Source organism: Erpetoichthys calabaricus, chromosome 16 (assembly GCF_900747795.2).
Source record: "Erpetoichthys calabaricus chromosome 16, fErpCal1.3, whole genome shotgun sequence".
Classification (NCBI taxonomy): Eukaryota; Metazoa; Chordata; class Cladistia; order Polypteriformes; family Polypteridae; genus Erpetoichthys; species Erpetoichthys calabaricus.
The window spans coordinates 19,563,286-19,707,464 of NC_041409.2; the positions used below are offsets into that span (position 1 = coordinate 19,563,286).

The 144,179-nt window shown below is 39.4% G+C and overlaps 1 protein-coding gene across 2 annotated transcripts; it reads left to right on the top strand.

Annotated features, from left to right (window-relative positions):
- Positions 1 to 16,370: 16,370 nt before the first annotated feature.
- LOC114667089 (WD repeat-containing protein 47-like) lies at positions 16,371 to 71,540 on the top strand. Of its 2 annotated transcripts, XM_051919797.1 has the most exons (11): positions 16,371 to 16,531; positions 25,613 to 25,696; positions 29,603 to 29,684; positions 31,072 to 31,874; positions 37,574 to 37,715; positions 40,623 to 40,780; positions 49,555 to 49,724; positions 57,261 to 57,431; positions 64,139 to 64,270; positions 64,777 to 64,995; positions 71,267 to 71,540. In XM_051919797.1, exons 1-11 carry the CDS (start codon positions 16,374 to 16,376, stop codon positions 71,419 to 71,421), a joined length of 2,274 nt encoding a protein of 757 aa, XP_051775757.1. In that variant the 5' UTR covers positions 16,371 to 16,373; the 3' UTR covers positions 71,422 to 71,540. The 2 variants fall into 2 exon arrangements, with proteins under 2 accessions (XP_051775757.1, XP_051775758.1); XM_051919798.1 differs by lacking the exons at positions 64,139 to 64,270; positions 64,777 to 64,995.
- The last annotated feature ends 72,639 nt before the right edge of the window (positions 71,541 to 144,179 follow it).

Here is a 144,179-nt window from a genome sequence, read left to right on the forward strand (position 1 = left end):
TAAACAAAACTAACCATTCAAAGAAGATTCTTGAGGGGCAGGGCACTCAGTATAGAGAGAAGAAGAGCAAATGCTAAACTCAGAAAATGGGTTCTTCAGGTAGCAGGCAGCCTGTACTCCCACACTTCCAGTTTCTGCTGCCTCGGTCCAGATACTCTGGGTCACCAGTAGAACTGTGTTAGATGGGAAGGAGCAGTAGCTGACAAAAGAACAGTAAGCTGACACTGTATAGCCTTGCTATAACAGAACTAAGAAAGACACTGAGGTCCTCGAAAAGGAGTCTGTGGCCAGCATACCCAGGTAAGACTGACAGCTACAAGGCACCTTTTGAAAAGCAAATCGCTTTCTCACATGAGTCCTGTACATGAAAAATAACATCACGTGATGGCAAAAGTATTTTGTATTTTGGTTGAACCTGGACTAGCTTATCTGAAGTGTGAATTGTAAAATATTTTGAGCTATTTTGGGAGGCCAGTGCAGTGAGGATCTGTTTCTGATTCCAATTGAAAACTTTGGCTCACAGAAGGAAACAAAATTACTCCTTAGCGTGTCATTCTGTGGCTCCCATTCAACTCTCAACCATGTATTGTGTTTTCAGATGCCTTCACTCTCTGCACACTTTATTGTGTTGTAGATTTAATTTTAAATGGATAAATTTGCCATTTTTGCCTGCTTAATAACCCATAATGACAAAGTGAAAACATTTTGTTCAGAAAGGTCTTCAAATTTATTAAAACTCAAAAACTGGAGTCTCTCATTCACATAATCAAATCCTTAATTCAGTACTTTGTAGAAACCCGTTTGGCACCAATTTCAGCTTCAAGCCTTGGACACTTCAATTTCGGCAGTTTATCTCGTTATTCCTGGCAGATCCTCTGAAGCTCCATTAGATTAGACGGGAAGCATCTGGAAATTGCCATCTTCAGGTCTCTCCACAGATGGGGGTTTTAAGTCTGGGTATTGGCTGGGCCACTCAAGGATACACAGAGTCTTGTCCTAAACCCAATCCAGCATTGCATTGGCTGCATGCTTTGGGACATTGTCATGCTGAAAATTAAACCATCACCCAGTGTGAGGTGACATCTACTCTGGAGGAGGTTTTCTTCAAGGGCCTCTCAGTGTTTGGCTGCATTCATCCTTTTCTCAATTCTGACCAGTCTCCCTGTCCCGTTCTGCTGAGAATTGACCCACACCATGATGCTGCCACGACCCTGCTTCACCGTAGGGATGGTGTTCAACAGACATTAAGCTTAGGGTTCTGTCCAAAGAGTTCTTTTTTTTTCCTCATCAGACCAAGGTCCTTTACATGCCGTTTGGATGACTCCCAAGCATGCTGTCCGATGCATTTTACTCAAGTCTGGCTGCTGTCTAGTCACTCTACCATAAACACCTTATTGATGCGTGTTACTGAGATGGACATCCTTCCGACATGAACTCCCATCTCAGTAGAGGACTTGCAAAATTCTGTTAGAGTGACCATTGGTTTCTTGGTCACCTCCTTGACCAAACCCCTTCTTGCCCAGTTATTGAGCTTTTGGAAGAGTCTTAGTGGTTCCAAATTAATTCCATTTTCAATTATAGAGGCCCCTGTGCTCCTGGGAAGACTCAAAGCTTTAGAGATTATGTGATCCCCTTATCCTGATAAACAGTTAGGTCCATAACTATTTGGACAGAGACAACTTTTTTCTAATTTTGGTTCTGTACATTACCACAATGAATTTTAAATGAAACAACTCAGATGTAGTTGAAGTGCAGACTTCCAGCTTTAATTCAGTGGGGTGAACAGAACGATTGCATAAAAATGTGAGGCAACTAAAGCATTTTTTTAACACAATCCCTTCATTTCAGGGTCTCAAAAGTAATTGGACAAATTAAATAACTGGAAATAAAATGTTCATTTCTAATACTTGGTTGAAAACCCTTTGCTGGCAATGACAGCTTGAAGTCTTGAACTCCTGGACATCACCAGATGTTGGGTTTCCTCCTTTTTAAACCTCTGCCAGGCCTTTACTGCAGTGGCTTTCAGTTTCTGTTTGTTTGTGGGCCTTTCTGTCTGAAGTTTAGTCTTCAACAAGTGAAATGCCTGCTCAGTTGGGTTAAGATCAGGTGATTGACTTGGCCATTCAAGAATTTTCCACTTCTTTGCTTTAATAAACTCCTGGGTTGCTTTGGCTGTATGTTTTGGCTCATTGTCCATCTGTATCATGAAACGCCGCCCAATCAATTTGACTGCATTTAGCTGGATTTGAGCAGACAGTATGTCTCTGAACACCTCAGAATTCATTCAGCTGCTTCTGTCCTGTGTCACATCATCAATAAACACTAGTGTCCCAGTGCCACTGGCAGCCATGCACGCCCAAGCCATCACACTGCCTCCACCGTGTTTTACAGATGATGTGGTATGCTTTGAGTAATGAGCTGTTCCACGCCTCCTCCATACTTTTTTCTTGCCATCATTCTGGTAGAGGTTGATCTTGGTTTCATCTGTCCAAAGAATGTTTTTCCAGAACTGCGCTGGCTTTTTTAGATGTTCTTTAGCAAAGTCCAATCTAGCCTTTCTATTCTTGAGGCTTATGAGTGGCTTGCACCTTGCAGTGCACCCTCTGTATTTACTTTCATGTAGTCTTCTCTTTATGGTAGACTTGGATATCGATATGCCAACCCCCTGGAGAGTGTTGTTCACTTGGTTGGCTGTTGTGAAGGGGTTTCTCTTCACCATGGAAATGATTCTGCGATCATCCACCACTGTTGTCTTCCATGGACATCCAGGTCTTTTTGCATTGCTGAGTTCACCAGTGCTTTCTTTCTTTCTCAGGATGTACCAAACTTTAGATTATGCCACTCGTAATATTGGAGCAATTTCTCAGATGGGTTTTTTCTGTTTTCACAGCTTAAGGATGGCTTCTTTCACCTGCATGAAGAGCTCCTTCGACCGCATGTTGTCTGTTCACAGCAAAATCTTTCACATGCAAGCACCACACCTCAAATCAATTCCAGGCCCTTTATCTGCTTAGTTGATAATGACATAACGACGGACTTGCCCACACCTGCCCATGAAATAGCCTTTGAGTCAATTGTCCAATTACTTTTGAGCCCCTGAAATTAAGGGATTGTGTTAAAAAAATGTTTTAGTTGCCTCACATTTTTATGCAATCATTTTGTTCACCCCACTGAATTAAAGCTGAAAGTCTGCACTTCAACTGCATCTGAGTTGTTTCATTTAAAATTCATTGTGGTAATGTACAGAACCAAAATTAGAAAAAAAGTTGTCTCTGACCAAATATTTATGGACCTAACTGTATGGCTCACTACAATTTAATCATGGGGGTCTACAGAGAGTTCCTTGGACTTTATGGCTGTTTTTTGTCCTGACATAAAGTGTGAATTGGGGGATTCTAAATACACAGGTTTATGTTTTTCTAGACAATGTCCACAGTCAATCCAATTTGCCACAAGTGTTCTACAATCGAGTTCTAGACATACCTCAAGGAGAAGTAAAGCAAACAGGATGCACCTGACCACAAGTTAGAGGGCCAAAAGAAAGGATCTGAATACTTCTATGAAGGAGAGATTTCGGTTTTTGATTATCTTTTTTTGTAAACCTTTCTGAAGACATGTTTTCAGTTTGTCATTATGGGTTATTGAGTGTAAAGTGGCAAATTTATCCATTGAAAATTAATTTAAGAACACAATAAAGTGTCCAGAAAGTGAAGGGGGTTCAGATATCTGATTTTGATGTATTTCAGAATTACCCTTACCTCTGTGCAAATTGTTCTTAAGACAAGTGTCAGCTGAATGTTTACCCATCACAGTAATGTGTTATGATTAGGGCTGAAATTTGGGGTCCTTTTCCTGTTATTGGAGCCATTTTTGTGTACTGTTGTCATTGTCACATCCCACGTTTCTAGGTGTGTGATCTCCAGGGCCGTAACCTTGAATTAATCAGCAGATGGGATAAAAGGTCAGCCTTTTGCACTTGAGCCTTATCCAGTCTGCAGATAAAACCTCTAAGCCTTTTTGAATTCTCGTCATACCTTGTTTTTATTGACTGTGTTTTTTCCCTGTTGCCTGGGTTTATTTTCATTTGCTTTGCACACATCTCTCAGTTTAACTCAAGAACCTAGTTATCTGTTTTCCTGACAAGTTTGGACATAATGTTGCTGGGCTCCATCTCCCAGTGTCCATGTAGGTTTAGATAATACATGAAAAATGTTGTATTAAATTAAACCCAGATTTTCTGCTATCAATATAGAAAGACTGTTGTCTGTTTGGAGTGGTAATCTTCATCTTAACTCCTTACCGATTTACACTCTTAAACAGGATACCGAACATAGATGAGCTGTGGAGACTACCTGAAGTTTACAGTAAAAACCAGCCTAGAATGCTTCATTGAGGGAATGCAGTAGAGAGCTTGGTGCCTATAATCCACCTCCCAGGTGAGTCACAATCAGAATGTAACCAGTAAAGATGTTAGGATGTTAGATGAGTAGTGGGACCCATTGGGCAATGGAAGAGGTGTTGAGCTTTGATCCAACAGCTCCAGTTTAATGGTGCGTTGTCCTTGAAGATTATCAACTGCAAAGTTATGCATGTTTCTTTTCAGAATAATGGTTTCTAAAAAATTCTATACTCACCGCACATTACATTGGTCTTGAATGAAATGTTTTTGGGGCAGCACAGTGGTGCTGCTGCCTCGCAGTTAGGAGGCCTGGGTTCTCCCCGTGTCTGTGTGGGTTTCCTCCAGGTACTCCGGTTTTCTCCCACCGTCCAAAGACATGCAGGTTAGGTGCATTGGCGATCTTAAATTGTCCCTAGTGTGTGTGCCCTGCAGTGGGCTGGCACCCTGCCCGGGATTTGTTCCTGCCTTGCGCCCTTTGCTGGCTAGGATTGGCTCCAGCAGACCCCTGTGACCCTGTAGTTAGGATATAGTGGGTTGGATGGATGGATGGATGAATAATAATTAAATCCTTTAATAATTTTTTGACACTTTTTGGTGAAACAACAGCCATGATTCTAGTAAGATGAATCTTTTATGGTTTTGCCTTTGTGGACAATGCAATTAGACTGTAGAATATTCTTCCATTTTCACATTGACAAGGTCTACCTGGTGTTGCCCAACATCTGGTTGGCAGTGCAACCCACGCTCACCAGTTGGTGAGTCATCAGTAGACGCCCGTGACCCTGAGTTAGGATATAGCAGGTTGGAAAATGACTGACTGACTGAAATGATTTTGTAAATAGTCCAATCATGTGTACCTTTGAATAAAGTTCAAATAAATGTGATACCCCATGATTTAGACTTTTTAAAGGAAAGAACAAAGGAATCGTGAAGTTAACATCTATTTTTCCTAGTGCAGAAAAAGCCCAGTCTGGACTGTACTAGCAGATGAGACAGGCTTTGTATAATTTTTCAAAATAATAAAAATCTGCAAGGTTTATTATGTGTAATGTGTATGTATATCTAATAGTAAAGGGGAGCTTTTTCACTCTCTGCTAAAGGTTATTGTCTACTTAACTGGAAAAGGAAGAGTAGTTTCTTTGAGTCCTCTGCATTCCACGTACCGCTGACAATGTCAGAGATTAGAACTTCACTTTTTCAGAAGATGTCAGGACCGTGCATTAGTCCAATGACTACTGATCTGGTGAGCAAATGTGGTTTCATAGTGGATGGTTTTAAAAGAGCCACTGAAGAAGGCGTTGAATCTTATTGTGGCATCCGACTGCTGACTCTATGATCCTCTCTCCTAAACTAACATCAACAAAGGTATCAAAGTAAAGAGTAATATAAGCATGGGGGAGGGGGGGTGTTAAGGTAAATATTTCTTGCTTGCACAATATCATCATAGCAAAGAAATAAATGTAAATTGGTTCAACATCAAAAGGGAGTGAATCAAAATCCAAAAGACTCGTGAGGAACAGCAAAAACTCAAATTTAATTGGTCAAGTGCCAAATGGGAGTGGGAGAAGAAGACAATCTGTACCAAAATACAGCAGCAAAAGTAGGACCGGTGAGTCGGTGAGCACATTTCTGGCAACAATAGAGAAATGCGGTCACAGAAGGTGAAGCTGCAATTAATAAAATATACATTTTTAAGAAAATGGTACGAAGTAGAGCTGGTGATCTCAGAAGAACCTTAAAATGTTTCTTACAGTAGGTTGACATATTTATTGAAGCTGTTGTGACAATGTATACAAGAGCCATGTTCATGTAGAGTTGTGTACAATCAAATGAGAACGTGGTTGTATTTTGACAGATTAATGAACAAAGCAAAAACCATGTCTAGCAGATTTTCTAGAAAAATGCACCAAAATATCATCCTAAGTGAAGGCTAGCAAGACTGTTCCTTAACAAGTGGTTAACATTGCTGAAACATGAGCTTTCAGGAGAAGGTCTCATCCATTTCAAATTTTAAAAATGCTGAAGGTGGTTTTGGGATCAAAATCAAGAAGAAAAGAAGATTCTCATAGATCATTGGTATTTACAAGCTTGAGGACGACTCTGTGTATGTATTAAGAAACATCAGATATTAAATAGGCTGAAGACAACAAAATAACTGACTTTTTTTATTATGAGCAGAACTTTCTCATATTTATAGCAAACAGTAACTGAGTGATGCTTGACTGACATATTTAAAGAATGTGTAATGAAAGGAGAATCATCAAGATAAGATGACCTGATATTGTCAAATGGACCCAGAAATATTCCACTACAATTTCTGCAATTTTCCCATGGCTGTGTTGATTCTTACAGTACACTAGTACAAAATAAATGCTAAACTACATTTGACTATATGAAATGTGTGTTCATTATTAGTTGTGTGTCTTTAATTGTCCACCACTTATTGTGACTTATTATCTATCCATGTATTGATGACTTCTCAATATTTTTATGAAGTTTAGATTTCCCTTACCTGTTACTTCTATTGCCCTTTTATCTGCCATTGTGTGGATCGTGTATGCCCTTATTTGAATCTTTATGCTGGAGGATGTTTCAAAGTGACAGGTATTGCTGTGCAGATGGATACACGTGATTGGTGACGTTACACAACCTCAGCATTCTGAGCCTGCAAGTCAGCTAAATGATCGGGGTAATACAGTACATGCTTTTCATGATCTAAGACATTGGAGCATCATTGAATCCCACAAACAAGTGTGCTGTAAAGTCGTCCAATATTTGGGTCTGGAGATAATTCTGTTCCAGCAAGATTTGAAGTTAAATCCCAGCAGAGACCCAACAGGCACAAGCTCCTTCAGCCGACCTTCGTCTTGGCTGCCTTAAGGACTTCACAGCCAGACCATCCGAGGTCGGCTCTCCTCCCTTCTTCCTTTGTGCTCTCGTAGTCGCTCCTCAGATCCCTCGGAAGGACACCTGCCATGCTCACCCCACTCACCTGAACATTCAGTGGGGTAGACTAGCCCCTAGAGCGCCACAACAAAATGCTCCTTCGTGGGGCCCCAGCTCATTCTGCTCCTCCTTCCAGGTGTCCAGATCCTCCTTTTAAACTGCCTTTCACTTTGTTTAACCTCTTTTTTCCATTTCGTCTCCTCGATCGATCTATCCCCCCCTTTCCTGGTGCCAACCCGTATATATAAACAACTACCCGCACCTCCGTGGGCGCAGCGCCGTAATCACACGCTGCAGGAAGCCAATGAAGCAATTGAGAACGATCGCACCCACACATGCAGGTGCAACTCGATCCAACTACCTCATTAACTCCCCGCGGTCGTGCAATCGTGCCCATGGAGAATGACATGGCTATACGGAATTAAAACCTGGCCTTTTTTCTTTTTTTTTTTGAAGCCGCGGACCCGCTATACCACAGACGCACTCATGGATTGGTGCAATAGTGGTGGTACTGTAGACCTTGTACCAGGGGGCGGTCATGAATGATTGCGATTAGCTTGTTGTCAAGTATAAATCCAATAAGGAATGAGACACCATTTCACTACAGGGTATGCTTATACACAAGCCTGAATGTTCAATTCAGTACATTCAGTTTATTCTTTTTACAGAGTAGTGTGGGCATAGAGTGATGTGACAAGCTTACAGGTAGCTACAAATGCAGACTTTACCAGTTATCTATATTACTAAACCACAGTTTAATTTATGCACGGATGGCGGACGCACCGCATGCGCACTGTGCCTCAGAGTCAAACCCAGCGGCTTCCCAGAGTCAGTAGGTGGCGCCCAAACAACACAACCTGTGAACTAAACCTGCTCTAATCCACTGTGCCAGCGGTGTGTGTGGCATCTTTGAATCACATAATGGAAAGAGCTCAACGATTTGTAATACAAAACCGAGCCCGTAGTTCTCAGAGTCAGTGCGTGGCGCCCAAACACCACAACCTGTAAACTACACCTGCTCTAATCCACTGTGCCAGCAGTCAGTGTGTGTAAGTTGGAGTATGCTTCCTAACAGTAAACGACTTCTACCTAACGACACAGCCACAGAACAACAAAGACGAGACCGCATGGATAAAAACAATACACGGAGGCTCCTACGACACGCTTCAGACACACCAGAAGCAAAGACGTCACGGCTCCACAATGAAAGAGCTCAACTAAAGAATGAGCTCAATGATTTGTAATACAAAACCGAGCCCATAGTTCCCAGAGTCAGTGCGTGGCGCCCAAACACCACAACCTGTAAACTACACCTGCTCCAATCCACTGTGCCAGTAGTCAGTGTGTATAACTTGGAGTATGAGTCACAGCTCCAAAAAGAAACCGCTTTAGTACAAATATGTTTATTTAATTAAATGAACTTTCCCAGGATGCACCCACCCTCCATGATATTTCATCCCTCCAAGTATCGGAGGGAACAGAAAGTGATTGCCATTCTTGGATTTGCGATTCTTTCAAGAATCGCAGGCTTGCTGGTAAGTACATATAAAGATAGAGTTGTTTAAACAGTAGTTTGAAACTGATCAACATAAATTAAGTCCATTTAGAAGATGAGAAGAAATCCACATAAACATGAAAAAAAAACCAAAAGATATTGTTCTGGCCAACTATGGCTAAGTGCTGTGACGGGGCAGCAGAAGTTCTATATCTTTCTTAGATGTGACAGAAAAACAAGTAAAATGGATTATATTTAACCACTAAGTGCAATCTTTGAGTTCTAGAAACTGGAGGTCCCACCCACTTGCCGGACAGCGCCAGGTCTGTACAAAGCCCCTTTGGGGAGGGGGAGACATATCACATATATGCACAGTTAGCCAGGCAGATGTAGACACGGAAGCAAGCATCTTGAAAGAGTCTGACCCTTGAAGCAGTGACAGAGACACAGAGAGACCTGATAATATTTCAACATCTAAGAACAGCACAGCAACCTGCAGCAGTGCTGTGCCTTCCTCAAATGGCACAGAAAAACAAGTACAATGGATTATATTTAACCACTACCATTTGTAGAATTTCCTGGGGTAGAATGATCATGAAAATGTTAAATTATAAATGTTTAATTCTGTTCCGACTGGACTAATTAATTCATATAACAATATTTGCTGTTTTAATAATTTTAATGATGAATTTTATTTCAAATGATACATTTTCTGAACACACACAAAGCAGATTATTTTTCTAGTAACTCCTCAACTACAAGATGGTTCATCCCACAGAATGTGTTCTGTCTTTAAAGTACTTTTTGAGGTGCTCTTGGTTCAGAACATGACAAAGCTCATTAGTCATCTTTGTTGTGGATCTCATCTCTTGAGTTCAGGTGGACTGTTTGGGTGAGTAACATTTATTTATTACTTAGGATGAAAACAAACTAACACACATTTACAGATAAGAGCTTGTGACAGATTTAGTGTAAATGCAATGTCTCCCTATTGAAAGGCCGTAGACTTCAGCTTTTTAGTGAATTTGTCAAAACGTTGAACTTTTGTACAAGTGAAAGTACTGACCAGAGAAATGACTTGGATAGAGCCAACTAGTCAGTGGCATCTTTGAATTAACTCAGGGTACTTTGGGCCAAATTGGCTGCCAGTTTAAAATTGCTTATTATTAATGCAAAAAATAATTATTTTTTAGCCTATATTTTAAATTGTAGAATTTGGGGAAACTGGTAATCTATTATGTAGCTTGTTGTAAGTTCAAGAATTCAATTCAGTTCAGTTTATTTTGTACGCCGATCTTCAGTGAGTGCAGGCATAGAGTTCTCGGGCAAAATGCAAGTATAAATTTACAGATGACTAAAAACAGAATTAGTACACATAAAGGCACAAATTGGCTAAAAGAAAAAGAATCTTATTAACATGTATGAACCAAATTATAGTGGAAGGTAAAGAAGAATGAAGAGTCAAACAGGCAAATGTAAGCCATGTTTAACTGAATTTATTAAAAAGTGTGTGCCATGGTGGAGTCCGCATAAAAATCCATTTTTTTGCCACTAATAGCACTGCTGCCTTGCAGCTCTAAGAGCCCGACTTTTGTTCCTCTATTTTAGATATGGATGGATGTTGCATTCTGGAGACTAGAAGCAGCTTTCAGAATATATGTTTGTTATTAAGACAACCATGTATCAGTGATCAGCATAAAATAAAAAAAAAAAAGAAATAGGACAAAAGTTGGCACATTCATCAGCATTCATCTAAAATGGAATCAGTTATTTGGAGGTCACTGTCCTGTCTGTATACCTGCATTGTTATCACTCTTTAATTTAATATTTTCTTTATCAGTATGCTGCTGCTGTCTATCTATCTATTAAAAATAAATTTGTTTTCACAGTGTAGCACTATGTTTAATTGGCAGTGTGCCCATAACACTCCTCCCAGGGGGTGCATTTTTGATTGCTTGAATTTAATTTAGGAGGCACATGGCCACCTATTCTCTTAGACTGACTACAAACCCCATCCCAAGTAAAGTCTTTGTACTTTTCTATGCATAAGTAATATTTCATTATTTCTAATTTTGTTTTCACTTCCATGTATCATAAGCATCACACTTACTATTATTCTAATGTATTATTATCAGTAAACTAGACAAAGAGCCCGTTTTGACAACGCAAGATGAAACTGGCACGAGTTTGTGTCAGCAGTGTATATAGTAATAAGTATAAGCACCACAAACCTGATATAAGTGTATTGAATGAATGCGCAATTGAATCAGAATGCATAATTAGGCCTCAAGCTGTAGTTGAAATCGGCTTTCAGGCCTCAAGAGCTTTAATCAAAGTCATCTTTCTCTTTGAATTTTTGCGGCCGTAAATCCGCCGCCTGCCGCAATGTTGGGGTTGGATGTCGGTCTCGTAAGGTTTTTCGGGCAGCTGCACAGAAGGCGACTGCGCATTCGGCTTCGGACGGACGTGAGTGAGTGAGTGAGAAGGTGGCAGGCGAATTATGTATTAAGATATTCAGTTAATTATTTCAATGAGTCACAGTTCGAAAAGTTCACTTCCTGTACTACATTTGGTAGAGGATTTGAGTAATAAAAACTACCTTTGGGTTTGTAAGTTCGGTTTTCAGAGCAGAACTTGACAGGAACTGGGTTTTGTGGTTTTATCTGATTTCCGTATCCTTGTGTTCAGCTCATTACTTACTGTTCAGATGTTTCATTGTAGTAGGCACTTCATGACCTGCCAATTTCAGTCATTTATTATCTGAGTCTCTCTAAGCCATTACTGGCCAATTATGATTCTTAAGGCCGAGCTTTTGCTGGTGGGCCAAGGTGGTCTGTTTTCTTGACCACCACCATGCTTCATTGTAGGGATGATGCCAGGTTTCCTCCAAACGTGACGTCTGGCATTCACAGCAAAGAGTTCAATCTTTGTCTCATCAGACCAGAGAATTTTCTTTCTCATGGTCTGAGAGTCCTTCAGGTGCCTTTTGGCAAACTCCAGGCAGGCTGCCATTTGCCTTTTACTAAGGAGTGGCTTCCATCTGGCCACTCTACCATACAGACCTGATTGGTGGATTGCTGTAGAGATGGTTGTCCTTCTGGAAGGTTCTCCTCTCTCCACAGAGGACCTCTGGAGCTCTGACAGAGTGATCATCGGGTTCTTGGTCACCTCCCTGACTAAGGCCCTTCTCCCCCGATCACTCAGTTTAGATGGCCGGCCAGCTCTAAGAAGAGTGCTGGTGGTTTCGAACTTCTTCCACTTACGGATGATGGAAGCCACTGTGCTCATTGGGACCTTCAAAGCAGCAGAAATTTTTCTGTAACCTTCCCCAGATTTGTGCCTCGAGACAATCCTGTCTCGGAGCTCTACAGACAATTCCTTTGACTTCATGCTTGGTTTGTGCTCTGACATGAACTGTCAACTGTGGGACCTTATATAGACAGGTGTGTGCCTTTCCAAATCATGTCCAATCAACTGAATTTACCACAGGTGGACTCCAGTTAAGCTGCAGAAACATCTCAAGGATGATCAGGGGAAACAGGATGCACCTGAGCTCAATTTTGAGCTTCATGGCAAAGGTTGTGAATACTTATGTACATGTGCTTTCTCAGTTTTTTTATTTTTAATAAATTTGCAAAAACCTCAAACTTTTTTCACGTTGTCATTATGGGGTGTTGTGTGTAGAATTCTGTAACATAACAAAATGTGGAAAAAGTGATGCGCTGTGAATACTTTCTGGATGCACTGTATATACCTCTTCAGTAAAAGACATCCGAGTTCCCCTTGATCAGCAATAGCAATTCCGCTTTCTGGATGGCAGTTAAATCATCCCCAATAGTGACCTCGGACTCAGGGACCACTGTGGCTGTGACCAGGACTTTGTGACGATCATGCCACTCCTTTAAAAGATTAATGTGCAATCTGACGCTTTTCTCACACTGAAATGGCTTTGATACATGTTCCTTCTAACCCACGCACCTCAACACCTCGTGCCTTGATGCCTCCTTACTTACATACTGACCGCATAGCACTCCACTGCTCACAGCCACTGCACCGTCATAGCTGTGAGCCCCACTTCACCGTTTCTTCTCTCTACTGGGGTTCTTGTGGCTTTACCTTCCAACGCTCAAGGTAAGCCTTAAAAACTCAAAAAGAAAATCTATAAATAGTTATGCTCACATTGAACATACAAGTAAACACTGTCACCATAGCTTGATTTACCACAAGAAAAAGCCAACTGAGGATGTGCAATCCATTTGTTTCTCAATCTAAAAACTCTGATGTTCTTATCCTCTTGTGTCCATCTTGGCCTTTCTGCTTCTTTTTCTATCCTGGGTAGATCTAATTCACAGTTCGCTTTCTTCTCTCAAGACAATAGTAGACGCCTTTGTATGAAATCTTCAGTTTCTTGTAAATCTTTCGCAAAGGAACAACCTTCATTCTGCAAGAAAACAATAGACTGACGCATTTTCTTGACAGGGCTTATTTTGGCCACTGTTGAACCCAGAAATGACCCTTAAGAATGCCAGTACCTTGCAACTCTGGAAAAGACATTTTCTTGCTTTACTGAACAGAATAACAAGTTTCAGTGGTGCTAATTCAGTTACAAAGGTTTTGTCTAATAACTAGTTAGGTTGAACACATGACAAATTAAAGATACGCTAAGGGAGTTTACCACTAGGATACTGAAAGAATGGCTGCTGACAATGGGGTTTTACTGTCATCTGTGAAAAAAAAATGAAATAAAAATCCGTTATTTCAACCAGTAATATTAGTAATGTCTTGGCTGTCTTCGTAAATCAGTTTAATGGTATCTTGATAAAAAAGTGTCAATTTCTGAGTGATTACAAACTTTGAAATACTATTAAATGTACACTGCTCAAAAAATTAAGGGAACAGTGAAATCACACATCTCATCTCGATGAATGAAATACTCAAGTGGAAAATCTTTACAGAGTAATACTAAGAAATTCGTTGAGAACAAAAAGGTGTAACAACGGTTAATGGGAACAAAAATCACCAACACACTGAGGGCTGGATTCAACATCACACCAAAAGTCAAAAGTGAAAAACTGAAATCACAGGCTGATCCAACTTGCGTGAATTTCATCACGTCAACTCAGTAGTGCGTATGGCCCCTACCTGTCTGTATGTACTCCCAACTATGTCTGGGCATAGGCCTACTCCTAATGAGACAGTGGATGGTGTCCTGGGTTGAATCACCTCCCAGACCTGGGTCTGGGCGTCAGTGAGCTCCTGGACAGTCTGTGGCAATACTTGGCACCTATACATAATGTTCCAGAGTGTCTGGGGAATGTGCAGGCAAGTCAATGGCATCGGTGCCTTCATCATCCGGGAACTGCCTACACACTCTGGCCACATGAGGCCAGGCATTGTCCTGCACCACGAGGAACCCAGGCCCCACTGCACCAGCATAAGGTTTGATAATGGCTCGGAGCTTTTCACCCCGGTACCTAATATCAGTCGTGATACAGTTGACTAGATAGATAGATAGATAGATAGATAGATAGATAGATAGATAGATAGATAGATAGATAGATAGATAGATAGATAGATAGATAGACTTTATAGATAGACTTTATTAATCCCAAGGGGAAATTCCCATACTCCAGCAGCAGCATATTGATAAAGACAATATTAAATTAAAGAGTGATAACAATGCAGGTATACAGACAGTCAATAACTTTGTATAATGTTAACATTTACCCCCCCCAGGAGGAATTGAAGAGTCGCATAGTGTGGGGGAGGAACGATCTCCTTAGTCTGTCAGTGGAGCAGGACGGTGACAGCAGTCTGTCGCTGAAGCTGCTCCTCTGTCTGGAGATGATACTGTTCAGAGGATGCAGTGGATTCTCCATGATTGACAGGAACCTGCTCAGCGCCCGTCGCTCAGCCACAGATGTCAAACTGTCCAGCTCCGTGCCTACAATAGAGCCTGCCTTCCTCATCAGTTTGTCCAGGCGTGAGGCGTCTCTCTTCTTTATGCTGCCTCCCCAGCACACCACTGCATAGAAGAGGGTGCTCGTCACAACCGTCTGATAGAACATCTACAGCATCTTATTGCAGATGTTGAAGGACGCCAGGCTTCTAAGGAAGTATAGTCGGCTCTGTCCTCTCTTGCACTCTAGCTGCACTCCCAGGTATTTATAGGTCTGCACCCTCTAGCACATGGAGATTTGTTATGCCTCACCAGACCATTAATGACCCACCATAAAACTGGTCATGCTGGATGATGTTGCAGGCTAAATAACGTTCACCACGTCTCCAGACTCTTTCACATGTGCTCAGTGTGAACCTGCCCTCATCTGTGAAGAGAACGGGGTGCCAATGGCAGAGCTGCCAATTGTGGTATTCTGCCACTCGAACTGCACGGTGATAGTCTATAAGCACAGGTCCCACTCCCATGCTCATGGAGTCTGTTTCTGACAGTTTGGTCAGAAACATCCACACCCAGTAGCCAGCTGGAGGTCATTTTGTAGGGCTCTGGCAGTGCTTCTCCTATTCCTCTTTGCACAAAAGAGCAGATATCGGTCCAGCTGCTGGGTTGATGCCCTTCTGCGGCCCTGTTCAGCTCTCCTTGTGTAAAAGCCGATTTCCTGGTATCTCCATCATGTTCTCGACACTGTGCTGGGAGAAACAGCAAAATTTTTTGTGAAGATGTGCCATCCTGGAGAAGCTGGACTACCTGTGCAACCTGAATCGGCTGCAGGTACCGCCTCATGCTACTAGTAATGACAAGGACACTAACAAAATGCAAAACTAGAGAAGAATCAGTCAGGAAAGATAAGAAGAGAGCAATTATCTGCGGCCACCACCTGCAGAACCATTCCCTTTTTTGGGGGGCATCTCCCCAGTGCACTTGTTGTCACTTTCATTTGCACCAAAGCAGGTGAAGTTGAGTCACAATTGCTTGTGCTTCCTAACTAACTGGACAGATTGATATTCCTGAAGCTTCATTGACTTGGTGTTTGACTGTGACAAGTAAGTGTTCCTTTAATTTATATTAATTTCTATATATATAGGGATGATCATGACTATCTAGAATATTCTATTTAATGTGTCACTCAAAAAACTTCATCACCACTGGACTTGTCATTAAGTCTTCAATGTGCATAATATTCTATGCAAAATATAATAAGCTAATTGATTTTCACCTGACAACGGTAGGGTAGAATTAATTTCCAAAAACATGCTGCCTCTGCAAGGCGTGTGCAAGAAGGCATGGGAAGACAGCTGATGTCCAGGTGTGATAGAATGGTGAGCTGAAGGAAACAATGACTTGTAGTCTTGCATGGAGGAGTGGTTGGAACCTCCAAGTCAAGAAAGTGTGTCAGCAAGAATGCCCCCAAAACATGCCATATTGATTCTGTGCTAAAGGCACCAGTATTTTAAGATGAGGGCAGGTATAAGGTATGGCTTTTCTTCACCTCAACTAACTTACAGATCACAAATTCATTCAAAGCAGATGGATGTCACTTGTGCCTTTATGTCTTTTCACAGTTTGCTGACACCATGACAGCAGAAGAAACATTAAACATTAAAGAGGAGGACATTATCAAGCTGATTCTGGACTTTCTCAACTTAAGAAGGCTTCATAACAGTATGCTTGCGCTGGAGAAAGAGACTGGCGTCATCAACGGCTTGTATTCTGAAGACGTACTTTTCTTGAGGTAGGTGATTTATTTTCAGGACTTAGTAGTGTAATTCAGTAGCTCAGTAGTATAGTTTATTTACTACTTCAATTTTGATTTGCATTTTTAAGGAACACTTTGAGATTAGTAGCTGGAAAAAGAAATATTGATGAGCAATCTTATTTGCAAAAAATATGATTTGTATTTTTGTACCTCTTGAACTTATGTTAAAAAATCTGAAGTGTCACATATTTCTAAATTTAAACATGTATTGTGGTTTTCATGATTTGCATGATGTTCCTTTGTCTGGGATAGATAGATAGATAGATAGATAGATAGATAGATAGATAGATAGATAGATAGATAGATAGATAGATAGATAGATAGATAGATAGATAGATAGATAGATAGATAGATAGATAGGTAGATAGATAACATGTTATCCTTGTATTGTTATTTCATTGGCAACTTTGGCTATTAATCAGTACTAATAAATTGGTCTCTGGCAGCATGATGGCTGAATAGTTAGTGTTGGTGCTTCACAGTTTTAATTCTCTGTGTCCCTGCGTCCTTCCCATAACCCAAAAATATGCCAGTATGGACTAGAGTGTGTGTGTGAGTGTGTGAATGTGAACTGACACTCTTCTCAGAGCTGTTCCTTGCCCACCAGCCAATGCTGCTTACATAAACAGACTAGTGGAATAGTGTATGGACGGAGTGTCACTAAATGGAATTTTCTTTAAATTATGTCTCAACCTTTTTGCCTTATAGACATCAGTTTACTGTATGTGGAGAGATGCATTCCTTGCTTATCAAAAGTTATCATGAAAAATATGTTTCCTAACAAAATAAGAAATTTAAAATGTGCACATGTTGTACTGTAGGTGAGGAATTTCATTCCAAACTGTAATATACTGCATTTTATCTTGTTTTTGAATTTGTACCCTAATTTTCTTGATGAAGTCTTGTGATGTGGTGAGGCGTAACGTTTAAAAAAAAAAAAGACAGACTGGCTGATTACCTGACAGTAAAACTGAATAAAAAAGGCAAAGTGGTTTTTTAAACATTTCTGAAACCACAGTATTTGTAGACCTATACAAGAAGTCCATTGAAGGTGAAGGTTAGGTGTAGACACTTTAGTGTGACTGCTCTGTTTATAGCTTGAAACATTTTATACAAGTGCTGTACCTGCAGAATGCTGTTGTATGTAAAGTGCTTTATAAATAAAGTTGACTTGACTTGACCTGGTCAGGACTCTGTCACCTTTTCTCTTCTCTTGGTGTCTCACTACTCCTTGGGATCCTCCATTAACAGCTCAAAACTATTCAATACACACTGCTGCTGGTGGCTCCTTTTTATGCTATGTTTACACCTTTTAACAATTTGGCCATTCCAAAAAAAGGAAACAGGTATACATCTTGCACACCACATACCGTATATACTTGAGTATAAGCCGACCCGAATATAAGGTACCTAATTTTACCTAGAAAAACTGGAAAAACATATTGACTCGAGTATAAGCCTAGGGTGGGAAATGCAGCAGCTACTGGTAAGTTTTAATAATTAAAATAAATACCAATAAAATTACCGTACATTAATTGAGGCATCAGTAGGTTAAATGATTTTGAGTATATATTTCAAAGAAAAACAGTAAACTAGCTCTGTAAGTGGAGAAGAGGGTCAACAAAAACAATATGGTATCTCGCTCGCTCACTCGTGCGTGTGTGTACTGTACACTCCAGCTTTCTGTCGGGTTGGCAGGGGCAGCGGGACTGGACTCGAATATAAGCCGAGGGTGACGTTTTTCAGCACATTTTCGGTGCTGAAAAACTTGGCTTATATTCAAGTATATACGGTACTCAAATCCAACTAAAGGGCCATGTTAATGCCGATTCCTTGGGGCTTGATCATATTCTTTGTGAATCAAAGCCTCCCGGTGGCAGTAAAACTTAAATCTTCTTCAGTGGGTAGCACTTCAGTTGAGTTTTCCATCTATTAACAGTCTATAATAATAACATTCTCAAACTTACTTAATTCAAGTTCATAGTTGTGGGGCCTAGAGATTAATGAACTGAGAGGATCTGTGGGCTAGATAGAAACTAGGGGGCTCCGCCCCCTGCTCGCTTCGCTCGCCAACCCCTGGTGTTGGGAATGACAAAGAGCGCGATGTATGAATGAGATATAGAATAGTGTGACGGTGTAGATGATGCAAATAGAAAGCAAACAATAAAGTGTGTGGCACAGTGTAAAGGTTTATTTGAAAATTTCTTTGTACACGCCGTTTAAGTGTAAAAGGTAATTCCAGCTCAGAACTTGTAAGGTCAATGAAGATGGTTATTGTTGTGATCAGAGTCAAGTTTGTCAGAGCTTAGAAAGAGTTGTGTCTCTCCAGGAAGTAATGGAATGACTTGGGTATTTATGTTTTGCACATTAATATTTTTTGGACCTAATATAGTGCGTTGTGTTAAAAGGGGCATTTGGTCTAATGAGATTGCTGTTCCAAATCTCTCTGTAACTAAGTCGTCGCAGATAAAGGCTTGATGAATTGTAATAATATGTGGCTGAAGTCCATCTGTATTGGTGAGTGTACCATCTGTCAGTTGTAATAAGCAATTGTTATGATCTGGTTCTGGACATCGCATCTTTTTTACTAACTGTATCTTTTGAAAGCAATGCCAATTGTCTGCGTATTTTAAGGTGCACTGAACAATAGCTGAGTGCATGGCATCTGGAAGAATAGCTAAGCACTGTCTAAAATCTCCTCCTCATAAAAGTACCTTTCCTCCAAATCGAATATTATTATTCATAAACGTTTGTAGAAGTTTATGAATGGTGTTGAGTAAGTGACTTCATGCCATTGAACATTCATCAATAATTAACATTTTTTCAAGATGGATGTCACGTGCAGTGCCACCGTTAATGTTCATAGTGGATACCGATTTGTAGGATCTAATGCAGTTGATAAAGATTTCACTTTCAGGTACATCGTTAGTTAGAAGCTTTTGTAGATATTCAGTATATGAATGTAAAGGAGGCAGTCTAATTTGACCCTTTTGACAACAACGTGTAAATGTATTACTTGTATTGCCAGTTGTTTCTTCAGGGAAGTGAACTGAATGACAATGATTGCAAATGACATTCATTAATCCGAATGAATTTTCCTGGTGTATGTTTTCCTTGTGCTGTTTGAGAGGCGCGTTGTTGCATGTGTAGTATTTGGGACGTGTTGTTTTGGAGCTGTAATCGATTTGCCTGTGCTGTGTGAGAAGCCCGTTGTAGCCTTCCTTGCCGTTAACGTATGTCTGAGACGGGAGGTGTTTCGTTTTGAATCCGTGCCTGTTGTGATGCAGCACTTTGATTGATAGCTTGCGTCATGTGGATCTAGGATGTAGATTTGTGCATATTTGCGTTGTTGATTTGTTTCAGGGTGCACTGTTCCAATGCGATGCAGTATTTGTGCACATATGCGAAAGCAGTATGGGCCATTGCCTTTTGGTGGCCTGATATTTACTCCGTTAGATGCAAAAGCAAATGAACTATTGTAGGATCTAATGCAGTTCATAAAGTTTTTACTTTTAGGTACATCGTTAGTTAGAAGCTGTAGTTGAGCTTTGCGTTTTTGGAGTCGAGACATTTTTTCTTTTAGAAATATGGATAAGTAATAAGGAGTATTGCACTCACTGTTAATATGGAGCCTTTTCTGTGGTTGAACGGTTAATAGTGCCTTATTGTAATGAGATCCACCTATGCTGCATAGCCGTCTATTTTGTTGTTTCTTTCGTGTTCGTGTGTTTGTTCCTGTTATCCTTTCCTTTTCGTTTTGTACCCGTGACCGTGTATTCAAGACTTGTTTCTTTCTCAGCATGCGAAATATGGATAAGTAATAAGGAGGATCGCAGTCACTGTTAATATGTTTCCTTTTCTGCAGTTGAACGGTTAATAGTGCTTTATTGTAAGGAGATCCACCAATGCTGACACCTATGCTGTCTAGTGTGAAGGTGTTGACGTTCACTTTAGAATATGTGGCTTTGGGTGTCACTTCTTATGGATGTGTGGGGGGGGGGGTGAGGATTGTTGTTGCGCGAGCGTCTTCTTTCTTTTTGTGTTCCTGTGTCTTGTTGAATCCCCCTCTTTGTGTGTGTCCCGTCCCTTGCTTGTAGGGTCTGTGGGGTGGTTTTGTGTTCTTTTTTGCTGTTGTGCGCGAGCCTCTATTTTTTTTTTTTTTTTTTGGGTCTAGTTTCGTGTGCAATGTGTTTCGTGCTTTGCTTGCGTTTGAATACTTTATGTGCCTTTTCCTTTTTTCGGTGCTCCTTGCGCGTCATTTCTCCTTTTATGTCTTTTTTCGGTGCTCCTTGCGCGTCATTTCTCCTTTTATGTCTTTTTTCTGTGCTCCCTCTTTTTTTCTGTGGTCTTGTCCGTCTGTCGCGGCCCCTCATCCGCCTCTCTCGCCCTCTTTTGTCCCCCTCTCGCGGCTCCTCATCCGCCTCTCGCGGACTCTTTTTGCGCCTGCGCAGTACGTCCTTTTGCGGCTACGGCCCATGGCCGGATGTGCCTGCGTCCATCATCCGGTTTAGCATTCTCGGTTAGTAATATGGATGAGTGGTAACCACAGACTCCCATTTCCTTTATACACATAGCACTGCATTTGTTGGTATCCATTACTGTCCTATAATTGTAAGTAAGTAACTGTAAGGTATTTATGGCATTTCTGTGGGGTCAAGTGATATGAAGACCTCAGTTCAAGTCTCATTCACCTTTTTCCGCAATCAGTGAGAAATATACTGGGAAATAAAATAGAGAAATTGAGTTAGCACTTTTAATTTATCTTTTCACGAGTACAGATTTGAACAGATTAGTTTTCCTACTTGCACCTTGCCAATAATTATGGGCTTATTTTCTTAAGAGGAATTTAAACATTTTTGGTTAATAACTTTGGGTAAGAACAGGACAATTGCTGTTCATAAAACATCATGATTATTTCTTGTGATAGCATTTTTCTGGAATGGCATGTTAATGCCATGAAACTGCTCTCATAATGAAAGCTCAAACATTCTTGTCCTGTAAATGCGTGTATTTCCCCTCCCTACAGCAACAGTTGAATGATCTTTTTGTGTCCAACAGGGGGCGCTTACTACTGGGAATGTGTTGTTTCTAGAATTGATCTCGGGGACCACTGTGGCTGTGACCAGGACTTTGTGACGGTCATGCCTCTCCTTTAAAAGATTAATGTGCAAAATTTGTACAGGTTTCTGCCACCCAGGAATTCTGACTTTATAATTCAGTGGAGACGTATGCTCTTCTATCACTGCGTGCCCTTGCCATTATGTGGATCGGACAGGATCAACACCAGCATATGATCCCCCTTCTTAAACTCAGAGTTTACTCATCTTGTTATAATTACGTTTTTGTGCCTCCTGCTCGTGCTGCTGATGTTCTACCGCAATAGAGGACAATCTGGCAATCTGCTCTTGCAGTACAACAACTCGGTTGACAAACCTCCCCCCAGGGGTTATCTCGCGAGACCCTGTCCATTCTTCCAGAAAAATGTCCAACACCCCATGTGGTCACCGGCCAAATAATAGTTCAAAAGGGCTCATCCCAATGGACACTTGCAGAGCTTCCTGGTCAGCAAACTGGAGGAAAGGTACAACTGTATCCAAGGAAGTTGGATTGTCATGGGCTACCTGCCGAATCATCTAATTTCAGGGTTTTATTAAATCGTTCAGTCAGGCCGATAGGTACAACTGTACCCAAGGAAGTTGGATTGTCATGAGCTACCTGCTGAATCATCTATTTCAGGGTTTTATTAAATCGTTCAGTCAGGCCGATAGGTACAACTGTATCCAAGGAAGTTGGATTGTCATGGGCTACCTGACGAAATATCTGTTTCAGGGTTTTATTAAATAGTTTAGGCCTTCAGGGTTTTATTAAATCGTTCAGTCAGGCCGATAGGTACAACTGTATCCAAGGAAGTTGGATTGTCATGAGCTACCTGACGAAATATCTGTTTCAGGGTTTTATTAAATCGTTTAGTCAGGCCATGATAAACCGTGGAGTGTAACTGCTTAATTCCGAAACTTTCACATAGCTGCTTCATGATGCGAGACGGAAAGGGTGTGCCCTGATCAGTGAGAATCTCACGAGGGATACCAATATGTGTGTACATATCCCAGAGTGCTTTTGCAATAGTTCAGGTGTCCGCCCATCGAAGCACTGCTACTTCTGGGTATCTTGTGGCTTAATCAATTAACATAAGCATATACTGAAAGCCACTTATACTCCTGGGAAGCGGGCCAGCAATATCTAATCCCATCCTCTTAAAGGGTACGTCTAAAATAGGCATCGGTACAAGGGGTGCCCTGGCGAGTGTGTGAGTGGAAACTATTTGACAGTCGGGACAGGCCTTACAAAATTGCTGTACATCCCAGTCCATATTCACCCAATAAAAGCGTTTTGAAATGCGTTCCCTTGTCTTTTCCTCACCGAGGTGACTCCCAAAAATGTGACTGTGAGCAGTTGTTAAAACCTTCTTCTTATGCTCACTTGATACTATCAACTGCTTGATACATCCATCACCCATGCAATCAGAATTCACCCGATACAGAAAACCATCCTTAAACAAAAAATGTGGTTTTTTAAAATTTGGGTCCTCTCTCTCCAGATAGTAAGAGTCATTTGTGACGTGGGCTTGTCTTAATGCAAATTCCTCTTTCCACTATGGGGGTAGGTGCTCTGCAGGTGGCCAAGACCCGTGGGAAGAGGGCATTCCTTTTTACTATTATGAGTGGCTAGGGTGAGGTGTCTGGTATGGTAGTCCGAACCTTAAAGTTCTTCCCTTTAAATTTCAGAGAGAGTAATTTAGTGTCGTATGTTTTAACGTCCCCATGGACGCAAGCAGATGTTTACTTTTTCTGTGGTCTTATAATGGGTCTACCGGAGCAAGTGCCAAGAATTCCCGTCCAGCCAGCATAATAGAGACCCTAAAATTGTCCTCTTTTAACATCTTGGGGGAAACTTGCGAGCTGCATACCTCGACCAGACCGATAGCAATAGTTTGTGCTGGTGGGAGGCAACACTCCTGGGCCAGATGTCCCAGTTGATTACAGCAAAAGCAATTGTGTTTAGTCCACACTATGGTGTTCACACTCTGGCGTCTTTTACCCATGGCGCAGGCGACCCTGAAGGTCTGTGCTGGCTGGATCGAAACTGGGGTCAAGCCTGGGTAACCCTGGACACACTAGGAGCTGTTTTGGAAAAGAGGATGGTAGTAAAATTAGGAGTCATCATGAAAAATCCCCTCCAGGAGGTGCTCATTTGCACCTTTTAGCTGCAGGCTCATTCCACCTCTGTTTGCTAAGAGGCATCTTTGGGGGTTTTTTGTGCCCACTGCTTTCAGGAAATTCAGTGCTTTCTTCATGTGTGTTGATTGATTCATTCATTCATGGAGTGATTGGCTACATTATCTGTGCTGTGAGTCTGTATCCTTGGTTTTATGTTTCTGCTGAATTATGAAACTTGATTATTTAGTGGGTTCTCTGTTCCAGCACTGCAGCATATGTTATCTCAGGAAGGCTACTTGTATCACACCCTCTGGCCCTAACTTTTAAAAAATGAGGATCAATACCCCAGTTCAACAGTCCAGACACAGAACCCAAGATACCCTTACAATATTCTTTGCCTTCATCATTTTAAGCCAATGCTCATCGACCTCCCCAGAGCCTTACCATTGCCTTGATTTAATTCGCTGCATTAACCTCAGTTCCAGAAATGGGCCTTGGTTCGTCAGTTCTTCAAAGTTTGTACAGAAGAATAATGTCCAGCTATAGGCAGTGTACACTGTATTTCCATCTTGCACAGACTTCAAATACTGACATCCTACACACATTTTGGATCCTTTTCTTACTGGAAACTATAAATCTGTATTATTGTTAAGTTTATGAGACTTGCCAGGAATGTTTATTGGGTTCACTTACTCTTGTCCTTGAAGATTAACACATATATATATACACATAACGATTCTATCCAGACAAAGTCTCGAGTGATGCCAATTGCTAGTTACTCTGTAATATTCTGCATAAGATTCATGATATAGGAATTCACTATCGTCATCTCTAACAAACATGCGGGTGTCATTGTGACACACAGAAAAGCACAACTCTTTTGGTTATACAGTATGTTACTTACTAACCAAACTATGTTCTTGCTTGTACCGCAGTTGTTCTATTGTGGAGCGACCTCAATAGGCTTGATAATAATAATCATTATTATTAATTATATTAAATTATTTATTTAAATAGTTAATTATTATTAATAATATTACTACCCTAGGAATAAGAGCAGAATCAAGCTCACACTTGGTACCCATTTAGTATTTCAATCACTCTAGATAAAAGACGAAGTATAAAAAATATAAAAGCAATGTGGCATTTATTAATGTACAACAATAGCAAATAGAAGAAAATCCATCCATCCATTATCCAACCCGGTATATCCCAATTACAGGGTCACGTGGGTCTGCACAGGGCGCAAGGCAGGAGACAAACCCTGGGCAAGGGCGCCAGCCCACCGCAGACAGAAGAAAATATAATAGAAAATAAAATATATAGCAAAGTGTGGATATAAACAGTCCTAGGAAAGTTTATTGAAAATCAGAAATATCAAGGATCAAGTATGTTCTGGTCGGCATTTGGTTTAGCAATGTGCGTTGTTCATAGTTACATTTTTTGACATCCAAATCAGCTGGTCTCATGTTGCCCTTTTCTTCCTCTTCTTTTCTCCACTTTTTCTACTCATCTTCTTTGGTCCATCAGATGAGCCATATTTAAGTTAAAATTGCACTTGTGAGGTTTTTGGACATGTGACATTGCACACATTTGATTGGCCATCCTGTCCTAATGATGAATGTCTCTGATCAAACTGTTTGATCTTTTAAGTACCTCTGCACTCCTTCCTTTTCTAAGCTGTAAACTAATTGGACTACTAGCCCTATGGCCAGGTTCTGTGGAATGTATTTATCTCCTTATTTTTGTCCTGTTCAGTTTAGGCACCAGAATATGTATTTGTGAATTAAGTTTGTCACAACAATTAAGTTTCTAAGGCAAATCTTTCTTATTCCTGCAGACAGCTATTTCTTGATGGCGAATGGGATGAGGTTCTCCGGTTTATCCAGCCCCTGGAGTGTATTGATAAGTTTGACTCAAACCGGTAATGTTCTTTAATTACAAGATTCAAAGCCTTATTTTCTATATGTATTTATATAATACTAGTCATTAAGCCGTTACAATAACAGGCGCTAGAACAGTAGTGCATAAACATTAGTAGGAACAGTCTATATTAAATGGCAAGGGACTTTGACCTCATTCTTTTTGTTGGTCGTAATTTTCTTTCTTTCAGCCTTTCTTTTGTTGATGTTTACTTGCTGAGCTGACCGTTCTTCGTGGGTTGCCAGCGTGTATTGTGTGTCTTTAATTTTCTGTGACAGTAATACTGTCTTGTACGTCCGCTGGCTTGTACGTCCGTAATATACTTTTAATTCTCTCTGGCGGTAATACAGGCGTGCGCGTTGGTAATATGCCTTTAATTTCCTCTGACAGTAATACTGGCTTGTATGTGGCTGTAATATGCGTCACTGTATTGTGTACCTTTAATTTCCTCTCGCAATAATACTGGTTTGTATTTCCGTAAAATGCCTGTAACTTTCTCTGACAGTAATATCGCGCATCGCACCGTGCCCCGCGCATGTGCACTTCACCAGAAGACACACACACACGGACACCTGGACGCACACAGGGATTTTATTAAAGAGGATATAAAATACACTCATTGGCCACTTTTATTAGGTACACCTTGCTATTACCAGGTTGGACCCCCTTTTGCTTTCAGAACTGCCATAATTCTTCATGGCATGGATTCAACAAGGTGCTGGAAACATTCCTCAGGGATTTTGGTCCATACTGACATAACAGCATCCACACACTTGCTGCAGATTTGTCAGCTGTACATCCATGATGCGTATCTCCTGTTCCACCACATCCCAATGGTGCTCTATTGAATTGAGGTCTGGTGACTGTGGAGGCCATTTTAGTACAGTGAACACATTGTCATGTTCAAAAAATCAGTTTGAGATGATTTGAGCTTTGTGACATGGTGCGTTATTCTGCTGGAAATGGGTACACTGCGGTCATAAAGGGATGGACATGATAAGCAACAATACTCAGGTAGGCATTTGGTACTAAGGGGCTCAAAGTGTGCCAAGAAATGTCTACACCATTACATCACCAGCATGAACCCTTGATACAAGGAAGGATGGATCCACGCTTTCATGTTGTTGAAGTCAAATTCTGACCTACCATCCAAAAGTCACAGCAGAAATTGAGTTTCATCTGACTAGGCAACAATTTTCCAATCTTCTGTTGTCCAATTTTGGTGAACCCATGTGAACTGTACCTCAGTTGCCTGTTCTTAGCTGAAAGAAGTGGCACCTGGTGTTGTCTTCTGCTGCTGTATCCCATGTGCTTCAAAGTCAACGTGTTGCACATTCAGAGATGCTCTTCTGTGTACCTTGTAATGAGTGGTTATTTAAGTTACTGCTGCCTTTCTATCAGCTCAAACCAGTCTGGCCATTCTCCTCTGACCTCTGGCATTATCAAGACATTTATCGCCCATACAACTGCCAATCATCCCCTTTTGAATTATTCTCTGTAAACCCTAGACATGGTTGTGTGTGAAAATCCCAGTAGATCAGCAGTTTCTGAAATACTCAACCCCAGCCTGTCTGGCACTAACAACCCTGCCACGTTCAAAGTCTCTAAAATTATCTTTATTCTCCATTCTGATGCTCGGTTTGAACTTCAGCAGGTTGTCCTGATAATGCCTACATGCCTAAATGCATTGAGTTGCTGCCATGTGATTGGCTAATTAAGTATTTGCGTTAACAAGCTATTGAATAGGTGTAACTAATAAAGTGTATAATACATACTGTATATACTATCAGTCAAACATTTTAGAACACCTGTTTTTCCAGTTTTTCATCAGATTTAATCAGTTGAAATGCAATGAATGACCTAAAATGGTAAGCAATAAACTGCCAGTGAGCTAAATTTAAAGTTTAGGTTAGCAAAAACTAAAAAAAAGGAAATATCCGAATATTACCAATGGGCCTTCTTCAGGGAACAACTAATAAGTTACAACCTACAAATGTTCTGCAGCAACTGAAGTAAATTGTGCCAAGCAAGCAGATGCCTCACAGCACAATCGCTTCAAGCACAGCTTAACAGTGGTCGAAAAAAGCAACTCTCAGTTTGGTACTTTGAAGAGGAGACTTTGTGCTGCAGGTTTGACAGGGCGAGTGGCAGTAAGAAAGCCATTCCTTAAAGGACAAAATAGGGCCTTGAAATACCGGCTGTGGACTACTGCAGACTGGACAAAGTCTCCTCATCACAGTACAAACCGAGACTTTGCGGTTGTGCTGTGACCCTCAGAAACTTGTTTTTTGATTGGGGTGTGACTTTGGTTCTGCCAGATCTCTTCCTATCAGAGTTTCTTTCAGTTTCCAATTGCCTTTGGATTGTGTAGGACACCACTGTACTCACTGACATTTCGATCTTTTTTGCAGTTTCTCTAAATGAAAGGCCTACACTTCTAAGGGTAATAATAATGCTCTGTCTCATTTCATTTGTTAATTGCCGTTTTCTTGCCAATATCTTGGAATACTGTCCAAGTAGTAGTCAGAGAGGCTTTATCACAGACGGAGGGTTTTTAAGTAATCAACAGAGGTTGGGACACCTGTGCAAATTGTTTGCTTTCATTTGAAAGGCTTCATTTACTTTATTTGCTACAGAACATCTGTAGGTTTAAACTATAAGTTGTTCCCCGAAGTAGGTCCATTGGTAATATTCTGATATTCCTTTTTTAAGTTTATGCTAACCTATACTTTATATTTAAACCACCATCAAAGTACTGCTGACCTTTTCACCATTTTAGGTCATTCATTGCATTTCAATTGATTAAATTTAAAGAAAAAGTGGAAAAACTGAGGAGTTGTAAAACTTTGACTGGTAGTATACAGGGTATATCTATATATCTATCCATCTATCTATCTATATACAGTGGAACCTCGGTTTGCGAGCATAATTCGTTCCGGAAACGTGCTCGTGGTCCAAAGCACTTGTATATCAAAGTGAATTTCCCCATAAGAAATAATGGAAAATCAGATGATTCGTTCACAACCTAAAACTATTCATATAAAAATGATTAATACAAAATATAATGTAAAAATACATAAAACAAATTAATCTGCACTTTACCTTTGAAAAGAATTATGGCAGTGTGAGTGAGTTTCTAAACTCTTGTGAGATTCCTCCCAACGGGACCGCACACGGAAGAGCGTCCCAAAGCAATCGCAGTCTCCCAGTGCTGTAGCAGTTCACCGTAAAAGTGAATCCGAAAAAAGATCGCGGACATGCTATAAGCACCTGCCGTCGATGGGTGATACAAGGAACAAGGAACATTATAAATGCGCAGGGTACAGTACTACTTGGCCACGACCCTGCCTGACTGTTGTGTCTGTGTATAGGAGAGTGGCAGATCCCGCTACAATAAATAACCACGCTGTTGTTGTTTCAAGCTGAATAAAGCTAATGGTGCAAGACGGGGACTCGCACGTCACACCACATACACACGCACACAGTCACAATGCTGTAGTAAACAGTATACGCTCGTAAGGATGTTGACTATATGAGTGAGGCACGCCGACTCAGACGGAGAATAGGAGACGATTTCCTACAATCCCGCAACAAGAGAGAGAGAGAGAGAGAGAAGAATGATCAGCTCAGTTGTGATTACATGACTCTCAGCAGACAAAGCATATACCTGTACATACTACTCATATTGCAAGATGTCGCTCGTTTATCAAGTCAAAATTTATTAAAAATTTTAGCTCGTCTTGCAAAACACTCATAAACCAAGTTACTTGCAAACCGAGGTTCCTACCAAAGAGTTAATTTGTTTTTCGTTTATGCAGTTCTGTAAAAAATAAATTTTTTCATTGCAACATTAAGTTCCTGAGATCATCATGTGATATATACATAAATGCTGTTTGTTTGATTTTAGGTTCAAATACGTAATCCTGAAACAAAGGTTTCTTGAAGCTCTGTGTGTTAACGTCATATCTGCAGATGATGAACGACAACACGTGAGTGTCTCTTTCAGATCTGTCATGTTTGGAATCCCAAAATTACTGTTGTATTTTTCCTTATTCACAAGGTTTTTTCTCCTTATTTAAGCATACTCTTTTTTCACATCACAAATGTATTGTTTTGTTTGTGTATTACAATTTTTTTTTTTTTAATTTCACATTTTCTTTAACAGCACATTACAGACTTGTGCGTGCATTAGCAGCCCATAAATACTTCTGGGTACTCACCTACAGTTTACTAGCATTGCATGTTAACAGCTACTTTGTGCTAAAATTTGGGAAAATGTATGCATGAAATAAAGTAAACAGTTATTAAACACCTGCTAGGTGACAATAAAAGCTCTCAGATAAATAGGAACAGCTTTTACAGAATAGTCGTTGTGCATTACAACAGAAAAAATATTTTGTGTTTTATTATAACTTAAGTTTTTGAGCAATCAAAACTAAAAAATAAGCATTCAAAAGTGCATTAAACTATCCAACCATTGTGGAATAATAAAGGCAAAAAAGTTTAAAAAAAGTAAATATAAACCTTCACGCATATTAAATCAATAAAATAACATATCTCTCTATTATAATAAAAAGGTCCTGGGACAAGACGAGACTTTTTAGCCTGGGACGAGACGTGACTTTTTCAGAGAGATACTTTCAAATCCTGCAAGACGAGACTTTGTGCCAAGAGATTTGACCACGCCCGGGGCTGGAAATAAAAGACAAAGAGTAGATGACAAAGTAGAATGTCGTAAAGAATTCAAAAACGTTGGTGCAATACACATGCAGAGCAGGTTAGAGATAAAGTCTAAAATTTGAAAGTCTCAAAAAAATGATAGTAAAGATTGCATTAGCGCAAACAAACAGAAATTATCACGAAAAATTTTTACTCGGTGAAATAACGGAACATATCGTTCGGATTTAAACTTTAAGTCGGAGACTTGTAGATCGTCTAATTCGTGTTGCCATCACGGAGAAGTAGTGTTTCTTCCCAATGAAGAGGCGTGTCTTCAAGAATTAAAAGATCTGTTGTTTGGTGAAAGTGAAATCCACACATGCAAACGGCAGAGATGTGAAGTAGCTGGTGCATAGCGCAGGCTTGGGGGTTGGCGAGTGAAGCAAGCAGGGGGCGAAGCCCCCCAGTATACATGAAAATAATAACTTAAATTGAACAAAAACAACAATAAAACATAAATACACTTACCTTTAACCAGATACTGAATCCAAGAATGTACAAATATGTAATGATCTCTATGTCACTATCTTTTGGAGGTAAATGCCCATATGCAGAGGCACAGAGAGTATTTACTTTACATCTTTCATGTTTGGTATTTGTATTTTGAGCCTTCCCCTTATTTTTGTTTTCAAATTAGATTTTTTTTGTTTTTTATAGCTTGAGTATAAAATGCAAGGAGCTGTCAAGTGCCTTCATGCCCTGGAGAAGCACTGCCCTTCTAAAGAGGACTATAGGAGACTCTGCTTGCTACTGACTTTGCCTCATCTGACCAGCCATGCCGAGTACAAGAACTGGAGTCCCAGCACAGCAAGAGTTCTCTGCTTCGAGGAGGCCTATGCTATGGTCTCAAAGTTCATACCAGCTGATGGAAAGCTGAGCAAAGCTGGTTTTAAGGCAAGCAACAACCGTCTGTTCCAGCTAATTATTAAAGGGATGCTTTATGAATGTTGTGTTGAGTTTTGTCAGAGCAAAGCGACAGGAGAAGACATTACAAAATGTGACATATTGATGGATACTGAAATGCTTTGTGGGAATGGCACCGATGATATGGATTTAAGCTTAATGTCCTGGCTGCAGAGCTTGCCAACTGCTGTGTTTTGCTATGCATTTGAGCAAAAGGTGCTTGACATTCACGTGGACAAGCTGGTGAAGCCCACAAAGGCTGCAAATGCAGAACAGTCGTCTTCCTTTGTGAAGAGACATTCTCCCTACCCATCACCACGGTTGAGACGACCCCTGTCTGCTGATGCTTATGTGTCCCGCTCTCTGAATCCTAATCTGGATGGCCTTTCATTTGGGTTATCTCCTCATGACAAAGGCACCATGGACCAACATGGAAAGTTATTTGAAAAGACACAGTCCTTTGCAAACCTAAAGTTCCCTGTATCTCAAAGTCTGACTAGAGGTTTCTTGATGGAGAATATAGACTCTCAGAATGTTGGTGAAGACTCCTTACAGAGGTTTGTGAAAGTATTTTAGAAAGATTTTTTTTATATAATATATATTGGCTGTCATGGATCAGCTGTTCAATGTAAGACCCAAGCTTTATGGTGAAATGGTAATATTTTAGTGGCAAACATACAAGTAGCAGAACATTGAAATGGCTCATAGTGATCATCCCTAGGAGTTGTATGTTACAAATCTGCATGCACAATTACTGCATAAATCCAGAGCTTGTTAGATATGTATTACTTACAAATGTTATTGGAAACATCTAGTTGGCTTGCATATGGATTTTGTGGCCTCAGTTGTTTTGATGGTTAAGAACCTCAATTGCTAGAAAGCCTGCAGAAGCAGATGAGATGTTGATTAAAAATGCTGAAGGTGCTGGTTATTTTTGATAGCGTATTAATGATAGTGATAGTAATGCACCTCTTCAGTGTTTCATGGAAGGTAAGAACAGAACACTTCCATTGGCAGTGAAAGTAAGCATTACTTTAGTTGGATCTCATGAAAGTACTCATTTCACCTTGCAGCAATATTCCCATTTAAGGTCAGTATCTCTCTACTAGAGAGCCTGAAAAATATTTTGCTAGACATTGCTAAATCCATTTAAAAATCATTCTTACTGACCACACCAAACTCTCTTTTTATACCTGGGCCTTCCACAGTTCCAAATGGGTGACTCTGCAACATCCCATGGACGGACTTCTGCTTAATTTGATAGCTTCTTCTAACATTGGTGTTCACCAAACATGTTCTGCTTTTGCTGATGCCAACCAAGCTTCAACCACAGCTGTTTGCAGGCCTCTATAATCTTGAGGTCTGGAACAAGATCTGCTCATACATGTCCCAAGTATTCTCTATAAAAAAACAGGGGAAGCTTGTTAGATCAACAGCTGACCTCAAGCCAAAGAAAGGTGTCCAGTAGATGTTTTTGAGACTTCACTTTTCGGTTAGGCAGAACGTTCACCTGAGAGGGGGGGTCTCTTCTCAGCAGCACCCTCCAGTGGCACCTAAACACTCCCAAAAGGGCTACCCAAAGGAACCACAACTCCCACACATGGCCTATGCGTGTCAAAATGGGAGCTGCACTAGAGACATACTGCCACTTGCAGATCAGAGGAACATATGGCCTCAGGATGACAGTCTTACTCAGTGTTTCCATTATACCTGCCTCTCAAATGGAAAAGGAATCCTGGGATGATCATTCATCTGTGTCTGCCTTCCATGATGGCTTTCCAGCTGAGTAAGGGTGCATCATCTCTGCCAGTTTGGATTCAGTCCATTTATGTCTTTCAGCACAATATACAGTATATATTTTGTAAAACACGATAACAAGAGAGATGTGATGAATATTGTGGTCCCAGCTAAAAATACCTATTTAATAGCCACAAGGCAAAGAAAACAAAATGTCTTTGTATTATTGAGAAGAAACCCAGGTTGTTAGTAGCCTCTTCTAGGCACCGAAGCAACACTTTCCTTTATAAGGGCAGAGTTGCAAGAATTGATATTTGGAATTTAGGGCAGATGTGACATCATTAATCCTCTGAGGCATCTTCCTCCATTCCAAGGATGTAAGTGGCAGGTAAGGTAGACACTGTATATCCCACATTTTAGCTTCACACGATCAGTGAGTTTTTCACAGGCTCTGTGAAGGTATGTAAGTTGGAGATGAAGTGGGATGTGACACAGTGGTTAACTGCCTTCCTCACTTTTAACCAAAAGTAGAGAAGAACACCTTGGAGGAACCCTTCTGTAACTTCTGGGATCCACTGCTATTTAAATTATCATCAAACTGGAAGTCAGCCTTTATTGTAGAACCAGACCTTGACAGAGATGGAGCTTACCTCATCAAGAGCCTTCCACCATTCTTGAAAGAATGGTCATTCCCATTTTCCAACGGGACCTTGTTCCTTTTTTTTTTCTCTTTGGCATATACCAATTAATCAGAACATCCAACATGTATCCCAACACTTGATTAGTGGATTTCTCTTGTTACTATATATATATATATATATATATATATATATATATATATATATATATATATATATATATATATATATATGTATGTATATATGTATATAGTAAGCAAGGAAGTAAACAAAGGAAGAGGTCTGGGGCATGTCCTTTTTACAAAGATATTAGGTCTTTTCAGACAGGAGTCCAAATCATAACTTAAAAATACATGGATGAACCTCTGATCATATAGGCTCCAGGCAGGAAGCAGTGGGTACAGGAGGGTGGACAATGGATGTCAGCTGTGGAAAGGCTGTTAGTCTTCTGTTGTGCAGAGAGAGGAAGAGGGAAGGCATTAGAGCAAAGCACCAACCCCTGGTTTGGCAGGTAACTTCCATCACAAGAGCCCTTAAGCTGCCTCCCAAGCACATGAGCATGATTTTATATATATATATATATATATATATATATATATATACTAGGGGGCTTTTCTCCCTGCTCGCTTCGCTCGCCAACCCCCAGGCCTGCACTACACTCTAACCTCTTTGCAGTCCTGCCACTTGCATATGGGGATACGGATGTACAATTTAAACATTTTTATTTTCATGGGAATTGTTATATCTCTCCATTATATTAAAACATCTTGGGATGAGATTTTTTTCCGGTGACGAGACGTAATCTTTTGAAGAGAGGCAGACACTTTGGAAGAGAGACACTTTAACATTCCGTGAGACAGGCACATTACGTCATACTTACAACCTTTGTAAGCAAGTCCCTTGATAGACATGCAGAATAGGTTATAGATAAGGGAAGTAGGAAAATTCGAAAGTCTCATAAAATTAGTGAAAAGATTACATTAGCACAAACAAATGGAAAATATTACTTGGTGAAATAATAAAGCAAAAACAGATTTGAGGACAAAAGGACAGCTGCTGTACAGGCTTTTGAATGTTCGAAGCGCCGCCCTAAATGCCGATCACGCAGAACAAAAGCAGCAGCGAGCTAGCAGCAGCAAGCCAGTAGCTGATGAAGCAAAGAGGAGGTAAAAAAACCAATTGGTACTTGTTTCCCAATGTATCACCATTTCAGAGGGGTTTCGGAGGTGCTACCGCATCATCTCGATGTGCATTCAACCAAACTTCACAATGGCATGTGGCGCTTGGGGGGTGGATATTGCTATGTGAGCGAAATTCAGATCACATGGCATGGCAGCAGCAGCAAGCTAGCAGCTGATCAAGCAAACAGGAGTTAAAAAATGTATTTATTTCCCATTGTATCACCGTTTTAAGAGGGGTTTCAGAGTAGCAGCCGCGTCTCCTGGAGGTGGGTTCAGCCCCCCTCTTCACAATGGTGCGCAGGTGGCTTGGGGTAGGTAAGAGAAGTGCAGATCACAAGGCAAAACAGCAGCAGCAGCAAGCCCACAGCTGATCGAGCAAAGAGGAGTTACCAAGAAATTTATTTGTATCCCATTATATCACAGTATAAGCGTGGTTTCGGAGGAGCAGACGTGTCTCCTTGGGGATGCGTTCAGCCCCCCTCTTCACAACGGTGCAAAGTGCAGGCAGGGGGGAAAGGGGTTGGCGAGCAAAGCGAGCAGGGGGGCAAAGCCCCCTAGTATGCATAATAGAACTAGCTATTTTACATTACAGTGAGTAATTAACCATATTAAAAAACAGTAAAATGTAATAATTTGTAAGTAAATTATGTTTCATGTTGCGTTAGTTTGTTGAGTAATACGATTTTGTTCTGTTTGGCTTTGAAATTAACACGCAAATACTTTTGAAACTTACACTTTAACTGTAAAGCTTCAATAAAAACAGATTTTTGAATTAAATTTTCATCAATAGCACCTTGAATTTTGATTCTGTGTTTGGACTTACATCATAACAACACAACGTATAACTGCCCGTGATTGAATTGAATGTTATCCGTGAAAGATGTACTACATTACCTTTCTTGGATACATCCTTCTTTCTACAGTAATTCGTGCGGTGGAAGACCGGATGGTGTTAACGGTTATAGATATTCTTCGGGATATTGTCAGTTGATGTTTTCATGTTCCGCACAATCACCACCAACTGTTTCAGGATAGTCTATTGATACGCATTTAACCAATTTGCCGTGTAACCGATTGATATTTTTGGTGTTAATTCATTTGACTTCATCGTTTCTTGGTGCTAGGATTGCCCATGTACTCAATTTTTCTGTTGATAACCCTCTGTAATGAAATTCTTCAAAATGATTTGGACATAATACGTCTTCTTTAATTGGGAACTTAAAGTGAGGAAAACATTAAAATTTATAAGCTGAGAGAGCAGGAACTGTGTCTGACAAAAGCATTCACACAAATGAGGGGTGAGAGTACGGTGTGCGTGGTTGAATATGGTTGAGAGGAGGGTGTGACTTGAAATAATCTCATGGCCAAAGTCTCGCGGGACTTGAAAAAATCTCTTCAAAAAAGTCTCATCTTGTCGCAGGATTTTTTAGTATAAATATATATATATATATATATATATATATATATATATATATATATATATATACTGTGTATATATATATATATATATATATATATATATATATATATATGCACATATATATAAATATATATACTGTATATACACTCACACACATATATATATATATTTATATATATACAGAGAGAGAGAGACAGAGAGAGAGAGAGAGAACAAGGACACATCTTGCTACTGAGCCCCAAACTGCAGGCACAGTAACAGCCAACATGATTCTAAATTTAAATAAATTATATTCAGCCCAAGCAGCCTTCCAATAATTACCTATTTAAAAAGCAGTCACAATACACAATTCAATCAAGTTTATTCCTCCTTCCGTCCATCAAGTTTGTTGCCCACTGCCTCCCAACTGTGACTCCCTGATGCAAGACCTTCTTTTCAAGCCAGACCCAGGAACTCTTCCGGTACCACATCATGTCTTCTTGGAAGCACTTTCAGATGATATGGAAAGTAGGGCGGTCCTCTCCCAACAGCACCCTCCACTGGCATCTAGGGTCCCTAATAAAATGATCTTCTATCCTGGCTGGGATGCCCATCTATTCTCTTGGGCACTTTTATGCAATTAAAATCTGGAGAAAATCTTAGCAGTAGTGCGCTCAAGAGAGGGAGAAGAGACAGCTCTTCATGGGATGCCAGTTCATCCCAGGACACATTCACAATTTATCTAAGGAGGCAAATTTATGTTCACTAAACAACCTGATCTTCTTTAGATGTAGCAGGAAACATAAGTAACCACAGAATACCCCTGTACAGAAGGTTAGTAAGTGCAAACTCCAGTAATAGGTACAGCAGCTGACCACATCGTAATAGATTCTGCCATTAGGAGTAATTTGTTCTGAAGATGCACTCTTAAATGTAAAGGACTACACTAATTTCAATAAACTCAATAGCCTTGGATGACACAGGCACTCTATTTAGGTGGTGCAGCTCTATTGACAAGTATCCAAACTGGCAGAAACAGTGGCATGACAATAAATGCCAGTCTGTCACCTTTTACATTTTTAGTAACAGAACACAAACTGATATAAGAGTAATAACTTTGGATTTTATCTCACTTTTTTAAAAGCTGAGTAAAAGGCCATTGAATCAGTTCACTATTTTTTTTATCTTTTGAATCGTGTGGCATAAGGTATCATTAATTTGTGATATTTATTTTTACGTATATTACAAATGGCATACTGTATATATAAGTATAATTCACTGCCCACTATTCTATCCTGTAGGAACTGCAGTTCTGACCAGCGACTACTACGTACCAACAGTCATGAATCCTTGTGTCTCAGTTCATCTTCTGGCTCAAAGTCATCTAGCATTGGCTCTCCTCCTGGATCAAGCCGAGGACTAAGAAATGCAGGGAACAATCAGGTATCTGCAGTTTCAGAGTTCTGTATACAGGGGTTGTGCCACTCATTACTGCTTCAGGCAAAGGATTCAAGTCAGCTGCATTTCATTTGAAAATTGTAACATTTAACAAAATGAAAATTTCATGCATTAAATCTGATGAAACAAACCCACACTGAATTATAAAGGACCATTTTCACAGCCTAACCTGTGTAACTTTGTAAAATGGGAGCGAGATTCTGCTGAGGGTTCTAGGGTTTAACTCAGCCTCCTGGACCAGTGAAGCAGCAGCGCTAACTGTGGCGTTCAGAAGTTATTTAAATTTGGATGCATAAGATAAGTATAGGAATTAGGCTGACATATTTAAGTAAAGCAGACAGTGTACAGTTTGACCACTTTATGTGTCAGAGTAATTATGAGCAGGTCAAAGAGTTACAATTTTAAATGGTTGTGTTTTTATTGTAGTTATAGGGGTCTCACTATCAACTATAATGACCACATCCTCATCAGGTCTTTCAGGATGTGTAACTCTGTCATGGCATCGATGTCTACAGTGATCATTTATCCTGTTACTACAATTAGTAAACAGAAGCTACGTAAAGTACAATAGAAGAAAAGTTACAGAAAACATCTCCAAATCTCCCAAGACCGACAGAGAGTTTGTAACAGAACTGAGTATTCACATTGGTGCACTAGTATAATTTGTCACAGGTCCCAATATCAACACTAAGAGGGAGTCAATAAACAACATCTTTGCAGAGACGGCCACAAGTGGTTTAGGCTACAGAAAGAAAAGTAGTACACAAAGGTTATTATCTGGAACATGGCAGAAAATCAAATAAAGCAAAAGTCTGAAAGCCAGGTTGTTGAGAACCAAATCACCAAGGGTCGGAAACCAGATACAATTAGCCTGTAAGGACAAAGACAAGAGAGATAAAAAATAGAACCAGTGGGATAAGAGGACTTTTGTCGACGAAATAGCACATGAGCCCGAACTTGCTGCTGAGAAGGACAAAGTTTAACTTTTTTGTTTATAAAATCACTACACAATTTCCTGGTAATGACACCTGGTTTTCTACCCCAATAATGGCAGAATTGGTCACAATCTTACAACATATCATGAGCAGGTGGCACTGTGGGCACACTACATCCATGAAGTACTTAATCGACCAGAACCAGAGGGCCCTGCCAATCCACCACCTGCTGACATCCCCTTAAATTTCAACACTAGTTCCCCAACAAAGCTGGAGTTAGGCATGCTATCAAAGCCTTAAAGTATGGGAAAGCTGTCGGCACTGATATCATAAATTACGAGATGTTAAAGGCTGATCTTAACATTTCAACTAGGGTTCTTGATGTCTGGGACAAGAACATTATCCCTGAGGATTAGACCAATGGATTGATTATGAAGTTTCTCATAAATGGCAAGTATCTCCATGTTTGTTACAACTGGCGAGGCGTCACACTTCTCTCAACACCATCTAAAATCTTTTGTTGAGTTCTCCTGAGCAGAACTGACACAGCTATAAAGACCAGAATGAGACAAGAACAAGCAGGATTTAGAAAAGACTTTTGCTCAAAGGAACATTATTAAGCAGTGTCTTGAATGGAACAGCCCCTTAATCTCATTGACTTCCAGAAAGCATTTGACAGCCTGCATCATAACACTCTATAGAATATCCTAAACTTATATGGTGTTCCTTCAAAACTGATTACCGTAATCTGGATCATGCAAAATACCATAGCGCCTTAGCCACATTCCAGTCTATCTGGAGGTAAAAGTGATACAGAATAAGACCTGACTGCAACACAGCAATGTGAAGTCTGTTAAGCTGCACTGTGCACAATGCTGGAGGGTAACTCATAATGACATAAGATCTCTCATTGTCTTCCAAAATTGATGTCTGAAAAGGATCTTTAGGATATTCTGGCCTGAAAAGATTTCAAATACAAGGAGACAAAACACCCGAGTGTATCAAACATTGGTGTCTGAGACGGTTAGAGAATGTGTTAAAGAACAGACCAAGAGCGTATGCCCAAAGTGTTTCTCTAATAATGTAGAATCAGCCAAATCATTACAGACAGACTTGGGCATATTTATGGCAGATGAAGTTAAATGTTATTAAATATATAGTATTAAATGTAAGAGGTAAAAATGTTATATTTGAATACAACATGAGGTTTGAAACATGATGGACTCCAACTGCAAAGAGGAAACAAGGACAGTCAAAAACAGCATGGTGGTGGACAATAACATCTGGGCAAAAGCAGATGAGGTCCAACATGTGGCCAAAGACTGGATCAGAAGGAAACAAGTTTACTCAGCCTTGTGTCCAAGTTGAGATAAAGAGCACCAGAAATTCTCTGAAAGCCTTCTGGAAAGTCACATAAACTATCCCCTAGAACTCCTTCTAGCAGTCCCAAGTGTCCTTGCATCCCTAAGAACTAATATTTATTTAATGGAACATGCCCCCTCTGTGTTCTTGGCCAGGCTTGTTTTGTGTACCTGAACACAATGCTATGCCATTCCAATGGGTTCAACCTTGTGCTGCCTTAGGGTGTTTAGGAGGAGGTCCAGCTCCTTCAGTCTCTCCTCATAGTTCATACAGTACCTTGCAACCCCAGTAATATTATAATATTATATAATATATATTTTATATATAGTAAAATTACATATGATATGAACATTGACTCTAACTGTTTCATTCCCTGTTGATGTACCTTTCTTACCCTACTAACCCTAGTAACTACTTGCCAGTCTGGAGCCCCCTTACTTTTTATTCTACTAAATTTTAACTGTATATATACATTTGTAATGCATTTTTAAAGAAATCATCATTCTCGAAACTTGTAATTCATCTACCATAACTGAGCAAATTTTGATTGAGAAACTTGCATCTCATTGCCATCTCTTTGAATTTGTTTTCTTAGGGTGAAAAACCAAAGAGTCAGTTTATCACCATAAATGTTCTTGAAGACACTCAAGTTGTTCGAGCTGTTGCCTTTCACCCTAGTGGTACTCTGTATGCTGTTGGGTCCAATTCCAAATCTCTGTGTGTCTGTGCTTATCCTGAAGTTTCAAATCCAAGGTATGGAGCTATTTTCCTTTACATTTTGTATCGGTATTCAGTAATGTTTGAGCAGGAGTCTTACAAGAGTACAAAAAAGGTCAAACTATATTGTTAAGCAACATCCAGGCTACTAACAGTTAAGACATAAAGTATGAGATATAGAACATGTGACAAAGCATGTTAAAGAGGACCTCTGTACTTTACAGATAAGGTTAATGAGTCCTGTCCATTGTTCCAGGAAGAAACTAGAGCTTGGAAGTAAGAAGACATAAATTTGATTGCTGATACCGAATAGAATGTATAGTATAGTGAGGACTGAAGGAAAGATCTGCATTTAGATGAAGAGCAGAATGTTATAGTGTGTTTGTAAAACATTAGAAAATTAGAACAATTTAGATAAGAACAGGCCATTCAGACAAATGTTTTCGCCTAATTTCTTCAAAATAACATCAACATGAGTTTTGAAGGTCCCCAAAGTACTACACTCTACCGGGTTACTTATTCTATTTATCTCTGTTTCAATATTTGTGAAGAAAAACTTTCTAATGCTAGTGTGAAATTTCACCTTAGCTTGTTTCCATCTGTGTCCCCCGCATTCTTGAAAAGCCTATTTTAAAGTAACAGTTAAATCCAGTATACTTATCCCCTTCAAAATTTTAAATAAATCCATTATGTCACCTCTAAATTTTCTTGGGTTAAACTTGGAAGGTCCAGTTCCTTCAGTCTCTCCTCATAGTTCATACAGTACCTCGCAACCCCAGAACCAACCTACTTGTCATTCTTTGGACTTTTTCTAACCTAGCTACTGTGTTTCATTTTGTAATAAGGGGACCAAAACTGTACAGAGTATTCCAGAAATGAGGGCCTCATGAGCTTATGTTGCTTAATCATAACCTTAATTGGCTTGTACTCCTTTTATCATGTATAAAACATGACATAGACAAATATGAAGACTTGGGGCTCCTGAAGGCAAACCCCATATAATATAAACAAAACAAAAAGAAAACATTATGCAGATGCGAGTCTCTGGAGTACACTGTTTCAAAATGGTGGAGCTTCCGGAATTAAGGTCTCCTGGTAGGAAGAGGTAGAGGTGTTAAGGTTGTCAGTCTTTTGGTCTGAAGAGAGAGGAACAGAAAAGGTAACTGTTAACAGTGCCCTCTTTTGTTACGGTAGGCAATTACAATTATCTGAGTCTTTAAGCTGCCCCCATGTGCACGTGTGTGACACATGTTATATACCCTAACATCTTGTTAGCCTTCTTTGTCACTAATGCCCACTATGTTTCCTTCTCATAAAGTTACTTTCAAGTTTTCAAAGCTCCTGTTGTATTCAAATATAACATTTGACTACATTTAATACTATACATCTAATAACATTTAATTTCATCTGCCATACATATGCCCCAGTCTGTCTGTATTGATATGGTATTTAAGGTGGTCAATTGCAAGTTGTGTTTCCCTTTGACTCTCCTCTGAAGAGTGACAGCATGTGATCCTCAAAGCAACTCTCAAAAGATCTGAAAACAAAGATTGTTGAGTCTCCAGGTTTAGGGGAAGGCTACAAAAAGGAATCTCAGAGGTTTAAACTATCAGTTTCAACTGTAAGGAATGGAATCAGGAAATGGAAGGCCACAGACACAGTTACTGTTAAACCCAGCAGGTCTGGCAGAACAAGAAAAATACAGGAGTGACATATGCGCAGGATTGTGAGAATGGTTAGACAACCCACAGATCACCTCCAAAGACCTGCAAGAACATCTTGCTGCTGATGGTGTATCTGTACATCGTTCTACAATTCAGTGCTCAGCGCAATTTGCACAAAGAACATCTTTATGGCAGGGTGATGAGAAAGAAGCCCTTTCTGCACTCACACCACAAACAGAGTCGCTTGTTGTATGCAAATGCTCAGATTCATTTTGGGACAAAGTGCTTTGGACTGATGAGACAAAAATGTAGTTCTTTGGTCATAACAAAAAGCGCTTTGCATGGCGGGAGAAGAACACCGCATTCCAAGAAAAACACCTGCTATCTACTGTCAAATTTGGTGGAGGTTCCATCATGCTGTGGGGCTGTGTGACTAGTTCAGGGACTGGGGCCCTTGTTAAAGTCGAGGGTCAGATGAATTCAACTCAATATCAACAAATTCTTCAGGATAATGTTCAAGTATCAGTCACAAAGTTGAAGTTATGCAGGGGTTGGATATTCCAAGAAGACAATGACCCAAAACACAGCTCGACATCTACAAAGGCATTCATGCAGAGGGAGAAGTACAATGTTCTGGAATGGCCGTCACAGTCCCCTGACTTGAATATCATCGAAAATCTATGGGATGATTTGATTCCATGCTTGGCAGCCATCAAATTGAACTAAACTGGAGAGATTTTGTAAGGAAGAATGGTCAACAATACCTCCTTCCAGAATCCAGACACTCATCAAAGGCTATAGGAGGACAGCGTCTAGAGGCTGTTAGATTTGCAAAAGGAGGCTCAACTAAGTATTGATGTCATATCTCTGTTGGGGTGCCCACATTTATGCACCTGTCTAATTTTGTTATGATGTATATTGCATATTTTCTGTTAATCCAATAAACTTAATGTCACTGCTGAAATACTACTGTGTCCATAAGGCATGTCGAATATTAAAAGGAAGTTGCTACTTTGAAAGCTCAGCCAATGATAAACAAAAATCCAAAGAATTAAGAGGGGTTCCCAAACTTTTTCATATAACTGTATCTAGTGTAAAAGGCGCTATATAGGCACCTGACCCGACACAGACTCACACCGGAGGCATTTATCGTGTGATACGTATTGAATCAATCACCAACACACAGCTCGATGTCACAATCAGGACAGCAGGCTTGTGTTTCTTTGCATCCTTTTATTATATTTTTTTCTGTTAAACCTTTCAACCTTTCAACTGGTCATTAAAGGCCTGGATCTTGGTTTTTATCCAGGACACTCACAAGCCCAGACACTCAGACTCCTCACCCAGTCTCTTGAGAGCCCCAATCAAAGCCTTAATTGACTCCATGAAGATCACATTATCGTCATCAAAGTCAAGGTCAGCGAATCTTTCTTCGGATGCCCTCACTCATATGGGGTCAGTTTAAAGTCACAAATTAACAATAAGCTCTACATTCTTGGAGGGTTATAGACATAACAGAAACTTCAATGAAAACTACACAGAAACTCAAGAAGAGCATTCAAGGTCCATGTAGTCATTTGAAGCTGTGGGGCATGAACAATAAGCAAATGAGCCACTGAAGCTAACAAGATAATAAACTGTTTTCTTTAATGATGAATGTCCATTTTGTCCTTTCGGATTAGATCACTTCTATTCGTATCCTTTCAGAAAATATCTAGATGATAATAGGAAAATGATCCAATATAATGTTTAAGTTTGAAAATGTGGTTCCTTATTTTTTAGGTGCCTCATTGTCTTGTTACCATTTTGAAGTAATTGATTTCATTGGCAGCCATTTTGTGATTAGTCCAGAAATTGCAGCAGAAGCTATTTAAAGTGGTGACATGGCATCCTCATTGCATCCAAGATTTTGGATTCCTGAAAAGATAACTTTCCAGTTTTAGGCGTTAATTTCTTCATGCATTTTAAGGCTCAAGGCTTTCTGCTTATCCTGTTTTGGTGTTGAGGTTGGTTTCTGCTTGTTGTCTTGGTTTGATTTTGACTTGTTACTTCTTTGACCCTTGTTTTGTCTCTTGACTTTGTGATTGGCCTTCCTGTTCTCCTGGTCCTGTTTGAGCATTTCCTTCTGCATTTTTCTAGGTTTAGCGAACAATTTCTAAACTAGATTGAATTCTGAGTCTTTTAGCAAGCCTACTCTAAGTTAATCATAAAGTTTGGATGATTGCTTAATGCAAGCTGCACATTTTATATATCTTACCCACCACAATGTCACATCAAATATCACATTAACCCATTAAGTGAAGAGCAGAGATGGACAATATTACCTAGGTGATAGAACTTGGCTTTAGTTAATGAGTTGAATACAACTTGAGGTGTTCATCTATCCCATGCAAAAAAGAACAAAAATCATTTCAGTGATTTTAGAGCAGGTTTCATCAAAAAGATTTGATCTGACAAAATTCTTGTAGAACAAAAACTCCAGGCAGCCGCCTCACTAGACATCTCCCTCGCACATAAAGCCCCTTACACTTTTACAGGTGCACTCCCTCATTCAACGATGGACACTCTCCTCCAATCCCCTAATCATTCACATAACACACACGTTAGATCAATCCAAATTTATGTCTGTGGGACATGGTTCTATGGGTGTAAGGGATCACCAAGCATATGTTGCACTACATTCATTCTGGTCTTATTATTGTTCAAAACTGGAATGCCTGATCATTTAATTTGCAATTTTTTCTCAGGAAAATCCACACTGGTTGTACCCGATCACGTAACTTTTACTAAGTAACATTCAGAACCCTGAGGGGTAGTGGTGATATTTCACTTGAAACTAAGCTGTAGCAACAACTCAAATGAAACTTTCAGTCCAAACAAACAGTGCTGTAACAACAAACATTAAATATTGATTTCATAAACTTCTGATTCTTTAATTGATATTTCTTTATGCTATTAATAACTCCAGCTCAAAGAAATATGATTGTGACTTTCGTCTTTCCTAACATTTTGATCTACTGGAAAAACAGGTAACAGTTAATGACCCATGGAAGGACCGATTATTAGCTCTTTTCTGATGGGAACCCAGGTTAACTCCTGCTGCCACACAGTGAAGGACTTGATCCTCCTTGGGGACTCACCATCTTTGTGAACTCTCCTAGCTGTGCTGGTCATCTTCTTATTCTTTTCCAGTTCAACCCACTGTGCCTTTTACAGTGCTCCAGCACACATGACTTCACCCCCTGCAGATTCCCACCTGTATGAGTCCTCACAGCTGTTACCTTGTTTAAAAATGTAAATGCAAAATGAACGCACTATACATATATATCCAGAAGTATCATGGCATGAAGTTGCATTCACTGACTAAACAATACAGACTCAAAATGAAAATAAAATCATAAGTAAGCACTAATACAAGACACACTAAGAAATTACCACAAAAGATTCCTCCAAAACCACAAAAGCTGCTGTTTTTATTCCTTCCTGCAGCATTGACATGGAATGTAGTCGGAGTAAACTGCACAACTAAGCAGTTATGCTGCACTGGATTCACACGGCTCAAGTTAAACACATGAAAGGTTCAAAAATCCTTTGACCAGAACTGAGAGGGTGAAACAGTTGAGCTCATCAGTTGAAGCTCCCTTTGACACCCCTGGCTTGAGGTCTGTGAATTGACAATCCCAGTTCTAGTGTACCTCCATTCACATACATTACTGTCATTAATATTATCACTGCCATGATGCCAACCTTGAGGAAAGACTCCTATAACCTATTGGTGCTAAATGTGTAACATCATCTAAACTAATGCATATGAAAAATACTCTGGAGTTGTTGTTTTAGTACCTTGTGCAAGTGCATATACAGTTGTGCTTCACAGTTTGTGAACCCTTTAGAGATTTCTATATTTCTGCATAAAAGTTACCTAAAACATCATCAGATTTTCACTCAAGTCCTAAAAGTAGATAAAGAGAAACCGCTTAAACAAATGAGACAAAAATATTATACTTTGTCATTTATTTATTAAAGAAAATGATTGAATATTACATATTTGTCAGTGACAAAAGTATGTGAACCTTTGCTTTCAGTATCTGGTGTGACCCTCCTTTGCAGCAATAACTGTAACTAAACGTTTCCAGTAACTGTTGATCAGTCCTGCATACCGGCTTGGAAGAATTTTAGCCGATTCCTCTGTACAGAACAGCTTCAGCTCTGGGATGTTGGTGGGTTTCCTCACATTAACTGCTCGTTTCAGGTCCTTCCACAACATTTCGATTGGATTAAGGTCAGGACTTTGACTTGGTCATTCCAAAACATTATCTTTATTCTTCTTTAACCATTCTTTGGTAGAACAACTTGTGTGCTTAGGGTCATTGTCTTGCTGTATGACCCACCTTCTCTTGAGATTCAGTTCATGGACAGATGTCCTGACATTTTCCTTTAGAATTCTCTGATATAATTCAGAAATCATTGTTCCATCAATGAAGGCAAGCCATCCTGGCCCAGATGCAGCAAAACAGGCCCTAACCATGTACTACCACCACCATGTTTCACAGATGGGATAAGGTTCTTATGCTGGAATGCAGTGTTTTCCTTTCTCCAAACATAACGCTTTTCATTTAAGCCAAAAAGTTCTATTTTGGTCTCATCCGTCCACAAAACATTCTTCCAATAGCCTTCTGGTTTGTCCATGTGATCTTTAGTAAACTGCAGACGAGCAGCAATGTTTTTTTTGGAGAGCAGCTTTCTCCATGCAACCCTGCCATGCACACCATTGTTGTTCAGTGTTCTCCTGATGATGGACTCATGAACATGAACATTAGCCAATGTGAGAGAGGCCTTCAGTTTCTTAGAAGTTACCCTGGGGTCCTTTGTGACCTCGCTGACTATTACACTCCTTGCTCTTGGAGTGATCTTTGTTGGTCGACCACTCCTGGGGAGGGTAACAATGGTCTTGACTTTCCTCCATTTGTGCACAATCTGTCTGACTGTGGATTGGTGGAGTCCAAACTCTTTACAGATGGTTTTGTAACCTTTTCCAGCCTGATGAGCATCAACAACTCTTTTTCTGAGGTCCTCACAAATCTCCTTTGTTCATGCCATGATACACTTCCACAAATGTGTGTTGTGAAGAGCAGACTTTGATAGATCCCTGTTCTTTAAATAACACAGGGTTCCCACTCACACCTGATTATCATCCCATTGACTGAAAACACCGGACTCGAATTTCACCTTCAAACTAACTGCTAATCCTAGAGGTTCACATACTTTTGCCACTCACATATATGTAATATTCGATCATTTTCCTCAATAAATAAATGACCAAGTATAATATTTTTGTCTCGTTTGTTTAACTGGTTTCTCTTTATCTACTTTTAGGACTTGAGTGAAAATCTGATGAATTTTTAGGTCATATTTATGTAGAAATACAGAAAATTCTACAGGGTTCACAAACTTTCAAGAACAACTGTATTTTACTGTAGGAAATATTTGATACACATTTGTTTAATATGATCTTCTGCTAAATTAAAAAGAAAAGAAACCTAAAACTGCAAACTTTCTCACAAGTGTTATTTGAGGCTGTGCATTTTTGCATTAAATGTAACCATTATAAAATCACTTATTGTGACTGGTACTTACTGCAGGAAAGGTTTACAAAAACAAGTGATCATGCTGGAATTAGAAATTCAGGTCAATTTATTATTGGGTTGCGCTTTTCACTGAGCGCAGGTGCAGAGTGCAATGACAAGCCTTAGAAATGTCAGAGAATAATGAAATGCATCATAGCTAGTAATTTTATGTTTTGTCCCACACCTGCATGAAAAGCTACCTCCCTTGGTAACATATTTTAAGACTCATTTGAACAACATGTGGTGATTGACCACATGGCATGCTATTTTAGCCTCTACAGCCATTTCTTGGATTGTCATGCATTGAATCTCTCTGAATCTTCTTTGTTGCTCTGAATGAGAGCAGTTAATCAGTGGTAACACGGGGTGTTCAGTGATGGCTGTATTTGCATCTTTTAGATGTTTTACCATCGTGCACGCATGCAGGCATCTCCATATGCACATTGAAGTTGGCACATGAATGACAGCCATGGAAATTTTTTACTTCACAAGAAATGTAATAAAAGATGTTGTTGACAAGTAGAGGACAAGTTGATCGGATAAAACTATGTTTTGGGATAATCATAATGGCAATATGTTTTGGGATAATCATAATGGCAAAATATTTGTTCATCCACTCATAGGCAGACATCAAACAAAGATAAAGAACTGGATGATAATGACTTAAGTTTATTTATTGAGATGCAGTAATCTAGTTAAAGGTTTTTCTCTTTTCACTCAAGATAGACTCAGGTCTGTCGTGACAGAAAGAAGGATATGATAGATATTTATCTACTTATCTATGTTATATAGTGCCTTGCATATCTATCTATCTGTCTACTTATCATATTCCTCTTTTCATATGTATCTAATATATAGTATTTTTTATAGATAGATAGATACTTTATTGTCTTTTACAAAGGAACAACGAAATTGAATTGAATCTACGTATTGTGGCACGCGGCTGGGGGTGGCACCCATCCGGGACACCCAGGAAGACAGGAGGAGGGCTCATGCCTCCTCCAGACCACGAGGGGGCGACTGCCCTGGTTGCTTTGGGGGCCACGGGTACAAAGCTTGGAAGCGCAGCCCTGTAGGGACCCATGGTCGCCACCAGGGGGCGCCCCCATGCCTGAAGCTTCCTGGACCCCAGTACTTCCGCCACACCCGGAAGTGCTGGGGGGAAGATGTGTGAGTGTTTCCAGGGATACAGCCGGCACTTCCGCCACACTGGGGAGTGTCGGTGGGAGACTGCCAGTGTACACCTGGAGCACATCTGGGTGCAGATAAAAGGGGCCGCCTCCCTTCACAGGGAGGCTGGAGTCGGTGGAAGAAGGACGAGGTCAGAGAAGAGAGAGAAGGAGGCGGCAGTGTGGTTTGGCCTGGACTTTGGGGAAGATTGGGGGTTTGTGTGGCACTTAAAGACTTGTAAATATTAGGTGTAAATAAACGTGTGGTGGTGATTACAATATTGCCTGCCTGTCTGTGTCCGGGGCTCGTTCCACAATATTCATTTATTATTGATGTTATTTTCTTGCAGCAAATACAGCTCACCAAAGAAGCCTGTGGTGCGCTTCAAATTAAACAAACATCACAAAGGTTCAATATATTGTGTTGCTTGGAGTCATTGTGGAAAGCTGCTAGCCACAGGTTCAAATGACAAATATGTGAAAGTGTTGCCTTTCAACTCACAACTATGCTGTGCAACAGGTGAGACTACCTCATTTAAAATAGTCTAAAATTTTTAAAACTGCAATAAATTTTGACTGAAAAAAACTCCATGCTACTTTAACATCTAATTTTATTCTTATTTTGATCATATTCTTAATCAATTCAGTTCTGTTTTATATGGCACAGTTGGTTTGCAGGTGAGCTGGTAAAGAAATAGAAGGATGAAAATGTTAAGTTTAATAAAGCTAAATTTTGCATTAAATGTACACAGTATGAGAACAGAGTTTATGTAAGGAGTCTGCCTTGTCCCTTGTTTATGTCGTTAGAAAACAGGATGCCCTTCAAACAAATTGTCTTTGTCACGATTCCTGAAATTGTGGCACACTGTGGATCAGCCATAGTCCATTTATCCTAGGCTGTAAGGTACAGTATCTACACTGCACACTTTGTCATCATTCTGCCTTTTTACATGGTATATTAATGAATGCTTGTTTTATAGAAACAGGGCTACATATGAGTAAATTACAAAAGTGTTTGTAGTCATTTGATAATAATCAAGAAAGTTTCAAATAACATTACATCTTTGAGGATAACAATATGTGTTATTTCCTGTAAGTTTCTAAATTTATATTGAAATCTTTTTTCTATATCACATACTTTTATTTGTATGCATTTATGGATGACACATAGAATTCTTAAAATAAGAATTGTTACGGTTCTGCCTTTGTCCAGAAACGGTTTTATAAGCTTTATGAACTTAGTCTCGGAAAGTCTTTCTCCCGTGGGCCGATCTGGGATTAGGAAAATAGTACTTATTTACAGTTGCGTAGGGTGCAAGAGGAGCTTCCACCTGCAGCTAAAGTCACTTAAGTACACGTGTACTTCGTTGAGCATACCCGTGTCGATCAAACACAGGAAGCTCTGCAGTCTACTTTTGACTTTACGCTGTAGGAAGATAAGTAAATAAATCAAGGTAAATAACTTTCAATCTGGCTTTTATATAAGTAACACATAAATGTTTTTTATATAAAGACCATCACAAAACATAATCACAAACAGAACTTTGCATGATAGCTTGGCAAGCTCTGTAAGCCCTGCTTTTTCTTTGAGGGACACGTGTGAGGAAGACTGATTGGCAGGATGACGCCCGACCTGTTGCTGCATCCAAACGATGCCATCTTTTGCCTTTACGCCTGGTGCAGCTGCGTTGTTCTTATGTGCAGCTGCATTGTTCTTATGTGTGAGTGGACGTTTCTTGCGGGGTGGGCTTCTGTTCTTTCTTTGATATAGAACCCTCATCCTCATCCGAGTTCTTCACCTTTGTTATAGCACATCTTTATTTGAAAACGAGCAGTGTCATGAACATAAACGTGACTGAGAGAATAAAACTGAATTAAATAAAAATGCTAACTTTTACAAGTACCATAAATTTACATCAACTCTTACAGACTCAAATCATATGTAGGTTTTTATTCCATAATAGTAAGAATAAGAGCAGCTCACTACTCAAAATGGAGGCGCCGGGGCTTGAATTGGGAATGTCTTGATTACGAGTCAGCATTTCTTACCGCTGTACCACCCAAGCGGTCATGACAATGTTGTGCCAATGTTGTACCCTAACCTGAGTTCTTTTTCTACAGTTGTGTTTTTCAATAAAAGTGCACTTGTTTAGTTATAATTGTTCTTTTTGTGAAAGTGTTTATTTGATATTTGTACTTCACACATTATACACTTCATGTCTACATTTTGTCAATTATTACTAAAATATGAAAAACATTTCTTTTTTAGTTATGTGTTCAACAATTCCTGCCTTGTATTTCATCCTACAATTTACACAGATTGCGGTAGACATGGAACACACATGAAACGTATGTATTCCAAATAACAATATATTATTTACACTATACAATTCCAAGTACCACACAACCAAATAACAGACTTTAGCTCTGAGAATCTTCTCTGCGACTTGAGGTGCGTCGTTGGGAGGAGGGGATGAGATAGAAGGCTGCTTGTGCTGATCAACACATTTACAAAACAAAAGAAGCCGATGGAAAGGTGCGAAGGAATTTAAGGTGGGCCAGGATTATGAGTTTTTTCGTAGGTTTCAGGGATTCTAGTGTTAATAAGTAAGGATCAGTTTTTGATTGCAAAGAGATTGGATTGACCAAATTTTTCACTCCAGCTATACAAAGAAAACTAGAGGTATGGGAATCTTAATACATAAAACAATCTAATTTGTAGCATCAGACGTCGTATGTGATCCTGAAGGGTGATATGTTATGACGATGAGTGATTTATTCACATGTAAAGTAATTTTGATAAATGTCACTGCAGCTAATGTGGATTATGGAGATTTTATTTAAAATGTATTTGCATCTTTTGCCAATATGAACACTCATAAAAGTATAATGGCTGGAGACTTTAATTGTGTTTTAAATTTAAACACATTGATTATTTTTTGAGACAAACGCATCCTCAGATATCTCTGCAGGAATACCTTGGGATACTCTGAAGGCTTTTTTAAGAGGACAGATTCATATCTTTTCCATAAAAATAAGTTGAAGACCAAGAAGGCATCACAGTTAATCAGCAAAATTACCAGAATAGTTTAAGAATGTGCCAGGTCACAAAATGAGGCACTTTATAGGCAAAGACAGGTTCTCCAATCAGAATTTAACTTCTTAACAACAAAGTAAATGGAACAGCACATCTTTAAATCACGACATCATTACTATGAACACAGAGAGAAGGCTAATAATAATATCTTAGCTCAAAAAATCCACAAGCAGGAAGTTTGCACTACAATAACAGATTGAGATAAAATAATTAAGCATAAAAATATAATGCACACATTTAGAGGGTACTATAAGTCCTTATATTCTACTCAGTTTAAAGAAGACACGACGCAATCTAATGAGTTTTTTGATGTATTACAGATACCACGGCTAGATACTCTTAGTGCAGAGAAATTGGACAAACCTCTGAAACTCTCAGAATTACTGGATGCTGTAAACTCACTTCAAAGTGGGAAAGCAGTGAACCCTGATAGCTACCCAGTGGAATTCTATAAAAAAATGTTCAAATAAGGCAGCTCCACTATTATTACCAACATTTATTGAAACTACAGACAACAAAACTCCAAAATGTTTGCTAAACATTAATTATTGTCTTTCCAAAGGAAAATATGGACTTAATACAATGTGTATCGTACAGACCAGTTTCACTTCTGAAAAGTGATGTTAAGATAATCTGCAGAGTTCTAGCTAAAAGGATTCTGAAAGTACTTCCTCCTGTAATATCACAAGATCAAGCTGGATTTATCAAAGGCAGACACTTAGTTTCTAACCTTCAGCATCTGATTAAAGTAATATACTCACCCATGAAATCTAAGACACCATAGATCTTATTATGTTTGGATACAGAAAAAACATTTGACATGATTGAATGGGACTACCTATTCACTACATTGCACAGATTTGGTTTTGGCCCAAATATATGTACACGGATAAAGCTACTTCATACCAGTCCAGATTCTCTGTCCGTATTAAAACATTATCTTGTGGTACTCAACAAGGATGCCCCCTCTCACCATTGCTTTATGCAACTGCCATTGAGCCATTGGCCTTTTGTTTTTAGAATACATTACAGATAAAGGGGATTATCAGAGAAGGACTTGAACAGATAATATCACTATATGCAGATGATATGGTACTGTATATAAAAGACCCACAAACATCCTTACCAGTAGCCCGTAATGCACTAGTAGAATCAATATCATAATCAATTTGAATAAAAGTTTTCTTTTTCCAGTGAACTCTCCAGCACACAATACTAGACTGGACATCTATCCAATTAATTTATCAGAATAGTTTAATTTTCTAGGGGTAAACATCACAAGTAAACAAAGATCTTTCTCAATAAAATTTTGTTATCAGCATGGAAAAAAACAAACAAGATGTGAACAGATGGTCTACTCTCCATCTTACACTAGCAGGGAAAATCAACACTCTCAAGATGAACATCCTTCCCAAGCTTCATATTTCTATTTCAGAGCATCCCTATATACACAATAAATCATTCTTTAAAAAATTACTCAATTATAACTTTATTTATTTGAAATTCAAGACCATCCATTCATTGAAAAGGCAAGTCAACAAAGACCTAAAGCAGAAGGTGGCATGGCACTACCTAACTTTCAGTTTTATTACTGGGTGGTAAATATACAAGCTATCAAGACCTGGGGCCTCATGTATAAATGGTGCGTATGCACAAAAATGTTGCATAAGCCCGTTTCCATGCTCACATCTCGATGTATGAAACCTAAACTTGGTGTAAAGCCACGCACATTTTCACGTCAGCTAAATGCTTGGCATACGCAAGTTCTCTGCTCGGTTTTGCAAACTGGCGGCACCCAGTGTCAAAGCAGTGCTTTTGTTCCGGTGTGGTTTCCCTTTCTTTTTTAGATCCACATCCCTGACGTGGCTTTATCAAATACACTGAAATTAACCGCATATTGTTTATTAGTTTAAGGCATCTGATTCTAATTAACCTGTAACAAACTATTCCAAATACCATAGCTGCTTTAGCGTTATTTTTCTAAATCAGAGTATTTATCCCACTGTATCTGAGTGTGGAATCACAGCTCTACAGCAGCTGATCGGAAAGAGAATTGTTGATATACAGCATCAAGCACACACTGCCTCAGTCATGCACACAATCTGTTGAACTGCTCTCAAATGGCAAATGCTTCAGAGCCTTTCCTGTACTGACCTTGCGGTTCAGAAACACTTTCATCCCAAGAACTATAAACGCAATTAATCAGTCCATCAAGTGCTTCTTGTAGAACTGTTTGAACTTATTAGTACAATCACCTCACTGTAAACTTGCGATACAGTTATAATATTGCACAACCTCAGCCACTTTATAAAGCGCATATTTACATATGATGACTACATCATTTTTAAGACAAAATGCAGCAAAATATGTTTATTACATTATACAGATAAAATGTTAACATCATTTAAGTAATCTATATTGTTAATAATTAAAAATGTGAGGATACAGTGTCGCAGCTCTAGCGATGATCTTGGTGCCCCGTTTAGAGATTGTTCCTGCCTTGCGCTGTTTGCTTCCTGGGACTGGCGTAACCCTGGATGAATAGATGGATGGAATAATTAAACATGTACTATGAAGATATTTCAATGTTCCTTAAATGTTTTGAAGAATCCGCGTTCTAAGCTTACAGATGGCTTAACATCTATTACAGTGCAGATTGTGAAGCGATTTGTTACTTGGAGAAAGAAAGGAAGGACAGGAATTGGGGGTTAGTACGCTTGAAAGAGACGGTACTGCTGCAATAAATTATTTCATAAAAGGTCGCGCACGGCGCAGCAAGCATCTTGTGGGAGGCAGGAACAATAACTGGATGAAGTTCCAGCTCGTCACTATCACTGTGCCACTGTGTTCCCATGTTTAATAACATGCTTTAACGCCTATCATCATGACAATGATATCAAGTATTCATCTCTGTTTTTTAATTATCCAGAGAGCTGTAATATCACGAATGTAATGGATTCCGTGTCCTGTTAGAGGAAGAGACGCCCCGTTTAAGAAGCACAGAGTGATTCACACACAGAGCACATAGAAGAACACATAACAAAATAAAGCATTTAACATGCTATTTTAGTTACGATGGTATTTGAGAAACTAGTAAATTAAACGATCTAAAGATGAAGTTTATGATGTTCTACGTTAATGACAAAATAAACTACGTGATTAAAGTGGAAATTTCGAGATTAAAGTTGACATTTCGAGCTTGAGCTTTCGAGTTTCTCCGACATTCTATGTCACTCGATCAACTTCCTTTTGTTGTTTATACTACTGTTTAAACCAACAAATAGTATGTTTTTCTTTGCCTCCACTTAGTATTCGCTGAAATTCTTCTATTTTCCTTTCGTGCTTTTGCCATTGCCTTTTCACAGAACGCTGAGTTTAAGGGCTATTTATATTGATTTGCATATTCAAAGAGGCGTAATTCTGGGAGGAGACAGGGTGGGACGGCAGGCGTGTGTACGTGCGTTATTTTTCACGCTGACTGGGATTTATGTAGCAGAAGAACGTGGAAGCTGACGAACGCACAGATTTATGCATCTGGATTTTTTTACGCACGGCGTTATGCATGAAGCCCCTGGACATTTACATAAATTGCTAAATAGATACAAGCCTGGTCTGCAATAGAAATAGATTGTTACTGTACTTCTTTATATGCCCTGACTTTTGCCCCCAGTAAATACAAATTATTGTTAATATACCAATAATACAATTGTCCATCAATCACTCAGAATATGGAACCAATGCAGAAAGCACATTAAGGTAGAGAAGCTTTTACCTGTTGTACCTCTACATGATAATCACCTTTTTCTACCCACTCAAGGCTACATATTATTTAATCTTTGGAAAAAGTCCAGGGTTAAAACACTTAGGGCTTTGTATACAGATAATGTCTTTCCATCTTATGAACAATTACACTTCAAATTTAACTTACCATCAACATAATTTTTCACCTACTTTCAAACCAGAAATTTAGCTAAAACGAACCTGCCCCATTTTCCCCACCCATTTCTATTCCAGAAGAAATATTGATCAGTCTTGAAGACTCAGCATCTCAATAATATACAAAAGCATATTAAAGTCTCTTCCTTTCAAAGATCCTAGGGTATGGTGGGGAAAGGATCTTGCGCTTAATATCTCAGAAAAGGAGTGGAAGGCAGCCACGCATAGAATATATTCCAGCTCCACAAGCGCAAAGCATTCAACCATTCAACTTAAAATCTTTCATTGATCATTTGATTTATCTAATTTAAAATTGTCTACAATGTATCCAGGCCAAGATTCAACCTGTGAACATTGCAATCCAGCTCCATCCTCACTGGACCACATATTTTGGAAGGGCACCAAAACATCATTTTAGACAAGAATCTTTAAATGCCTATCAGACTGCCTTGGTGTCACAATCACTCCTAACACATTAACAGATAACATTAACCCAGATTGGCTTAAAGTGGAGATGGAAAAATTGTTTATAATTGCCGACACCACACTACTAGCACATGGACTCCTCCTGTTTAACTGGAGGAATCCCAGCCCACCTCTTATAAGTCAGTGGATAACTGATGTTCTGTACAATTTGAAATTGGATAAAAATAGAATTCTCGCTTCAAGTATCTGTTCAAAACTTTTAAAAAATATTTTGCAAAATTAATTAAATTTTAAAATAAACATTTATATCAGGGTAAAGGACATTCTCCTGTCTTTGCTGTTTTTAAAGATTTCCCTTGGGTTGGGGTTGAATGCTGGTTTGTCAAGTTCGATTTGATTGTATGTAATGTTATCTTCTTCGTTGTATAAGTCAGACTTCATCATTTGAAAAGTTATTTTCTTCAAATAAAATTAAAACAAAATGTTTGATGTACTTTGCTTAATTCATTAATATCAAGGAAAGCTGGAAAGGAACATGATTACATGGCTAAGCAATAATGCTACACTCATGCTTTTTTTTATCCATTTATTCTTCAGGCCCAAACCTTGAATTCAACATGCACACTGGCACTATTCGGGACCTGGCCTTCATGCAAGGACCAGACAGTGGCAGGTCCATTTTAATAAGTGCTGGTGCAGGAGACTGTAACATCTACACCACAGACTGTCAGAGAGGCAAGGGCCTACATGCCCTCAGTGGACACACAGGTATGTCAATGCTTTGTTTTTTTTTCCTTCAACTTTACTTTTTCTTCTAAATTTTTAGAATTTTAATATATACAATTTGTTATTTTTTACATTTATATAACTGTTTTCTAGGTACTTTAATTGCCACTGATGTGTAACATCCCACCTACATGATGCAACGACAGTCATTCTTGTGCCAGTAGCCTCACCATACATTATGCTATTAGGTGGTGAAGGGGTGAGAGTTAGCCATTTAGAGGCAGGGGATAATTAAGGGATCACAGTGGAAATCTTTATATGACCAAGGATATATGACTACAGAGAGTCAGGATTCATTTGAAATTACAGCGCCAATGTTTATAGCACAGTGTCCCTGTCACTACACTAGAGCATTGGGATCCACACATAGACTGTGGGGTAAGCGCCCCCTGATGACTTTACTATCTTAGAGCAGCAACCCAGGGTTCTCAGGTTTGTTATAAAACTGTCAATTCATGAAATGTTTGTAAATTTTGGGCATAACTGCACATAGGAAATGGTCTGAACTTTACATCAAAATCATGAATGCTACTTTGTGCCCAGATTTCTTGCTTACCAGCAGCATAGGTTGAGGAGTACCAATCAAACGTAAATAGACAGAATGTAAACATTATATAACTATGTACAAGTCCACATCCATCCATCCTAGTTTACTGTAACAATATGACTATAAATATCACCTTTGATAAGGGTCAAAGATCAGCCCAACCCCAGACAGAGACGCAGATTCACAATGTCCGAACAGCACACATGATTTTATTTTGTTTTCTTCTGCACACAACACGGTGCACCAAACAGCCCAAATACTGCTCTGTCCTTTCTTTATTCTCTTCTGCCGCCTCCACTCCTCTCCCACAAGCTCTGTCCTCTGCCTTTCAGCTAATGTTCCCTGAATGGAGTAAGGTGGCCCCTTTTATAATGCATCCGGAAGCACCCCGGGGGTGCCTGGATTCTCTTCCGGCAGCACTTCCTGGTGTCGCGGAAGTGCTGCAGTCCATGGCTCTGGAACCATCCAGGCGCACCCTGGAGATGGCCATGGGCCCCCACAGGGTTGAGTTTCCAAGCACCAAGTCCCTGGTCCTGATGCAATCTAGGGGGGGCAGCCCTCTTGCGTCCTGGGGGAGATATTGCCTCTCTCCTGGTCCTTCCATTCTCCAGGCGTCCCAGTGTGGCAAGGTCCCCAGTCATCTGCAACATAAGCCATTAAGGTCCTACAGAAAGAAGAAACGAGAGACAGAAGTTAACTCTTGAAATCCATCAATGCAAAATTCAGCCACACTGAGAACTACATCACACATTAAATGGTACTCGTAGTGCACTTGTGAGAAATTTAAAACACACCTTTAAATCTAGTGAAACTACAACATTAGTGTAAATGTGACTAAAATGACTCTGTTAAATGGCATTTTAAGCACAAATTTTAAAAACAACATATTAAAATCTACATTAAAATTCATCTACCTGCGTGGCTCCTTATGGAATCTAATTTGGCTGCCCCTCACTCATTGCAGGATGTATTGACATGACAGTCTTGTTAAAGCCAAAAATGTCAAGGCTGTCTTTAGGGCTGGTGCTGTGTTATACTTTTGCTGTATGGCATCGTGTTGAGAAACTATACAATGGCATACCTGTACTCCCATGGTTTGCAACCCTGCCCTGTCGATTGGTGGCAAGGACTTGCAATTTTCCTCTCTGCCAGCACCAGGAAGTTGGACTTTTGGTTGATCTGTTTGATCGTTTGAGTGTCATAACATTCCAGTCTCTTCAGTCTCATTTTCATCTTCCTAGTTTATCCTTTTTCTTTTATTTGCAACTCTGATCAATGTTCAGGGTATGTGGCATCTCTTTACTTTCACATCCACTCTTTCCTTTGTTTTGCTCCTTTTCTTCCTTAAAGAAGCCTGTCTCCACTCTTCATTCTCCACACTGGAACAAAAGCACTGCTTTGATGCTGGGTGCCGCCAGTTTGCAAAACCAAGTGGAGAACTTGCGTATGCCAGGGATTGAGCTAGCATAAAAATGTGCGCGGCTTTACGTCAAGTTTAGTTTTTATACATCGCAATGTGAGCGTGGAAACGGGAGTACGCAATATTTTTGTGTGTACGCACCATTTATACATGAGGCCCCAGATCACTCACTGCACTCTGATGAGAAAATTAATTTTGTTCAATTTACTTGCAAAATGTCACTATATTTATAGCTTTATCAGGAAATATTTGTATTAAGGGGCACAAGTAGACACAGACAGGGTGGAGCCTCAGTTTAACCCTAAGCCTAAACCTAACCCTTGTGTATAGTGTGCTGAGCATTCGGAAAAAATCTAGACAGATGAAAATCAATGCATTCTATCAACAACAACAACATTTATTTATATAGCACATTGTCATACAAATAATGTAGCTCAAAGTGCTTTACATGATGAAGAAAAAACAAAGTAAGAATTAAAATAAGACAACACTAATTAACATAGAATAAGAGTAAGGTCTGATGGCCAGGGAGGACAGAAAAAAAAAAAAAAAACTCCAGATGGCTGGAGAAAAAAAATTAAATCTGCAGGGGTACCAGACCATGAGACCGCCCAGCCCCCTCTGGGCAGAAACTCTCTTTACTCCCCCTATATCGGCATTAGATAGACTGCGTTAGAAAATTGACAAGATAGCTGAAATATTGTCCTATCTTGTACTTATTGACAACAGTATGAATTAAGCACATACATTAAAAACAAATCTAAATAAGGGATGCTTTGTTCTGTCTGCATGTGAGAATGCTCACTTCTGCAGACATACTGTATCTAAGTCATTTGGCACACTTAAAACATTTCTTGTCATTCCAGCATTGCTGCTTGTAGTAATCAGCACACAGTGCGTATCATGAGTAAAGTTTTATGCATACGACGTTCTCACATACACAGGGCTAATTTAGCGGTGTCAGCAACTTGATGTCCTGGACTGTTTCCCACCAAATACTGCCAAGATAAGCCTACTCACTCATATCATTCAAAAACAGCAAATAAATCAACCAGAAATTAAACCTGGCTGTGTTTCAAAATATCTGTAGTAAATACAAATAAAATGATAAGTTATACTTGCCCACACCCCAGAATTGGATTCAACACATTTGTAAATGTATGCATGTAAGATAATTTACACATAGCGTTCTGTTTCTTTTGGATGGGACTCAACACTCTTGATGAATCTCTTTCTACTTGTCCGTAAAAGAGAAAAATCACACATGTTGTAAGGAAACAATACATCTGCAAAAAAAAAAAAAAATCATAATCACATTTGAATGATGTTGAAATTCATCAATTTTTTTGCAAGGCAACAAGCATTAGATTGATGGGGAAAAAAATGGTAAATGTATCCATTTAAAGTTATAAACGTACAACACAATAAAGTGCTGAGAAAGTGAAAAGGATCTGAATTGTATACCAACCCTATATGCCTCATTTATATTATATATTTACTAGACCTGACAGATGATTTCCATTTTTATTTGGCTGGTTTTCCATCTTTTATATTTTCCTTTGATTCAAGGTTTATTTCCTATCCCAAGACATTCAATACTATCACTCTCTTTGGTGAAATAAAATCTCAGTGAATGTTTAGTTTAGTTTACTTTTATTGTCCACTAGTGGAAATTGGCTTTCGTCATGTCAGCAACATAAAAGAGCATGCATAAAAATACAAATTAATGACATACTTTATTTATATACAAAAAAACAAAAAAAACAAAACAACAAAAGTTAACTTATTTTAACAAAATTGAATTTGGTTCTATTTAGATGTTTTATTATCATTAGTATAAAACTACTTCTGCTTCTATTTTTTTTTAAATTTTGCCTACAAGAGCAGACCCCAACTGGGTTATTTTCCTGAGTTTATTTTTATTAGCCACAGACCCTGAAACAGGTGTAGAACAAAGTGGACATTGCCCATTCTGCTAGGCTTTAGTGGCACACCAGGCCTGTTATGAAAGCAGATTTAGCAGACTTCCAGCTGCGCCTTTCCCACTTACATTTCAAACTAAGTGACTGAACTTTGGTAATAAAGGTCTCAATCAGAGTTGAACTTTCCAGAGACTCTGTGAGGACATCTTGAGTTAGAAGGCGTGAAATGGACACGAGAGAACAAAGACCTATAATTCAAGGAACGACAACTGCGATGGACAGAGTAATGCACCTGTGAGAAGACCCTGATTGTGTAACTTGTTGGGACTTTAATCCCATCATGAGAGGTTCCACCTTTCTTCATAAACTAGTTATGCTCATCCCATCTTGAGTATATTCTTTGGACACACTCACTGATCTTTCAAGAGAATTCTAAGGAAACTGTGCTCTCACACTCTCCAAAATGACCATTCTCTGAAACCTGCTCTCTGAAACTAAAGAGCCAATGAGCCGCCCTTTCCCACTCTGTTGGAGGAGCTGAAACTGACAATCTCGCTGAGAATCCAGTCTGCCAAGCTAAAGCTTTGAGCCCAATGTTCTGCAAAGCAGGTATCACTTCCAGAAGGAAACTTCAGCATCTAAGCTCTTGTGCCAGAAAGAGTAATGGTTTTCCTTATGAAGTTAAAGACGATTCAGCAAAGGTCCTAACTGAGGAAAGTAGTGCACACCACAAGCAAAGGATAATGCAACAAAGAGAAATTGTGCACTCCAACCCAAGAAGTATCCTCCACTTGAATCTGGAGCAGCAACAAAGCAACAGCTCAACACAACATCGGACATCATCTATAAAGGCTTGGTATCGTAAAACTATTTATCTGTTACAAGATAATTAAGAATTCTAAATAGCAAGCTAACAGACAACCTCTCTGTTTTATATATTTGTCTGTCTAGCCTGTCTGCATCCTGTTTTATAGGTAAACAAATACAGCATATGTAGTTATCTTATTTCTATAATCGTTGGGTTTATCAATAAATGGTATTATCGGTTGTGTGCTTCAGTTACCTTGATAAAAGTCTAAAGACTGGAGACCTGCTTCATACAACAGAGAAAGGTAAGGTAATTAAAGTAGGAGCTGAAGGCAAGACTGATGACTGACTAACTAAATTTCTCGTCTTTCCCACATTATTACGACTGTCCCTGGGTGGGCAAGATAAAATTAATTTTTCTTTCCTATACAGGCCAGTAATGAAGAAGTCTGTATATTCTAAATATTTTTTATAGTAGTTCTATAGATTGCTAGTTGAAATGTTCATTTTTTCAGCCATCCTAATAAACAGCTGTATTGTTTGCATTTTTGTTTATGTATTGTGTGTCTTCATTAAAATTCAACCTTTTATACAGTAAGCTCCTAACGTTCTCAACATTTTTTCCTGTGAGGACCAAGTGGCTGCACTGGTTCAGGGTTTTGCTTAAAAGTCTTGAGCAGCTCTTTAGTCTTCCTCACAATTAGTTGGGGGGTCTGCTCCTGGAACCACCTCTGCATCCTCTTGGCCTCTTTCTCAAACCGTGCCACATTATTAGAGGTGCTAATGAAAGCCTGTTTCACCCACAAACTTGATGGCTAAACAATTCTTTTCAGATCAAGCTGTATAGACAGAGAAGAGTATAGGGAGAGTAACTGTGGCTTGTGGAGCACCCATCAATGTGTAAAGGACTGTAGAAATTGTTAATCTTAACAAAGTGTTCCCTGTTAAGGAGGAAAGCCATACTCCATAGGGTAAGATGGTCCACCTGGAACTCCAGAAATGTCCTGCAAAGGATATCAGGCTTCATGCAGTTAACAGGATGAAGAAAAGTTAATGAGCAAAAGAGTGGGGTTTCTCAAAATATGAATAACTAGTATGAAGAACAGTCATGACCGCATCCTCCACTGCATATATGCAAAATGTCATTGGATCCAAAGAGGAACCAACCTGTAAAGTAAGGCGAGTAAGAACCACAAACACCTGTCATTTTGCAAAGAGTTTTGTAAGGACCACTGGACGATTTTGGAATTGGCCAAATTTTAGGGAGTGATTGGGATGCTGACACAAGATCCAGAGAGCTTTTCACAGCACTCTTTAATTTAAGGATCCTTCCGCTGATTAGATCACTTCCTGGAGCTTTGTAAGGCTTCACCTTCCTCAGAACCTTTGTCGCCTCCCCTTCAGCGAAAGTAACGTGGCTACTGCTTCATGGGAGTTAAGTCATAATCAGTTGTTGGACTTGGATCATCAGACCAGTAGTAGCATTTATTCGGTTCATTAACAGACTTGGTTTCATCTGGTGTATTTAGCTCTGGTTTCTGCTGATTCTTATTGCTTCCTGTTAAAACAGACAGCCCAAGCCAGGTGTCAGAAATCTTCCAATTGGAAAACAGTCTTGTAGTCATTTTTAGCTGCTGCTATCTGTTTCTTAAGCATTATTTTGAAATTGTGTGCATTTGCTTATCTGTCTCTACTTTATGCTGTTTGTGAATTGTGTATTTATTATGTAGACCAGTTTATCATTTACATAACACTTTAATTGTATATGTCTGTACTGCCAAGTTGCAGCTGAGTAGAGCCCTTTTCCACAAAGCGATTCATTCTCGCTCTTATTGCTGGCATGGTAGGCTCCTGCCCATTGACAACCCAACCTGGAATTTGGTGGTTATGGGAAATGGAGGAAGTCATTTATTTGCATTCTGCTGGTTTTGTATTTGTATGGGACCAACCTATAAATTATACAACAATAAAATCTCAACTTATCTTTTTCCAGGACATATTTTATCTCTCTACTCGTGGGATGGGTGGATGATCGCGTCTGGCTCACAAGACAAGACAGTCCGATTCTGGGATCTGAGAGTGCCAAGCTGTGTCCGAGTGTTAGGGACGGCTTTCAATGGATCAGGTGTTGCTTCAGTCAAAATAAAACGACACATTAGGAAAATGCTTATAATTTAAAAACAGTTCTCGAGCTGGGGTTTATGATGTTCTTAGCCCAGTGCTTTTCAGAAACTCTGACGGCTACAGAACTAAGATGGTTTTCTAATGTATGACAATATTTATATAAGCTTTGTACATTCTCGGTTCAATTAAAAAAATATATAAACCAGTTAGTATACACAACTACTCAAATATATTTACTGTAAATATTTAAAATTGTGTTTATGTTTCACAGGTTGAATGTTTTATTACCTATTGCTACATGTGCTGGTGTTGTCATATCACTTTCTGTATTTCCCAGTATTGATACTGCTCTTGAAAGGATTTATGGTAATTATTTAGCACATCTGACAACTATACTCCTGCAGAAACAGTGGCTATTAGCTTTTTAAAGTCTTTTTTTAAGATGAAATACTTTTGCAGTCAAGTTTTCAAACATGACTTTTGTGTTATTTTTTAAACTTTTTCCAGGCAGTGCAATTGCCGCTGTTGCCGTTGATCCAGCTGGCCTCCTTTTGGCTACTGGTCAGGAAGATAGTAGCTGCATGCTGTATGACATCAGAGGAGGGAGAACGATGCAGACCTTCTGTCCTCATAAGAGTGATGTGCGCTCGGTTCGCTTCTCACCCTGTGCCCATTATTTGTTAACAGGCTCCTATGATACAAATATAATGATCACAGACCTGCAAGGTAAGGCCCTGAATATTCTTTTGAGTGTGTAAAGGAGTGATAGAAACACAGGGTGTGAGAACATGTGGACATGCAGCACATCATTTTTGACAGAACTGTATGCGTTACCAAGCGTCTGTAACAAGAATTGAAAAACTAGGTGGCGGCCATCTGTTATAAGCAGTGACTCACTACGTATGGGTGGCAATTTCATCTTCTTCTGGCTTCCTTTTTTGAAGTCGGTGTCACATTACATGACTTCCTGTCAGAGGGAATGTCAAACTTGATGACTGCAGTTGCTTATCTTGTCATATGAGGATGTTGGATTACATGACTAGAAATAGGGGATGACAAATTAGACAACTCCAGTATAGTTTCCAAAATACTGTGAACTCGCTGCTTTTTCGGATGGCCAAAAATGTGCTGCCTGACTTCTGGTGCCCTATGAATGATTTCCAGCTGCAGTGAGTTCAGCCTCAATCATTGCCTTTTTGCATTTTGTTATGGCACATATAATACAAGACAGCAGATACATGAGTCACTCTTCTGTTTCCGAGGTGCAAAACTTATACACTTCTTATTCTTTGTAGCTGCATTATATGCATTGCACTTAAGGCTAAGTGCTCATTGGTTGTCAGCTGTCACGTGCACACAAACAGAGCTCGCCACTAAGACTATGACAGGTTTGATTCTGTCAGGGTGGGTCTCAGACTGGTTGGTACACCAGACTAAATTACTAACAGTCATGAGAATGTGTTGCAACTACCCCCCAACTCAACAAGATTATGTAAATGACGTCTATAACTGAAAACTTGTGCCCTTATGCCACTTTCTGACACTAGGTACATGGTGGTCATTGTGCTATCCTTTTAGGAGATGACCTCCATTTGCCCACAGAGCTGGGTTTGTGTAAGTGACATTGACTGGTACTCTCCAGGGGCCTCATGTATAAACGGTGCGTACGTAAAAAAATGTTGCGTAAGCCTGTTTCCACTCTCAAATCGCGATGTATAAAACCTAAACTTAGCGTAAAGCCACACACATTTTCACGGCAGCTCCAACCCAGGTGTACGCAAGTTCTCCGCTTGGTTTTGCAAACTGGCGGCACCCAGGATCAAAGCAATGCTACTGTTCCAGTGTGGTTTCCCTTTCTTTTTTAGATCCACATCCTTGACGCGGCTTTACAAATACACTGAAATTAACCGCATATTGTTCATTAGTTTAAGGCATCTAATTGTAATTAACCTGTAACAATATAATGGTCCACAGAATGGTCAAACTATTCCAAATACCATAGCTGCTTTAGCGTTATTACTCTCACTGCACCTTCTTCTTCTACTTTCAGCTGCTCCCGTTAGGGGTTGCCACAGCGGATCATCTTTTTCCATATTACTCTCACTGCACTCTCAATCAGTCCATCAAGTGCTCCTTATAGAATTGTTCGTACTTACAAGTATAATTACCTCACTGTAAACTTGCGATACAGTTATAATATTGCAGAATCTACACCACTTTATAAAGCGCATATTTACATATGATGATGATATCATTTTTAAGATGAAATGCAGCAAAATATGTTTATTACATTATACAGATAAAATGTTAATGTCATTTAAATAATCTATATTGTTAATAATTAAACATGTGAGGACACGGTGTCACAGCGCTACTGAGGAGCTGGTGCCCTGATTGTTCCTGCCTCTCGCTGTATTCTTACTGGGGCTGGCGCGACACTGGAAAGAGAGCTAGATAGAATAATAAAACATGTACTACGGAGAAATTTCAATGTTCCTTAAAAGTTTTGAAGAATCTGCATTCTAAGCTTACAGATGGCTTAACGTCTATTACAGAGCTGAGTGTGTGGCGATTGGTTACTTGGAGAAAGAAATGGAAGGACAGGAATTGGGTCTTAGTACGTTTGAAAGAGACAGTACTGCTACAGTAAAGTATTTCATCGAAGGTCACGCACGGCGCAGCAAGCATCTTGCATGAGGCAGTCTCTGCCAGCTTGTCACTGTCACTGCGCCACTGTGTTCCCATGTTTAACACATGCTTTAACTCCTATCATCATGAAAATGATATCATGTATACATCTCAGTATTTTAATTATTCAGAGAGCTGTAATATCACGAATGTAATGGATTCTGTGTCCTGTTGGAGGAAGAGAAAGCCCGGAAGTACGTAGTGATTCACACACACAGAGCACATAGAAGATCAAATACAAAACAAAGCATTTAACGTGCTACTTTAGTTACGATGGGATTTGAGAAACTAGTAAATTAAACAATTTAAAGATGAAGTTTATGATGTTCTACTTTAATGACAAAATAAACTAGCCTATTTTTTTTTTCTTCCCTCTGTACCCTAATAAGCTTTCATATGACACTCAGACGGTGGGCTACAACTCACCTTTTCACGGCAACTTTGATATCTGACTGCTTCTTTTTAATTTTGGGCACTCTTGTCACTCGATCAACTTCCTTTTGCTGATTATATCACTGTTTAAACCAACAAATAGTATGTTTTTCCTTGCCTCCACTTGGTATTTGCTGAAATTCTTCTTTTTTCCCCCGTGCTTTTGCCATTGTCTTTTCACAGAAGGCTGAGCTTAAGGGCTATTTGTATTGATTTGCATATTCAAAGAGGCGTAATTCTGGGAGGAGTTGGGGAGTGGCAGCAGGCGCATGCACGTGCGTTACTTTTTACGCTGACCGGGATTTATGTAGCGGAAGAACGTGGAAGTTGGCGAGCGCACAGATTTATGCATCTGGATTTTTTTGTGTGTACGAACATCTCCGCTTTTGTCCGTACGCCATGTTATAGTGTGAATTCAGAGGCTGCTAGAATAGGATTTTGTCCCTGTTGTCCCAACTTTGGATTAAGCAAATTTGAAATTGTATGTTCTGTTAATTAAAATTCAAACAAAAGCAGACAGTAGCAGCCGGTCTATTGTCATTGTAAATGTTACAAACCCTATCAACGACTTACTCTAGGAGGACATTGGCAGTGGTTTAGCTTCATGACTGTTGGTCATTCTTTACATTCAGTTGTCCTGATCCCCTTTTTTAGTGTGAATGTGTGGTTTTCTTTTGTCGCCATACAGTTTACTTTCTTTTACTGTTTAATTCAGTAATTCAGCTCCTAACACAGGTGGTGAGATGATTTTCAATAAATTAATTACAATTTACAATATTTGTGTTCAAGTGACCTTTCTGTAAGTTCATGGCATTCCTGATGAACAAATCATGTTCTGAGAAAAAATGATTAATTCAAAAAGGTTGATTTATTGATTTAGGTGCTGCACATCATCAAGAGTTTAATGTCTGCTTTGTCCAGTGATCGGCAAATCAATGTACATTCAGTCAGAGGAGTTTTTACAACTTATTACAAATTGTAGATTTCACATTTTTCACTTCTGTAAAAAGTTAGCACAAGTGAAATGACATTGCCATCCTAGTCTTAAATCAGATAATTTTTCTGCCACTTCTAAATTCTTTCATTGAAAAGAGACCGTTGATAATCAGCACTAAATATTCCAGTAACCTTGTCGATCTCATGAGCAATTCTTTTTGAGAGTTTTAAAAACTTTCAGACCAATGAGGATTTAAGTTTCTTTCCAGTTTATGATATCCTGATGCACCTGTCTGGAGAATTATGGGGAGAATTAGTGGACACTGATCTGACTCCCATCTCACCCAGTACAAAAGGCACCCGTGATGTCCAGTGGAAAACCCAATGGCACATGTATCATCTTTTTATGTCTCCTTTATTTAAGCGTTAGGGTGCCCGCCTCTATTATTCAAAGCTAATATGACTCGGAGTGCCTGGCACAAGCTGAAAACCACACCGGATATCTGTCAATTTCTGCTTGAAAACTACACTAGACCTCTGTCGTTGTTCTTGTAACTAAAGATGGTAATTTGTTCCTGATAATAGCTATTCTTAAACTGTTTAATAGAATTGGAATTTGGTCATGTTTTTATGTACCATAATGTGGTTGGGTGCAGAAATAACAGCTTTTGAAACAGCAAGGAAATTTTAGAGTACCAACCAGGCAATCCTTTTTATTGTTTATGGACAACTGAAAAAAAACAAAAGAAGTGACGCTCTTTGGCATGTGTCCCTTATGCAGGAATTCAGGAAAACAAAGAGTAGCGGGGTTGCCGTCACTGCTAGTGGAGCTTTGTCCAGTAGGTTGCTGTAGCCAGTAATGATGCCTATTCTGGAACACCTGGGGTTTTATGGTGGCTGGACCAGAAGGGTCGAGGTTAAATGCCTTCATCAGATGGCTTCTTGGAATTGTTGGGAAAGAAGGAGATAACATTAGCGGCAGGACCCCCTGTCGTCTTGGCGGGTTACTGCATACCTTGACTGGGCCCTCAAGCAGGTCCTCTGACGTGACAATAAATTACATAATAAACATTTTAAATAATTTACTAGGGGGCTTTGCCTCCCGGCTCGGCTTTGCTCGTCAACCCCCCAGCCTGCGCTACGCGCCAGCCACTTCGCATCTCTGCCACTCATGTATGTGGATTTCACTTTCACCAAACAATAAATCTTTTAATTCTTGCGGATACGCCTCTTCATTGGGAAGAAACACTACTTTTCCCTGATGGCAACACGAATTAGACGATCTACAAGCCTCCGACTTAAAGTTTCAATCCAAACAATGTATTCAATCTCTCTTTGCTGTTCCGTTATTTCACTGAGTAATAATTTCCTTTTGTTTGCGCTAATGCGATCTTTACTATCATTTTTTTGAGACTTTCAAATTTTCCTACTTCCATTATCTCTAACCTGCTCTGCATGTGGTCCGCGCCAACATTTTTTAACCTCTTTACGACATTCTACTTTGTCATCTACTATTTGACTTTTATTTCCGGCCCCAGGCGTGGTTAAATCTCATGGCACAAAGTCTAATCTCGCAGGACTTGAAAGTGTCTCTCTGAAAAAGTCATGTCTCGTCTCAGGATTTTTTTATATAATAGATGTTATTATATAATTAAAATTAATTAAAATTAATTATTCTTGACTTTAAAATGCTGAAATGCTGGAATGTTCATTCTGGATGTAAAATTGTACTGTAAAACAAACCTTATTGGATATACACAAATGAAAAAGAAAACCTGGACAGATTTATGTCCAGTAAAATTATTAAATATATAATTTGAGAAGTTATAACTATACAAGTTAGCTAATAGTGATGCGGCAGTTGGCTTTTTTCTAATCGTACTTGCCTACAATTATGAAAAATGAATCCACACTTGCCCAGCCTGAAATGAAATGAGAACAGTACTGACCTGAACACAACCCAAATCCGATTCGAACCCCCTCTATTAGTAAAGGCACCAAACAACATTTGAACATTAATTCGATTAAAATTCACTAAAATATCTGTGACAATCTAAGTGAGACTAATTTAGCCTAAAATTCCTGTCCTAATGGGTCTGTCTTTACTGCACAGTTCATGAAACAGAAAGCAATGGGAAAAAAGGCTATGGTGCTCCTTTCCATGAGACTTTTTGACTTAAATAAATTAAACAAGACATTATTTAGGCCGTTCTTTCTCTTTCATTTTAGCATTGATGTGGCACATTTCGTTTGTGTTGTGGCAGCTCTCCGTAAAAAAGAAAATTGAATTCACTCTACTAGTAATTCAGTCGATTATGTGTTGATGTTCATGGACTTTATTGGGCGTGCTGGGTTAATTGGAAACACTAAATGGTTCCTGCGCATGTGTGAGTGGGTGCTGTTGGCTCTTGCCTTATGTCTGTGACCAGTTGGATTAGCTTCATTAGCAAATGGATGAAAACTAAACTTGGCTCTCCTCTTATTTACTATTGTTACTGTTCCAACCTTAATTATACTTGCATGTAAGTCAGCTTGATTATTCAGTCCCTCTTCTTGTTTGGTTTGAGCTTCAAACATTGATGACGTTTTTTTGCTTAGCCTGCTTTGCCTGGTTTCTGTTTTGGACTTTCTTGATTGGTTCCAGTTTTGACACAGCAGCATATTGACCTTTTTTGTATGAATATATTTTATGTTCTGTGGCAGTCTGAATGTTGAACCATCCTATGAACAATGCTGTTAGTGGCTTTTGTTACACCTTTCTTATGTCTTGCAATGTCTAGCCCTAATTAAAAAGATAGGCATGTTGTTCACAGAGGAGAAGGTGAAGGCCCAGCACAAGCTGCAGATGTGAAGCATAGCCGACGAGACATCTTCAGGATCAACTCTATGACTCCTCGGTTCTGGAGATGTTTTCTCAGTTGCTTTTTTTCTGTTTCCATAGGGGACCTCACCAAACGACTTCCTATCACACTTGTGGGAGAACACAAGAATAAAGTGATACAATGCAGATGGCACCCTCAGGATCTGTCCTTCTTGTCTTCATCAGCTGACCGGACTGTGATGCTATGGATGCACCGGGCAGGATGTTTTAAATGAATGATTTGTTCTATGTTCTTATCTCATCATATACAGTATCTGTATTACTTTGCTATGCTTAGCCTACCACGACTGTTGGGCTTCCTGTTCATGGGCTTTGTCAGTCAGAAATAAATCAGAAGTGAAATTTAAATGCTATCTGTTATTCTTTTATTGTTTCCCATTATTTTGATTCTGTTTGCACAAACTCCTTCCTGTATTTTATTAAAATCGTTTCAGTCTTGGTTAGGAAAAGGAATCTGGCTCTTTTACTTATGTTGTTGCAAGATGAACGAAAAGACCATAAATAGTATAGAGGAGGTAGAATTTTAAAAAATATTGCAACATGAGAGCACACTACTGCTGTCTCTCCATAATTGGAATAATGTCTAAAAGTCTTAAGATTTATCAAAATTTTACATTTATTTTCATTATAAACTAACAAGAAGGGGATACAAGAAAATGAAAACCCTGTCTGATTTTTCTTTTAGGGCAGAGGTGTCAAATTCAAAGCCTGTAGGCCAGTTAAATGTCTTTAATGCAGCCTGCGTTATCAATATTTGAAACACGTTGCAATGCATACGGCCTGTGGTGATATTAGTTTTCTCAAAGACCACCTTTAGTAGGCCTTTTATATATAGACTAGCTGATTACCCAGTGGCTTCGCTCACTGAGTGCAAGGGAAAAAAATAAAATGTAGTATTTATAAAATAAGTTTGTTAATTGCCAATTTTATTTTTCAACAAATAAAGAGCACTTACAATAACATAGAAATCAATATAAACAACATTATTAACATCTTTATCATATGAGAATATGAAGTTATATATAAGAAGCACATTGCAGATAAATAAAAATCATTAAACAGTAAAATCTTCTATAATACACTACCGTGGCTGTTCGTTTGTTTGTATAGGATTTTAAATCACCTGTAGCTCGCAAACCGTTTCACCTATTGACTTGAAATTTGGTACACATATACTGTGTGACGTCTACTATCCGCTTTCGGGGTGATGATTTTATTACTCTTTTTATCTTTATTTTATTTTATTATAGAATCAACTCCCAGCAGCGCACAGCAGGGTGGCCGTGTGGCAGATGAACATTTAAAGAAAACGTACTATGTAATTGCAACACAAAAACTAACTTAATCAGTTTTAACGTGAAACGATGCCGACGAAAGAGAAGCAGCGGCCGCTAGGGTGGAGTAAAGAAGAGCTGCTCAGGAAGCAACAAGCGCATCAACCGCTGAGCAAACGAATGGTAAACGTACAGAGAAAGAGGATGAATACTATGCTCAAGTCAAGTGTATTCACTGCACGTTATCGTGCAGTGCGCCGTTACTGGTATTTTCATAAAAGAATTTGAATGACATATAAGAAGCGTATAAATTATTAAACAGTAATACATTAACATTTAAGAAGTAAAGATACATTGAGTACTACTGCAGTGCTTTCGGGTAAAGTACATTTTTTGTTTGCCCATTACGTGCATAAATGTATAAATGTTTTGGTGTACAGTGATCCCTCGCTATATCGCGCTTCGCCTTTCGCGGCTTCACTCCATCGCGGATTTTATATGTAAGCATATTTAAATATATATCGGGGATTTTTTGCTGGTTCGCGGATTTCTGCGGACAATGGGTCTTTTAATTTCTGGTACATGCTTCCTCAGTTGGTTTGCCCAGTTGATTTCATACAAAGGACGCTATTGGCAGATGGCTGAGAAGCTACCCAACTTACTTTTCTCTCTCTTGCGCTGACTTTCTCTGATCCTGACGTAGGGGGATTGAGCAGGGGGGCTGTTCGCACACCTAGACGATACGGACGCTTGTCTAAAAATGCTGAAAGATTATCTTCACGTTGCTATCTTTTGTGCAGCTGCTTCCTGAAACGACATGCTGCATGGTGCTTCGCATACTTAAAAGCTCGAAGGGCACGTATTGATTTTTGATTGAAAAACAAACTCTGTCTCTCTCTGTCTCTCTCTCTCTCTCTTTCTCTGCTCCTGACGGAGGGGGTGTGAGCTGCCGCCTTCAACAGCTTTGTGCCGCGGTGCTTCGCATACTTAAAAGCCAAACAGCCCTATTGATTTGTTTGCTTTTCTCTATCTATGTGACATTATCTGCTCCTGACGCGCACTCCTTTGAAGAGGAAGATATGTTTGCATTCTTTTAATTGTGAGACGGAACTGTCATCTCTGTCTTGTCATGGAGCACAGTTTAAACTTTTGAAAAACAGACAAATGTTTGTTTGCAGTGTTTGAATAACGTTCCTGTCTCTCTACAACTTCCTGTGTTTCTGCGCAAATCTGTGACACAAGCATGACAATATAAAAATAACCATATAAACATATGGTTTCTACTTCGCGGATTTTCTTATTTCGCGGGTGACTCTGGAACGCAACCCCCGCGATGGAGGAGGGATTACTGTACCTACCCGAGAACACGCGACATATAACTGACCGTGGGAGAAGCATGGATTTTAAACACGCGTTGAGTTCATCCGCTGGTGTCCTTCGTGGAATAACTGGTAATGTTTGACGAAAATCTCCAGCGAGTAAAACGACAGTACTTCCCATTATTTTGCCAGGATCTCTGAGATCTTGCATTGTTCGGTTCAAGGCTTCATATACTCTTTTTTGTGCCATGGTGCACTCATCCCAAACTATTATCTTTGAATGTTACAAGACTTTTGTATTTCCAGAGCCCTTGCGTATGTTGTAAATTGAATTTTTGTAGTGAGTGAGGTTTAATGGTAACTGCAATGCCGAATGTGCTGTACGGCCTCCATCTAATAATGTAGAAGCGATTCCCCATGACGCTGCAGCCAGAGCTATGTCACCATTCGCTCTCTTGGCAAGAATCAGGTTTATTAAGAATGTTTTTCCTGTTCCTCTGTGGTCATACGTAAGTTCCGTTTCAAACGCGAAAAGAATTTTATATATATAGATTCTGACTATAACTGATATTTACACTTGGCATTCAAATGCCTTGCTAGTGGTTGTTGCATTTCTGCAGGGCACAGCACACCACAGCCACTAACTAACTAGTTTGAGTGCTTATGAAGACACAACAAGAAAAAACATTTATTTCAATAGCACATTTTCATACAAATAATGCAGCTCAAAGTGCTTTACATGATGAAAGAGAAAAAAGGCAAAATAAATAAGAATTAAAATAAGGGAATACTAACATAGAATAAAAGTAATATATAATGATTAGGATTACTTCAAGAAAATAAATAAATGCATATATAAATAAATAAAATACAGAGTGAGGAATAGGAACCAAAAGTTCTTTTCAATCACTGGAGTTGTTTTCCGCCACACAAAAACAATCAAATGTCACGGAGTCTAGTCTGCCAGTCTCAAACAAGGAATGGAGAAAGGAGAACTGTTGTCTTCCTCATTACCTAAAACGAAAAATCCAGAGAAATGCAGATAGGGTATATAAGGAAATAAAAAAAGAATTCTTCTCCTTCTTCTTTCGGCTGCTCCCATTAGGAGTCGCCACAGTGGATCATCTTTCTGTCCTCTGCATCTTGCTCTGTTACACCCATCACCTGCATGTCCTCTCTCACCGCATCCATAAACCTCCTCTTAGGCCTTCCTCTTTTCCTCTTGCCTGGCAGCTCTATCCTTAGCTCCCTTATCCAAATATACCCCTCATCTCTCCTCTACACATGTCCAAACCAACGCAATCTCGCCTCTCTGACTTTATCTCACAACCATCCAACCTGAGCTGACCCTCTAATGTCCTCATTTCAAATCCTGTCCATCCTCATCACACCCAATGCAAATCTTAGCATGTTTAACTCTGCCACCTCTAGCTCTGTCTCCTGTTTTTTGGTCAGTGTTTCTCCTTCAGCCACTTCTTCTTCTTCTTCTTCTTTTGGCTGCTCCTGTTAGGGTTGCCACAGCAGATCATCTTCTTCCATATATTTCTGTCCTCGTCATCTTGTTCTGTTACACCCATCACCTGCATGTCCTCTCTCACCACATCCATAAACCTCCTCTTAGGCCTTCCTCTTTTCCTCCACCCTAGAAGCTCTATCCTTAGCACCCTTCTCCCAATATACCCAGCATCTCTCCTCTGCACATGTCCAAACCAACGCAATCTCGCCTCTCTGACTTTGTCCGCCAACCGTCCAACATGAGCTGACCCTCTGATCATTCAGCCAGATACTGTATGCTCAATCTTCGAAAACCATCCTACTAACCTTGTCTTTGATTTTGCTAAAGTAAACTTTGGATATAAGTATGCTAACTGCAAGCCAGTCACCAATTTTTCTAGCAAGTGGGAGTCCTCAACCTTATCTGCCTTTGTGGTTTATCTTTTAGAATAAATAAATAGGTCTATATCTATCTATCTATCTATCTATCTATCTATCTATCTATCTATCTATCTATCTATCTATCTATCTATCTATCTACAAATATAACAAATAGCAATACATGCTTGAAATCCTAACATTTTTAAAAAAGAATTTATATGCCTTGAACATACAAGTTATCTTTGAGGATCCTTGAGTATTTCTTAGAATTCCCCACAGTTTTGCATAACAAAGTTGGCTACCAGGTGGGAGATGAAGCTCTTTGCTGTTACAATTGTAATTTTGAGGTCCTTTTATTATACCATTTCCTCCAAAATTGCTCCTAAAGCCCCAATATATCTCCTATCACATGGGAGAGCAGGGTTGTCACAATCACCAATGCAAATCTAAAAATGTTTTACTCAAAATCAATTGAAATATTGATAAATACAAAATCAGTTTTTTTTCTGTGCCAAATAATCCAACTTTGGAGAACTCTTTCTCTGAATTTAATCAAAAATTCAAAAATGTCCATTGGTGATTATCAGTGCCAATCTGAGGAATTTTTATTGTTCCATTCTTAATGTTAAGTAGCAATGACTACACTATGAATCGCTGAACGGCCCATAACTTAACTGTGGTCGTTTAATGGGGTTACTTACCAGTAAGATGGTGATGATGATGGAGGTTAAATATGGTGGAATGAGAAAAAAAAGAAATTTTGGTATTGCAGCCAGTATCGTTAAGGTTAAAATGATCCGTGATTAATTTGTATTATTTGGTGCATACATCTGACAGGTAAAACCCAGAAGCAGATGTATGCTCTGCAAGCAGTTACTGTATATGAAGAGCACCACTGCTACTTGGTTCATTAACAGGAAGGCGACATTTTTGTTGGCCATACAAACAATTTGTTTTATTATTTAAAAATAAACAGAAAATGTGTAACCTTAGTAAGGATGTCATCTTAAAAAAATTAGGGAAGTGCAGGTATACATTCTTTCAAAGGAAAGCAGAGGGGGCAGCGTGAATCTGTGGCTGGCATCCGTTCAGAAACAGGTGCATAAATGAATGAATGTGAATGAATTGTGAAATTCCAGTCTTATGTCTCACACTTTAGAGCCAATAATTAGTCACATAATGTTGTTAAATATCTATCTATCTATCTATCTATCTATCTATCTATCTATTGTAATAATTATGAGTCCAAGACATTATAAAGGTTTGGGGCAGCCACCCGTATATTGTTTTTCCCAGCTGCAAAAGGGTTTTTAGGATCACAAATGCGATGTGCATCTCATAGAGTCCAAGACAGAACTGTCTACAGTAGCCCAAGATGGTGGCTTTAAAGGTCTGGAAAGGAAATGATGTTATCAAAATGGCCGGAACCAGAAGTGACGTCAGCAAAGGGGCCGGCTTCGGAAGTGACGTCAGTAAAGGGGCCGGCTTCGGAAGTGACGTCAGCAAAGGGGCCGGCTTCGGAAGTGACGTCAGCAAAGGGGCCGGCTTCGGAAGTGACGTCTTCTGAGGCACCGGAACCTTGCAGGATTTCCCGGGAAAGGTCTGTAGGGAACTGAGAAAGACAGTCAGTACACTCCGCCGCCCCCCCGGTCAGATGTTTTATTACACTTACTCAGACCCTTTAGCTGTCTCCTACTCGCACGTGTGTGACACTATCTATCTATCTATCTATCTATCTATCTATCTATCTATCTATCTATCTATCTATCTATCTATCTATCTATCTATCTATCTATCTATCTATCTATTATATAGTGCCTTTCACATTATCTATCTATCTATCTATCTATCTATCTATCTATCTATCTATCTATCTATCTATCTATCTATCTATCTATCTATCTATCTATCTATCTATCTATCTATCTATGAAATGGACACCCGACCCGACACAGACTTGACACTGAGGCACCTGTAAAACTCAACAAAAGACTTTTATTTCTTTCTTCAGCTGGAGGGCACGTCTTCCCCGTGAACCCTCCAGCCACAACACAGTCCCAAGCACAGTAACACAAACCACAACCCTTCTGTCTTTCACCACCACTCCTCCACAGCTTTGTCCTCCTTCCACCCGACTCTGGGCGCTGAGTGGTGGTCGCTGGCCTTTTTTTATAGCCCAAGAGTTGTTATAGGCTGTAGAGTTGTCCAGGCTGGCTTTGGGATACATGCAGCACCCCTGGCGGCCAACCCAGATCCCCACAGGGCTGTGGAGAACTCCATCTCTCATGGAACCCTGCGGGAAACTGAGGCACCATCGTCAGCCAGGGAGGCTGCCACCAAGAGTACCTGGGGGAGGTACTGAGGACCCCATGGCTGCTCCCCCAGAACATAAATAGAAGGGGCGTTTGGCCGGGACCCAGTCGCCCGCCAGTGGCTGCAGGTTTTCATTCTAACCCTTTTCCTATCAGTGACCAGTTTTCACTGCTAATTAACTTTTTTTCCCTTCAATTTAATGGCCCTGTTTTAAGAATTCAGTCCTCTGAATTGATTCTTTTCTTCATTAAATGGCAGCCAAACAGAAATGAGACATGAAACAAGCCAACAAATCACCAGTGAAATTGGGGCTTCAAACTCCAACCAATTTCACTTAAACCCGTTATTTTAATTCCACGGCTTGTTGATGCTCTCATTCTGCAACAGCAGACATTTCCAAAACTGTTGATTTTTTGTTTTTTATAAGAACATCGTCAAAGTGTTTTGGTGAGTTGAGAGATCAACCTTACCGAGACCATCACCTTTCTTTATTTTCAGATAAAATTGTGGCGGCTTGTTTTGTGTGTCATTATTGTTTGGCTGCTAATTAAGGAAAAAGAAACAACTAAAGGGCCAGAGTCAAGTTAATTAAAAGAAGTAATTAGCAGCAAAAATTAGTCACTAATTAAGAAGATGGTTAGAATGAAAACCTGCTGCCACTGCGGCCCTCCAGGATTGGTGTTCGACACCCCTGTTTTAGAGCGTTTAGTCCAATTGTGTTGGCTATTATTAACAACTGTCTAAACATCCATCCATCCATCCATTATCCAACCCGCTGTATCCTAACTATAGGGTCACGGGGATCTGCTGGAGCCAATCCCAGCCAACACAGGACGCAAGGCAGGAAACAAACTCCGGGCAGGGCGCCAACCCACCGCAGACTGTCTAAACATTGCTGAAGAAGCCCACACTTGATCCTACAGCTCTTTCAAACTATAGGCCTATTTCTAAGCTCCCATTTCTGTCCAAAATTATGGAGAAAGTGGTTTCTTTACAGTTAATTTCATATCTGGAGGATAACAATGTAAATGATGTGTTTCAGTCAGGTTTTAAAAAAACTTCATAGTACTGAATCGGCTCTGCTGAATGTAACAAATGATATTCTATTAACTTTGGACTCGGGCTCTTCTGCAATCTTGGTCTTGCTGGATCTCAGCGCGGCATTTGACACAGTGGACCATGGAGTTCTGTTAAAACGGCTTGAGGATGAAGTGGCCATTCAAGGCTGTGCACTGAAATGGTTTGTGTCCTTCCTGAAAGGCAGATCTGTGTCTGTTGACATAGATGGGAATTTCTCTCAGCCAGCTCCTCTCACACAAGGCGTCCCTCAAGGGTCTATCCTGGCTCCCCTTCTGTTTTCCCTTTATCTGCTCCCCTTGAGGGCCATCTTTTACAAACATGATGTCGCGTATCATTGTTATGCTGATGATACGCAGCTGTACCTCAAAGTTAGTTCTGACATCGCCTCATCTGTAGAAAAGCTGTTGAAATGCTTTGCGGATATTAAATATTGGATGGCACAAAATTTCTTGCAATTAGACGAAAATTAAACAGAAGTCATTATTTTTGGTCCTACCACATCTGCAGTTGAAACCGGCATGCATTTAGGACCTTTGGCAGCAATGATTCATAATGATGTCAGAAACCGAGGTGTCATCTTTGAGTCGTCACTAAGTTTTGAAAAACAAATCCCCATGGTAGTAAAGTCCAGTTTTTACCAACTGAGGCAAAATCCTTTCTATCACAGAAGGACTTGGAAACAGTCATTCATGCCTTGATTACATCTCGACTAGATTATTGTAATTCTTTATATGTGGTTCTGCCAAAATCGCTGCAGCGAGATTTTTGATTGGGTCGAGAAAACGGGATCACATCTCCCCCATTTTAGCCTCTCCGTCTCCTCTGGCTACCGGTGAGGTGTTGTTGCATTGATCTTAAAATCTTGTTGTTTGTTTTTAAAGCCTTGCATGGTCTCGCCCCAAAATATATCTGTGACCTCCTTCACCCCTATGTGGCACCAAGAGCACTGCGGTCATCTGGACGACTGCCCCTTGTAGTGCCAAGATCTCGGCAGAAGTCGAGGGGAGCCCGAGCTTTTTCAGTTGTTGCTCCACGGCTTTGGAATGACTTGACTCTGCACATCAGGTCTTCATCCTCCATCGAGGTTTGTAAAAGTCGGCTTACGACCTTCTTGTTTTCTTCTGTCTTTCACTGTGTATGATGGGACTGTGGTGGATGTTATAATTGGTTGTTTTATTAATCTGCTTTATTAATGCTTTTTTGTACAGCACTTTGGCGTAACCCTCTGTTGTTTTAAATGTGCTTTTATAAATAAATAATCTAAATCTAATCTAATCTAATGTTAATGAAGATATCTGGAACCATTTTTTAAATTTGCTGCCCAAGGTTGCCATCATGTGGCTGAATTGGAAAGTACATGAGGGTCAGTGCTGTCGTAGTGTTCATGTACAGTAAGTGGCTGTTCACCTTTGTTGATGCAGGGATATATTTAAAAACAAGTGCTTTTTTTATTACTTCAGACTCTTTTTATATCAGTTACTTGTATACAGCACAAGTCATTACAAAGAAAATTAATATCATTTTGAAAGTACATTATGTTTTAATTTATATATTTGAAAAGCTGTATAAATGTAATTATTTGACTTATTAATTAATGTTCTCTAACTGTAACAGCTACTGGACACAAATCGCTTCTGCGCCTCATTTATCAGTGTATTCAATAATACAACCACAGTTTATTGAGCACAGATAATAATCTGCTTGCTTGGTTTTCTCAAATCATTTTTTGAAGTTTTTAAAATATAGGAAGTATAATCACATTTGACACAAAAGCTTGCATACAATGTGTGTAATAAGGCATAATCCTGTCAATGGAACTCACCAGCAGTTTCATCACCTGCCTGTGCACTCGATTCAAAATATTTTAAGTGCTCCTGTGAGGATTCATTAAAATGCCTACCGATTCAGTATAATAACCACATTATCAGAAAAGCGTTAATTTTTTGTGCTGTATTACTGATCGGTATAATGATGCATCCACCGCCTTGGCATGCCACATTTGAGGAGTCTCAATGTTGAAAGATATTTCCAGCTTTTCAGCATATTCCATAAATTACTAGCTGGCTGATATGTTCCATAATGTGACATGCAATATTGGTAACAGAATACTGTTAATGCCTTCTACAGATTCAGATTATGTTGTAATTTTACAGACAACCATCTCACCAGATCCGAGCCTTCTTATTCTCAACTTCAAGCCTAATCAAGTGAAACAACACTACCATTAAAACCACCAGAAACTGAGCACAAGTTACACAGAGCTCTCCAAATGCATCTCCACCCTCCTATGTCTTAAGTGCAACCAAAGACTTCATAAGTACTGTAAAGGATGCTGAGGAGTATTTAGATGCACAGATACACAGCAATACATACAAGTGAGAAGTTCATTAGAATATAACAATTAAGATTGAATAATTAAGGACCTCACTGCATTAAGATAATTTCACTATTAGATTTTGAGCCAAGCATTATTAAACTGAAAAAGCCTATTCACAGGTAATCTATATGGCCAAATGTTTGTGGACACCTGACAATCACACCTACTGTACAGTATATGAGTTTCTTCGGCATCCCATGCCAAAGCCATGGGTGTTAATATGGAGGTGGTTCCACTTTGCAGCTATTAAAGAGAAGGCTTTCCAAAAGATTTTGGAGTGTGTCTGTATGAACCCGTGCTCATTCAGCATTTGTGAGTTCAGGTACTGATGTTGAACAACAAAATCTGTCTCACAATCACTGTTCCAATTCTTCCCAAATGGGTTCAGTAGGGTTGAGATTAAGGCTCTGTGCAGGCCACTCAGGTTTCTCCAAGTCTTTATGGACCTGGCTTTGTGCACAGGGGTACAATTATGCTAGAACAGAAAGGGGCCTTCAACAAATGACCGCCTCAAAATTGGAAGTGCACAAATGTCTATGATGTATGTGTGATGCTAAGCGTTGGATGAAGTGGTGTAAAGCATGCCGCCATTGGACTCTGGAACATTGGAAAGGTGGAATGATGAACCACGCTTCACTATCTAGCAGTCTGATGAATGAATTTAGGTTGGTGTGTAGCGGTGCCACATAGGAGGTTTCATTTGTTTATAGGTTATACGGGCTGGAGACGCTGGCACTGACCAGAAAGCAGGAGACACAGCTGGAGGTAGCAGAGTTAAAGATGCTAATATTTGCATTGGGTGTGACGAGGATGGATAGAATTAAAAATGAGGACAGCTCAGGTTGGAAGGTTGGGAGACAAAGTCAGAGAGGCGAGATTGCATTGATTTGGACATGTGCAGAGGAGAGATGCTGGGTATATTGGGAGAAGGATGTTAAGGATAGAGCTGCCAGGCAAGAGGAAAAGAGGAAGGTTTATGGATGTGGTGAGAGAGGACATGCAGGTGATGGGTGTAACAGAACAAGATACATAGGACAGAAAGAAATGGAAAAGGAACATACCCTTTGAATCCGTAACTTGGTGTTTTTTTTTCATCAAAGAAATGGCACTTGGGCTGTACAACATTCATTAAGTTGTGCATTCTTGAGATAGATAGATAGATAGATAGATAGATAGATAGATAGATAGATAGATAGATAGATAGATAGATAGATAGATAGATAGATAGATCTGAAAGGTGCTATTAAATAGATCTGAAATGTACTGTATAATAGCTAGCAAGCTAGCTAGTCAGATAGCTAGATGCAAAAGGCACTATATAGCAGCAAGATAGACAGATATATGTTTATAAAAACATACAGTCGACCCTTGATATACGACCAGCCTGACATGCGAACAACTTACTTTACGACCAAAATTGTTGTTTTGAATTATGACCAACATCTTGTGTTACGACCCGAATGCGGTCACGTGTATCCGCTTGTGCGACTGTAAACAAACAGCCGAGAGCATTTGTAAGCGTCAGTCGGAGCCCAGATACATGTGTTTGTGGACGTAATTTCGGTCAGTGCAGTGATTTATATAATTTATTCGATAATTGCTAAGGAAGGAAGCGAAGGTAACAAAGGTAAAGAAAGCGATCACAATCGAAACGAAGAAGGAAATTGTGTGGAAATATGAGAGTGCCATTCGTGTGACCGATCTCGCTAATATGTACAGCATGTCGAAATCCACCATCTCAACAATTTTACAAAGAAAATATTTGTATAAGGAAACTCCTTCCAAACAATATCCACCTTCCATTTCATTCTCCTCCTCCTTCCTTCCTGCAAGCCAAAGATGTCAACTTAAATGGTGAGTACAGTATGAAATTGTTGTTTCTGGTAGTCTAGGCACTTTTTATAACTTTTTGGTTAGTACATTAGAAAAATTATTGGTGTTTTTGGTAAATTATGCACATTATACAACCCTTTTCTATTAAAAAAAAGTTAAGTAAGTGTTGCTGTGGGAGGTTAGGAACACATTAAGGGCATTTCCATTATTTCTTATGGGAAAAATAGTCTTGACTTACAACCAACTTGAGTTACAACCAGCCCTCGCAAATGAATTGAGTTCGTAAGTCAAGGGTCCACTGTATTTATAAAGAGGGTATTATATAAAAGGATAGACATGAGGTGAAAAAAGACAGACAGACAGATAGATAGATAGATAGATAGATAGATAGATAGATAGATAGATAGATAGATAGATAGATAGATAGATAGATAGATAGATAGATAGATAGATAGATAGATAGATAGATAGATAGATCATTTTTATATAGGCACTGAACAAAAAAGGCAAAACGTCAAAGAGGAGCTACCGAAAAGGCAATTCTAAACGAACAAGCCCTAATACACTATCCAACAATTAGAATCCACAAGACAGAAGCAAAGAAATCCAAGGAGCAGAAGATTCAATAATTTCAAATATGAACTCAACAGAACATTAATGGACCACCAACGGATCCATTCTAAGCCTTTGGAAGATAAAGGCTGAGGATGATCCTACTACTGTAGTGACATCAAGGTGGCCCCGCCTCCTGAGGTTCTACCCACAAAGTACATAAGAGAAACTACATTATATATAGATTTCAGGGGCAGTGTAGAATTAATAAATAATAAATAAAACCTATCAAACATGTAAAATAATGATTCAAAGTTGACAAAAAACACAAAAATACAGAAAATATGCAGTTTAATGGTCCCCAAAAGTTTGGATTTAATGGATAAAAAAAATCCTGCTTCAAACAGAGCACACAAAACGGTTGCGATAACATCCCATCTGTTTTTAGTGATTGTAAAAAATATATTTGGGTAAAACCATCTGCATAAAAAGAAAAGTTAGAGCAAAGACATTCCTTTTAAAGAGGTGAGCATTTTGCTTGCATACTTAGCGCAGCTACACTTCAGTGAGATTATTATGGACCTTTTTGAGTTTGCACATCTTTGTGCACATTTTGTCTTTTTGATTTAACGCATGCTTTGTGCAGAATGCCCGTCAGTAACACGCATGTGCGGCCATCTGCTTGCTTCCTCCTCCAGCACAGTCACCTCATTAACTCCTTGTTGTAAAGGTTGCAGGTGTATTATGTGTGACTGTCATTTTAGCACACCTCTGCTCATGTCCTGTGGTAAGATGTGTCTGATAACAGGTTTACACTACTTGAATGACATAATAATATATTATTTATACTTATACAAGATGTATTAAAATGTTATTATAATTACCTTATTAATATTGGTTTTTAAAACACATTCGATTAAAGTGATTTTTGGCAACAACAGGTACCTCTTTCCCCCAACTGGTCCATTAAATTAAGGGTCTGGCTGTAATATAACAGTCCCAAAGGGAATTTGGTGTTACAGCAGCCACCATACAAAGTTGATGCAGAATACTCTCAAGATAAATCAGTAAGATAAAGAAAATAATTCATGAAATGAACATGTTCATAATATAACTGAAACATATGTAAAAGGGTAATAAAAAAGATTGTATAGCTAAAGGTTATATTGTAACATCAAATGACAGATGGTGCTGAGGACCTCCAGCAGCACTCCCTGGTGCACTCTGCTTCTGTTGACACACAGCTCTGAGTTTACTGTCTTATACAAGTCATGTCAGACACTGATATGTCCTTTTATTAACGTTAACGACATATGTTTTGGGTTATGGCACATCCTTGATCCAACCATGTCATCAGCGAAAATCTTCCCAGGACCCTGGCTCCCACTACCACCCCACCTTAATGCCCTCCTAAATCATAATCTGACAGGCAATCTGTGACTGCCTACTATCTTTAACACTAGAATTACCAGAGCCTACGAAAAAACTCGTAAATCCGTCCCACCTTAAATCGCGTCTTAAATCCGTTTGCACCTCTCCGCCAGAGTCCTTTGTCATCTAAATGTGCTGATAAAGCTACTAGCAGCCAGCTATTCCATCCCCCCACCGACTTAGAATGAACTTCTCTCCTAGCTCAAGCCTTGCCTTGATTTAATTACCTGGGATTGAAGTGGAGTTTTACAGTGGAAATAATTCTAGCGTTATTTGGAATACACGCATTTCATGTGTGTTCCATTTCTATAGTAGGCTGTGCAAACACATTTTTAAAACAGAAACGTTTTTCATATTCTAATAGTAAATGACAAAATGTAGGCATAAACTATATAACGTATGAAGCCTGAAGTCCATATATCAAAGAAACACTTTCACAAAAGGTACAAATAAAAGAACACGTGCGCCTTCATTCAAAAAAAAAAAAAAAAAAGCCACGTTAGCATACCACATTGACTTTCTTACTACAACTGCCGTGGTGGCGTAATGGTATCAGCCCCTGACTGGGAATCAGAGGGTGGCGAGTTCGATTCCGCACGGCTCCACTTCGAGAAATTAACTGCTCTTATTCTTACAATTTTAGAATAACAATATAAATTTGATTTCAGTCTGTAACAGGCGGTGTAACTTATGATACTGGTAAAGGTTAGCTTTTTTTTTTTTTTTTTTTAATTCACTTTTCATTCTCGCAGTCGCATTCAGAATCAATCCATACAACTCCATCTGACACAGCTGGTTTCACATAAATAAAAGTGCACTTTTATTCAAGACTATAACCGAAGAATAAAGAAAGCAAGTTACAGTTGGTGGTTGATACAACAGCTTGCGTGGTGCAATGTTAAGAACTGCTGATTTCCGATCCGTGCTATATAAAATCATCACATTCAAATATTAACAGTTCCCACACACCCAAGGTCCGCCATTCCTACATTTACGACATGTGTACTTGTTGCAGTGTACACACCTCTCTGTGCTATGGTTCCTATTACAGTGAATGAGCACCTGACACTGTACTTTCTTCCCTGGGGGAAGCTGAGGTCTTAGAACGGAAGTTTGTTGACGCTGTATCATCTTTTCTTTTTCCATCGCCTTTTCCTGTAAGAAGCGACGACGAAGTTCCTCTGCAAGGTGAGCCATGAACACTCTTCTTTTCTCAGCGGACCCCGTGCATGCCTTATACAGTACGTGTGCGTTCATCGCTGCTAGGTCAAGGATGTTGTACAACACAGCAACCGGCCACCTGCGTGTTCCTGTTCGCACTGAACAAGCACGCGCCTTCTGGTCCATGATGTCAACACCACGCTGGGGAAAAAAGAAAGACAAATATATGTGACATTTTGAAGAAATCATTTTATCACCAGAATAGCACCAGAATACTTCGTCACACTAATATTTTTTTCATTAGCATACCTTCATGTGGTTGTAGTCTGTGACCGTGTTTGTTTTTTGTTTTTTTTATCTTGCCCAATCTCCACATCATGGTGCATTGTGCTGAGAATGCAGACAGACTTCATCTTTTTGGGCACATACACTGTCAGCATGGCACTGGGAGATCTAAACACCAGCGTGGAGAATTGTTCGTGTACTGAACTGACTTTAGCTGCAGGTGGAAGTTCCCGTCGCACTTTATTCATGGTGCCAAGCAGAGCTGTATTGCGGTGCAGCAGTCTATTAGCCAGCGAAAGTGACGTGAAGAAGTTGTCTGTTGTTACGGTTCTGCCTTTGTCCAGAAATGGCTCCATAAGCTTTATGACCACAGACTCGGAAAGTCTTTCTCCCGTGGGACGACTGGGATCTTTTCCTAAATAAGGAGTGGCATTGCACATGTACTTTGTCTCCAAATCTGCCGCAATCCAAAAAGGCAGAATGAAGGCGCACGTGTTCTTTTATTTGTACCTTTTGTGAAAGTGTTTCTTTGATATATGGACTTCAGGCTTCATACGTTATATAGTTTATGCCTACATTTTGTCATTTACTATTAGAATATGAAAAACGTTTCTGTTTTAAAAATGTGTTTGCACAGCCTACTATAGAAATGGAACACACATGAAATGCGTGTATTCCAAATAACGCTAGAATTATTTCCACTGTAAAACTCCACTTCAATCCCAGGTAATCAAATCAAGGCAAGGCTTGAGCTAGGAGAGAAGTTCATTCTAAGTCGGTGGGGGGATGGAATAGCTGGCTGCTAGTAGCTTTATCAGCACATTTAGATGACAAAGGACTCTGGCGGAGAGGTGCAAATGGATTTAAGACGCGATTTAAGGTGGGACGGATTTACGAGTTTTTTCGTAGGCTCTGGTAATTCTAGTGTTAAGTCAAACTGTGTGAAGCTGCAACTGATTGAGCAGTCACTTACATTGGACGAGCACATGTGTCTAATCCAGTAATAAGTTAAGATGGTTTACAGTGGCAAAATTCATATTTCGTGCTGTATGCAAACTCCTCATGCTGGAGAATGGCAAGGTGTTGCATGTTGGTTGATGTGACAGATAGATAGATAGATATTTTTAACAACACTATGTGATTGATAGACTATAAAGTGTGAGACATAAAAATTAATTCATTCATGCAACTGTTTTTGAATTGACGCCAGCCACAGATTCACATTGCCTCCTCTGCCTTCTTTTGCCCCCTCTGCATCATCATCATCATCTTACTGGTATCCCCATTAAATGACTGCAGTTAAGCTATGGTCCCTTCAGCGATTCATAGTGAAGTTATTGCATAGATGTGAAGGGCTTTATCTTCATTTGTTCCTGGGGAAAACTGGCTTTTTACAAAAGTTCTTTGAATAAATAAATACATAAATAGAGAGATAAATGAATACATATAAACTCACACTATGGCTTGAACAAACACGAGAATGACTAAAATGTAAGAAAATTAAAAGAAAGAAAACTTCTGACTTGGTAGTCCAAGTCCCAGTGAGGCATCGTGCTGTTGGTACAAAGGATCCCCCTTAGTTGTTCTTGACACTAAACTGAGGACTGAAAGAGAGAGCATGTGCAGCATTGTTCATAATGGCATTCAGTTTTGTTTTAATTCTCTCCTTTGCTACTACTTTGTGCCGGGGGATGTCCAGAGCATTTTCTTACCATTTTCTTATTCTGAGGCACTTAATAAATACCAGGCACTGGACTCTGATTCGGTCACTCCAAGACATGTTTTTCTTAATCAATTCCTGTGTAGATTTGGTTTTATGTTTGTGGTTCTTGTTTTGCTGGAAACAAATCTTCTCCCAAGTTGTAGGTTTTTTGCAGACTTCCAATGTCCTCATATTGTGTTGCGGTCATTTTACCATCTACCCTCACAAGCCTTCCATGGCCTGCTGCTGATAAGTATCCCCATATCATGATGCTGCCACCAGCATGCTTCATAGTAGGGATGGTGTTTTGAAAATATGCAGTGTTTGGCTTATGCCAAAGATGGCACCATATCTGGTGGCCAGAAAGTTCAATTTTGGTCTTAGATCCTTCTTCCATGTTTACTTCAGAGTCCTCCATGTGTTTTCGGCTGAGGTACCCTGTACTTTTCTTTAACAGTGGCCTTCTCTTTGCCACTTTCTGATAAAGCTGCAATTGGTGAAACACCCGACCAACAGTTGTTGTCTGCTCAGTCTGTCCAGTCCCATCCACTGTAGCTTGTACCTTCCTCAGAGTTATCACAGCTCTTTTAGTGGCACTCAATTTTTGGTGGAGGACACGCTCTTACAGCTCTGCTATACTGTTTCCATTTCTTAACAACTGATTTAACTGGACACTAAGGAATATTTTCTAGTCTTCATCCCTTGACTTGTGCTTTTGAATCGCCTTTTCATAGTGGTGCTGTGAGTGTTCGTTTGTCTTCATTGTGTAGGTTAGGGCCACCATACTGTCTCACCACAACTTTTTTGTCATTCAGGTGCATTTATAGTACAATCAACTGAAGTCCCTGACAGGTGATTTCCATTAAACTAATTGTGGAACATCTAAAAACAGTTGGCTGCACCAGAAATGATCTGGAGTGCCATATTAAAGAAGACCAGTTATTCTGTGCCATACGTTTGTAATTCATTTACACCACTTTACATACAGTAGATCCAATTATTTTTAATTTGACATTGAAAATTCTTGTTCTGTAAGTCAAAAAAGCCAAACTAAATCCACTTTGAGTCAATGTTATATATCAATAAAATGTGAAAACTTCCGGGGGCGGGGTAATACATGTGGCAAAAAAAAGAGATGGAGCAGGTTCATTTAAAACAGAAACGTCCAGACAGTAAAGCTTTTTATTGTTTTCTTTCCAGCTCTTTTATAAATATGCATCTGTAAACAGATTTAAGTGCCTCCTTTGCATTCTTCCCAAGGGGCTGCAGTTGGAGTTTTAGCAATCAGTTTGCTATGTCAATGGAGTTGTCAGATCCTTCACGAGATAATGGGCCCATGGTTTGTCTTAAATGAACACAGGATATCGTATGACTTGATGACAGGAAAAGAGATGAACTCTATAAACAAACAGCCGCAGCAGCACACAGATTTATATATTTATATATATATATATATATATATATATATATATATATATATACTCTTCCATCTCTCTTTCCTGCAAATCCTATAGGGTGTTAATTTTTCTGTATGTCCCCTTTTTTTACTTACCTTGTTTTTTTGTTTTGCTACACTTCTACATCAAGAAGATCCGCACTTTGAAAAACCTCAAAGAAAATAATCCCACTCATCACGCCTAGACAGCAAGAGAGACTCTCAGGTGTTATATCAAAAGCTAGGTGGTTTATAGAGCATGTGTAAATAACACAGCAAATACTGCTATAAAATATAACTGTTTGAAAGTATTGCAATTTATAACAGAAAACCTTTGTATAATCAGAGATACTTGGACACTTCATTTTTGTTTTATGTAGTACCAACTGCTTTACAAAGAAAGTATCAAGGCTTCAGTTCATTTCCTTACAAAGGTCTTGTCTTTGTACCTGTCAGCTTGAATATGGGCAAGCAGCGTGAGCGTCACGGCTTTGAATGCGTGAAACAGCTTTGACTTGGCCACTTGGCTAAAATCGTCATGTGAGTCGGTGTCAGTTCCCAGATAATACCAAGCTCTGTGGTCAAAAAAGATTCCAGAAAACTACACGGGGAGAGGAATCCTATTGGCTGGATGAGAGGTCACAATCATGGAAGTAAGGGTGCACTGGTTTGGGCACAAGTCTTCAAGACAGCACTCCACTATGAACTCACAGATACACCATAATTGTGTCCCATCACGTAATGTGCTTAACTTTGAGGCTGTCAGGGCAGAGGTAGGAACAGGGTATGGGCCTAAAAGGGTTTCTGTTTCAGGAGAGGTGCTCATGGTGTGGATGGGCAGGGGCTAGGAGGCAGTTTGACCCCTATATTTACCAGCAGAAGGATCCACCATGATAATGGTATTACAGGTAACCAGCCAATAGATAGCATTCTACTCCAGAAATGTATTGAATTTATTAGAAACAATTAGTCCATTGGCACTAAGTTAACAGAAAGGCTGTGGCAAATGAGCAGCAAATTGAGAGTTCCCCCAAAGTGTTAGGAAGCAGTACCAGGCATTGATGGGGAGAAGAAAAGATCAGTGTCAGTGTTATGCATTTGAACATTAGAACAATCTAAACAAGAACAGGCCATTTAGCCCAACAAAGCTCGCCAGTCCTATCCACTTATTTCTTCCAAAAAAACATTAAGTCGAGTTTTGAAAGTCCCCAGCGTCTTACTGTCTACCGCACTACTTGGTCTCTTATTCCAAGTCTCTATTGTTCTTTGTGTAAAGAAAAACTTCCTAATGTTTGTGCGAAATTTACCCTTAACAAGTTTCTGACTGTGTCCCCGTGTTCTTGATGAACTCATTTTAAAATAACAGTCTCAATCCACTAATTTAATTATGTGTGTGTTATTGTTGTTTTTTGTGCTGTATTATTATTTTTCATATTTATCTGGTATTTCCGTTGGCTTTGTCTGTTATTGATTAATTGTGTACTGTTTCTTTAAGTATTGTTCCTTGTTCTTTGTGGGTGGGGCCTCAGGAGGCGGGGCCACCTTGACATCAACAAGCCCTTCCTGACCCCTCCCTCTGGCTTCTTATGTCAGTTGAGAAAACTCAGGAGCCGGAGATCATTTGATGTTCGTGGTGCCCTGTGAGCATTGCTGTTTTTTTTAGATTTTCTGTTTTTTTTTTAATAATCCTGCCTTTTTTCTTGTATTATTCTTCTTATCATAAATAGCAGCTTTTATGCCTGACATAAAATTCATTTTGAATTATTACTTGAGTTTTTCTTTGACATAAGAAATTCAATGATGCACCTTATTTTGCAACCACAGCTTCTCTGAAATTTACTGCTGTTTTCACCACATTTTTGAAGACAGTTGTGTAGTCATTGCTATGATAATCTTTCTAGTGATGCACCCGGAGTGTAGAAAAGGTGACATTGATGTAACCATATACAGTTAGGTCCATAAATATTTGGACAGCGACAACTTTTTTCTAATTTTGGTTCTGTACATTACCACAATGAATTTTAAATGAAACAACTCAGATGCAGTTGATGTGCAGACTTTCAGCTTTAATTCAGTGGGGTGAACAAAACGATTGCATAAAAATGTGAGGCAACTAAAGCATTTTTTGAACAAAATCCCTTCATTTCAGGAGCTCAAAAGTAATTGGACAATTGACTCAAAGGCTATTTCATGGGGAGGTGTGGGCAAGTCCGTCGTTATGTCCTAATCAATTAAGCAAATAAAAGGCCTGGAGTTGATTTGAGGTGTGGTGCTTGCATGTGGAAGATTTTGCTGTGAACAAACAACATGCGGTCAAAGGAGCTCTCCATGCAGGTGAAAGAAGCCATCCTTAAACAGAAAAAACCCATCCGAGAAATTGCTACATGTGACAAAGCGGGTTCAGCTCCATGCTCCCATCAGCTGTTAGGGAGCCCTTGAACCCAATACTGTCGGTAATGTCACCGATGAGCTAGACAGTGAGGCAATAAACAATTGAGCAAAGGGGATGATGTTTAAAGTGCAAAAGTGCTTTTATTAAACAATTCCAAAGTGCACACAAAGTGCTGTGCAGTTCAATATCTTCTTTAAATAAAAAATCCAATAAAACATTTGTGAAAATGTGGAGGTTAAAATCAATAAACAAACTCTTCTAAAACCAACGAGGTAAAATAGTACAGGATGCAAAATGTTAAAATCAAAAAGCCCGGTGTCTTCTGTTTTCATGGCGGCTCCCCTGCTATGCCCATCTGGTCTGCTCTACAGGAGAGTCGCCTACCTGCAGGATCAGCAAACGCATGCGCACACACACACAGACAAATACAACCACAAACTACAGTCAATTTAGCATTATCAAACCACCTAACCTGCATGTCTTTGGGCTGTGGGAGGAAACCAGAGACCCTGAGGTTGTGGGTTCAAATCGTTCTGCTAACACTGTATGATCCTGAGTAAGTCACTTCACCTGCCTGTGCTCCAATTGAAAAAAACAAAAGAAGTGTAACCTTGGTATATGAAATGTTGTACGTTACCTTAGATAAATGTGTCAGTCAAATAATGAATAATAATTATAATAAAACCATGACTTTGGCAACTGGTCCAGAAATTCAATAACATTAATAAGAAAACAACATAGCATTTCAGTAAACCCTGTTCATAATATAACAATAAAACAGCAAACTGACTAAATATTGAATGTAGAAAAGAAAAGTAAAAATTAGTCATCCATAATTCAAACTCAACATAAACATTGCCACAAACCCTAGAAAAATCTATCAATCACAAACATAATTTAAAAACAAAAGCTAGCATATATTGATGTGGGCTCAGGAATAAGAACACCAGGGCCCACGAGGAGGAAGCCTTAGGCCTTTATACAGGTCTTCTTGACTGCTCTGGAAGTAAGTCTTGTCATGGTGGTGAGCTGGGGTGAGGACTTGATTGACAGGGAGGTACCGAGGCCAGAATATACAACAGAGACAGTGAGAGACTTTGGAGAGGAGCAAAGGTTCATGGGTGCATGGGAGTAGATTATTGATAGTTGTTGTGAGATTGAGTCTTAAACATGGCAAAATGTGGGTGAGGCATTCAAAATATAGACATAAATCTGACCTGGAGCTTTACTGGTTAACCCAGAAGAGGCTCATGCAGCACAGTTTATTCATAACTCTGACCAGTAGGCTTTCACACTAGCATGCCCCATAGAATAAACTGGCAAAAGAATTAGAAACGTCCCAAAAGAAGACAAAAGCCCCAAAATGAGGAGGACTACTGCAAACCCTCAGCTTGTGCAGAAAAGGGAAAACAAGAAATCTTTACTAACACAACTAGATAAATACGGCAAAAATGCTTAACAGAGAAAGAAAAGGTAAAAGCATTTGCCTAAATCCTAACACAAAGTCATTGTTCCACTGTTGAGTCTCTCTATCCTGACTGGATATAAAGCTAGAAGGAGGAGCCAGCATCCGTGATGTCAGGGGGAGCCGCCTCCTTGGGCTCCACCCACAAAACACACAGAATGGCTGCACATTTAAGTTAACAGGATACAATTACTACATTGTAGACAAAACTAGAAGAAGTTGCAACTATTAATAATAATTCCAAAATGAAAATAAAGCAACAAAAAAATACAAGCCAAAGAAAAAACTCTGGTAGTATCATAACAAGAATGCCAGCCAACCCACTAGTTTATTTTATGTTTATTCCTTTACTGTTTCATGTTATGCCATAATCATCCTATTCTCAGTTATTCAAAACTATTAATTTTGATAAACAACTTGCTCTAGTTGTGATTGTGCTCTGTTTTTAATTTTTTTTCTTATTATTGGAACAAGTTTCTAAGTAGGAATTTATGGCTCTTATTTATTTCTTGGCTGCTGTTGTTTTTTTTTCTTTAATTTGATTTTGTTTTCATGTACTTAAAAATGATTTGAACCTTCCATTGGTGATTCAGGGGTGCCGTTTTTTGTGGTGTTGTTGCCACCACGTTGTTAAGGGCTTGACCGGAGACACATAACCTGTGACATCAGTCTTGCTCATTATCAGATCGCATGGGAATATGGACAAAGACTATGATAATACAATACATACTTCCAACACAACTCGGAGTCCTGCCACGTGCAAAAGTTCGCTGACGACACTGCTATCGTGGGCTGCATCAGGAGTGGGCAGGAGGAGGAGTATAGGAACTTCATCAAGGACTTTGTTAAATGGTGCAACTCAAACCACCTACACCTGAACACCAGCAAAACCAAGGAGCTGGTGGTGGATTTTAGGAAGCCCAGGCCCCTCCTGGACCCCGTGATCATCAGAGGTGACTGTGTGTAGATGGTGCAGACCTATAAATACCTGGGAGTGTAGCTGGATGATAAATTGGACTGGACTGCCAATACTGATGCTCAGTGCAAGAGAGGACAGAGCCGACTATACTTCCTTAGAAGGCTGGCGTCCTTCAACATCTGCAATAAGATGCTGCAAATGTTCTATCAGACGGTTGTGGCGAGTGCCCTCTTCCACGCCGTGGTGTGCTGGGGGGGCAGCATTAAGAAGAAGGACGCCTCACGCTTGGACAAACTGGTGAGGAAAGCAGGCTCTGTTGTAGGCACGGAGCTGGACAGTTTGACATCCGTGGCAGAGCGACAGGCGCGGAGCAGACTCCTGTCAATCATGGAGAATCCACTGCATCCACTAAACAGGATCATCTCCAGACAGAGGAGCAGCTTCAGCGACAGACTGCTGTCACCGTCCTGCTCCACTGACAGACTGAGGAGATCGTTCCTTCCCCAAACTATGCAACTCTTCAGTTCCACCCGTGGGGGTAAACATTAACATTATATAAAGTTATTGTCTGTTTTTACCTGCATTTTTATTACTCTTTAATTTAATATTGTTTTTATCAGTATGCTGCTGTTGGAGTATGTGAATTTCCCCTTGGGATTAATAAAGTATCTATCTATCTATCTATCTATCTATCTATCTATCTATCTATCTATCTATCTATCTATCTATCTATCTATCTATCTATCTATCTATAATAGCAAGTGTGTTTTGGTTCGGTTTTGGGGGTTTTGGTTTAGTTTCATGGTATAAAGAATTATTGGCTTGAACTTTGATTCTAATTTAGAGTAGTTTTTTTTTTTTGGTTTGCCAAAAGAGCAATTTGACTTGTGTTTCTTCTTCTGGTCCGTATTTAAATTCTTCTGTCCAGCAGAACAGTTTTAGCTTAAACAATAATCGTACTACAGGTCTGTACTTGTGAATGTTCCTAGGGATAGTGCTCATTCATGTAAGAGGACAGTAGTGCTGTATAAAGGTTTTTCCGGTTCTTAGTGTAAAAGTAGCATTAAAAGATTGAAGAGACTTCATAATTTATTACACATACCAGATAACTTAAGAACATATGAGAATCATGTAGATGGACATAAACAGGCCATTCAGTGCTCATCAATTTCTATTCACTTTACTCTTTAAAAATCATCATGTTAAGAAAGATCACTGAAGTAGTACACACTAACATATTCGATATGTCTATGGTTTTCTGAGTGAAATAACGTAGTATTGTAGTGTAGTGTTTGAGTGAAATTGACCTTATCCAGCTTCAATCTGTTTCACCATGTTGTGGTAGTTGAACTCATTTGAATATATCATCTGGTATTCACCTTAAATTCCCTTCATAATTTGAAATGCTTCTGTCATGTCCCCTTTTAATCTCCATTGTCATGGTTCATCAAGGACTCTGTCCTAAGTCACTGTGGCAAAGACACTCCACTATTACAGAGTGGAAAAACATGTCCAGGTTCTAGTTATTACATCCTAATGTCAGGGACAGTTTCTGATAATAGCTGCATGATGCAACTGACCTACAGTATAATGTCTGCTGTCAAGCACGTGAGGAAGTGCCATGGAAAGTATTTCTAGGCAGGTTTTTTGACAATGGAGAACAAATATCAAAAGGTCACAGCATAGCTGGCATCCAACAAGGATTACATCAATAAGGATAACATGCTTTGTCATAGTTGTTGACTCAGGAGGCATTCCAGAAACATGAGGAGATAGTGTTGTGTACAAACATCCATAGTAAAAGCCAACTCTCTCATCCTACGTGGAGAGCTTCCATGCTATTTGTGATCCCGTGGCAATCGTGACTTCCTGTCCAGTGGGTAGTGATGTGTAATATACGTATAGATGAGAAAAGCACAGGAATGAGCAGATCAAGTTCTCTGTGCTTCTAAACTGACCCGACTATACAATAAGATTCAATGATACAATAAGAACATAACATAATAACACTGATGCAGAACACTGGGTTTGTTTCACAAAGACAAAAATGATATTGAAGATTACCATTGAAAAATGAAGGTGCCAAACTTATATATGTTTCATATAGAATGATAAATTCAGTATAATTGTTAGCAATATTGCTAATACAGTACAAGTGACTGCACCTGTTTTAAAGTCTCCTCATATTTCTAATCTCAGGTCACCACACACCTCCCATCTTCATTTTCCATTCCACACTTTTATACTTTTATATTATATTTCTTCTCAAGCCACATCATGCCTGCCTCCATTCCTTCATTCTCACATCACCCGTCTATTTCATGCTTAAACTCATACTCCATTTCAGAAGTAAATACCACAGTTAGTCCATATCTACTTTTGTGGACCTCTCCAGAAAACCCTACTCACCTAAACCTGCCTAAATAGGTTGCCCTTTCCTTCTCTAACTGGGCCACTCAACACCTCTTTTCTTCGTCCCATGCCTCCTTTTAGATCAGAGAGTCTGTTTAAACCAACAAATAGTAAGTTTTTCTTTGCCTCCATTTGGTATTCGCTGAAATTCTCCTCTTTTTCCTCGTACTTTTGCCATTGCCTTTTCACAGAACGCTGGGCTTAAGGGGTATTTATATTGATTTTCATATTCAAAGAGGCGTAATTCTGGGAGGAGTTGGGGCGGGACAGCAAGCGCGTGCACGTGCGTTTATTTCCATGCTGAGCGGGATTTATGTAGCTGAAGAACGCGGAAATTGGCGAACGCACAGATTCCTGCATCTGGATTTTTCTGTGCATAAGCACATTTCGGCTTTTGTGCTTACGTCATGTTATAGTGCGAATTCTATGCACGGCGTTATGCATGAGGCCCCAGGAGAGGGACTACGCCTCCTCCGGACCACGAGAGCGCAGCCGCCCTGGTTGGTATGGGGACCACGGGAACAGAGCATGGAAGCTCAACCCTATAGAGGCCCATGGTCACCGCCAGGGGGCGCCCTGATGCCTGAAGAGCCCTGGCTGTCAGCACTTCCGCCACACCCGGAGGTGCTGGTGGAAGGAATACCAGGGACACCCGTAAGTTCATCGGGAGGCACCTGGAGCACGTGCAGGTGAACATAAAAGGGGCCACCTCCCTCCATTCGATAGCTGGAGTCGGGTGGAAGAGGACAGAGCTCGGAGGAGAGGCGTGGAGGCAGTCAGGAGAAGAGGCATTAGAGAGAGAGGCCTGGACTGAGGGTGATTTGGTGCAGGGGCACTGGGTTGTACGTGCGCACTTTGTAAATACAAATATGAATAAACGTGTGTGTGGTTTTGAACCATCGGTGTCTGCCTGTCTGTGTCCGGGTTGTTTTCCACAGCAAGTTTTATAAATCTGAGCTCAGCAAACCTGCAGTTAAGAGGTACCCAAACAATGTACAGTGGAACCGCAGTTTGAGAGTAACTTGGTTTACGAGTGTTTTGCAAGACAAGCTAAAATTTTTAATAAATTTTGACTTGATAAACAAGCGAGGTCTTGCAGTACGAGTAGTAGTATACGCTTTGTCCGCTGAGTGTCATGTGATCACAACTGAGCTGATGGTTCTTCTTTTTGTCTCGCTGTGGGATTGTGGGTAATCGTCTCCTATTCTCCGTCTGAGTCAGCGTGCCTCACTCATATAGTCAACATCAGTACAAGCGTATAGTGTTTACTACAGCATTGTGACTGTGTGTGTGTGTGTGTGCGCGCGTGCGTGCGTGCGTGCGTCCGTGTGTGTCCTGTGACGTGTGAGTCCCTGTCATGCGCCCCAACACACTAGGCTGAGTCTCAGTACTTTAGCGACACCAGCTTTATTCAGCTTGAAACAGCAACAGTGCGGATATTTATTGTAGCGGGATCTGCCACTCTCCTATACACAGACACAGCAGTCAGGCAGGATCATGGCCAAGTAGTACTGTGCCCTGCGCATTTATAATGTTCCTTGTTCTTTGTATCACCCATCGTTGGCAGGCGCTTATAGCATGTCCGCGATCTTTTCGGACTCGCTTTTATGGCGAACTGCTACGGTGCTGGGAGACTGCGATTGCTTTGGGATGCTCCTTCCGCGTGTCGTCCCGTTGGGTGGAATCCCACAAGAGTTTAGAAACTCACTCACACCAGCCATGATTCTTTTCAAAGGTAAAGTGCAGGTTAATTTGTTTTTATGTATTTTTACTTTATATTTTGTATTAATCATTTTTATATGAATAGTTTTGGGTTGTGGAACGAATCATCTGAGTTTCCATTATTTCTTATGAGGAAATTGACTTTGATATACAAGTGCTTTGGACTGCAAGCACATTTCCGGAACGAATTATGCTCACAAACCGAGGTTCCACTGTATATAATACATGTGGAGAAATAGGGCACTGCAGTCCTGAAGTTAAGGGACAAGCAAAAACTGGGGGGCGGGTATTTAGGAAGAAACCCTGTGGGCGTAGCCCATCTGGGAGGGTGGGGGGATTTCACTGGTATTGGCTACAAACTTTTTAACGAGGTGTCTCCAGATGTGCACTCTCGCCCCGATGATTCTGATTGGCTCCGCGAAACTACTTCCAGAGTGACCTCCTGCTGATTCTGTTAATAAAAACATATATCAAGTTAAAACCAGTGGATGGAAGCTAATGTAAGTCATCATTTCTCCCTCCGTGTTCTTATGTATCTCCTAGGTTGTTCATGCGTTCCTGTTCTAATTTCTGTATATAGACAAATGCAGACAAACTTCTCATTGTTAAAAGGTTAATGCTGTGAATTCTAACTAAGTACATTTGACTCATTCTTTTGTAAAGGAAATCAGTAAAACAATAAGCAAAATTATTGAAAAATACTCCATGATTAATTCCGTTGTTTTTTTTTTTTTTTTCAACAGCCTCCCCTTGGCTTGGATACGGAACATTGACTGGAATGGAACAGAAGAAATGATGCTTTGTTGTGACAAGCTGCCGGCTGACAATTCCAGAGAATCTGACTTCATATTGAAGTTTCAGCGCTCTCGCTTTAAGTCGCTGTATCTGTTGGCACTCCATTAATTCTCCTTTGTGCTCCAGTATTCATGGCATGCAGCAGTCTTGCACTCTCTGAATGCTGGGTTCTGCTTGTGTATGTTCAACCGTAACACCGCTCCACTGGAGACAATGTGGCTTTGCTGGACGTCCAGCTGTTGCTTGTGTTGTTTTTGTAATGCAGGGGCAAATTTAATGGGCTTGTTCTTCCTTTCGATTCCAAAATTAAAAGTTAGTATTGACTTTCATTGAGAACAAATTTAATTATTTGCTTAGGACATGGAAAGTAATGAAAAAAGTGCACAAATAATAATTTAGGGGTGTCAAACTCAGACCTTGGAGGGCCGGAGTAGCTGCAGGTTTTCATTTCTACCACTTTCTTAGTTACTAACCAATGATGGCTGATAATCATACAGACTGCTTGTGCCTTCATTTTAATGGACTTACTTTTTAGGATACATCTCCCTTAGTTGTTTCTTTTTCCTTATCCATTAGCCAAACCAAGTGAACCAACTGATAAGATAACTGGATTCCACACAAGTTCAGTAACAGCATTTGTTTCAATAAAATATATGAAAAGAAAAAAGTTAATGTGTAACAGTATTTGATCTGTTCTGCTACACAGAACCTTTGGAACAAAACGGAGAGCACTGTTGGAAAAGTCTGGCATGGCTAAGCACTTACAAGCCATAAAATTAAATAATAAGTCTCATTACCAGCAAGAAATGGCTTCTAAATAAGACACTGGTCAAAATGAGAATGGAGACCACCCAGGGGACTCAGTTTGTGACCCTTGAGTTAGATGGTCATCTGTTAGCTTACTTTACATTTCACATTTGAAACATTTATAAAAACTGAATTTTAAAGAGAAAAGGTTGAAGGTTGAAAGAATTAATTGGCTACTAATTGGAAAAAGTGGCTCAAATGAAAACTTGCAGCCACTGCAGCCCTCTAGGGTCTTAGTTTGAAACTTATGAATTGATGAATTAGGAACAAAAATGCAAATTATAAAGTTAAAGTAAACTTTATTGTGTGATCTCAAATCTGGGGAGGTCAGACCAAGAATTTACGTCCAGCTGGTTGACCTCATGGAGGTGCAAGACTGTCTAGTTCTATTTTATCATGGAAGGCCTTTGGGATGACCCTATCCTAAATATTTTTTATTTGTTTTGTGGACCCCTACATATGCCCTCAACCTCATCTCTTGTTTTCAACCTGTCTGATGCGGAGTCACAGCCTGCAGCCACAATACACTTTACCAGGAGTGGACTACTGCCCTTCACTTTCCCTATTGGAGGACCTTGTCTTTTATTCTCAAAACCCAAGGTGGTAAGAAAGGGGACAGGTATAAACTTTTATTTAGGTTTAACATTCTTACTATGTCAATAGCAGAAATGTGGCAAAATCACACCATGCAACCCCAATTTTTGACCAGGTCTCAAAGATGACTCTGGCTGCTGCACTTAGTGCATGGCCAGGGCTGGATTAAGATGAAATTGGGCCTGATGCTGCAGCACAAAAAAGCCCTATTTTTTCTCGCCATTAAATATCCATCGATTTTTACTGTACAACTAACTTTCAAGGTGAAAAATTTACTACTTGGCACTTGTGTGTGTGTCATCCGTTCAGTCGTTTCCGACTTTCAACGATTCTATAAGCTAGCTCTCTCCACGCTTTTCGATCTTGCACAGCTTCTTTGAGTTGTGTTATGCTCATGCCCGTGTCTGCTTTGATGGTGTTAAGCCAACGAGTCCGCTGGCGGCCAGGTCTTCTTTTGCCGCTTACCATCCCTAGCATGACCGATTTTTCTAGCGAATTTGATCGCATTATATGGCCGAAATAGGTCAGTTTGAGTCTAGTGATTTTCAATTCTAACGAGATATCCGGCTTTATGTGCTCTAGCACTTCTTTGTTCGTTACTCTCGCTATCCATGGAATGTGGAGTAGCTTTCTCCAGCACCAAAGTTCAAAACCGTCGTTCTTCCTTCTGTCGGCTTTTTTCAGGGTCCAACTTTCATATCCATACATGGTTATTGGAAAAACAATTGCACGGACTAGCCTGCATTTAGTGGTGAGGCTGATATCTCTGCTTTTCCAAATTTTTTCCATGTTCAGCATTGTACTTCGGCTGAGCGCTATCCTTCTTTTTACCTCTGAGCAAAGTTCTCCGCCCCGGTCGATGTTTGAGCCTAGGAAAGTAAATTCCTGAACACATTCTATTTCCTCATCGCCGATTTTTATTTTGATGTTGTTGACTGCGGTCATCATTATTTTCGTCTTTTTTAAGTTCAATTACAAACCCATTTTTTTGCTTTCGTGCTTGATTTTCATTACCAAATCCTCAAGTCCCTTTTTCGTTTCAGCCAAAAAGGTAGTGTCGTCAGCGTATCGAAGATTATTAATGTTTCTGCCTCCAATTTTTACTCCAATTTCTGACTCCTCCAGTCCTGCCTTCCACGAGATGACTTCCGCGTACAGATTAAACAGAAAGGGGGAGAGGATGCAACCTTTTCTACAGTGGAACCATTCAGTGTCTCCGCATTGTGTCCGAACTGTGGCTTCCTGCTCGGAATATAACGATCTGATCAACTTAACCAGATGCGGTGGTACACCCAACTCTTTTAAGGCTTCCCACAGTTTCATATGGTCAACGCAATCAAATGCCTTTGTGTAGTCTATGAAGCACAGGTAGATCTTCTTTTGATATTCCCGACATCTTTCAATGATCCAACGCAGGTTTGCGATGTGGTCGCGAGTGCCGCGTCCCCGCCTGAAACCTGCTTGTACATCAGGCAATTCTGCCTCAATTGTTGACCTCTATGATTGTTGGTTAGTTGGTTAGTTGTTGGTAAGATTGTTGGCACTTACTGAACAATAATAAAGTGGCAAGAATCCAAAAGATATTGCAAAAAACGCAGGTAAATTACTAAGTAAACTGTTTAACGTAAAATTGATAGCATTAACTTGAAATTTTTGGTTTAACAATAAACACAACAACGTTATAGTTACGTCACAGTGCAAAGAACAATAGTAACTGTATAATAAGTAGCGCTGTGTCTAGACATCCAAAAGTCGGACTCCAAATTTCATTCTAAGAATTATTTTGAGGTTAATATAGCAAAGGAAAACTGTTCAGCTTCCGGAAAATTCTCATCTGTTTTCATCTGGGCCTATTTCAGGAATGGGCCTAATGCTGCAGCATCAATAGCACCCACCTTAATCCGGCCATGTGCATGGCGGCATTCAGTGTGACTCTTTCGGCTGCATTTGGTTCATGACGTACATCTTCTGGTCCTCATTCTTCCTTCTTCCTGCTTTCTCTTAAAGCTGCTGACATTTTAAAATTTGCCAAGGTGAAACACCTCTAGCCCCTGTCAAGTCACCTCTTGCCCTATGGCAAGGTATCCAATTGATCAGAAGTCTTACTTTTTACTCTTTCTGTTTTACCATTTTTTAAGTTTAGACCTTTCTTAAACTATAATCTTGCTAGACTGCCTTTTGGCAGCAGAAACTTTCTTCTTGCAAACTTGTCTTCTAATGAAAATCCCCCTTCTTCTAACATTGTTTGTTTTGTGTGGTTAAGCCGACCTGCTGTAGTGGGGATCAAAATATCAAATTAAAAAAACAACTGAAAAGAAAAAGTGTCCAGTTGTTTATCTCTAAAAGTGCACCTATAATCTTAAAAGCTTTAACATGTTAATTTAAAATGAAAGATACAATTGACAATTCTCCTGATGTTTGCTGAATAGGCTCCAGCTTTCTCATGACCCTGCTCAGGATACATGGGTTTAGAAAATGGATGGATGGATTCATTTTGCTACATAATACAATTATAATCTCCAACAAGTTAATTTTATTCTTTATTCTAACAACATCACATTAAAGTTTGATAAATTCTGAAAAGAATGATACCAAACATATATATATATATGTAGGTTTTAAAATAAGCCCGATTTAAAGCGTGACAAAAAACATGACATAAAAACGTCACATAAAATCGTTGCACAAAATCATTGCACTTTTAGGTTTAGGATTTCATCTATACTAATAAAAGGCAAAGCCCTCACTCACTCACTCACTCACTCACTCACTCACTCACTCACTCACTCACTCACTCACTCACTCACTCACTCACTCACTCACTCACTCATCACTAATTCTCCAACTTCCCGTGTAGGTAGATATGTATATATATGTATATATGTATAGGTATATATATGTTTACATAACCTCTTTAACACACTACTTCTCCGCTGCGAAGCGCGGGTATTTTGCTAGTATATATATATAGAGTAGATATAACATGGTGTAAATATGTCAATTTTTTTTGTATTATGTTCAGGAATGCAAATTAAAATAACTTCACAATTTAAACAATTGTGCATACCTGTGATGGAACAAAAGCTTTGAACCTCAACATAGTGGATTAGCTCTGACTTTCACCCCCAGCTGAGCATTAGAGCAAGAGCGACTGACGGTGATGTCCTGCTAACATTAACACTAGAATTACCAGAGCCAACGAAAAAACTCGTAAATCCGTCCCACCTTAAATCGCGTCTTAAAGCCGTTTGCACATCTCCGCCAGAGTCTTTTGTCATCTAAATGTGCTGATAAACAAAAGCTACTAGCAGCCAGCTATTCCATCCCCCCACCGACTTAGAATGAACTCCTAGCTCAAGCCTTGCCTTGATTTGATTATTTGGGATTGAAGTGGAGTTTTACAGTGGAAACAATTCGAGCGTTATTTGGAATACACGCATTTCATGTGTGTTCCGTTTCTACAGTATAGTCGTCTGTGCAAACACATTTTTAAAACAGAAACGTTTTTCATATTCTAATAGTAAATGACAAAATGTAGGCATAAACTATATAACGTATGAAGCCTGAAGTCCATATATCAAAGAAACACTTTCACAAAAGGTACAAATAAGAGAACACGTGCGCTTTTCTTCAAAAATATAACTGCACAAAAAAAAAGCCGCGTTAGCATGCCACATTGACACTCTTACTACAACTGCTGCGGTGGCGTAATGGTATCAGCTCCTGACTGGGAATCAGAGGGTGTCGAGTTCGATCCTGCACGGCTCCACTTCGAGAAATAAACTGCTCTTATTCTTACAATTTTAGAATAACAACATAAATTTCATTTCAGTCTGTAACAGCCGGTGTAACTTATGATACTGGTAAAGGTTAGCTTTTTTTTTTTTTTTAATTCACTTTTCATTCTCGCAGTCGATGCATACTAACTGCCCCCCACCCCCCGATAAGGGTTCTGACACATAAACGCTGGCGAAGCTGCCTTCCTTCGTATCTCACCGTCACTTGATTTTCTTTTTATTCAGTGTTATTGAGTGTTCCTGCCAGTCCCCACATGTTGCTGTATGCTGTTTCTTTTGTACTCCAGGACATGCAGAGGAGAGAATGATTTCACATTATTTATGCTGTTTTCACATAAAGACTGCAGTATACTCGTGACTGCATTCTCGTACCAATGCACTTTTTCCATCACCTTTTCCTGTAAGAAGCAATGTACTCACTTCTCTCTATGCTGTGGTTTCTATTACACACCTGAAAGAGACAATATATGTGAAAACTTCATCGCACTAATGCAATATTATTTGAAAACGAACAGCGTCAGATCAGGTGTGAAAATTTTATGTGAGATACGAAGAAGGCAGCTTCGCCAGCGTTTATGTGTCAGAACCCTTTTGGGGGGGGGGGGGGGGGCGTTAGTATGCATCGACTGCGAGAATGAAAAGTGAATTAAAAAAAAAAAAAAAAAGCTAACCTTTACCAGTATCTCACATAAAATTTTCACACCTGATCTGACGCTGTTCGTTTTCAAATAATATTGCATTAGTGTGATGAAGTTTTCACATATATTGTCTCTTTCAGGTGTGTAATAGAAACCACAGCATAGAGAGAAGTGAGTACATTGCTTCTTACAGGAAAAGGTGATGGAAAAAGTGCATTGGTACGAGAATGCAGTCACGAGTATACTGCAGTCTTTATGTGAAAACAGCATAAATAATGTGAAATCATTCTCTCCTCTGCATGTCCTGGAGTACAAAAGAAACAGCATACAGCAACATGTGGGGACTGGCAGGAACACTCAATAACACTGAATAAAAAGAAAATCAAGTGACGGTGAGATACGAAGGAAGGCAGCTTCGCCAGCGTTTATGTGTCAGAACCCTTTTGGGGTGGGGGGGGGGGGGCAGTTAGTATGCATCGACTGCGAGAATGAAAAGTGAATTAAAAAAAAAAAAAAAAGCTAACCTTTACCAGTATCATAAGTTACACCGGCTGTTACAGACTGAAATGAAATTTATGTTGTTATTCTAAAATTGTAAGAATAAGAGCAGTTTATTTCTCGAAGTGGAGCCGTGCAGGATCGAACTCGACACCCTCTGATCCCCAGTCAGGAACTGATACCATTACGCCACCGCGGCAGTTGTAGTAAGAGTGTCAATGTGGCATGCTAACGCGGCTTTTTTTATTTGTGCAGTTATATTTTTGAAGAAAAGCGCACGTGTTCTCTTATTTGTACCTTTTGTGAAAGTGTTTCTTTGATATATGGACTTCAGGCTTCATACGTTATATAGTTTATGCCTACATTTTGTCATTTACTATTAGAATATGAAAAACGTTTCTGTTTTAAAAATGTGTTTGCACAGACGACTATACTGTAGAAACGGAACACACATGAAATGCGTGTATTCCAAATAACGCTCAAATTATTTCCACTGTAAAACTCCACTTCAATCCCAAATAATCAAATCAAGGCAAGGCTTGAGCTAGGAGTTCATTCTAAGTCGGTGGGGGGATGGAATAGCTGGCTGCTAGTAGCTTTTGTTTATCAGCACATTTAGATGACAAAAGACTCTGGCGGAGATGTGCAAACGGCTTTAAAACGCGATTTAAGGTGGGACGGATTTACGAGTTTTTTCGTTGGCTCTGGTAATTCTAGTGTTAAAGAAACAGATCATAAAGTCCAGAAAACAAACTAAAAGTAACCAGCCTCGTCTATGGTATAGGTTTGTCCGTCACTATCTGTCTCACTTAAAATAAATGTGATATAAATCTAATGGCTAAGAAGCCCCCATCTATAGGAAAAAGTAAGAAAAACCAAGCAGGAGCCTTACCGAATTGTCTTATTGAAGTACTGTCAAAACCGGTAACTGATTGATAGATTATCAGTCTATTCTCCTAACCGTCACTTTCAAGGTCAGGTTAGCTAGACTAGGGTCCGGCCCCATGTGACCCTGAATTGGATTATGTGGGTTATGTAATGTTATATCCAAACATTGCGTAAATAGCTAGAAGGCAATCAAGTGGTGGTTTGCAGTTGTGACAGTGCCTGAGAAAAGAGAAATCAAAAAATAATAATTTAAGAAACGTTTCTCTTTCCTGAATTGAATTCCAATATCAGGTCACAGCTTTGTTTATTCCTTCTTATAAGCAATAATGTGTGTATTTTTGCAGTGAGTAACTCCTGTCTATCATTCTTTACAAGTTACAATAATTAGCAGAATCTTTCCATCATTTAGGTCCGCTCCTTTTCTTCTACTTTTTCACATCTCCACTGTCAAGACAATTGGAACAATTACTTTCGAACTTCATAATTAATTGGAGCCAATGCCAGTTGTTAAAATCATGCAACTCGATCGCCACAATCCTCATGTTCAGGTTGTACTTATTGTATTTACCATATTAGCCCATGGAATGGACTCTTGGTTCTTTCCTTTCATCCACTTACTGTAAATAATTAAAATGGTGCTTTCTGTCATCCGTGGCAGTGTATTGCATGTTGATTAGCACATACACGTAAGAATTGTACACATAACAATAATGACCTTGTATACCTATTAACTTTTCTCACCTACAGCATCAATCTGCCTTCCGGATAATGAAGAACACCAGGACTAATGTGCTGTCTGCACAGAGGCGCAGGTTCACAGTAGGGAAGAAACCTTACAGAGGTACATAGTTGTTCTGAATTGGCCCACATTTGGCATATCTGGTCTCTTAAACATCTATTCATTCATTTTGCAAATCTATTATTTCAGTGTAACATTTTTGAGATAGAAGACAGTCTAGAGCACCAGACATAAGGCAGGAAATACCTTTGGAAAGGCCATCATTCTATCATTGTCCATATTCTCTCTCAGTCAATCTAATAGCATGACACAGAGACAATTTAGTGTTTCCAGTCAGTCTAACCTGAAAGTCTTTGGAAGGTGACAGAAAACCAGATTGCTTGAAGAAAATCACATGTTAATGGGGGGAGAAGAAGCAGACTCCACAAACACACAAGTTCTGAACTTTTAGAGCAAAAAAGGCTGCAGCCATTACAGCCCCTTAGCTGATTTTCAATGAATTCTTTATTTGTATCTAGTCACAGATAAACAATTTGGAAGGATATTGATTTGCTAATATAATATGTTCTTCTCAGAGGGGTGGCTCTGAGGCTAAGGATCTGCACCGGCAATTGGAAGGTTGCAAGTTCGAATCCCAGTGACGCTACTCTGTTGGGCCCTTGAGCAAGGCCCTTAGCCTGCAATTGCTCCATCCTGGATATGATGTTAATCTGCATCCAGCCCTGCAAGCAGGTCGTCCAACTTACAAGGAAAACTTGGGGGTTGATGGCAGGATTGGCACTCCAGCCACCATAAAAAGCCTCACAGCATTCCAGGGTGGTGCTGAAGTGTCACACAATGCCCTCGGGTCCCAATCCAGGTGGTCCAATGAGTGGTGGGTGCAACAATGCACTATCAGCGCTTGCTGCAAACCTCCTCCTCCTTCTCAGATCATCTTAGTCTACTAGAGGGTACTACGGGCCCAGACCCTGTCTTAGCAGCATTTGGTACAGCGCAGAAACCAGTCCGGATGGGGCACCATCGTGGGGCCCAGTTACATGTGAATGTTGTTTTTACGTTAAATACAGTACATTGGCATGCAACAACAATCGTGACAGATCAATCATGCAAACCTCAAGGGAATTTCTGGAGACCTTTACTCTTCCTCTTCAATTTGCTATCCCCAGTAAAGGTTATCCTTGATTATCTCACCAAGATAAGGTTTAAGCTTAACTCACACTGTACTGTTACAAGCTGTTATAAGTAACAATAATGACCTAGTAAACCTATCTTATCTACAGCGTCTGTCTCCTATTGCAGACAGCCTTGAACCCAGGCCCTTTTGAGACTCTGCCTTAAAGAGAAGCTGACCAAGGCACAAGTCTGTTTTGGTCATGCTCTTTACTCTGAATGCACGGTCATGAACTTCCAACACATTCTTGCAGTTGTGCCAATTGGTAAACAGATATGAAAACTCTTCTTGCAGCATGCCCAAGAGCAGCTGAGAGCTACTTTTATAAAATGAAAATGGCTGAGAGCTACTCCTGTTTTCTAACGTTTATTCTGATAGCTTATTTCAACCCAAACAAACTGAATAAGCTTGTTTTGCCTGAACATTTACAAAATGTTGGTGTCCACAACTCACATTTTGCATTAAAACATCACAAAAAATATTTAGTTCTCCTGCAAGTGCATTTTGTATGTCTGTATGCATTTTCTAGTGTATCTCACACTACTGAATTAAAACATGAATCCTGTCAAAACAAAACAATGCAATTATAAATCCACAGATCTGACTTATTCATTTCTCATTTTGTCACATGTCACTGTGTCACTTTATTCACATGTCCAGTTGCATGTGTGATGCATTTTTTAGTTAGTGAGATGACTGGCACTGCATGGAGTCAACAAGAGAGGCAGGTGTCTGGTGGAGTGGAGCCACTGAGGTTCACTGTTATGGAGTCATTTAAATGTTCGTCTGTCAGTCTTGTTCTGAACTTTGATTTCATGACATTCATGTCAGACTCACAGAGGTATGGAGACCCAAACAAAGCAGACATTTTCAGAGCTGCTTGGTGAAGATTCTTATAGTTATCTGGCTCTACTAAGCTCCAGAAATGCTGAGAATGCTGTTGAGACTTTAACTACACATTATTTTGAAGGATTACTAATATATAACATATAAAATCCAATGTCTCTCTGTCTGTATGTTTGTATGTTTGTTCGCATTCACGAGAGAAACTGTTCTTTATACAGCCTCCAGTTAATCCAAAATGCAGCTGCAAGAATTATTACAAGAACAAGAAAATACGAACACATAACTCCAGTTCTTAAAGCCTTACACTGGCTCCCGGTTAAGTTTAGGGCAGATTTCAAAATCCTCCTTTTAACATATAAAGCATTAAAGGTCCGGCTTTCTTGTCTGAACTTATCATGATTTACAAACCAGAGCACACATTAAGACCTCAAGATGCCGGTCTTATTATGATTCCAAGGATTAATAAAATAACAGTGGGAGGTCGAGCTTTTAGTTACAGGATCCCTAAACTGTGGAATGGTCTGCCTGCTATTATAAGAGATGCCCCTTCGGTCTCAGCCTTTAAATCCCAGCTGAAGACTCACTACTTCAGTTTAGCACACCCTGACTAGAGCTGCTGATTAACTGTACAGACTGCATCTCTGTTGTTAATCATTAGCACTAAAACATAAGTAACATGATAGTTAGAATTGGATACTAACCCTCACCTATTCTGTTTCCCTTCTCGGTACTCAAATGTGGCACTTGGTATCACTGCTCACCTGCCAAGTTGTTTTGCCTGTCTAAGGTAAAGTCATCCCTGATGGAGGATCACAGGAATCATGGGGTAGAGGGGTCCTTTCATCGGATTGGCTGGCCCAGCGCTGTTTCAGCCATGGAATGGCAAAATGAGTGGCAGCTTGATAGCTGAGGTCTCCAGGACTCTAAACAAATCCAAATCATATTATCTGATATCATCTACTGTTAAATTCTGCTCTGTACTTCTAAAATTTTTATTTTTATACTGTATTGAGGATTTGTTCTGTTCTGTTCTGTGTATTGTATTGTATTTACCCTTTTTTTTACACCCACTGCATGCCCAACCTACCTGGAAAGGGGTCTCTCTTTGAAATGTAATGAATTATTATTATTATTATTAACTGCCTTTCTGGAGGTTTCTTCCAAGGTTTTTTTGGGAGTTTTTCCTTGTCTTCTTAGAGAGGCTGGGGGGCTGTCATAAGGCAGGGCCTGTTAAAGCCCATTGTGGCACTCCTTGTGTGATTTTGGGCTATACAAAAATAAATTGTATTGTATTGTATTGTATTGTATTGTATTGAGTGTGAGAATGTGACATCCCAGCTGATGATTGTTCCTGATTTGGACCTGATCTGTATATTGCCCACTCCAAGTGACACTACAGTTATTTAAGTTGTTTAATAAAATTGATGGGTCTATTAGTAAAGAACTTTATTGAACAATGAATATCCTTGCAGAGCAGATAGAAAATAAAGGATCTGAAGAAAGAACTAACTAGAGAAAGAATTAATCAAAGACCATTGTGCCAAAATATGTACAAAATATTCTTAAAAACGCAGTTGTCATGAAGCAATATACTGTGGTGCAGCATTTAATGAGCTAGTGACTCACAGATCCAGCACCAGGAGTTCATGTCCTATGCCCGGTCTGTGTGGAGACTGCATGTTCTCCTTGTGTCCATATTAGTCTTTCCCTTAGGTACTCAGGTATTCTTCCGTATATTAGGGTTAAGGTTAGGGTTAGGGTAATTATTTAATTGTTCAATCTAAATTGGCTCAATATGATCAAGTACAATGTCCTTATTCCTCATTCGGGATTTGTGCCAGGGTGCTGTCTGCCCCCAAAAGAGAGCCTGACTTGGTTTAAGTAGACTTGACAATGTTATGTTTTGTTAAGTTAACTTATGTTATGTAATGTTATTTTATGTTATGTACATTACTGAATGCTTGCACATTAATTATTTCTATTACACAATTTCACTGTTGTCATGAAAATTCTGTTGGAGTCATACTAGAACTTTCCTATATGTGCGCAGACTAATTTAATGTTAACTTACCTAACTAATAATATCTGTCACTTTTTGGCTAATGAATAGCAAAACATGTAAGTTCACACACCTTTTATGCCACAAAGCATCAATCAAACAGTTGGATGCTGGTTCCTGGTCTGTCTCAATTGAAATCCAATATTTGTGATACTCTCTGACTTCATCACTGTCTGATAAATTACAGCCAAACAGATTTAAACGCTAAGTAAAATGAAAGCCTTGCAGCCCAAACACAGCCCAGGGAAATTTATTTGGTATTACAGTGATCCCTCGCTATAGCACGCTTCGACTTTCGCGGCTTCACTCAATTGCGATTTTTTCCTCATACACGCTTACATCACTATGCATGCGCTTTCTGAGAACTTTTATCTAAGGCCCACGATGGCTCCTAAACGTGCTGCTTTTTCTAAGCTTTCTGACAATGAAACTAAGCGCCGGAGGAAGATGCTTACCATCCAGGAGAAGATGAAACTCTTGGATATGATCAAAGATGGCAATACCCTACAAAAGCCTCCTCACACATATGAAAAGACAGCGCCAGCAACTGCCTATCAAGATGTTCTTCAGCCACGCACCCAGACACCCACTGCCTACTCCTAGTACTCCTTCAGCGGAAGAAGACTACGACGCACCTGCTGAAGATACTGCACCACCTGAAGACTCTCCTACTGAGCTCGTGCCTTCATAGGTTAGGGACTGCTGGGAGATGCAGTTCTTAAGTAGCACTGCTACATGGTTATTGTCTTTTAACCTTTGTCCAGCTCTCTTTCCAGAATATTTTTTGCTTTGAATTGCCTTTGGTAACTTCTTTTGCTCTTTTGTTAATAAACATTTTCTTTTACAAAGATTATTTGCAAACTTGTCTCTGCTCCAGTTAGAGTTTTAATGGTTCTCCTCTTGGTGAAACATATTTCAAGCCTTTGAGAATCTTTTTTTTTCTATTATTTTAAATATAAAAAACTGACCATCCTTCTGAGGCCTAGTCAAGCCTTACGACTCCTGTTCTCCTGGGGTCAGACTTGCATTGGAGTGAGATTTGTACTGTGGGTGTAAGGAAAATGTGCTTGAAACTTCCTGCCTGTTAAACATAGGACATCTTGACTTCATTTGTACAGGCACATTTAAATTACAGGTGAGATCAAATAATATTTTAACTTTTTATTTTGTTCTCTACATATAAGGAGTCTTATTCTATGAAAGATGCCTACCCAAGACTTTTAATGATTAACTATGCTGGGACCTTTGGATGGCACTTCATGAAAGATAGGTGTTGCTAGAAAATCCCATTTATCTGTGTGCTGATTGACGTGATTGAAATGCTTCCCAGCTATTATACGTAAACAAAACTAACGCTTAAAAGGAAGCAATTCTGTTAATCACTTCAGTCTGGCCGTGGTGAGACTGTTGCTTACATGGTGAGACTCCTCCACTGGTGTAAATAAAGGACGTCCATTTTGAATTTCATTCGTAACAATGGCTGATGACTCCTCTTTATTTACTGAGAATTTACTCTAAAAGTGGCTGTTTTGGAGGGCTCACCCCTTCATAATTCATAATTTTGTACAACAGATATAAGTGAATAAACAGCACATTCCTAAGACTTGACTCTTTTTATTTTTAGTAGGGATCAAGTGCACTGATTACACAAAGTGATAGCAATTAAAATGTAATAATCAAACCAGGACATGGAATCACAGCTAGAAATGTACCTGGGTTAATACTATTGAGTCAAATAAATCTTTCAAACTGTCCAAAAATGGTAAACTAAAATCGAGCGAAATAAACAGAGTGAGAAAGGTCATAGGCCACTAAAATCTACAATTAATCAATGCTACAAAAAACACGAGTTTTTCTTTCACCATCCACAAATCTGAAGAACTAAGAAGTGTATGACCCTGACCTTTATACCTTTGACCTGGTGATGCCAACACTTGACACACTTTCCGTTGACCCTACCTAGCAAAAGTTTGGTAACCAGGCCAAACAATAAGAACAAAATGGTGGTGCCCACAATAAAACAGAGTGCCAATGTGAAAGAAAGTGATTAATTTTTAAAACTGTTAATGTTACCGGCCTCACGGTCTAGGGGAACCTGGGCCAGGTACAAGCCACTGTTGCTACAGTGTGTAGCCACAGCGATATGGTCAAAAGATTAATAAAGTATCTATCTATCTATCTATCTATCTATCTAAAAAGCATAAAAGAAACAGGCAGCAGTCCCGAGTCTCAGACCATACTTCTCTGTTCTCCTTTATTCTCCTTTTACCAGAAATATATCTATTCTTCAGTTTCTGCATAGATCAACATGGCAATCAGTGAAACAATGGTGCAAGCCCATTTCCTCATCTAGAAGAAATAGTGTAAACACATTTACTTTGGTCCAACAATGCTATTGTGGCCAGCTATCAAAAGTACTTGATTAGAAACAAATGTCCTCAGAACTCGTTAATTTTCAAAGGAAGCAGACAGTTCTGTTATCACCACATTGTGTGTGGATGAGATACTTAATCAAAGCAGGTGATAGATAACCATCAGCAATAACCTGTAGCAGAATTTCTTTTCTTTAAAACGCTGGTTTATAGCCCATTACACTAAGCAACACACAGAAATGTCACTTTCTTTAGCATACTGAATTCTAGCCCATTACATTAACAAGTCAATAAATAAAAAATAAATGTTAATACTGAATTCCTTGAACTCTCAAGCCCTCAAAACAATACTTAGGTGATTCTTAAAGGCCAAAGAACAACTATAAAAAAAATTAAAATGTCAAATCATGACAGTTGGAAGTTTTGCAATGTCACAGTTGGATTTTCTTCCTCAAGCTGAGTGTTCAGAGAACATAAGAGAAACAACTAAAAAGAGGATCAAAGACTTCTTCTTCTTCTTCTTTCGGCTGCTTCCCAAAACACCTGGGGCAAATTACTTTTCAGGACAGAAAGGAGCTGGAAATATGTGATCCTTGCCAGACCCCCAAATAGAGATTTGGAGCACAGGGAGACCATCACGGCCCAGGAAGGTCTTAGAGGAAAATGAGGAAACCGGTCCTTTCTGATCACTTTCAGAAAGAAGACTAGATTGATGGTCTTTTACAAAGGAGAAGGAACTCTGCCTGAGAGGCTGTTCAGACCATTCTTGAAGGAACAACTTTTATGCAAATAAATGGCTGGGCTAAAGACTCTAATGTGGTGGCATGACATGTGGCCTGCTGAGTGCCCCCTAGTGGTTACACCTGGCAGTATCATGTGAAAGGCAGGAATCAGCCCTGGGCTTTGTACCAGCTACATGTCTATATATGCATTTATCATTCATTTTGAGCAATTATAAAACACATTGGAACAGCTCAAAATGTATATTTGGTTTACCATAGTGAATTTCAGAGTTTGGAGCAAGAAGTGAAGCTGAAATAAATTATTGTGCTCTAGTCAGGGTATGCTAAACTGAAGTAGTGAGTCTTCAGGCTGGATTTAAAAGCCAAGGATTTTTTTTTCTATTTTTCTCATGTACTTCGATCCTTTTTAAACTTTTTCCAAGTATTCACCGCCAACATCAATGCACTTTTGGGCTCTTCTGACCCACGCCGCAAAACACTCGCGAAAGGCTGTCTTTGGGAGGTTGTCCGGCTGTTCTTTGACAGCTGCAATCAGTTCCTCTCGAGTTTCGAAGTTGTGGCCTCGCAGGGGTTCTGTCACCTTCGGGAAGAGCCAAAAGTCACATGGTGCAAGATCAGGCGAGTAGGGTGGCAGGTTCAAAACGTTGACACCACTGTCTTCAATGAAATGCTTCGTTGCATTAGCCGTGTGGGCTGGCACATTGTCATGATGCAAAAAGTGCCTTCGCAAGTTCTTGGACCGGCCTCTAGCCATCGCAGAAAAAACGTCAGGCAGGCACTGAGTGGTGTACCACTCAGAGGTCACAGTTGTCCTCTCCATCAGCGGAATTGACGCGACAATGCCATCGATGTTGAAAAAGATGGCAAACATGGTGCGTTCCACCGAGCGGATTAAACCATCAGAAAAGTCGTAAAAAAATCATCACTCGAAAGTCACGCACGCACAGAGTCGGGAGCTTCGCTGCTAGCGCTGTCTGCGCACTCTCAGTTCGTTTGCTTCTCGTGTTCATTCTGAAGGAAGAGAGGGAGCAAAACATCTGAACAAAAGCATGCAACCACTTGAATAAACCCATCTACACAGCAGAACAGGTTTCGACAGGCTGACACTCGACAAACGATAAAATTCCGCGCGGAACCCAGACAACCCTCGTAAAGAATAAAATGGTAAACAACAATTGAAATTAATTAAAAAAAAAAGTTAAATCAGTTATTTTCAGTTCTCTGACGAATGATAGAAAGCATCCTGAGATTGAAACTAATAAGACTTTAAGTTCCTGTTTTTAAATAGGTAAGATATGAAATGAATACATGTGTGTGTCTTTCTGTATGGATACACCTATATGTACCGTATGCAGCATTTCACCGTGTTATACTTTCCATTTTTTTTTTGTTTATGTTGCATTCCAGGCAAGAGGAAAAGAGGGTAAGAGTAAGAGAAGGTTTACGGATGTGGTGAGAGAAGACATGCAGGTGATGGGTGTGACAGAGCAAAAGGCAGAGGACAGGAAGATATGGAAGAAGATGATCCGCTGTGGAGCAGCCGAAACAAGAAGAAGAAGTTGCATTCCCTTTTCATACTGTTTTCATAAATGGTGTGTACTACACTGAGCTCATAAGGACTCAACGTCCAGTCACCTAACACACTTACTGTGCCTTTGGGATGTGGGAGAAAAATTACCACCCATAAAAAGCCCATCCAACAACCACAATGGCTGCAATTTGAATCCATGTCTCTGCAGATGAGAGGAAACACGTGTAAGAAATGCACCACATTGCTACTGTATTGTGGGATTCACTTTCTTTGATTTCCTTCAGATCGCGAATACAAGCGGCTGAAATGAGTTTCCTCTGCAGGGTGTCTGGGCTCTCCCTTAAAGATAGGGTGAGAAGCTCAGTCATCCAGGAGGGGCTCAGAGTAGAGCCGCTGCTCCTCCGCATCGAGAGGAGTCAGATGAGGTGGCTTGGGCATCTGATCAGGATGACTCCTGGACGCCTCCCTGGTGAGGTGTTCCGGGCACGTCCAACCGGGAGGAGGCCCCGGGGAAGACCCAGGACACGCTGGAGGGACTATGTCTCCCGGCTGGCCTGGGAACGCCTCGGGATTCTCCCGGAAGAGCTAGAAGAAGTGGCCGGGGAGAGGGAAGTCTGGGCATCTCTGCTCAAGCTGCTGCCCCCGCGACCCGACCTCGGATAAGCGGAAGAGGATGGATGGATGGATGGATGGATGGATGGATGATTTCCTTCATTTGTAGTTGCAAATCGGCCATTTTCTAACTCTATTAAAAATAATGTGTGCCCCTTCTCACCAAGCCTGTGCAGGGTAATCTAGAAGAGCACATTTATCAAATACAATCACCGAAATGATGTTTCCAAAAAGCATGGATGAAGAAAAGAGAGGTGATGTGTCACAGATAACGGGAGTTACCATCAACTATTTAATGATTCACTCCTGTCTGTTCAATGGGTGATTTTATTTTTCACTTCATTATAGGAGGGTAAGTGGAGTATCCAGACAAACTGATTTGAACACAAGAAGGACATGCAAACTGCATGAAGGCTGTAACAGAACTGAGATTTGAACTCAGGGCTTTGGAGCATTAAGGCCACCAATGTGTAAAGTAAATATGACAAAAGGAGAGCTTACTGGCCTTTTATTAAATTAAGCGGCCATCTGATTCCTCCATGTGACGGGCATCAATACCTGAAGTAAAGTGTCCATGACAGTGTCCAAAACTGGGACAGCAATCAGAAATAAAAATAGCCTAAGCTTTCTGAAATAATTATTTTCAACATTAAAGAAGAACAACAGGCTGACACTGCATGTTGAGAGTATATTAAAAGATAGGCCGAGTTGCACGTTTCCTTTTTTTGTGGGTGACAATTGGATTAAAGTCATCTGTCAGATACTGTATCAAAGTTTGTGACCCCAAGTCTTCTGTTATTACCCCAATCACATTCTTGGATTCATTAGAGAAGACAGATCTGAAACCGAGTGAACGTCAAATTACTTTGGTGTGTCAGAGGAATGGCAGTGGCGCCCCGTAGCCGATGTAAAGCCACACTTCTAGCCTAGCAAAGCATGTGCTGAGCTCCCATCAGGGGTTTGTTCCTGCTGTGTGCCCAATGCTGAGATTAGTGGATTCCAATCACCTTGAATTAAAAATGAATGGAGGATTCGAAACCGGTGGGCAGTGATACAGTGGGTGGCACTTCAAATTTGGCACCGGGGCATTGACTGTGTGGATCCTGCACATTCTCCCTATGTCTTACTGTTTTTTATTTTCTTTCCAGGTAGTGTGTGTGTTTTCTCCCACATCTCCACATACATGCTGATTAGATGGTGGACATTCTAGTAGTGAGTGAGTGAGCCCTGCAATGGAGGTTCTTCTGGGTAGACTCTGGTCTCCACTCTGTTTGAGACTATTATGTTGTGAATTAAAATAAGTCTGAATTAGCAGAAGCCTCCGTAATTCAGGGTGTTCATAAGAAATGCAATGATTTACTTCATGAGGTAGAAGCACACAATAAACTAAAATAGTTGTGTATATTTGAAATATTAAAATGTGTTCTTCGTTTTAAATGTTTAAATTCTGACAATTCTCGATTTTAATGGAAATGTGTCATCAGCTGATAGACGTCCGTAAAGAGCTAGATCCCATATGACGGATCAAAAATCACATCACACCCATAATCACTGACCCTGAAATAGTTTACAATGATACCCCACGTGCTTATGTTTGAAATCTGACATTTCTAACCTTCTGGGAGTGGCTCTTACAGGGTTAGGACCACCAGTAAAGCATCAAATATGAAAAATATGATCATATTTGTGATCAGCAGCATAGAAACAGCATAAAACAGCTTGCCTGTAATACTGCTTATCACAAAGGTATAATTTCCTGCACAAAACATCCTCAACAAATGGCAGTTTTTTGGGTGTTGAGGGCAAAACTTTGGGTGGAATTCCCAAAAAGTTGAACATCTGGCATAACTAGACATCAAGATGAGTCAAACAGTAGCTTCTATGTGGAGGTTTTCTCATACTGGCGAGTCAGGAGATGCTGGAGAAAAAGTAACTGGTGATTTCAAAGTAATTCTTACGAACGCAAAAAAAACACTGAAAAAAAAATTAGAAAAATTCCAACTTTTGCCAGAAGATGTCAGTATTGTACAAGACTTTGGAAGCTGATGGTCATGACACCCTCAGAAAACCAAAGAAAGAAAGAAAGAAAGAAAGAAAGTTGAGTTTTAAAATTAGCTTTATTAACCAGAAAACAATCAACCATATTCCAGTACCAACAATATCAGACAAAACACAAATTAGACAACCATAAATACAAAGTTAATTTCTTGTCTTAGATAAGAAAAATCAAGTTTCCCTGCATTAATTGTGCAAATTCGCACAGCTATAAAAGTGTCCAAAGTACAGGCCAAATTCTAAACACTGTAATCCAGATAAATGCTGACTTTCACGAGGTAAGCAGACATCTTCTTTAAATTACAGATCTTATTTCATTTGAAAAGGTGGAGTAAAGGGAAGGAGAATACAAAGAAGAGGATGGAAAAGATGAGCATGTGTTGAAAGAAAGAAAGAAAGAAAGAAAGAAAGAAAGAAAGAAAGAAAGAAAGAAAGAAAGAAAGAAAGAAAGAAAGAAAGAAAGAAAGAAAGGTCCATCCTTTCGTGTATCAATCAGTTTGTATTTTGCCGTAATGTTCTTTGCTCGGTCCACGGCGCACACTTTTACTCTCTCCATATAAAATACTGATAGACTGACTGATTGATTCTTTCTTTGCTAAGCATTCTGCTTTTTCTTACAAGTTTCAGAAATGCCCAAATAGAGCTGCTTTGTGGAGTCTATTTGTTTTATTTAAAATGGATGGATGATAATTTACTTCACTTTATTATTGACAGAGCAGCTCCAGCTCCGTCTAGTTTTTTAGGGCGTTTTTGAAGCAGTGACCTTGCCTACCTTATGTCTTTCATTTAACTCGGCCCATTTAATTATTATCAAGAAAGAAAATGCTGGATGTTGTGCAACACAGTTTTTCCATTTTTTTGCTTGCTACTTTATCTAATATTCTTATTTTGCTGCAAAAGATCGAAGTCTTCAGATTAGTTTCCTGACTGTGTATCAATTAGGATTATCATGTAGATGTTTTCTTATCTGTTAGAACAGTTCCAGGTGGTCAGTGCATGCGTGAGGGGATTAAAGAGGTCGTTGTTCCACAAAAATGTCTCATATTTTACATTTCATTATTTGTCCCGATTGACACCACGGTACATGTCTTTGATGGCCTTATGCGATATTCCTAAAGACTGTATTGTGACAGGGACTGTTTAGAATAAGGCGCTATATACAATGCAGTGTCACAGACTGAAGCTGATAACCCCTTGGTATATTTAGGAAACATCTTCACCTATTGATTTTGGAGCATTCTAACCCATGGGCCAATAAGAATTATGAATATTCCTGTGCAATTAAATATCAACCAACGTTTATTACTGCGCATATATATGTATTTCATTAGAATAATCCATTGACCACAGGGGAATAGAGCTTAGAATTTGTAGGATGTGCAGCGGACGCGTAAAGGCCCATCATTTGGCTTAGATAACACTAATAAGTGCTCAGCAATTAGAAAGTATTCTACTTGATACAAAAAAAAAGAGTAAAGAGTGTTTGTAAGATCCAGATTATGCTGTAATGTTCTTCATGGCAGAATAAACCCCCGAGTATTATCAATTTGTCTTGGTTCCTTTGCGCTCACACTCCGGTGACAGATGTTTGCACATCTCATGCCAGCCATTTGCAAAGAGAAAAAAAAAAATCTGAGCACTTAAACTAGCAGCCGATGAAAAATAATCAACCAGCAATAATCCACCACTCTGGAGACCTTGTGTGCGGTGTTTAAGAAGAAAAGAAAATGCCCATCTTCCGTGACAGGAAGCACTACCCAAGAGCTCCACTAGAGGGCAGTGTCTGGCTGCTTTACTGGCGTCTTGGCACTCCTCGGCCTCTGCAAGGCTGCTTGCATAAAGTGACTACAACAACAATCTATAAATGTCAACACGAATGCGACAGGGGACAGTTTGTTTGATTTAAGAAACACAGAGTCCTGCACAGTCCACTATGGTACTGATATCGCCAGCTTATAGGCGCTGCTGTTTAAACATTCCACTTGGTTCAGGACTCGTTCTCTGTATATATTTATCTTTTGCCACACTGCAGAATAAACTCACCTTAACACCTTTTTTTTTTTGTGTTGGATTGCCCCCACCTTACCAGCACTAACCCCCCCACCACCACCACCTCCCCAACACACACACACGCACCCGATTTGAGCGAATCCTTTTCTTTTCCTATCTGATTGCTTCACTGAGCAGGTGGATAGGAGATAACTGGACCAGGGCTTTGTTTTCTCCCGACACTGTCATTAATCATTCCTTAAGCCACACTTCAACTTATAATAATAAGGATTGGCTGCTTTGGGGCTGCCAAAGAATTGCTTTTCATAGTGTAATGTGAAATTGGAGGCGAATGGCCATTGCAAAGCACTGCTCCTGCATTCCCAGTCTGTCTCATCATTTAGGTATTTATCCATCTCAGTCTTGTCCAAAGAGCGTCTTCCTGCATCCCATGAGGCTGCAGATTGCAAAGGAGGATCAGATATGTTACTCAGGCTTTTGGCTTTGATTGTCCCCCTATAAGTTTGGGATTAAAGTGAAATTTCCCACAGGGCCTTGCAGGATTTGCTAGCATTTAACTGTTTAACCTGGCTTACATTGTGACCGGGACTGACTTGGTCAACAGGCCTACTGAGAATTTTATGCTAAGCCAGCCCTGCGTGGGTAAGAATTTCTAATATTATAAGCGGAGCAGGACTCGGTTGGGAAAGGCACCTACATATATGGGGAGCCTCGGATGGTACCGTACAGCTTGGGGAGGAAACAACTAAGGCCATAGTCTCCAAAATAAAACATTTCAATGAATACATTTAACTAAACATTTTCATTTTTAATAGGGAAAAATAGCATTTAACATAATAATTAGAGAACAGGCACATGAATTGAGTAGCATGTTCATTATGCCGTCCCTAGCACTGCAGTCCCCTTGGGTACGGCCCTACCTACAATTCCCTCGGCTACCATTTAAACCGCTACTTTTTAAATAGAGGCATTAGGTAAGGGAAATGGAAAAAAAAAATCAGTCCTGGCTTATTAGGTTAATAGAATAGCGGAAAAAAAAAGAACGAAAGAAAGAAAGAGAAAAAAGGTACAAGTTGGGAGAAGACGCCGGCAACATCTGGAAGAGCCTTGGCACACAGGCACTCGAGCAAAGAAGTTCGGCATTCTGCACCTCACCAGCTGACATTTGTGCAAAAACTTTTGAATTCCTGGATTTCCATGCATCTTTTATTTTAAGGGTAATGTTCCTTTAATGAAAGATAAAATAATCCTATTTGTAATTTTTAATTTAACAATTTGCTTTTCTTTTTTAATGCCCCTCAGTTTTCTATAAGCATAAAATCTGAATATGTGTTTGTGTGTGTATAAGCACATTAAAAATGTGTACAAACACAATTAAACAGAAATAAAATTGTGCACACCTGCCATGCCAGCTGGATTAGGTAAATTTGAGAAAGTGATGTTATTTTATGTATATATGTGTGTGTGCAGGTTTTCACAAGTAGACTGTAGATATTTCCGCACAGTATGCATTCATTTGTTTATTTATTACTTATTTTTCTATCATTCCATCAACTGATTGTATTATTTATTGCTATTGCTCTGTATCTTTGTTTTTTATGTTTCTGCTGCTGTATGCATCTAAATTTCCCCTTGGGATTAATAAAGTTTATCCAATCTAATCTAATATGTATACATAAGGAGAAAGAGAAATTGGGATTATTAATGTAAAACACAAATTTTTAATTACTTGGTTAGGGACTTGTGTCTTACTTTTCTTACAAATACTATAAAGTTGTAATCAGGGATTGTTGCCCTTTCCTTAGAAGAGATTAGACACATATGAGCGCACTACTCCTTGTTATGGATACACACACATGTGCCATAGATATATAGCTACACACACATATGTACGTATGCACACGCGCTGTATAGCTGGATACACCTTTGCCAGCTGTCATTTTGTCTACTAATGTATTTTGCTATTTTCTTCAATTATTCTTGCAGTATCTGTAGTATCTGATCAGTGATTACAGTTTTACATTGACTGTCAACTTCATAGGCCCTGCTGTATACTCGATTGAACAGTGCATAGTTCAGTGTTGTAATTGGTAGAAAATAATAACACCGACCCCAATACTACTAGTAATAATAATAATAATAATAATAACAGAAAACTCACTTGTTTGGTAATTTTTGCTTAACTGGGCCTTGGTATTTGTTACAAAGGAAATGTAACTTGCTTGTATTTTATTCTGAGCTCTTCAGTTATGGTGATCAATTTTGCATGAATCTATTAATTTTTTACATTTAAAATTTCTCATTTAAAGATTTACCAATGTTGATTCTTGTCCTAGAGTGTGTATATAAACATAGGGAAATTCAGTCTCTGTATTACATCTCGCCTGAAGAAGGGGCCTGAGTTGCCTCGAAAGCTTGCATATTGTAATCTTTTTAGTTAGCCAATAAAAGGAGTCATTTTGCTTGGCTTTTCTCTACATTCATAATGGCTAACAAGGTACAACACCCTAGTACTGCACTCTTGTCCTGTAACACTTGCTCCCACACAGTTCACACGACTGATATTTACTTTATTATATTGACCTCTTTTATAAGTCACTTGGATAAAAATGTCTGCTAAGCACATAAGTGTAAATATAAATGATAATAACAATATTAATAAATGTATACAAACACACACACACATCTATCTATCTATCTATCTATCTATCTATCTATCTATCTATCTATCTATCTATCTATCTATCTAGACATGTAGGGTGATAACTGTAGACATATACAGAGATAATGAATTTTAATTTTAGAATGTATCTATATATATATAGATAGAGAGATAGATATGTGTACAGTATACATGTGAATATAGAGAAAAGCCAAGCAAAATGACACCTTTTATTGGCTAACTAAAAAGATTACAATATGCAAGCTTTCGAGGCAACTCAGGCCCCTTCTTCAGGCAAGATGTAAACACCCTAGTACATGTGAACATATATATATATATATATATATATATATATATATATATATATATATATATATATATATATATATATATATATATAGTATACATGTATAACTTCTTATGGAAAAAGTTGTTCCGCTGTGGCAACCCCTAACAGGAGCAGCCAAAAGAAGATGAAGATACATGTATAACTTCTACATATACATGTGCAAATATATTATTATTATTATTACAACTAATGTTTATTTAGTGGGTACTAACATATTGGTGCGAGTGAATATGTACATTTAAAGTGCAAAGTGTGAGTTCATGAAGGGGTCGACTTTAAACAGACAGACCAAATTCATTCTTTGCATCCTTTCATAGCCTGGCCTGTGCCCAACTTCAGCGAATTCTTTATTTTGCATGACAATAAAAATAAAAAAGTCACAGAGGGTACATTTCACTAAAAGAAGTAATAACTTAAAAGCGCTGCCACTTACATGGTTTTTATATTTTATATTTCCATAACATTATAGTAGACACTTTATTAGAGACAAAAAACAACTTTTTTTTTCCCTACGCAATTAAATCCGTCATTTTAGAACTCTCTCGATAGTCTTGGTACTGAAAGTAAATAATTGTAAGCATGTCCTTGAACAGGCTGAATTTATTTAGGAGCTTGACGTCCAAAATTTAAAAAAAAAATCTGAAAAGGGGCAAACACAAGGTGCTTACAATAAATAATGCAGTAGCAGCAGCGTATTCTACATATGTCCTTTATTTTCCTAAAGCTGGTGCTGTGGTTTGTTTTATACTGCTAGCTGGACACCACATCCTTTGTTCTTTTTATTCAGTTTGTAGTTTTTTATTAATTCAGTTCCTTTCTTCCAGTAATTTCTGGACTTTAATTATATTTTTTTATATTGCTTTATACAGAGGCCGTGCAGTTTTTTTGCATGAAGGACATTGTCGTGACTGAAACAGAAAGAAACTGAAAACATTTTCTTTTTGTAACAAGTAGTAAAAATAATAATAAATGGCAATGTTTAAAGATGTTTTGAACTGAATTACAATAAAAGCCAAGTAAGCACTTTGAGACCTCCCCACAATAACCGGTGACTTAAAACATCCAAGCATAACCAGCAAGAAGAAGGCATTTAGATGCAGTTGCAAAGAGATCGCCTGGCATTAGCCAAAGCTGTGTGGAATGTGCGGGCACACATGCGACAAGAGATTTAAACGATAGCCTCATTTGCCATTGATCAGTTCTGAAATGATTTTCTCAGGCTAGCATCACAATGAATTCTGTTTTTTTTTTTTAACTCTTTCCTTCCATTCATCAGAAAATAAAAAAAAATATATGTAATTTTGTAAGTTTTGAGGATAGTGGAAAATTCATTGAAAGGGAACTGCAAAAAGCAAAAATGAAGACCGGGTTTTTGAAGACAAGTTGAAGACGTGTATTATTCTGGTGCTTTGCTAAAAGAGCAATAGCAAATGAACTAACAACCTTCTTAAAGCTGCTTAAAGGCCCAACGCCTTGATAAGAGGGCTTGGCAGGTTGCTCTCTAGCACAGTCGGGAGATGCAACAGCGGGTGGATCCCTCGACTGTCAAACAAAGTCTTTGTGGATTAGCCAGATCTGGGAAGGATTAAGGCAGCTTCAAGTCTTTGAGACTGTTTCCCTTCATCGCAGTGTATGCAGCAAACCTTAGGCAGACTGCGCTCTAGCCAAGCTGACCCGGGCAGGCCTGTTAGGTCAGCCTGTCCCCGAAAGGTAATGCCAGAACTGAACTTATTTTCTCAACCGCGTAACAGTAAGAGGCTCTGCTCGTCTCACATTCCGACCCACATTCACTGTTGCTGCTTTTTAAATGTCATTATCTTAAACTCTTATGCGTTGCACCTCTAATTTTTGTATTTTTTATTTAATCAGTGCTCAAAAGGAAAAGACTTTGATTCACTTTAACAGGTGATGTTGACTTTGCGAAGTACGTGGTGAAAGGTCACACTATTCAGGTCAAGAGTGAATGCTGAATTAGATGATCATGTGTGGGTGCCAATAGCCAACATGAGTCACCCACAACAAATAATAAAATATTTTTAAAAAAAAAACAGAGCTAAAAATGTTCACTTTTAGTAAAGCTGTCTTGATATCTTACTGAGGTTTTCAGCTTGATTTTGGCCTTTGCTCCTTGCGGGGCTTTCAAATGTGCCTTTAACTCAACCTAATCTAAACACTAAAATTAAGTCGACACTCAATCAATGGTATAGGAATGTTAAAAAAAAATCATTGTGCAGTTATTTCTGTGTTAAAAAAAAGAATGAAATATTACATTTTGAATGCTTTTTTTTAAACTTTTCACTCTATTTTATTTCTTATGATCACATGCTACCTGATTTATTTTTTTATTCCCACTAGAAACTGACGGCCACTTCATCGACTTCATTTGATATGATAATCACATCCATAAATTAAAAACAATACCTTTTAAGTCATTTATTTCTTGAAATACTAAAGCGCTAAAACTCAGAAAGTATCAGAATGTAAGTGAGAGGCTGATGTTTTTAAATGCTATGGCATTCGGTTGATTGTGACTTATTTTTAGACAGCACACTTCCAGTTTCTTTACAAGCAATATGCAGAACACAAGTCAATGTTACATTAAAATAAAAAAAGTCTCATGAAATAGAAACATAAATGCCATGCTGTGCATTGTGCACTTCGTGAGTCAGTTGCAGTTAACTAGTCCCGACTAACCTGCCTGACTTCAGCATATCTCTGTCTAGCTTGGTAAACATAAAAATAGGATGAAAACACATACAATGCCTTAATCGACGTATAAAGTATTCAAACTCCAGTTAAAGCACTTCAGGCTCGTGAAGTGCACTGTAATTAGTCAGGTAATTTCGGAGTGACGGCAGCACATCTGCACTGAAATGAGGGACACAATGTAAACCTTTGGCCACCATACATGTGCACATATACAGTAAGTGGCCATTTTTGCACTTTTCCTTATGTAGCAGTTGTAGATTCAAACCCTAAAATTTAATGCGCCCTTTGAGTATTGATTCATTTACATATTTTTTTAAAATGAGATGAGCAGCAATGCAAAGGAGTACATTTTAAGATAATATTCTTATGGTAAAATCTCTAACTCTGCCTGAAAGCTTAGCAGAAAGAAAAAGAATGGGGTGGCTTTATTTCTTCTTGTGCGTCTTCCTCGTATAACATTTACAAACATGCTTTCTTTTATACAGCATACGGTGCAGTCATACAGGAGCTGAATTTGATTAGAACTGAAAAAGGCAATTGAATTCTCCGGCTGAGATACACATATCTCGGTGCGTGCCTTTTGGGGTTTTTGGCTCCCCATTAAAGATGTAGGGATTCACAATTCAGGTATATTCATTACATTCTCATCAATTCTAATTACTTCTTAATTACAATGTATATGTCATTCACTTTGCCTGCAATTAAGTTGGTGGAAACTTAAACCAAAAGTGTGCCAAAAGTGTAACTTGGATCTCAGAATTAAATTTCCATTGTGCACAACAGGACGTTTTGAAGTGAATGAAGCCTCAGAGCCACAGCAGTATGGAGTCAGTCAAGTGGCTCCATTTACTGTACTATGGCTTATGCCTCAATTAATTTAAATTATAATCAAGGGAGATATAATGATTCCCTAAGGAATTAGGTGTCTCTGTTTGATTTGTCAAAGTAAATCTAGTGACAGGCAAAATATACAATTAAAGAAAGGGACTGCAAGGGATTGAATTGTAAACTGAAACGGGCCGTCTCCAGGCTCACAAGTAAAAATTACTTTTTTCAAAACGCAGGCACACTAATTGCACTCCTGAGTGTTTACAATGTGCAGAACATTCAATATAATTAATGGCAAAGCCTAGAGACAAAACTGTACAAGCCTGATAATTACTTTGATTTCTGGAATATTTCTTATGTTTGGAAGTGAACTGACTGAAATTGTACACTACACTATCTAGCGAATGATGTCGAAGAATTCAGCAGACCCTTTTTCACAAATAATGATTCATAAAAAATAGAAATGCTATATAACTCCGGTGTAGTAAAGTATTGTACATTAAGGTCTTCATGTATTTCAGCATTAAGCTTTTAGTCCCCAATGACTGTGCTGTAAAGTCCACAATATATAATAAGAAGGAAGATGAAACAACTAAAAATCCTCAATGAGCCCCAATGCTGGAGATAAGAATACAAGTTGCTTGTAGAAAGCTTTGTGGAAAAAGATGGAAGGCTTTGAGGGAATGTAACAAAACTCCCGCAGCGTGTTCCCAGCCTTATCTGAAATAAATAACCCTATAAAGACATCTTGTATCTCCACGAAGCAGATGAAGCCTGACGCCACGGATATTTTTGCCAATATATGTTGCACCTTTCCGTATGAAGAAAATAAGATCATCGCACTCATATGCATTTGGTTTTACTTCGTTGTGATAGAATCCAAAAGTATTTACACATCAACAGGCTTTGACTTAAAAATTTGTTAATATCAAATGTCCTAGATATCATATGACGGCCAATCTTGATTTAATTTTGCCCCTTTCATAGGGAGTGCCCCTCCAACAATAAACAAATATTACAAAAGCACAAGCCAGAAAACAACATACTTAACATCCAGGGGAGAAGAGTGAATACATTTGCATAATAAAAGCGCCCCAAGGACCTTTTTGCCTCTTTCCAACAGACTCTTGAACTCTGGGAACAGTTTCCTGTATTTTGATCTATTTAGACCAATTTGTTTCCGAGAACTATCTGTGCCCACTTTAAAAGTCTAATTCTCTTTCAGCTCCATCCAGAACATGATGTCGGGATTCCCTTGCATGTGTTCTTTTAAAAAGAAAGATTTCTGACCGAGTCACACAAATACTCGACATCTGTGTACATCTGCACAAGCCGTGTCAGGAATTAACAACTAAAGGCCAGTGCTTTGCAGGGAAGGGAGGCTGCCCGTTCCAGTTCCCCTCTGGTCAGTTTGGCAGTGAGCAGACGCTTTAGTTATTGTATGTGTGTTGTATCAAAGGGCAGAAGACGGAACAATTTCAGAAATAAACTGCTTCTAAAGGTTTCAAATATGGATACTATGTATTGAAGGTTTGATGTTAACTCTAACTCTCCAACATTTGTTTTTAATTATTATGGAAATGTTAAAAAAAGCTACAAGGACTGAAATTTTTAAATTTTGGTTGGTGTAAAATTTATTTTTGCACAATCGCTTCACTATTTCTATTTTACACCACTTTAATGCAGAATTGTTATTAATCATAAAGAAGTCAGGACGATTTTTCCTTTTGTGGGTCTCATAGGAGTAGAGAAATCACACAATATACAAAAAGGTTATTTTACTTTAAATCCACCAATAAACACATTTTAAACACATTCGTCATTTCTTAACGTTCAATAACCTTTGTACTCTATAAGTGGTTCCGTTTTTTACTGGAATCATCAAGATTACACTCAAACATTCTGGTATGTAAGCACAAAAAGGCTTACAAAGAATCATTCAACTCGGCACTTTAATTTTATTATATATATATAAATATTATTATTATATATATATTTTGTGATCAAAATAGGACTCCAAAACAACAAAAAAGAGTTGGGAACCATCCCCGTATAATGTCCAAAGGACAATGAATGCAAAAAAGGCAAGAAGTTCAATGTACATGAGAAAAAAACGGCGTTTATATACAGAGAAAAATGGCGGACAGAAGTGAGTTGGCAGGAGATGACGTCATGACTGTCAGACAGAAGTGACGTCATCTTTGGAAGCCGAAAATGGTGTGGTGCCGGAAGTGAGTTCATCGGGGTGGAACTAGAAGTGACGTCATGACGAAGCCACAGGAAGTGACATCATGGCGAGGGCGCTGGATGTGACGTTGTCCTTGGGAGTAAGAGGAGGAAGTGACGATTGGACGCCATCTTGGGAACCCGGAAGTATGGAAGGTATTTCATATTTCTTCTTTTTGTCTGATGAGAGAGAGGCATTAGTACCATATATCAACCCCCTGTCTTATGATATTTCACTCACCTCCAGGCTTGTTGACTGCCTCCTAAGCGCACGTGTGTGACAATATATATATATATATATATATATATATATATATATATATATATATATATATATATATATATATCTTTATATATATACATATATACATATATATATATATATATATATATGAAAATATAGACAGACACATGCACAAGGTTGGGGTGTCTGTTACTGGGTTTGATTTGACAGATGTGCAGTGGAAAAATGGTAAAATTTCACAGCAGCTTACTTGTTTGCCTCTTTCAGCCTCAGCCAAGAAGATGTCACCCATGACCTCTCAGCAAGCCACGCCTCCAGTCCGTCTCTTATGCTGTGCTACTTATAAATCAGCACACCCACAGGAAGTCCTTGTCACTTGTGGACCACCTAAGGTGTTATCACTGGTTACACCAAAACATAGGTTTTCTTTTTCCTCAACTCCATTAAACGGCGTAGCCCATGGTGCCCCCATTCCCTTCTTCACTATGTTACTCCAGAGGGTGGGAGAGAGAGAGAGAATGAGGATATTGCATATTATTTATTTCAGTGTTTCCCAACGATTGTGGTGTCATGGCCCAGTTTTTTACAGGCCGGTGTGTCTATGACCCAGGGAAAGGGGTCCCCCTCCATGAATTTAGCATGACACACTTTGTACGGGCCTCAGTGAATTTAACATGACTAAACTAATTTAGTGCAGTCATCAAAGCAGAGTGGGGAGGCCGCACACAATCGTCAGAGCATTATATGACTCAAGCACCAGCATCAATGCTTTTCCTCCTTGGTGAGTCTAGCATGATTGTCAGAGTGGGGAATAAGGCGGTCACCCAGGTTTGGCTGCGATGCACCTGTTGTCGCTGGAGATCGAATACCATCATTTGAGCAATGGGGTGGGGGGTGAGTTTCATCCAAACTTGGACACAGGCCCACCTGCAGTGCAGCCATGGCCCACAGTTTGGGAAACACTGATTTATTTATTCATTCTTTTTTTATTTGTCTCTAAGTGATTACAAAATTAGGATATAGTACAAATCATGTTATATACAGGCGGGTCTCAAAAAAACTTAAAACCCTCCAATTTTTCACTTTAGCTAAATTTCAACAAATTTTTATGTGACATTGCCCAATTTTCACTACTGTTTGAACTTTGTCACATATTTCATTCATTTTGTGTTTCATGCAAACGTGTCACCAAATGTAAGCAGTAGCACATGCGGCAATGGAATTAGCTCTGTCACGGATACGTAGCGCGATCGGCAGCTGGCTGTTTAGTTGAACTGTAGAAGCAATTGTTTGTAATTCTCAGCATCTTGACAATCTTTTGCTTTTAATTTTTTCATAAATTCTCCTTGACCTCTAAAACTTTTTTAGTTCTTGCTTTAGTAGTTTTAGAGACTAAGGAATCTTGTGGTCATTTTTAATCATGTTGAACTCCTTGGTAATGAAATTTTTATTTTTCTTAATTGCACCACCAATCTGGGGAATCTTTGTAGATGGTTGCTGTTCTATTTCTAGGTAAGGTAAACCAGAAGTGTGAGCTGCATATCATATCCAGGTCAAAAGTATAAAAGTCGTGTTGTTCTCTTCCTGGTTGTCCCTATCTGAGTTCAACCAAAACCTTTAAACTTGAATTTCTTTGGAGTTTGAAATATTTCTGGTTAACAAATTCTGACTTATTTTTATTATGATTTAAAATTAATGTTTTGGTTTTGATTACAGGTGTGTCCATTGGTTTTCAAATTCCTGCCCTCTTTATTTGATATGGTATCGAGGTTTGGTTATCTCGTTTTTGACTTCTCGGTGAAAACACATCACTTGTTGGTTTGGCTATGATTCATCTCCCAATTCCTTTTCTAAATAAATTCTACTGCTCTCCAGGGCCATCAGCATATGTGCTGTGTTGTCACAGGGAGTACAGCAGTTGGGAGAGGAAGTAACACACTGAGTGATCTCTCAGAAAAGACAGCACATATCGGCTGAATGATCAGTCAGTGGTCTCTTTTTGTTTCATCATAACACCTTTTCCAACTCTGTGCGGTACTGCGTCATTATTAAGAATTGAAGAATGAGGTTGACAACGTGTACATACCAGTGGTTTATTTTTGATTATTTTCTTTGTGTATAAAGTACAGGACTATTTCTTGACTGTCATTTTATCAATAAGTTTGAAATGTTTCTCTGTAAAATCTTCTTCTATAATACGCTACTGTGGCTGTCCATCTGTCTTTCCAGGATTTTAAATCACCTGTAGCTCACAAACTGTTTGACCTATTGACCTGAAATTTGGTACTCATATACTACATGACGTCTACTGTCTGCTTTTGGGGTGATGATTTTTTTTTTATTTTATTTTATTGTAGAATCTACTTTCGATAGTGGCCAGCAGGGCGGCTACACATGTGCCGTTCTCATTCCTACCACCTTCGTCGTCACTTCCTCTACCTCTTCATCTCTTAAATCATTCTTGTGGCAGATTGAACACTTGAGTGCCAGCTTAAGTGAAAAATTAAGAAAAACGTATTAAGTAACACTGACTTAATCAGTTTTAACACGAAAAAGATGCAGATGAAAGAAGAGAAGAAGTGGGTCGCTAGAGTGGAGAAAAGAAGAGCTGCTCATGAAGCAGCAAGCGCATCAACCTCTGAGCAAACAAATGCTAAACGTACAGAGAAAGAGGAGGAAAACTAGGAATGCTCAAGTCAAGTGTATTCATCTGCACGTTATCATGCAGTATACCGTTACTGGAAAACTATATAATAAAACACTAAGGTCTGTGTCTATGTCCAGTTCCTGCGAGCAATCTGATTGGTCAGTTTAGCTTTGGTGTGATTGGCCAGTTTGGCTTTGATGACACAATTAAAAGAGGAAGTGCGAGTGTGAGACACATGAGGAGAAGTAAAGCCATAGGAGCCAAACTGAGAGTTGGCTTCAGAGATGGGACATATAAAGGCAGACAGGAGGTGAGCAAGGCACCTCAAAAACGACAAACTCTAAGAAGCAGACTTTATGTGAATTCGCTTGGCAGAGGGAGTGCCGGTCAAGAGAGGTTCTGACATGTAACGATACAAAAGAAAGGCCTTGAAATTACACACAGGACAAGAGATATCAAATATTTTTACATTTGTTCTATTACCTGGATTTAACATTTAATGTGGCTAGTGTGTAATAAAGCAATAAGTATTTGTTGACGTTTTTTTCCATTAACACATATTTTCAGTGCAAGTTCTGAGATACAGTTTGGGTTCTGAATGTCGGCAGCAATGGAACCTACTCAAAACTTGTATTTATTTTGTAACGTTTTGTGCCCTGTCCTGGGTTTTGAGGAGTTCTAACATTCTCCTTGGGTATGCTTACATATTTCTTCAGTTTTCTAACCACTTCCCACAGAGCCATGCTAGTTAGGGTAACCGGTGACTTTAAACTAGCCCCATGTGAATGTGAGTGTATGCTGGACTGGGCCCTGCAATGGACTGGTGTTCAGCCAAGAACTTGTCCCTGCTTTGTAGCCATTGTTGCAGGGATAGCCTCTGGGCTTCATGCCACATTGACCTGGATTAAGCAGAACAGATAATGTTCTATTATATTTTAGAATATATTGTATGACACACACTTACTCGGAGTCAAAAAGTTAGGCACAGGTGGGCTTTAGAGTGCCTTAACCTCTAGACCACACTGCCTATTTGTGTGTGTATCTTTACTCATTAAACGTTATCTGATATTTTATTTATAAGTATATAATAGGCTCATCTGTCAGTGATCTTATTGGCAAACACTCAACAATCCAGAGAGCTTTCTTTATTTATTTTCAATACATGTCGTGTTTCATTGTAATCAAATTATTTTACATTAACCATGAACAACTCAAGAATTTATGTGGCAGAATATTTTCTCGTCAACAACAGGTTTCTTTTCTTTTTTTCCAAGCTTAAATTCTCCATTGTTTCAACTGTACTCCTTCAAGAAATGCAATGCAGTTTTAATTCTTAAATGGTTAAAAGATGTGAATAGCTTGGCCTCAGATAAAAGAGCAAAAATATTTAATTTCTTTTTTTTTTTGGTTGATTTTGTTAATAAAGTGAAAGATAACATCTGACTCATTGTGTAATTCCTCCCAAGTTATAATTATCTTTTTTTTTTTCCAGACTGAATAATATAGGACACTAATTGCCCTGTGGGGTGAACAAAATACTGGGAACTATGTCCCAGTGAAAGTACAGTATAAATATATTAATTACATTACAGTATACTGTTCTAGCTAAATGGCATGCGTACAGTGAACCTAATATGTGATTACCAGGAAACTGAACACCGGTTCCGAAAAAGGTACCTTGGCTGTGGCGTGTCATCATATGTCAAATGAATGCACTGCAAGAGCTCATCTGTGTCCTAGTCATGCATTGTTAAATAGTTAAAATAAATATACATTTATATATATATACCGTATATGTATGACAGTTCAAAACTGCCTTTTGCGTAATCCGAATGCTGTACTCAATTGCAAGTCATTTGGCTGTGTTTGTTACCTAAAAGAGAAAGTTAATGCCGACATTAAAATCAAAAGGGCCAGCCACTAACCAGGTGTATTTTGTTTCACCATAACACACCTCCTTAGAAAAGTCTGAAAAGATGAGTTTTTTGGAATAAACACGTTGTTACATTTTCCTCATTATCCTGTGCATCTGATTACCAGGAAGAAGAAGACGACTCCCAGCCAGACTGGATTTTTCCAATTAAATAAAACACAAAACATTGACCTTTTTGTGCTGTTGGTCAAAGCTTTAGATAGTGTTAATCAGAGCATTTTCACTCATTAGTAGAACAAGTCGATCTTGAAAGTGAAAAATGAGTTGATTAAGCTGTATTGGCAAAAATTGATGACATTGTAATAAACTACTGTCTGTTCAAATAAACCTGACATCGTCTTTTCCAGATTCCAATACATTTACAATATTTTAAAAATGTACTTTTTATTTGTCTATTGTATATAGAGTCATTTTGAATTATTAAAAGCACTGGGCACTGGGTATTAGGTCAGTGGTGAGCATTGAGGCCTATTAGGTCCAACATTCCAGGTTTGCGGGTTGTGTGGATGCTCTTTTTGTCATACACGTGTTTTTTCTCCAGATACTTTATTTTTCTTTGTCCATCCCATTATTTGCAATTTTTCTCTATGTGTGAGTATTTCTTGTGATGGATGACGGTTTATTAGGCATGTGTTCCAGCCCTTGTGGCAATTCTACTGATACAATAATTCTACTGCAACCCTAAATTGGGGTAAAGGAGTTTGTGTGGCCTAAAGTTTGAGGACTCCTGATCATCTAACCCACTGTATATAAGCTTGATAAACATACTGTTTCAAAACCATAGGTATTAATATATGGAGGTGGCATATCAGCTTTACAGCAAAAATGTCCTCCCGTGTTCTGCCAAGGCTTTCCACCTGAGTTTGACATGTGTCAGTGGAAATTTGTGCCAGTTCACCCAAAAGCGCATTTGTGAGGTCAAGTACTGATGTTGGACGAAAAGATCTAACTTACAATAACCATTCCAATTCATCCCAAACATGTCCAGTATAGCTGAGGTCAGGGGTTTTTGCAGGCCACTGGAGGTTCTCCGTGTCTTTATAGACCTGTCTGCACAGGGGTACCCACACTACTGACTGTTGCCACAATTCTCTAAAATATCTTTGTATGCTGCAGCCTTAACAGCACCCTTCACTGGAACCAAAGGGCCTAGCCCACTCCCTGAAAAAGCCCCACACCTTCACCAAACTTCACAGTAGGAATCATGAAGTCTCGAAAGTAGCATTCTCTTGGCATCCACCAAATCCAAATTCCTCCATTAGACTGCCAGATAGTGAAGTGTGACTCGTCACTCCAGAGAACACAATTCCATTGCTCCAGAGTTCAATGGCGGTGTGTTTTACTACACTCCACCTGCTTTGGAGGGTGTCAGACTTCCGCTTCCTGGAAATCCACATCATGGAAGACCTGTCCTGGGGTGTGAACACAGCTGAGCTGGCGAAGAAGGCTCAGCAGAGACTTTATTTCGTGAGAGTCCTCTGGAAAAATAACATCCTCCAAAAACTGCTGGTGTCCTTCTATCGCTGCTCTATCGAGAGTATCCTGTGCTACTGCCTCTGCGTGTGGTTTTCCAGGTGCACAACAGCGCAGAGGAGAACACTTCAGCGGATCGTAAAGACTGCCCAGCAGATCATCGGCTGCTCTTTACCCTCTCTGGATGAACTGCACAGCTCTCGCTGCCTCAGGAAAGCAGAAAACATCTTAAAAGACTCCTCACACCCCGCTCATGACATGTTCCAACTGTTGCCATCAGGCAGAAGATATAGGAGCATCAAAACAAAGACTAATAGACTGAATAGCAGTTTCTACCCTGTTGCTATTAGGGCACTGAATGCCACCTAATCTCCTCCAATGCAGCAGTGCAATAGATGACATCTTGTGCAATAGTGTTCATGTGCAATTAAGCTCTTATGTTGAATGTTTGTGTTCTACCTTATTTCTTCTTATCCTTTCTTATCCTTTTGTAATTATATTTATTTATATGTTGACACCGCAGGGACTGTACCTAATTTCACTGTATTTGTTACAATAACAATAAAGATATTCTTCTTCTTCTTCTTCTGTTTGGCATTGTACATAGTGATCTTAGGCTTGTGTGCAGCTGCTCGGCCATGGAAACCCATTTATTGAAGCTTCTTCACATCAGGGCCAGGGGCCATACGAGCATAGGAGTCCCATGCTAATCTATGTATGTTGTGACTTGCTGTCAATAAATAAATACAGTGGTACCTCTGGTCACAACTGTAATTTGTTCCAAAACTCTGGACACAACCCGATTTGGTCGCAACCCGAACGTAATTTCCCCATAAGATTGTATGCAAATACAATTAATCCATTCCAGACCGTACGAACTGTATGTAAATCTATTTTTTTAAGCACAAAAAGTTAATTATACCACAGAATGCACAGTGTAATAGTAAACTAAATGTAAAAACATTGAATAATGCTGAGAAAACCTTGAACAAGAGAGAAAACTAACATTGTAGGAGTTCACGCTAGACCAGGGGTGGGCAGATTCAGTCCTGGAGGGCCGCAGTGGCTGCAGGTTTTTTGTTCCAACCCAATTGCTTAATAAGAAGCACTTATTGCTCAAGTAACACTACTGCTTCACTTTAGTTGTCTCGCTCGTTAGGATTTTGAACCCTTATTGCCTATTTTAGTCTTAAACAGCTGTATTCTTGGTTTTTAATGGCTCCTTATTAGCAATAAGATGCTAATGACAAAAGAAACCAGCATTTCTCCATTTAGCTTGTTTCCATTTACACCTGTGTGGATTTATCATGCACTAATGGGTTTAATTAAATACTTGGAAGGAAAGTGAAGAGAAAAAAGTGAAGCACTGAGGTTATTTTGTCTGTTTTAGACTTCAAATCATTTGGATGATATCCTTAGAAAGGAAAAAAATCTAGGATATGAGAATGACTTGACATGGCAGAGTTAAAGCACTAGCAAGCCATGAAATGAAATAAATGACAAGGATTGTTTTTTAATTAAGCAACTGGGTTGGAACAAAAACTTGCAACCACTGCGGCCTTCCAGGACTGAATCTGCCCACCTGTGCGCTAGACCCTTATGAACCGCTCGCTGTAAACATTTTTGTTATGAGTTTTAAGCACAGGGGAAAAAATTAAATGCCACTTCTCTTGTGAAACTTTTCAAACCATCCTCTACTGGCTTTAAATTCCTTACCTTCGCCACTCGAAGAAGGATTTTTTTTTTTCAGCAAATCGCCATGAATCTTCCTGGCTTTCTCGCATATAATCGCCTCGCTTATGCTAATCCCCTGCAAGTTGCTTCTCGTTCAACCACACTAGCAACAGTTTTTCCACCTCTTCCAGCACTTGAGGCCTCTGCTTGGTTAACATTGTAACTCATTTTGCAACATCAGCTGCTTTGTTAAGCCCTGTATACACAAACAAAAGAAAATGGGAAACGGAGAATGGCAAATCATTGGCGCGTAGGGAAACTGACCGCCAGTGTTTTTGTTCGCCACCAGAGCATGTGGTCGTGATTTGGCAAACTATTTGATCATAACTCGATTTGTACGTGTTTGGAAATGTTTGTGACCAGAAGTTCTACTGTACTATATTATACTAAACTCTAAATATTTGTTATCTATACTAATAAAAGGCAAAGCCCTCACTGACTCACTGACTGACTGACTGACTCACTCATCACTAATTCTCCAACTTCCCGTGTAGGTGGAAGGCTGAAATTTGGCAGGCTCATTCCTTACAGCTTACTTACAAAAGTTAGGCAGGTTTCATTTCGAAATTCAAAGTGTAACGGTCATAACTGGAACCTCTTTTTTGTCCATATACTGTAATGGACTGCAGCTCGCTGGCCGTGGGAGGCGGAGTTGCGTATCGCGTCATCACGCCTCCCACGTAATCACGTGATCTGACTGTGAATGCAGTACGTAGAAAACAAGGAAGAGCCCCAAAGAGCGCTGAAGAAAACATTCATTACACAATTGAGAAGGCAGCGAAACAGTAAGAAGCGAAGCACGGTGTAAACCGTAAGTTTAAATTAAGTTTATAGAAACGCTCCCGCTGCCGTTTGCAATACCATATTCGCGAGATACAAGTTTAATGAGAAGACACGAGGTATAAACGAGACTTTGGATCACTTTGTAACGGAGTTAAAATTGCTGTAGCGAGATACTTTGAAGTGCCGGGTCTTAACTAACATTAAATAAAGCCGTGGACATCGCAACATCACACAAGAGTGCGGCTCACGTGAACTGACTGAACGCAGCAGGAGTGATCACTTTGCTACTGTGGAAACAAAGCACGGTGTAAACCATAAGTTTAAATTAAGATTACAGAAACGCTCCCGCTGACGTTTGCAATACCATATTCGCGAGATACAAGTTTAATGAGAAGACACGACGCAGCAGGAGTGATCACTTCGCTACTGCGGAAACAAAGAACAATGTAAACCGTAAGTTTAAATTAAATTTATAGAAACGCTCCCGCTGCCGTTTGCAATACCATATTCGCGAGATACAAGTTTAATGAGAAGACACGAGGTATAAACAAGACTTTGGATGACTTTGTAACGGAGTTAAAATTGCTGTAGCGAGAAACTTTGAAGTGCCGGGTCTTAACTAACATTAAATAAAGCCGTGGACATCACAACATCACACAAGAGAGTGGCTCACGTGAACTGACTGAACGCAGCACGTCAGAAACAAAGCACCATGTAAACCTAAAGTTTAAATTAAGTTCATAGACCTACAAACGGTTGCCATTGATTTGAGGCAAGATTGCTTTTCTCCTGTACAACTATACGTTGCATTCTCAACAGTAAGCTTGCACGGCTTGGTCATATTACAACCGGAGTGCTGAACTGACAACGTGGTATACAAAGAGAACTATAACAATCGTAATATATATATATATATATATATATATATATATATATATGTGTAGATATGTGTATATATATATGTGTCTGTGTGTGTATATATATATATATATATGACAGCAACACTCATAACAATGACAACACAATTACATTGACAATCATGTTACGTTATTTTTAAAATGTTTCCTTTTCTTTTTCATAACCTCTTTAACACACTACTTCTCCGCTGCGAAGCGCGGGTATTTTGCTAGTTGTGTTATAAATGGACATTGGTATTCTCTTCTGATTTAGTATCATGGTCATCTTTGCAACTTCACATGCAGTGTCATCTCCAGACAGAGGAGCAGCTTCAGCGACAGACTGCTGTCACCGTCCTGCTCCACTGACAGACTGAGGAGATCATTCCTCCCCCACACTATGCGACCCTTCAATTCCACCCGGGGGGGTGGGGGTGGGGTAAATGTTAACATCAGTATGCTGCTGCTGCTGGAGTATGTGAATTTCCCCTTGGGATTAATAAAATATCTATCTATCTATCTATCTATCTATCTATCTATCTATCTATCTATCTATCTATCTATCTATCTATCTATCTATCTATCAAAGGCAAGGTTTATTTGTCTGTTATTGGTCGACACGTGAGGGCCACTAGCATCAAGTAAATGTTCCATGATTCTTGATCCAAGCAGATATGCATTACTTTATGAAAGGGCTGACTGGTGACATGTGACCGTGATTTGGGAGGGAAGGGTCCCCAAGAGGTTTGCAGCAGATTTTAGTTAGCAGTGTGCTGACATCACACATGAGTTACTTGGTGATGGCCTTGTCCTTGTGGAAAATCAAACCAAGAAGACCTCCTATGAAAGGTTGTAGTGTTTGTTATGGTATTGTTATCATCTGGATTATTCAGACTGCCCCTAATAAGCATTAAAGGTAACCAGGCAGTGTAGATGATGGCACCCCACACCATGGAACTCGCTGTCTAGAAGTGTTTCATTTGAGTATTATGTACACCACACTGTTGGGTTACATCAGGAAGGGCATCTGGTGTAAAATTTTTCCAAATCAATATGGGAGCAGCTGAAATAATAATAAGAAGAAGACTGTTGATTATCTCATTTCCATGAAAAAATGTAGTGGATGTTAGACCCAAAAGACTCATTACTAAAGATGTCCTGACATAGACCAGTGCAGTTCAGAAAGCTAAAGCCAGCACCAGTTTAGAAGTAGACAGTAATAACCAGCAGATGGCATTAGACAGTAGTAGAAATCACAATGAAGGTCCCATCTTTGTGTGAGTTTGCCACAAGACTCAAAGAAGGACCCTGAAAATGTGTAGAGGGAGCCATGCAGTATATTGAGATATAATGACACAGGAGGTCTACAGTCCTTACTCAACGGTGTTCCTCTGAGTACACTAGATTCTTACTCATGAGGAAATTGCAGCAACCAGAGCTGGCTCATCCACCTCTTACATCCATTCTCTCAACAAGTGCAGTGATACAATACAACGATCCATTTGTCCTGAAATGTCACAAAGACCAAGTATCAACCCAATCAGTTATTATAACAACTAACAATTCATTTGAGAGACTTTCTTTAAATGCTTCACAGGATATCAAGGGGTCAATCTCAATCAACCCTGCTTCATGATCAACTTTTTAGTGAACCAACTACAGTAGATAGATAGAGAGTTCTGGTACTCTCATCAGGTAGCACAGTGTTTAATGTCAGTGCCTCACAACTTCAGAGTTCTCCTCAGGTCTGCTCCACCTACACCCCAAAGATGTCTATATGTTAGGCTAATAAGAGTGTGAGTGTGAGTGTGAGTGAGTGTGAAAGTGTATGTGTGTCCTTCAATGAGTTGATACCCAGTTAAGAGTCTCATTCTGGTGGGATGCCAGTCTGGACTGACTTATAATGTTTCTCTTTGCTTTCAGTCACACTTCTGTTGACATTCTGCTTTTACAAATACTGGTCATTTTTCTCATTTTCACAATTTATATATTTTAGCGACTACATTATTTTACATTTATTTAAAAGTATTATGGTCTACCTGTATATAATGTCAATCCAAATATTTCTAAACTGTAATAAGTATGCCATGCATTATTTTGTTAAACAAAGCAATCAGAATCTGTACTATGTTAAATGGTGTAAAAAGAAAATATACTTAATAATGAATTTTAAATTATTATCTACTATTAACATTAGTAATAAGTAGAGGTTAATATATACTGTATGTGTGTGTTTTTTTTAACTTAGCAGCCTCGTGCCATGTAGCATTTCACCATTTCAACTTCCTCTCAAACAAAATCAGAATTTACCTGCACTTTAAGAATATAGTGATTTAACAATGAAAATAAAAATTGCACAAACCTGCAAAATCATTAAAGGAAAAGTAGGATTAGTGCTTATTATTATGATTAAATATGGGCAAGCCATGTGTTTGTCTAGGTCTGGCAGTATAGCCGGCCTTCTCAGTGTCAATGTCACTTCATGTCTTACTTTAAAGAACCTGTCCTGCTGCCGTCGCCGTCCTCCGTGTCAGTTAATTATGCCGGCACAGGAGTCTATATTAAATTTTTTCACGCTGCTAGCTGAGAACAGGGTTAGAACATGAATCTCATATCTGAACTAACAATGTGAAAACCCCACTCTCATACAAACACCCTGCTTTTTTCAACGCCACTATTTCCTCAAAGTCAAAAAAGCAAAGCAGAGAATTAAAGCAAGTTTGTACTCCTGTAAATGAGATATGCAGTATCTGTGAAAGTCATCTCTCTTATTGTATTTTAAATATGCATCATTATTGCTATCCAATTATTCATCGATCCACGTAACTTGTTCTGTCCATTATAGGGTCACAGGGGACAACAGCATTTACGAAACAAGCATCCTTTTCACATTATCCTGCTTTGTAGGTGTGATCTCAACAGAGATGGACTACCAAGAATAAGACAGATATCATAATGCTACCACCTTAAAGTTAACAATGCAGTCTACAGATATTACAAATGGCATAAAGTAAAGCATTGCTGCCTCCCAGTACTGGAGCCTTGATTTGATTTTTGTCATACAGACCTTACATGTCCTCCCCTTGTTTGTTGGCCTTCCACCCACCATTCAAAGACATTGAAACTCTGTCATTCCCCATCATGTTAAGTTCTCCATCAGCAGCAGGGAACACAAGAATCACACCAGACGTTGCCTCAAGATCCATTTTTTTTCTGTTTCTATAGTACTTCTTGTACATCTGTACATTTTTTCTGACTGATAAATGTTATCCAGATTTGCAAACACTCTACTTGTGTTTACACAGGCACAGAAATGTGTCACACTAAGACCATTTTGAGGCTGACTTATTTTGCTATAGTGTGGCACAGGGGCCAGGGCTGTTGCCTCACAGCTCCACAGTCCTGTTTTCGAGTGACACAATTGGCACGACTTCTGTGGATTTTGCATGTTCTTCATCATGTGAGTGTTGGTTTTACTCTGGGTACTCAGATTTTCCTCTCTCATCCTAAAAATATGAATGTTAGGCTAAATGGCAACTCTAAATTTGTCTGCTGTGTGTGAATGTGGATGTGTATGTGCCCTGTTCTGGACTAACACCACACCTGGGGTGGTTTTGTTCTTGTACCTGATACTGCTGTCATAGGCTCCAGCTCCCATAACCCTGAAGTGAATTAGGGTTAGGGTTAGGGTTAATGGATGGATGATTGTTGTGTTAATGAAAAATTAAGAAAGCTGACAAGGAAGATCTCTTTAACCCCCAAAATGGAAGAAAGGAGCAGCTTAAATAACACAAGTAATATTGTATTCATTCATTTGTTGACATATTAATGCAGAGATTGCAGACTGCCTGCTGATTTCTATTACTGCGTGGTGACCTCACATCAACATCGGGGCAAGATGTAAGAAATACAAAAAGACAAAGATGAAGAATTGGGACACCTCAAAGCCAAACCCCGTATAATTGGATGGAAAAAAGTCAAAAATAAACAAAAGAGCAATTGTGTCTTTTCAGACTGCAAGCTAGTGTGGTGGTCAACCGGGGTCCATGCCCGGCTGGGACTCCCCTTCATTATATGTTCAGTGTGAGCAGTCATGGACTGTGTAATACCTCCCCCTGGACCCTAGATGGCCGCCCCCCTGGTTTGGAGCGGTGACTCGGTTTACCGCATGGGTCCATGGGAATTGGAGTTGGGTGCATCACTGTTGGGACTTCTGAGCCCGTATGGGCAGTATATTCGCCACACCCGGAAGTGCAGCTGGAACTCGGCAGTCAACCACCTGCAGAACTTGCAGGTGGACTATAAAAGGGGCCAGCAGCCACCACTCAATGGCCAGAGTCAGGAGGAGGATGACGAAGATTGGAGGAGGAGTGGTGGTGCCAAAGAAGAGTGTGCTTGTGTGTTACTTGTGGGATTGTGTTGTGCCTGTGGGGACCACGGGGAAGATGTGCCCCACAAGTGAAGAAAAATAAAAGGTTCTTGTTTTTATATGTGCCTCCAGTGTGAGTCTGTGTCGGGTCAGGTGCCTATATAGAACCTTTTACACTAGATACAGCCATTTGAAAAAGTTTGGGACCCCCTCTTAATTCTTTGGATTTTTGCTTCTCATTGGCTGAGCTTTCAAAGTAGCAACTTTCTTTTAATATATGACATGCCTTATGGAAACAGTAGTATTTCAGCAGTGACATTAAGTTTATTGGATTAACAGAAAATATGCAATATGCATCATAACAAAATTAGACAGGTGCATAAATTTGGGAAACCCCAACACAGATATGACATCAATA

What these genes read in the sequence shown, in the direction of transcription:
- LOC114667089 (XM_051919797.1), top strand. Translation starts at nt 16,374, where the DNA reads ATGACAGCAGAAGAAACATTAAACATTAAAGAGGAGGACATTATCAAG. An exon ending in ACAACTATGCTGTGCAACAG is followed by an intron (nt 49,725 to 57,260) that starts GTGAGACTACCT and finishes TTTATTCTTCAG; the next exon opens with GCCCAAACCTTGAATTCAAC. An exon ending in GACGGCTTTCAATGGATCAG is followed by an intron (nt 64,271 to 64,776) that starts GTGTTGCTTCAG and finishes AACTTTTTCCAG; the next exon opens with GCAGTGCAATTGCCGCTGTT.